We start from the raw sequence: 144,179 nt of genomic DNA on the forward strand, positions 1-144,179 counted from the left end.
AAGGTCAATACAGGTGACCTCATTTCATTTCAACTTATTTTCGTGCCTATATCCAGTTAAGGTTCAAGCATGCTGTCCTAGGCACACACCTCAGCTATCTGGGCTGTCTGTCCACGACAGTGGGTTAGTTGTTAGTGGTTATTGGTTAATGAGAGAAAAGAGGGTGTAGTGGTCTTACACCTACCCAATGAGTCGTTAAAACTCGCTCTGGGTGGGAGCCGGTACCGGGCTGCGAACCCTGTACCTATCAGCCTTATGTCCGATGGCTTAGCCACGACATCACCGAGGCCGTGACCTTTGAGATGGGTCCCGATCTTAAAATGACCAATATCGTATGCAGAATCATTGTCCCAGATTTCATGCTTGTACACTGTACTATAAAATGTACAATACCCTCTATATTGGAGGCTTCTCTGCTGGACTATACTGTTCGTTTGACGTTTTGCTAATGGCTTATGCTTAACAAGCAATTCATTTCTAACCAGTTATTATATATATATACTATAAACTTGTTTATTTATATCTTTAAACGAAACAGTTAACGAAACCTTCAAGTGAGACAAAGGTAGGTACATACCATTTTACAAAGTTAATTAGTATTTGTAAATTCATCGGGGCGGGAGTTAGCTCAGTTGGTTGAGTGCTCGCTTGAGGTGCTTGCGTCGCAGGATCGAATCACTTCGGTGGATTAATTCAACTGATTGAGTATTTTCTTGTTCCAGCCAGTGCACCACAACTGTATGTACTTTCCTGTCTGTGGGAACCCACATACTATAAACTTGCTTATTTATATCCTTAAACGAAACAGTTAACGAAACCTTCAAGTGAGACAAAGGTAGGTACATACCATTTTACAAAGTTAATTAGTATTTGTAAACTCATCGGGGCGGGAGTTAGCTCAGTTGGTTGAGTGCTCGCTTGAGGTGCTTGCGTCGCAGGATCGAATCACTTCGGTGGATTAATTCAACTGATTGAGTATTTTCTTGTTCCAGGCAGTGCACCACAACTGTATGTGCTTTCCTGTCTGTGGGAACCCATGTAATTAAGAAAATGACAACGGCAAAAAACAAAACATACCATTGCAGGGTTTATAAAAGATCCCTTGCTGCACAGGAAAAAGTGTAACGGGTTTCCTCTGATGACTTCGTGTCCGAATTACCAAATGTCTGACATACAATATCCGGAGATTAATTAATCAATGTGCTTCAGTGGTGTCGTTTAGCAAAATAAACTTTTGTAGGCTTGTTATATATATATATATATATATATATATATTATTCACGACAAATGTTATTAGTCCCATATATAAAAAAAATTAAAGGTCGTTTTATTTAAAGGCATACTGTCAAGGATTTAAGGACCTTATTTCTCTAAAAATGGATAATAAATAAAAATTACATTAATTATTGGAAACCAAATCTAGCTATCGCATCAACTTAACGGAACCATGATGGAGTGAAATCCATGTCAACCCTCTCGGCATTTTTAGTTTTTGAATTATGGACCATTGCCATAATTCAATTATTTTTACAAAATATCATTGATAAATGGAGAATGGTGGTTATGGAGATGGTTGAATAATGTACATTTAGGGACAAATCGAATTATTTTTGTTCAGGTAATACTATGTTAGACCATTAAATAGGTCAGTGGTCTATGACAATATGCCTTTAATGACATCACTATTAAGGTCACATTGATTTATTAATCATCAAAGTCAAACATTTGATAACTGTGACATATAGTTTTCGATGGAAACCATTATACTAAAGAACGGAAACTTTGCATCGTTGATATTGTTTTTAAAGGCGCAGATCGATCCCAAAACGACCGCGCATCGGTCTTTGCGCGAAATTCAATTAATGCCTGGAAGTTTCCCTTGTTGGTATTGGAACCTGCAGTCGAGTCATTACGATGACCACGTGGTGCTGAACACTGGGGACCAAGATAAATTAAAGTTTGTTTTGTTTAAAGGTTGTTTTGTTTAACGACACCACTAGAGCACATTGATTAATTAATCATTGGCTATTGGATGTCAAACATTTGGTAATTTCGACACGTAGTCATCAGAGAAAACCCGCTACTTTTTTTTTTCTAATGCAGCAAGGGATCTTTTATATGCACTTTCCCACAGACAAGATAGCACATACCACGGCCTTTGGTGTACCAGTCGTGGTGCACTGGCTGGAGCGAGAAATAGCCTAATGGGCCCACCGACGGGGATCGATACCAAACCGAACGCGCATCAAGCGAGCGCTTTACCTCTGGGCTAGGTCCCGCTCTCCCTCCCGTCCAACAAGATAAATTATGCAGCAGTCAATTATACTGGCCAATGCAGCCTTGTTCATGTCGTACTGGTTGTGAAAATGTCCATACAGCTGAAAGCCTATTCTCTAGCTGTAACTGATGATTCGTAAGTAGTAAATAACCCTTCCTGTCCAAGAACTTTACTATGGAAATCAGTGAAAAGAGTTTCAACCAGAGACCCAAACCGACACCCTCATTCACCAGGATGGCGCGCAAAGAGAACACATGACAAACAATAACAACCATTCTTATTCTTGGAATAGACAAGCCCATGAGCAAAACGTCAAATTCGGACAAAAATTATACAGATATTCGGGGAAAATGTGCTAACCTGATACCTTTTTACCATGTATTTCCATCATTCTGAAGGGTGTATACTACCAAATCAAATCCCATAGACGACAATAGTAACATATGTGGCTAAAACTCCTACCTGCAACGTATCAACCGACATAAACGCCACGGATATAAATACTACCACCCCTTACACTTAAAGTGAATCAGAAAAAAATGGGGGTCAAGCTGCTCGTTTCTGAGGTAACGGGTAGCGTCTATGACTACCCTAGTTTCGCACAAAATTCGAGTACTTTTTTTTACAGGTACCCCATACATGTTTCAAGCACAAGGCTACTTGACACATTGGTACTAGATGAAATAAAATTGCAATTTTTTTTTACCCAGATGAAACTATTATTTTTTACAACCAACACACTCTCATTTATAACCAATCACAGGACTTGTGGTGTTCACTTCTCTATCAAAAGTTGGGTGCACCTCGAACTTTGACCCAGCCAGAAGTTATTTGGTTTAGTACTACCTGAATTAGTTTTAATCCATGTAAAAATGCGTAGAAATTCGTTTGTAACCCTATAATAGCTGTTTGGTAGTAATGCTAATATGAATAAATGTTGTTATGCAGATTCAGACATTTTTGTTTAATTCGGACAAAAGCCGGGCTGTCGCCCCTTCCCGCCCCAATACAAAAACGAGAGCCCGTACGCTTATGGACAGGGCACCCGAAGGTAGTACTAAACCAAATAACTTCCGGCTGGGTCAAATTTGGAGGTGAGAAGTGAACACCACAAGTCCTGTGATTGGTTATAAATGTGAGTGTGTTGGTTTTAAAAAATAATAGTTTCATCTGGGTAAAAAACATATGCAATTTTATTTCATCTAGTACCAATGTGTCAAGTAGCCTTGTGCTTGAAACATGTATGGGGTACCTGTAAAAAAAAGTACTCGAATTTTGTGCGGAACTAGGGTAGTCATAGACGCTACCCGTTATCTCAGAAACGAGCAGCTTGACCCCCAATTTGTTCTGATTCACTTTAAGTATGAGGGGTGGTAGCATTTATATCCGTGGCGTTTATGTCGATTGATACGTTGCAGGTAGGAGTTTTAGCCACATATGTTACTATTATCGTCTATGGGATTTGATTTGGTAGTATACACCCTGAACTGATCCAACTATGGACAGTTGAATTTCAAGTTCCTTTGCTTATATGGGAAATTTAAACTTGCTATATCTGGACGAATGTAACACTTCAGTAACTGTATTTTGTCACTAACATCTGTAATGTCCGATCTCTTGAATAAACCAACATCGCTGAAGTCTGGTGGTTCATCATCACCCGCTAGCACCTGATACAGTTTGTGATGAACAACTTACGGACAATGTCCCGTGTCGCTAGTACTCGGAGGATGTTCCAGGACCCAAATTCACTAAACATCGTAAGTTACGTTTTGCACGTAAACGTAAATTTCCGATGTTTAGTGAAATAGGCTGCAGGACTCTTAGCTATATCCTCACTTTCTTTGAGAAAAACTCAGGGGCAGGACGTAGCCCAGTGGTAAAGCGCTCGCATGATGCGCGGTCGGTTTGGGATCGATCCCCATCAGTGGGCCCATTGGGCTATTTCTCGCTCCAGCCAGTGTACCACGACTGGTATATCAAAGGCCGTCGTATGTACTATTCTGTCTGTGGGATAGTGCATATAAAAGATTCCTTGCTGCTAATCGAAAAGAGTAGTCCACGATGTGGCAACAGTGGGTTTTCTCTCTCGTATCTAGTCCTTAACCATATGTCTTTACGCCATATAAACGTATTTAAAATATGTTTACTGCGTCGTTAAATAAAATATTTCCTTCCTTGCTGTAGTACAGTTTCTCCATTGGGTCGCTTTTCAAACCTACGATAGTCCAATTATCCTAAATATATTCACTCATTCATTAAAATAAGTTTAAATTTTGTTTTTGTCCTGAGCGGCGGGGTGGGAGGGATGGGTTCGGATCCCCTTGACCACCCCCTCCCTGGATCCGCGCCTGCACATGTAAACTAAAACGACCAAGGGCACACCGGACATACAGAGAGAAATATTCTAAGCACGATACTGTCACAGAACCGAATTTACAAAACCTGTTTATGTCATACACGCATGTAACTACATATATTTACAATGAGTCCAGTGCAAAAAGTTGGTATCATATATCATTTTAAAGCATATTACAGTAGCATTCTAATAAGCTTTGGGGCCATAAACCCCTTCCCCCAAAATAAATAAATAAAATAAAATAAAATAAAATAAAATAAAATAAATAATAATAATAAAATAAAATAAATAAAAATTAAAAATATTTCCCGGTCAAATCTCAAACAAAATATGCAAATTGAAGTCTACGGAATACAAGCTTTTGTCTAGTAATCAATTAATACACCAAAGTTAAACGAACATACTAGCATTGATCTAAACATCAAAGGTGTCCGACTCAAGATTACTTCACACCATTGTGTATAGTACTTCAGAGCTCCCGCCAAGGCCAAACACCATTGTGTATAGTACTTCAGAGCTCCCGCCAAGGCCAAACACCATTGTGCATAGTACTTCAGAGCTCCCGCCAAGGCCAAACACCATTGTGCATAGTACTTCAGAGCTCCCGCCAAGGCCAAACACCATTGTGCATAGTACTTCAGAGCTCCCGCCAAGGCCAAACACCATTGTGCATAGTACTTCAGAGCTCCCGCCAAGGCCAAACACCATTGTGTATAGTACTTCAGAGCTCCCGCCAAGGCCAAACACCATTGTGTATAGTACTTCAGAGCTCTCGCCAAGGCCAAACACCATTGTGTATAGTACTTCAGAGCTCCCGCCAAGGCCAAACACCATTGTGTATAGTACTTCAGAGCTCCCGCCAAGGCCAAACATTCGGCGGTAAAGACGAGGGAAACATGTTTTATTTAACGACGCACTCAACACATTTTATTTACGGTTATATGGCGTCAGACATATGGTTACGGACCACACAGATATTGCGAGAGGAAACTCGCTGTCGCCACTTCATGGGCTACTCTTTTCGATTACCAGCAAGGGATATTTTATATGCACCATCCCACAGACAGGATAGTACATACCACGGCCTTTGTTACGCCAGGCCGGCCTCGGTGGCGTCGTGGTTAGGTCATCGGTCTACAGGCTGGTAGGTACTGGGTTCGGATCCCAGTTGAGGCATGGGATTTTTAATCCAGATACAGACTCCAAACCCTGAGTGAGTGCTCCGCAAGGCTCAATGGGTAGGTGTAAACCACTTGCACCGACCAGTGATCCATAACTGGTTCAACAAAGGCCATGGTTTGTGCTAATCTTCCTGTCGGAAGCGCAAATAAAAGATCCCTTGCTGCCTGTCGTAAAAGAGTAGCCTCTAAAAAAAAACAGTGTCAGAATGACCATATGTTTGACGTCCAATAGCCGATGAATAGCCGAAAATCAATGTGCTCTAGTTGCGTCGTTAAATAAAACAAACTTTACCTTTTACTTTGTTACGACAGTTGTGGAGCACTGACTGTAACGAGAAAAAGCCCAATGGGTCCACTGACGAGGATCGATCCTAGACCGACCGTGCATCAAGCGAACACTTTACCACTTGGCTACGTCCCGACCCAGACTCGTTGATATATGCATATACTTGCTACAACTGTCATTTCAGATGTCAAGAGAAAACTCCACGGCGACAACTGACGACCTCCACGACGACGTCACCATCAGAACGACGGAGATGCACACAAGCGGTGAGCCAGTGCGCATCATCGAGTCGGGTTTCCCCCATCCAGTAGGTTCCACCGTGCTGGAACAACTGGATTACACTCGCCAACATCTGGACGACTACCGCAGGTTGCTCATGCTTGAACCCAGAGGCCACTTCGACATGTTCGGCGCGCTGCTCGTAAAACCAAAGATTGCCGAGGCCGACATCGGCGTCATCTTCCTGCACAACAACGGTTACAGCAACATGTGCGGACACGCCGTCATTGCCCTGGCTAGGTATGCCGTGGACAAGGGACTGGTGACGTCCAGGACGTGCCCCGAGACGAAGCTTGCTATAGAGTGTCCCTGTGGTCTGGTGCGGGCCTTCGTTCAGTTTGACGGCGAGAAGACTGGGTCCGTCAGGTTTCGAAGTGTCCCAGCATTCGTCCTCGAAGCAGGTGACAATAAAAGTTAAAGTTTGCTAGGCTCAGAGTGAACGACTATCAAAATTGCGCCAAATTTCCCTCATCAAAATGCGCACCCACTTCCTTTTTGGCTTAATCCTACAGAACATTCCAAATTACATAGCACCATAACACCCTCCGCCTGTTAACGGCTACGGTTGGACTGCTGGTGCTTCCTTGCACCTGCCAGCGCAGGTGGTCCCTCCTCTCACCCCCACCCTTTCCTGTCCTGGACGGAGGAGACGGTCGAGGCCAGTACCTGTGCCCAGAACAGGCGTGCGCTACAACAGCTTGCTCTGAATGTGCACGTTAAACAATTTGGTCTTAGTCTACGACTGTCCAGCAGAGCCGGTTTAAGGATCCGCGGGGCCTGTATCACAAATAACGGCGGGTTCCCCCTTCCCTATATTTTGCAACCCCCTCGGAGAGAGGGAGGGAATGACCTGGGGAAAATAAATGTACACATCACCGCTGGACCACCTGAAGCACGGGATTCGTAGCACGTGCTACATAATAATGCTACTAGGATAAATCGGCTCAGCTGTCGAGTTGCTAGTCTGAGCGCTTTTACAATCGATTATTATTGTGTAACACATTATGCTAGGTTCAGACTACCAACCACCAGAACAAAGTTGGCCAACTTTCTGCTCTCACGACGTCTACAACAGTCTGTGGACCGGCCTCGGTGGCGAAGTGATTAAGTTATCGGACTATAGGCTGGTAGGTACAGGGTTCACAGCCCGGCACCGGCTCCAACCCAGAGCGAGTTCTTAAGGGCTCAGTGGGGGTAGGTGTAAGGCCACTACAACCTCTTCTCTCTCTCACTAACCACTAACCAACTAACAACTAACCCATTGTCATGGACTGACAGCCCACTGGAGCATATTGATTTATTAATCATCGGCTATTGGATGTCAAACATTTGGTAATTTTGACTCGTAGTCATCAGAGGTAACCCGCTACATGTGTTCATTAGTAGCAAGGGATCTTTTATATGCACTTTCTCACAGACAGGAAAGCACATACCACGGCTTTTGACCAGTTGTGGTGAATGTGTCCACCAAAGTGGTTCGATCCTGCGACGCAAGCACCTCAACTGACAGAGCTAAATCCCGCATCCCTTGATATTGTGTTAGCGTTTTTATGTTTGTTTTTTTTTGGAGTTTTTTCTTCATATTTTTGTTGTTTTTTTTGTCGATAAATCCAGTTATATTGTGAAAGAAAAAGGAAAGTCAAACTGTTTTGAACTGGGGTTTTTTTGTTTTGTATTTTTCATTTTCATTCAAGACGTCGTGGTTGACGTAGAAGGTTTCGGCAAGGTCAAGGTGGACATTAGCTATGGAGGCGTCTTCTACGCTCTGGTATCGGCGAAGACCCTGGCTTTAAACCTGAACACAGCTTGCGCAAGAGACGTGGCCTACGCTGCTGATGCCGTCAGTGGTAAATTTCCGCTAGTCTGTCTTTAAACACCATTGCAGACCGTTGCAACAATGTGCAATTTTTGTCGTACACGATAGCAACGTGTGCGCTAGACTGAGATGAAATTTTTGTTGTTTGCCACAGGAATTACTCGGATCAAATACCTTTTGATATATTGTTATTTTTTGTTTTATTATTATTATTATTAGTAGTAGTAGTAGTAGTAGTAGTAGTAGTAGTAGTAGTAGTAGTAGTAGTAGTAGTAGTAGTAATAATAGCAGTAGCAGTAGCAGTAGCAGTAGTAGTAGTAGTAGTAGTAGCAGTAGTAATAGTAGCAGTAGCAGTAGTAGTAGTAGTAATAGTAGCAGTAGCAGTAATAGTAGCAGTAGCAGTAGCAGTAGCAGTAGTAGTAGTAGTAGTAGTAGTAATAGTAGCAGTAGCAGCAGTAGTAGTAGTATCAGTAGTAGTAGTAATAGCAGTAGTAGTAGTAGTAGTAGTAGTAGTAGTAGTAGTAGTAATAGTAGTAGCAGTAGTAGTAGTAGTAGTAGTATTTTATTTTATTTTTGGCGGGGAGGGGGTATAATCGCGCTGTTGTAAACGTATGCGCGCCTTCAGTGTAACAAAGGTTTGAGTCAATAATTTAAACACAAAACGTTCCCATTCTATATATGTGCAATGATTAAAACAAGATATCAGCCAATTCAAATAAATTTAGTAGCATTCGACAAAAACGCATGGTGAAAAAAAGTTGTTGTTCCTAATGATAAAATGTTGTTTTTCGTCGTTTTTTGTTTTCTTTTTGTTGTTGTTTTGTTTTGTGGTATGGTTTTTTGTTTGTTTGTTTGTTATGGGATGGTCTTTTTGCCGTTCTTCATTTTGTTGAATTTTGTATCAAACAGAATCGAGTGTTTTACTGACAGCGGCATTGGCAGTTTTAATGTATCGAAGTTTTTCAACAATTTTATATTATACCAGAATACATACGTACTGACATCAAAAAGCTGTCTCTATCGTAACGACTATATGACAATCCAGTGAATGTAAAATTAATATGGGGCGGGATGCATCATAGATAGTTGTAAAGCGCTTGTTTGATGTGCGCTCAGCCTAAAATCCATTCCCATCCGTTGGCACATGGGCCATTTCTCGTTCTAGCCAGTGCTCCACAACTAGTATAACAAAAGCCGTGGGTATGTACTGTTCTGTCTGTGGAATGACGCATATAGCCCTGTGCTAATTTTAACGCTTGTCCGATGCGCGGTCTTTCTAGGATAGATCCCCGTCGGTTAGTCCATTGGGCTACTTCCCGTCCCAGTCAGTGCACTACGACTGGTATATCAAAGGCCTTGGTATGTGCTATCCTGGTTGTGGGATGGCGCATATAAAAGATCCCTTGCTAAGACCTTTCTAAGACCACATATATGTCAATGGCTGACATCCAATAACCGATGATTAATAAATCAATATGCTCTAGCGGTGTCGCTGAACACAACAAACTTTTAACACATCTTAAGTACGATTATACGGCATCAAACATGGGCCATAGAGATTATTAGAAAGGAAACCGCCACGGAATTGGCCACTCTTCGATTAGTCGCAAGCAATTTTTATATCGGAAATATGTAATCGTAGCCAGCAGAATGTAACATCTCCCGCTTCTCGAAATGTGTTAAGTTCGTCGTTAAATAAAACATTTTTCTTAATTTTTTTGTCTTTGATATTTTCTTTGTTGCCGTGTTCAGCTGCTGTGAAGAGCCAGGTTGAAATCTCCCACCCGGAGAGCAGTGGGCTCAACTACTTGATGGGGACGATCGTGACGGACGGACAGGATCGGTTCTCCGAGGACGCCACGACCAACATTTGTATCTTTGCTGACAGGCAGGTTGGTGGACTCTTCTGTGTAATACTAGACGTAACGCTTGCATAACCTGCGCTATGCACGGGGATGTTTACATGGGGGTGTGGTGGCCTTACACTGGATACCCCTTCCTCCCCCCACCCCCCCCCCCACCCCACACACAAATACGATAGCCATGTAGATAACCAGCGATAGTTACCAAAGGCAATGTATACAGCTGCCGTGAGAGATGGCTACGTCCATTGCGGTTGTATTGATGGAATTCGTCTTTATACACACTGTATTTAAACGATGTGTACGGTAGCCGACTGAACCTGAGCACACAAAGATCCTTGTACAAAGAAGGCGGCCGGCAGTGCAGATCGAAAGAGGAATCTGTTCAATTTTAAAAAAAAATTAATAACACCACTAGAGCACATTGATATATCAATCATCGGCCATTGGATATCAAACATTTAGTAATTTAGAGAAAACTCGCTGTAATTTTCCATTAGCAGGATGGAACATACCATGGCCTTTATTATACTAGTCATGGGGTACTGGTTGGGACGGCAAACAAAACAATAAGGGAATGGGTCCGCCGTGGGGGATTGATCCGACGAACCTAGTTCGAATATGTCTGTCTCTGTAAAGCTTTTATTTCACGTTTTATATTTAATTTTTAATGATTTGTCTATTTTATATTTATATCATATGTTCAATGGATTTTACAAAAATATTCGATCTATGATGACCTACCGTTAAACAAAATAAACTTTAACAAAAACAAGACACGGGCTTCCTACGCCAGTGCAAGATTTGTAAATTCTGCCCATTGTGTTAATTTCAGGTGGACAGGGCACCGTGTGGATCTGGCGTCACAGCACGTGTCGCCCTCCAGCACCACAAGGCGCTCATCCATCTGGGCCAGGTCCGCAGATTCCAGAGTGGAACCACTGGCGGCATATTTACCGGAAAGGTCGTTGAGGAGACCACGTGCGGTGGCTACAAGTCCGTGATCGTGGAGGTGTCTGGGAAAGCTTTCTATATGGGCTCCAACGTGTTCACCTGGGAAGCAGACGATCAACTCGGCCGTGGCTTTCTCGTCCGATAACGCGGCGCAAGATATCAGCAAATTAAATAAAGTGTAATCATAATGCAGTAATAAACAGAACGTTTAACCTTCGATGAATAAATGTGTTAGCATTTCGTATTAATTAGAGTGGAGGCAAAGTGCAAAAAAAATTAAAATAATAATAATAATAAAAGAAAAAGAAAAAAAAAGAGAGACCCTGCCAAGGGTATTTGAAGCCCATATAAAACTGGTGATCAGTTATACAAAATGATGGTTGTACAAACCTTGAGGTGTACAACATGGTACGTCAATCACTTGTCTGCCCACATTCATGGACATTTCTAAAATTACTTCCTTTCTATCATAAATTACTTATTTTGGCACAGACATTGCCTCCACATCCCGGTAGTATGTTTTCTTTGCCTGCCCTTTTGCTTTAAATATATTTATTACCAAATTTTAATGGTCATGGATCGGTCAACAGGCGATGCCTATATTAAGACATCTCCATTACATCATAAAGAATATACAGATGCAACAATCAAGTGATATGATAAAATTAAAGCACCTTATTATTTAATATGTCAAAAAAGATAGAGAGAGAGAGAGAGAGAGAGAGAGAGAGAGAGAGAGAGAGAGAGAGAGAGAGAGAGAGAGAGAGAGAGAGAGAGGGGGGGGGGGACAGAGTGAGGGGGAGAGAGCGAGAGAAAGAGCATTTTATATAATTATAGCATGGTTATCATACACATACATATTGCGTGAGTTGCTTACGTCGAAGGATCAAACCACCTCGGTGTATCCATTCAACTAATTGGTTGTTTGTCGTTCCAACCAGTGCACCACAACTGGACAAAGGCCGTAGTATACATGTGCTTTCGTGTCTGTGGGAAATGTGCATATAAAATATCCCTTGCTGCTAGTGGGAAAAATGTAGCAGCTATAGGTTTCCTCTAAATCTGATGACCACGAGACGAGTCAAAATTACCAAATGTTTGACATCCAATAGCCGATGATTGATTAATCGATGTGCTCTAGTTGTGTCGTTAAATTTTTTTTTTTACATTATACATCAAACCGTTTATTTTCAATAATAAACTTCTGAGTAGGCTTAACCATAACTTCATTCTGATGTGTTGAGTAATTTGGATCTCCAGAAAGAATAGTAGTGAAATCAAGATTTATATATTGAAACATGATCTTGTTCCGAAGTTCAGTGTATAGGGGGCAATACCGAATGAAATGTTCAGAATCTTCAATATAATGCCCACAGCCACAGGTTGGTTCATCTGATATAAAACGTGAAAAGTTATGACAATTTAAATTACTAATACCAAGAGGAAGTTGACAATGTAATATTTGCTCTCTTCTAGTACCCAGGTAGAGAAGACACGGTGCTACATTCAGTCAAAATGAGGAATAGTAAAGTAAAGTTTGTTTTATTTAACGACGCCACTAGAGCACATTGATTGTTTTTACCTTATCATCGGCTGTTTGACGTCAAACATATGGTCATTCTGACAGGGGTTTTTTCCAAAGGAAACCCGCTGTCATCACATAGGCTACTCTTTTACGACAGGCAGCAAGGGATCTTTTATTTGCGCTTCCCACAGGCAGGATAGCACAAACCATGGCCTTTGTTGAACCAGTAACGGATCACTGGTCGGTGCAAGTGGTTTACACCTACCCATTGAGCCTTGCGGAGCACTCACACAGGGTTTGGAGTCGGTATCTGGATTAAAAATCCCATGCCTCGACTGGGATCCGAACACAGTACCTACCAGCCTGTAGACCGATGGCCTAACCACGACGTATGTGTTACCGAAGATTCTATTTAGCACAGAAGACTTCAGCTGGGGTTTAAGGTCTTTATTCAGGGATCACCTGGAGGGATGTGAAGATCCCGAAATAAAATCAGCTGTGGTTATAGTTAAGTAGAGCGACTTTGAAAACTAACAATAACTTTTTTTTATCCAATGCGGGGTGATACGTAGCCCAGTGGTAAAGCGCTCGCTTGATGCGCAGTCGGTTTGGGATCGATCACCGTCAGTGGGCCCATTGGGCTATTTTTCGCTCCAGCCAGTGCACCACGACTGGTACATCAAAAGCCGTGGTATGTGCTATCCTGTCTATGGGATGGTGCATATAAAAGATTCCTTGCTGCTAATCGAAAAGAGTAGCCCATGAAGTGGCGTTTTACGAAGCGATCTTAGCGCTAAGATTACCTAAAGGGTATACGGTAGCTATGCACTTGAGGTGAACTTAGCGCTAAGATCGCTTCGTAAAACGAGGTCCTGGACCCGATTTTACGAAGCGATCTCAGTACCAAGATCACCTTAAGTGCACAAAGTGAAAGTATGCACTGCCAAAATCGCTTTGTAAAACGGAGCCCTGGTAATTATAATTTATTAAAGAATATGTGTGACCACTGCATGCCAACGTCATCCCAAAAGGATGGAGTCTTACACTTTGATTACCAAGTTGGACTGCTGGTACCTGACGCAACCCGCTGGTGAAAAAGTTTACTTACTGCATGATTTGAACAGACAAGACGAGACTTTATTTACACTCGGGCCATTACACAACGGCATAGGAGGAATATATACATAAACATTTTGTTATATACACGTGACAAGATGGTTGACAGCCAGGTCAGGTCAGGTCAGAGAGTTTAACGTGCACATTCAGAGCAAGCTGTTATAGCGCACGCCTGTCCTGGGCGCAGGTGTCGGCCTCAGCCGGTTACTCCGTCCAGGACAGGAAGTGGGGGGGGGGGGGGGGGGGGGGGGGGGGGGGGCGCCTGCACTGTCAGGTGCAAGGGAGCACCTGCAGTCCGACCGTGATCAGTAACAGGCGGAGGGGTGGTTTGGTGCTATGGAATTTTAAGTCCCGAAGGATGAGTCCAAAGAGAAATGGTGTGCAAATATATTAATTACATACATACACAAACACATACACAAACAAAAACAATGACACATATCAATATAGTATGTAATAATACAGATATTTAATACAGATATACGGGTATCCAAGTACTTATAAACGAATAGATTGTTAAACGTATATATGGTGCAGTATATAATGGTAATATTTTATTAAATATTTTTGGTTTTGATGGTGTTTGTAGTCAAGGGCGTTTGAATTCATTAATTATTATATTTATGAAACATGCTAATTTCTTTAGGGTACTAATTCGTTTATACTCAATTAGTTCTCTAAATTCATAAGTACTTGGTCGCGTATAATAATATGGGTGTAGCAACTGGACTCTTGAATTAAGAAAAAAAGGGAAATGAAAAGATAATGGAACTCGTCGTCAATGTCCATTACATTACATAATGTACAAATTCTATCTTCTATGAGTATATATGTTATTCCAGCGTCCACTTTTAACGAGTAGGTAATGGTTAGACGTTCTAAATTTTAAGAGTGTTGTCCATAGCTTTTCTGGTAGTTTATTAATATATCTTTCGAAAAATAGTTGTTCTTTGTATAATCGGTAAGTGTTGCCTCAGGATGACTGTGATATGTTATTTTTCCATGTTTGTAAATACTGATCGCATTGTCTTTGTTTAATTTGTTATGAGAGACAATTTACTGATATGAAAGATTGTGTTATCCAGATACCACCCATTCCCCAGTTATTCAGTGTGTTTTAACAGTGTTAATCCAGTAGGGCATGTGTGTGTATGTGTGTGTGTGTGTGTTTTGGGGGGGGGGGGGTTAATCCCCCCCCCCCCCGGGCTGGAGCAAATCCTCGAATTCGGACAAAAACGATAGAGATATTCAAGCAAAATGTGCTCACCTGATACCTTTCTACCATGTATTTCCATCATTCTACCCTCAAAATTAGTTGTAATTTATCTGCATATAAAGATACGTAGTGACTCGTTTGCACCCATAGCTGCTTAGCAGTAATGCTATTATGAATAAATGTTGTTATTCAAATTCGGGGATTTTCGTTTAATTTCGGGCAAAATCCAGCCTGTCCACCCCACCTCCCCCTAGAAAAATGGGAGCCCACACGCCTATGTTGTTTAAAGCTGCAGTCCCCGGTTTCAGTTATCTTATAAAATCAAGTCATATTTTTGAATCCATGCAAGAGAGGCACAGACACAGACACGGAGACAGACACACACAGAGAGAGAGAGAGAGAGAGAGAGAGAGAGAGAGAGAGAGAGAGAGAGAGAGAGAGAGAGAGAGAGAGAGAGAGAGAGAGAGAGAGAGAGAGAGAGAGAGAGAGAGAGAGAGGGGTGGGGGGGGGGGGGAGAGTGAGGGGGAGAGAGCGAGAGAAAGAGCATTTTATATAATTATAGCATGGTTATCATACACATACATATTGCGTGAGTTGCTTACGTCGAAGGATCAAACCACCTCGGTGTATCCATTCAACTAATTGGTTGTTTGTCGTTCCAACCAGTGCACCACAACTGGACAAAGGCCGTAGTATACATGTGCTTTCGTGTCTGTGGGAAATGTGCATATAAAATATCCCTTGCTGCTAGTGGGAAAAATGTAGCAGCTATAGGTTTCCTCTAAATCTGATGACCACGAGACGAGTCAAAATTACCAAATGTTTGACATCCAATAGCCGATGATTGATTAATCGATGTGCTCTAGTTGTGTCGTTAAACAAAACAAACTTTTCCTTTATTTTATTTTAATTTTTATCATTCTGGGGTGTTGTTAAACATTCTATTCTATCTATTCTATTATTGATTTTATTATTCGTAAAATTATCCGAGCAGTTCCGAATGACTTCGGTTAATCATTCGGAATACCTCGGTCAATTTCGGTATGCTAGAAGAAGAAGAAGGAAGTAGTCGTATTTGGGAGGCGGTAGTTGAAAACTAGAAAGTTAGTTTTAATCTGATCGTCTTGAGATTCGTTACAACTATGCCATGATTACAACAGACGGTTGGATATGACAGCGATGTTTGGATGTAAGTTTTCGTTTGGTAGATATCAGTGTACTTGTAAGTAAATGTTGGTATTAGTTTCAATGGTTAATAGCATAAAAATTAATTTGGGATAAGGAAATAATATTTATAAACAACAGCTACGCCTACTACTGATATAACAATAAGGGGTCTTTTTAGATGAATATATCCATAGATGGCCACAGGACAGTACATATCACAGTATTTGGCTTTGTTACAGTTTTCCAGCAACGGCAGCACTGATCACCAATCTACTGGCATAACTCCATAAGATGAAGTCCTCCCCCCTCCACCCTCCACCCACACACACATACCGCCACAGTGGCTGGAACAAATATTCATATTCAGGCAATTTGAAATTGCTTGGAAACGTTTCACCATGTATTTCCATAAGTCTACAAGTTCACAATATACATGTAATTGGTTGTATATGTAATTCATGTAAAAATTATAACAGAATTACCAGCAAAACATTTAGCAGATCTGGGCCTGTGCTTATAAACATTTTGAGTCCAGACACAATCTCAAATGACTCACACGCATACAATTCGTATGGCGTCATGACATCAATATCTCAGACTATTAGAGTCCCGAGTCTAAAGGTTTTATTAGCACAGTCCAGGGATTCTAGAATTTTTATAAAATCCCATAGCCATAGGATAAGTGATTAAATTTTTTTACTAGCCCTACTTTACTTTAAGTTAATACAATTTTACTAAATAATAGTAATAATCAGATATGTCACCTAAAGAGGGAGATAGAGCTTAAAAACACTAACACTAGGGGGGTTGGGGTGGGGGGGAGGCTATTCATATTTACAAAATAGACTTACTTGCAACATTTGACTTTTTTCACTATCCGTCGGGCATGGCAATAGTAGTAATTTACTAGCCCAACATTGAATATCACTAGCCATGGGAGTGGGGCTACCATAATCTAGAAGCCCTGCAATCACTGTTTTCACTAGGTTACCATATATTGTTATGTGTTGGTTGACTTTATGGAAAGAGATACTCCTTATTTTTCCTGTCGGATATAAAAAAGTTGAAACGAAATACAAGCCGACTCATCTTTTAATTGAACCGGGCTGTTTCGGTTTTGCTGAACCGGTCAAAGTTTTAATATTATTTTAATAAAGATTTCAGGATATGTGAAAAACAAAGATGTTTGTAAAATGATCCCCTAATGTGGGATCTGTTCATTTTATTTCCTAGCATCTTCAATGAATGAATCAATCACTTTGATAAAAAGTAGTTTTGTTTTTGTAAAGGTGGTGTATATATTAGTTGGCACCCAAGATAAATAATTTTAATGATAACACTACCACTTTCGTTGTTTTTATAAGCAGTGATATCCCCCCAAAAATGGATTGTTTATAATATTTTATAAAGAAATGACAAAAAGTAAAAATCATCAGTTACAACCAATTAAATTTGCAATTGAAGACAAAATATCAGACGATAATTAGTGGAAACAAAAGACAGCATGTGACAAATTTGGCACCAAATAAGTTCTTTTTCAGTCGGAGATTGCCCATTCCATAAAAAATTAAATATTTTTATTGACCAAATAAAATATAACTTTTATTGTGTGTATCAAACATACAAATAGATACAGGTACCGTATGGGATAAATTGGAGGCTGTTAAAAATACTGTAAAATTATGTTCGGTAACTAAAGCTACTGAAGTTTTTTGTCAGTTGCTTTTTTGTACACACAATGCGGCTTGTTTCCTTTGATAGGTGCTGTAAACTATAGTAGGGTGCGGGAAAATAAAAGAGGGGGGCAGAATATGAAAGGAGGGCGGTAAAATGCCCTGCTTAAATGGAGCAGCGAGAACACTGAAGCACTAGGCCAGATAGTTGTACAAACATCTCTCTCTACAAAAAATGACATGCATGTTTTTGGTGGTTTTAGCAGATGAATGTTTATTTTACCTGCTAGATCTAAAAAAAATGGACTGCTTTTCACAGGCCACTATTTTGAGCCCTGCATTTAGTATAAAATAATGGAGTTCTGGAACGATATTGATTATTTTATTATACGGTCAATTAATTACAGTTACAGTATAAGCGAAATGTCAAATACTCAAAAACTAGGCGTGATCACTTGTATCCCAAAGCCAAATAAACCAAAACAATTTCTCAAGAATTGGAGGCCAATTACTCTGTTGAATTTGTACATACAAGATTGCATCAGGATGCATAGCAAATCGAATAAAAAATGTATTAGACAAACTTATTGCAAGTGATCAAACTGGTTTCATAAAAGATAGATATATTGGGGAAAATATAAGATTAATATACGATATATTGCAGTACACAGAAGTAGAGCTGGGCGGTATTGAAATTTGAGGTTCGGTATCGATATCGGTATTTTAGGGGTGATTTACCTCGGTATCGGTACGGTATTCGGTATTGACATGATACCGATATCGAGCGCTATTTTTGGTATACTCGGCTTTAAATGCATGCCTGTGTTATGGCTCACCCGCTAATTTCATCTAAATACAATTAAATTCCATACACAAGGCTCTCGTCTGATTTATACCACCCCATTTTTCAATACCGAAATTTCGGTATTTTGAAATTTGCTCGGTACGGTAAATCGGTATTGACATAATACCGATACCGAACGGTATATACGGTATACCGCCCAGCTCTACACAGAAGAACAAAATACACCTGGTATGTTATTATTAATAGATTTCAAAAAGGCATTTGACTCTCTTTCTTGGAAATTTATCGAAAAAGCGTTCGAATTGTTTAATTTTAAAATATCTATTAAAAACTGGATAAAAACCCTCTATAACAATTCAACTTCTAGAGTACTTCAAAATGGATTTTTATCAGAAAGCTTCAACTTAGAACGTGGATGTAGACAAGGTGACCCCTCTCACCATATATTTTTATTATATGTGCAGAAATCCTCGCAATATTAATCAGAAATTCTAAAAATATAAATGGTTTAAAAATTAGTGGAGAGGAATTCCTCTTATCTCAATATGCAGACGACACAACCTTTATTCTAGATGGATCTCACAAATCCCTTGAGAATACCTTAAAAATCCTAGATGTGTATGCTAATGCTTCTGGTTTGAAGATAAACTATTCGAAATCGAAAGTCATTTGGATAGGCAGTAAAAAGTTCTCAAAAGAGGTTTATCATCAAGTAAGATGGAAATTAGAATCGGGTGCAGAACATTTTGAATTGTTAGGAATAACATTTTCAGTTGACCTGAAACAAATTACTACAATTAATTTTGAAATAAAAATTAATAAAATAAAAAATTTAATAAAACTTTGGACAACAAGAAAACTGACTGTGTTCGGTAGAATAGTTGTTTTAAAATCCTTAATTATTCCCAAATTAACACACTTACTAATTTCACTGCCTAACCCACCAGACAAAATGATAAAACAAATAGATAAAATGTTTTTTAACTTTATCTGGCAAAATAAACCAGACAGAATAAAACACGAAGTTTTAACTCAAAGTTACTCAAATGGTGGCCTTAAAATGCTAAATATCTTGAATTTTATGATAGCTTTAAAATCCACCTGGATTAGCAGACTATTTTCAACTAACGCAAAATGGAAAACATTTTTTGAAGTTACTACAAAATTATCTGTGCAAAAACTTATTACGTGTGGGGATTATTTTATCAAAATACAAAAAAAAAAAATAAGTAACTCTTTCTGGGAAAATGTTTTACATAATTGGTGGCTAATTCAACAAAAACGAATTCCCGAATGTAAAAATGAAATAATTAGAATTAATATTTGGTTTAATAGTAAAATAACTATTGACCACAAACCTACATGTATATATTATGAAAACTATATTAAAAATGGAGTTATATTTATTCAAGATTTAATGGATGAACATGGTAGATTTTTAACCTATGAAACATTTAGATTTAAATTTCACATAAATTCAAACTTCTTAGAACATGCATCTTTAATCAAAGCAGTTAAAACCTTTATGCATTGCACATTGTCAAGTATCAACAACCAACAGGTTAACACCTTAAATCCTATGTTTCCTTTTAAATTGGAGTTATTTTTTAAAACTACAAAAGGGTGCAAAGAAATGTATAATATTTTAAACAAATCGACAATAGTGCCAACTTCCCAAAGAAAATATTACAATTTAGGTTTCATACTATCATTACAGGAGTGGGAAAAAGTGTATAATTTACCATTTATATGTTTAAAAGATACAACTTTACAGTGGTTTCAATATAGAATTCTACATCGAATAATCACGACAAACACGTTCTTATATAAAATAAAATACATAGAATCAAATGTTTGCGATTTTTGTCATAGACAACCAGAAACATTGGAGCATTTGTTCTATGACTGCTCTAAAGTCTTACTTTTATGGAAGGAAATTGAACAATGGATTCAGGACAAAGGTGAACATACACAACTCGATAAACAGACAGTCTTGTTTGGAATCATAAAGAGGGAAAAAAGCAAGATGGTATTTATTAATTGGCTCATTATCAATGTTAAATACTATATATATAGATCTAAAATGCAGAAACATGGACCTAACATATATGCTTTTTTAAATATTTTAAAAGATAAAATAGAAATTGAAAAATATATACTTCTAAAAAATTGTCAATTTCAAGAATTTGAGGAATATTGGGCACCTTGGTCCAGATACCTAGAAACAAGACATGGCAATACAATGTTCTAGAGGTATTTCAATACAAATATGTTTTCTCTTTCGAAATTAAAGTATTTAATTCACTCTTTCTTTCCTTCTTCCTTCCTTACCTTCTCTTTTCTCTCTCTACCATTCCCTTTAAATCTTTCCTCTACCTCTATCTTCACTGTTAACCCCACATATTAGTGAACTCCATGTTTTCATGTATTCATGCTTATTAATATTATTATATTGATTCGAATTACACTATATTATATATATAAATAATGTTCATATGTACTTATAACATGGATGTAAGGTAGTGAAATCAGGGCCCCCAACCCTGACACTATCATACTTGTCTCTGGGGACAATAAATTTAAAAAAAAAAAAAAAAAAAAAAAAAAAAATGGAGTTTTTTTTTAGTGCATTACGGCCAGCAGGATGGGGAAACAAGACAAACTTCAATAAGTGTCTTCATATAACACAACAGCAGCCATTCGAAAAAAAAAAAGTGAATAGTTTAATGTTTTTGTAATGAAACAACTTTTAAAGAGTCGTGTTTGTGTATGATGACTTATAAGGCACAGATTGGCCGTGAGACTGTTTAAATTTCAGAGCATGAGAGTATACAACTGTCGCAATTTTCTTTATGGCTGCTGGTAAATTCGAGCCCTGATCCTGGAGGCTGTGAATTTGAGTCAGTTTGAGAGGCAGATACAATTGTAACTTGAATAAGACTATGATGGCTGTAATTAATAACTGCATGCACTTCCTAGTGTCAAGAGGGCAGGATTTAGCTCAGTCGGTTGAGTGCTCACTTGAGGTGCTTGCATCGCAGGATCGAACCACCTCGGAAGATCCATTCAACTGATTGGATTTTTTCTCATTCCAACCAGTGCAACCCAACTGGTCAAAGGCTGTGGTATGTGCTTTCCTGTCTGTGGGAAAGTGCATATAAAAGATTCCTTGCTGTGTTTGGAAAAATGTAGCGGGTTTCTTCTTATGACTATACAAGTCAGAATTACCAAATGTTTGACATCCAGTATCCGAGCCCACGAAGTGGTGACAGCGCATTTCCTCCCTCAATATCCATGTGGTCCTTGACCATATGTCTGATGCCATATAAATGTCTGATGCCATATAACCATAAATAAAATGTGTTGAGTGTGTCGTCAAATAAAACATTTCCTTCCTTCCTTCCAATAGCCGATGATTAAGTAATCAATGTGCTCTAGTGGTGTCATTCAACAAAACAAACTTCTTCTTGAGTCATTTTGAGAGGCAGACACAACAATTGTAACTTGAATAAGACTAATGATGGCTGTAATGAATAACTGCATGCACTTCCTAGTCTAAAAGAGGAAGTAAACAAAATATTAAATGGCCTGTTGTGGAACCTAACAAGTTTTAAAGTTTGTTTTGTTTTACAGGCCTTTGAATTTCACGGAAAAAAGTTGTTTCCGGTACCGTATCGGTAAAATCACAAAACCGAAATTTTGTTTCCCAGGATTATTATTTCAAGTACAACTATTCAACGGAACCTAAAAACAGTTTCTGATCAGTTCCCATGATCACAAGGCACAGAACCGAAGAGGAGTTTCCCATTAAATTTGAAATCCTATGGCCTGTTTAAACACACCACTAGAGCACAGTGATTTATTAATCATCGGCTGTTGGATGTCAATCATTGAGTAATTTTGAGAGGAAGCCCACAACCCCTGTAATTGGCAATCAGCAAAAAGAAAGAAATGTTTTATTTAACGACACACTCAACACATTTTATTTATGGTTATATGGCGTCAGATATATGATTAAGGACCACACAGATTTTGAGAGGAAACCCGCTGTCGCCACTATGTACATGGGCTACTCTTTCCGATTAGAAGCAAGGGATCTTTTATTTGCACTTCCCACAGGCAGGATAGCACAAACCATGGCCTTTGTTGAACCAGTTATGGATCGCTGGTCGGTGCAAGTGGTTTACACCTACCCATTGAGCCATGCGGAGCACTCACTCAGGGTTTGGAGTCGGTATTAAGATTAAAAATACCATGGCTCGACTGGGATCCGAACCCAGTACCTACCAGCCTGTAAACCGATGGCCTAACCACGACGCCACCGAGGCTGGTTGGCAATCAGCAATGCCGTGTAGTTTTTAATTCTCCACGGCACTTTTTTACCTTTGCCTATTTTTTTTTAATGGCAAGTTTTTTTGCCGTGGACATTTTCTTAATTGTAGGGGTTGAACCTGCTACATTTTTCCAAATAATAGTAGCAAGGGTTCTTTTATATGCACCATCCCACAGACAGGATAGCACATACCATGTACCATGGCCTTTGATATACCAGTCATGGTGCACTGACTGGAACGAGAGGAACATACCAATGCAAGGACAACCTTTTAAAATATTTTAATTGGAAGTTGATTTAGATGGTCTGTTAAGTGAATTAATTATACAGAGAATAATACATGATACCTATACTATTTGTCTTAAAAGTTCTTTTGAAGTTCACTCCATGACACCTATAGCATTTGTCTTAAAAGTTCTTTTAAAATGCATTTAACAAGTGAAAGAGAGTTGGATATCAGGGCCGTACCCTGACCAAAATCCATGGGGGGGCACTAAATTTTATAAATAATTTTTAACATACTATAAAGATTAAACATTTCTATGCTATTACTGGAGATATATAAAAAAAAAAAAAAGGACAAGATTCTCAGGGGGGGAGGGGCAGCTGCCCCCCCGGAGGGTATGGCCCTGGATATATATTGTATTTTTAAACATTAAGTTATAAAATAAAGGTATCTAATGGCTAAGAATGTGGTATTCTATTTCTATTTCATACATATCTTCAAAAGCCAGATTTAAAACCAATTTAAATATCTTTTCCAAGGAAAACATATTTATTACCCATATGGGCAGAGAGAAGTGGGGAAAGAAAAATCTTTCCCTAGGAAGCCCCCCACCCCCATTTCTTCCCCTAGATACGTTTTGATGTCATAAACAGTGCTTCACTACAGGCTGTTAATTGTGTGTAAGAATAGTTTCCATGGTGACAGTCCTGTCAGCAGCTAACTTACATAATCAGCGATAGTACATCACAGCTATGACACAAAGCTGTCTCCTGTTCTCAGCTTGCAAACTTGTTTTTCAACAACAATATTGTTTGAAAATCTTCCATAAAATGATAAATTTGATAATGGGTAATTAATAGAATACCCAACGAGCTACGAGGCAGTACTGTTGGCGTGGGAAGGACAACATCAATTCACTTGTTCAAGGTAAACGATATATATTCCCGAGTAGCGAGTTGAGTATTCTCTAATTACAGTGCTTGAGCTTAAATGTGTCACGGAGTAAACAGTTTCATGTTAACTTACACATCACAAAGCTATCAATTTCTGTCTTTGCCTGATTCATTGGATGGTATGGCTGTGGCGACTGGGCCCTCACCTAGGAGCAGCCAGATGTAGATCTCTTTAAAGTAATGATACACCAGGGCTTCTAGAATTGTTTTTAAACACACTAGCCATGGCATCAGTGATTTTAGTAATTTACTAGCCACGATTAAAAATTCACTAGCCCTACTTTACTTTAAGTTAATACAATTTTACTAAATAATAGTAATAATCAGATATGTCACCTAAATATTGGAGATAAAGCTTAAAAACACTAACATTGGGGGGGGGGGGGGAGGGTGGGGGCAGGATTTTCATATTTATAAAATAAACTTACCTGCAACATTTGATCCCCCCCCAAAAATCACTAGCTGTCGGGCATGGCAATAGTAGTTATTTACTAGCCCAACATTGAATATCACTAGCCAGTGGAGTGGGGCTACCATAATCTAGAAGTCCTGTGATAAACATATATGTTTGTTATTGGTGTACTGTGTTATCATTCTCACCATCAAGAATGTAACAGGTGAGTTGCCTAATACTAACGTGCTTGTACTACATACATACATGTATGTGTACATTGTGTACAGAATGTCTGTTTTACGACACCTCAGCACATTTTAAACTATGAATATTTAGTGTCCAATATACATGTTATTTCAACACTTTGGGGGAGAGGAAAAGGAGATGGAGAGAGTTAAAGTTTGTTTTGTTTAACAACATCACTAGAGCACATTGATTTATTAATCACTGGCTATTGGTTGTCAAACATTTGGTAATTTCGACATATAGTCTTAGAAAAACTGTCATATACTGTAGTTCTTAGATAACGTTCTTTTCCATTAAGAAATGAACAAAATGATGTTACTACAACTAGACCAACGAAGTACCTTTTCAACTATATAATAACAGGGCTCGAACATAAGAATTTGTCTCCCATGGCAATTTTAAAAAGAATTGCCATGGGTGAAACAGTCCACCAATGACAATTTTGAGCCTGCCTATAGCAATGTTTTTTAAAAGTGACATTTGCAGCAAATAAACCTGACTGAAAGGCTATCTTGTTATATGTAGACATCTTTTAAATGTGCAAATGTTAAATATTGGCAGATAATGTACTGTACACCAGGTGTATACATTTTGCCATTGTTGAGGAGCTATACCGACGACACAAAAGTGTCATCGGTGATGCTCTCTACCTACGGTAATTTATCTCTCAACGACGGCAATTGCCGTCAGTGCCGCCATTAAGTTCGGGCCCTGTAATAATTTACAAGAAATTTAATGTATAAATGTACGTGACTATATACATGTATAACCACTAACATTTTATTTCCATTAATTTTGAAGGTTTTAATTTCAGCATAAGTTTTCCATCATGCCACCAATTGAGGTATTATCTGACTTGGTACCGAGAAATGGAGGCGACCAGGTTCTCGTCGACTTTCTTCTTCCTCAAGGAATAATTATTCCACTGACGATCAGCTTCTTTCGGCCCCTTGATGTTGTCAAACAGGTAACCGATGAAATAATATTCCTCCATGTGTAGACCTAATAGATACATGTAATTAGTCTACATAGAGATTATTATACAATCTTGTCAGGGCTCGAAACTTGCCAAAAAATAATAATGGATGTTGGCAAATTATGGTAAGCGAACCACAAACCACAAGCAAAATTTTAATGTGGAATAAATAGATGCAATACAAATATTAATAGTAGCTCATATCGTGGGTATATAACACGGATGTAAATGTGGTATTTCATGGAAATAAACTTTTGAAAACAAATATATATGCCTACATGCATAAAAAGTTAAACCAAATAATTACATTTACTAGTAGAAAAAAATTGTTTAAGACAGAAATCTTGAGAATGTGTCACAACGCATTAACTTATGACTGTTCAATGCATGCACATTGAACACACTCAGTTTAATCGGAATTATTTGCAGTCAGCTGACAAAATCATTATTTTTGAGTTAATTATGGAAATATTATGCGCGTGATCGATTAATTTGTAGTTATTTATTACAAATAGTAGCTAATATTTTATAGCTCTAAAGAAAATCTTAGGCCTATTTGGGTGACTAACACCATTATTTTTTAATATTCAAGTCGCCCAAGTGGAACAATGGTAGCATTTGGTGACCTGGCCACAGGCTGTTTCAAGCCCTGCTTGTGTGTCGTATTGATTTTATGAAACAAGTGGCAGGATTCTTGTATTGCCCGAGTGAGAGCGAATGTAATACATGAATATTGACATGAGTTTCATAAAATCAGTACAATCCACACACGAGTGTAATAATTTCTTTATTATCCATATTATCAATAATGCTATTTTTATGAATAACAAGCTAGGACCACACATCAAAATGTTTGAAATGTGACAAGAAGGAGACGACGAAATGACATAATATTTTAGAAATTAGTCATTTTTGTAAGCGATTACACAGAGCTAAGACTGGGGAAACCGCATTAAGTTATGATGTCGCTTCCCAAAATTACGTCATTCATTGTGCACGTGAAATTATTATGACACACGTGTGTCATACTGGATATATTTCCCTGAATATCTTGAACTATGTGGATAATGAAAATGGATATGTACCTAATTGTTTTGGGGTGGAATGTAGCACAGTGGCAAAGTGCTCGCCCAGTGCGTGGTTGGTCTAGGATCGATCCCCATTACTGGGCCCATTTGGCTATTTTTTTTTCCAGCCAGTGCACCACGATTGGTATATCAAAGCCTGTGGTATGTGTTATCTTGTCTGTGGGATGGTGTATATAAAAGATCCCTTTCTGCTAATAGAAAAATGTAGTGGGTTTCCTCTAACTATATTTCAAAATTACCAAATGTTTGACATCGAATATCCGATGATAAATAAATCAGTATATTCTAGTGGTGTCTTTAAATAAAACTAACTCTTTAGACTATATTTCAGAATTACTGAATATATAACATCGAATAGCGGGTGATAAATAACTCAATGTGCTCTAGTAGTGTCGTTAAACAAAACAAACTCTAACTTTACCTAATGAGATAGAATGTTAGCCTTCTTTTTATCCTTGTTTTTCATTTTTCAGAAACTGTGGACTGAAGCAGAAAAGTACCCACTCTTCCATCTGCTGAAGAAATCTGAATCCTACAGCTTTGTGTGTATTAACAAACAAGGAGAGAAGGTAACCGGGCAATTCCTCGGTCACTGACACAGGGTTTAAACTTAAGAATTTGTCACCCATGTCCCACTGATGCCTATTTTGAACCTTCTTACAGCAGTTTTTTAGTGTGATTTATGCAGCAAATAAAAATGACTGAAAGGTTATTTTGTTGTATGAAGGAAGGAAATGGTTTATTTAACAACGCTCTCAACACATTTTATTTGTGGTTATACGGCATCGGACATATGGTTAAGAACCACACAGATATTGAGGGAGGAAACCTGCTGTCGCCACTTCATGGGCAACTCTTTTCGATTAGTAGCAAGGGATCTTTCATATGCACCATCCCACAGACAGGATAGTACATACCATAGCCTTTGTTACACCAGTTGTGGAGTGTTGGCTGGAACGAGAAATAGCCCAATGGGTGTATTGCAGTCCGAAGTCTATTTGAAATGTACAAAATTGTGTACCATATACATTTTGCCTTTTTTGAGGATCTTTACTTACGGCAGTAATTTATATCCAGTGGCACAAAAGTACCATCAGTGACATCCTTGATCTACAGCAATTTATAACTGAATGCAGGCAATGGCCGTCGGTGCCATCGTTAAGTTCGAGCCCTGCTGATATTACAATTTCTGGCAATGTTTTTACAAATATTTTGTTCACTATTACTATTAACACATACAAGTACCCGTGTAGGCTACATATTTTTGGTGTTAGCGTAATGTACATCAAAGGCAAGTTTCTGTAATGTCAGTCACATTCAAATAAATAGCCAATAAAATTTATTCAGGTAGTTTAATTAATGTTTTTTGTCAGCATCAATATATTTGTAGCTTCTAACCATCTGACACCATGAAATGCATTGATACAAAAGTGACTAAAATATAGGTGTTTAAAAATTTCGAAATAATTAGTTTTATTCGTTTTTTTTTTAGTTTTTGATACATGATATTAATCAATTTAACACCATATTTCTATACTCCAAGCACTTATTGAGATAGATATAAAATTGTAGAATAAATTTTGTTGCTATGATCAGCCATTTTGGAAAACATTTGAATATTGAAAACGATTGCATTAACGAAGAAAATGCTCACTGTTGACGCTTTCATAATGTGCAGCAGAAATGAATTTAAAATGCTTACTAGTAATGTTTGAAAGAAGACTTGTATATTATTTTTAGTGTAACCGTAATCACTGATAGTTCAGCATCATGTATTTGCATTGTAAATAACTTTTCTTTTACATTAGTGATTCAAATGGAGTTGGATGTTAAGTTTGCTCAAGGGCCATATTTATTAAAATATTTTTTTTTTTCTCCAGGAAGAGATTCTAAATGAAGACCAGTGTCTCAATGACATCCGTATGTTCTGTACATTCCTTAAACTTGTGGAGAAGCAAGGGGATCAAAAACGCAAAACTCTGAACAAGAACATCAGCCATCTGATTGGCAGAGGTCAGAATTGTGTGTTATTAGAGTTGCATGTGTCTTATAGTATAAGTTATCAACCAACTGAATATAAGAGTTATCAGCCAACTGATAGGTAGGGTTGAGAGTTGTGTCTTATAATTTAAGAGTTATCAGCCAACTGATGGGCAGAGGTGAGAGTTGTGTCTTATAATATAAGAGTTATTAGCCAACTGATAGGCAGAGATGAGAGTTATGTTCTTTAATATAAGAGTAAGAGTTGTGTTCTGTAATATAATTGTTATCAGCCAGGCAGACGTGAGAGTTGTGTCTTGTAATATAAGAGTTATCAGCCAACGGATAGACAGAGGTGAGAGTTATATGTTGTAATATAATGTTTATCACACACCTGCCTATTAACTTGGAAAGTTGTGGTGCCGTTTATCGATAGGTGTGTGTAATGCAAAGACACAACAGTCGTGTCTAATATCCAGCTTTGGCCCTATTAGACTGTCGCGTTGGCTGGTGTGTGCAGGTGCACATTTTCAGACCACTGCCAACTCGACAGTTAAGTCGGCATTAATTGGTTCACTATGAATGAATGAATGTTTAACGACACCCCAGCACAAAAATACATATCGGCTGGTGGGTGTCAAGCATAAAAGTGAAATGTTTCAGTATGATATAGCAACATTAGGCAATGCATTTCTCAGAGTCCTGTGTTTGTTCTTCTAGAGCCACATACCGTGGAGAACTGGCATGCGGCAGAAGCGGCAGATTTTACACAGAAGATGCAACAGATGTGTGACGGCTTCGTACTCAGCTTGAAACGAAAAGTAAGTGTTTATCTTACGTAACATGCATAACGGCTGGGTACAGTGGTTTCACATGCCCCATTGCTCTGTTTGCGTGTTGGTAACGCAACTTTTAGGTTTGTACAAACCATGAATCGGGGAACACTTTATCATTCATGCGTGTCTCTCTGTCTCTCTCTTGTGGGGCGGGACAGAGAACAGTGGTAAAGCGCTCACCTGTTGTGCTGTTGGTCTATGATTGATTCCTGTCAGTGGTCCTATTTCTCATTCTAGCCCATACACCACAACTGGTATATCAAAGGCTGCGGTATGTTTTATCCTGCTACTAATAAAAAACTGTAGTGGGTTTCCTCTCTAAGACTATGTATGTGTCGGTGTCTCTCTGTCTCTGTCTCTGTCTGTCCGTTTGTCTGTCTCTCTTTCTCTTCTCTCTCTCTCTCTCTCTCTCTCTCTCTCTGTGTGTGTGTGTCTCTCTCTCTCTCTCTCTCTCTCTCTCTCTCTCTCTCTGTGTGTGTGTGTGTCTCTGTCTCTCGTCTCTCTCTCTCTCTCTCTGTCTCTGTCTCTCTCTCTCCTCTCTCTCTCTCTCTCTCTCTCTCTCTCTCTCTCTCTCTCTCTCTCTCCCTGCTGGTCTCATTAAGCATACATTCCTTTCCTTTCAATACAGCTAACAGTTTATTTATTTATTTATTTAGAGTTGGAAGGAAATTCTTCAGACGAAACATCCGCCTCGCTTACGCCGGTCATCGGAACTTCCAGAGAAACTGAACGCTCGCCTTGAGAATGGTTCTGTTGTCATTGATGTTCTTGTTCAAGAAACAGGGGTAAAAATAATAGCTGCTAATTACGCATTATCTTGCACCAGTTTCTATAGTCGTTTTCCATAATCTTTTTGCATAATGCCATCATTTTCTGCATCTTATCAAAGTAAATTATTACATTTTTAGTGATGTTATCCTATAAGAATCGGGTAAATCATATAAGAAAAAAGGGGCAAGATACAGCCCAGTGGTAAAGCACTTGCCTGCCAGTGCACCACAACTGGTGTAGCAAAGGCAGTGGTATGTACTATCCTGTCTGTGAAATGGTGCATATAAAAAATCACTTGCTGCTAATCAAAAAGAGTAGCTTGTGGAGTGGCAGAAGTGGGTTTGTCTCAAGTAATTATCTTAGAAGTTGTGCGGTCCTTAACTATATGTCCAATGTCTCTGTCTGTGTGTCTGTCTGTCTCTGTCTCTATCTCTCTCTCTCTCTCTCTTAACTATATGTCCAATGTCTCTCTCTGTCTTTGTCTCTCTCTCTCTCTCTTAACTATATGTCCAATGTCTCTGTCTGTCTCTCTCTGTCTGTCTCTCTGTCTCTGTCTGTCTCTCTCTTAACTATGTCCAATGTCTGTCTCTCTGTCTCTGTCTCTCTTAACTATATGTCCAATGTCTCTGTCTCTCTCTCTCTTAACTATATGTTCACTGTCTCTCTGTCTGTCTCTCTCTTAACTATATGTCCAATGTCTCTCTCTGTCTGTCTGTCTCTCTGTCTCTGTCTCTCTGTCTCTGTCTCTCTCTCTTAACTATATATCCAATGTCTGTCTCTGTCTCTGTCTCTGTCTCTGTCTCTCTCTCTTAACTATATGTCCAATGTCTCTGTCTGTCTGTCTGTCTGTCTCTCTCTGTCTGTCTCTTTGTCTCTCTCTTAACTATATGTCCAATGTCTCTCTGTCTGTCTGTCTCTCTGTCTCAGTCTCTCTCTTAACTATATGTCCAATGTCTCTCTCTGTCTGTCTCTCTCTGTCTGTTTCTGTCTCTGTCTCTCTCTTAACTATATATCCAATGTCTCTCTTTGTCTGTCTCTCTGTCTGTCTCTCTCTCTCTTAACTATATGTCCAATGTCTCTCTGTCTGTCTCTTTGTCTCTGTCTCTGTCTCTCTCTCTCTTAACTATATGTCCAATGTCTGTCTCTGTCTCTCTCTCTCTCTTAACTACATGTATATGTCCAATGCTACATGTATATAACCATAATTAAAATGTTGAGTGTGCATTATTAATTTAACCATTTCTTTGTTTCATATATCAAAGAAAGGTTGTAATTAGTGTTTTCTGTAGAAATTTTGCAAACTAAAACACTTATGGGGCATTTTCACCATTTTCATTAAAGACAAAAAAATTATAGAAATAAAAATAAAATTTACCGTAATATAATTAATGTGCATGCTTTAATAAATCAATAGCAAAATATATAACAGGAATATTTAATTAATTAATTAATAATAATAAAAAATAATTGTGTTTTATAAAGGCAATTTTAGAATTGATTATTGAAGGGTGTATAATACCAAATCAAATTCCATAGACGACAATAGTAACATGTGGCTAAAACTCCTACCTGCAGCGTATCAATTGACATAAATGCCATGGATATAAATACTACCACCCCACACCCTTAAAGTGAATCAGAAAAAATTAGGGGTCAAGCTGCTCATTTCTGAGATAACGAGTAGCGTCTGTGACTACCCTAGTTCCGCACAAAATTCGAGTTCGTTTTTTTTTTACAGGTACTCCATACACGTTTTAAGCACAAGGCTACTTGACACAGTGATACTAGATGAAATAAAATTGCATATGTTTTTTTACCCAGATGAAACTAATTGTTTTTTACAACCAACACACTCGCATTTATCACCAATCACAGGACTTGTGGTGTTCACTTCTCTATCAAAAGTTGTGTGCATCTCAAACTTTGACCCAGCTGGAAGTTATTTGGTTTAGTACTACCTGAAAAAGACTTGTTTAATGGTGCTGATTACGGCAAGATTGTGCTAGACTATTGAGGCATGGTGTCAAACTTAAACAAGCTAGGGAAAACACTATGTAATTATAGAACTATATGAATAACCTAATGTACATTCCTTTCCTTTCTGTCACTCCAGGCAGAGTACAAGTTCCGCGTTCCGGCCATGAGTTGTCCCGACAATAGTCAATCATTATGTGTTGTTAGTGAAACATTCCTTTCCTTTATGTCAATCCAGGCTGGGTAAAAGTTCCACATTCTGGCCATGTGTTGTCCCAACAATAGTCGATCATTACTTGTTGTTAATAAAGCATTCCTTTCTTTTCTGTCACTCCAGGCAGAGTACAAATTCTGTGTTCCGGCCATGAGCTGTCCCGACAATCGTTGATCATTACGTGTTGTTAATAAAACATTCCTTTCCTTTATGTCAATCCAGGCAGAGTACAAATTCCACATTCCGGCCATGAGTTGTCCCAACAATCGTCGATCATTACTTGTTGTTAATAAAGCATTCCTTTCTTTTCTGTCACTCCAGGCAGAGTACAAATTCCGTGTTCCAGCCATGAGCTGTCCCGACATCGTTGTCCAACAGATTCTCAACACGTGGACATCATCCTCAGGACAACAGGTCGACATCAACGAACCAAAATATCTACTCAAAGTGTCGGGCATGGAGGAATACCTGTTTGGCAATAACCCACTTCAGCAATTTAAGGTATGTACAAGACTCTAAGACTATATGTTAAAATTACTAAATGTTTGACATCCAATAGCCAATGATTAATAAATTGATGTGCTTAGTGGTGTCTTTTAACCTTTGGACTACTGGATTAATTTTAAATAAAAACCACGCTGAGTGGGTACAAGTTTATAATTTTTGCTCACATATATTCACTTAAATGTTTTATAAATACATGAAATAAAGTTCATATATGAATCGGTAAGTATTATTTTCGTGGTTTGTTTGTAATTTTTATTATTTTTAGATCAACTAATGGTGATTAAAATTAGGCAAAAAATCGAAAAAGTTGCGTTTACTTACGGGCATTTGTGGCCAGCTGTCCAGTATTTATGTCCATTATTCCCGATAATAGTGGTTTTCTGACCAGAATTGTTTTTTAAACCCGAACTACGATTGATATTGCAATATTTGGTAATTTTCGTTGTTGGTAAAACGATCAAATTTATTATCAAATTAGCTGTTACAATCAGCTATCGATCCCTGAAAATTACCGCGACGTGCCTCCATTGTTGTCAAGCGAAAAAATACTTGCCGAAAACCAATATAAATTTTATTATATTTCCGTTTCCGGTGAGTGTCTTGTGCAAAATGGCGGGGAAATATGAATTGGGGAATGCACTGTATACAGTGTACAGTATGTCGACTGACGTGAGGTCGGGCGAGATATCTCGCCTGCAGTAGTACGAAGGTTAAACAGAACAAACTTTTAACTCTCGCCCTCTTGAGGCGGGACATACGTAGCCCAGTGGTAAAGTGATGCACAGTCAGTCTAGGATCGATTCCTGTCGGTGGGCCCATTAATAATTGGGCTATTTCTTATTCCAGCTATTGCACCACGACTGGTATATCAATGGCTGTGGTATGTGCTATCCTGTCTTTAGGGTGGAGCATATAAAAGATCCCTTGCTACTTATGGAAAAATGTGGCAGGTTTCCTCTACAAGACTATATGTCAGAATTACCAAATGTTTGACATCCAATAGCCGATGATTAATAAATCGGTGTGCTCTAGTGGTGGTGTTAAACAAAACCAACCTTAACTTTTAACTCTCTCCATCTTTCTCTCCACCTCTCCCTCCCCCCCAAAATGTTGAAATAACCATATGTCAGACACTAAATAGCAGGACTAGCTCTGGGTCGGCAGAAACTTTTGCCAAATTATATATTAAACTTCCAAATTTTATTGATATTCAATTATTTTTAACAAAATATCAATTATAATATGAAATGATTTCATCAAATTAAAATAAAATTCGCCAGTTGTTTTTAAAATTCTCAATTGGTGAATTTTTAGTGCCAAAGCTAGCACTGAATTAGCATCATTATACAGTGAAACCTCTGTAAACCGGAATTCCCTCAAAACCGGACGTTTTACAGAGTCTCTTTTTAAAAACCAGGATAGAACTTAACCTCTCTAAACCGGAATTCCCTCAAAACCGGACGTTTTACAGAGTCTCTTTTTAAAAACCAGGATAGAACTTAACCTCTCTAAACCGGATCCCTTTTAAAACCGGACATTTGTCTTGATCCCAAGGGTGTCCGTGTCCAGTTTAGAGGGGTTACACTGTAGTTTAAAATGTGCTGGTGTGTTGTAAAGCAGACATTGTTTCCTTTCCGTCATTGATGTGTCGCGTACTGTATTTGGTGGTTCTGTCTTTCAGTATGTGTACAACTGTCTTGTCAAGAAGGTGCATCCTCGGTTCTGCCTCGTTCCTGCTAAAGGTCAGTGTCAGATTTGTGCTCAGGTTAAAACATTATTTTTTTACACACCCTTTACACATGCTGCTAACACATACTTGTGCTTTCACTCGTTAAGATACATTTAAAAACAACTTGTTGTAAGATAAATGGTATCTAACAGACACGAGGGTAACAAAGGCCGTGGTATGTACTGTCCTGTCTGTCGGATGATGCATATAAAAGATACAGGGTCTGTGCTTATAAAACTTTGCGCACTATAAATGAGTGCAATAAATAATATGGCAAAACAGCTGGTATGTGGTTCTGTATCTATCGCATATAACCTTTCTATATTATGGAAGTGTGGAAAGTTATAGTTGGTTGAAATTTATGGAAATGTCAGAACACTGAGCTAGGAACATGACGTGATTCAGGTGAACATATGAGATTTTGTATCACACATATGTTCAATAATTTTTTTTATTGCATGGTCAGAATTGTCTTTATTACTATAGTATGGCTTAAGGTGCTTACATTGCAGGATTCAACCACCTCGGTGGTGGATCCATTTAACTGATTGGGTTTTTTCTTGTTCCAACCAGTGCACTACAACTGGTCAAAGGCCGTGGTATGTGCTTTCCTGTCTGTGGGAAAGTGCATATAAAAGATCCCTTGCTGCATTAGAAAAAATGTAGTAGGTGTCCTCTGATGACTATGAGTCAGAATTACCAAATGTTTGACATCCAATAGCCGATGATTAATTAATTATGGTGCTCTAGTGGGATTGTTAAACAAAACAAAGTAAACTATTACAAAACTTTATTACTATAGTAAGATTAAATGGGTATGTAATATATGTTTTTTATATAACAGGTGTAATATATTTTTTAGACACTGCTCCTGCTGTGCCACCACGAAAGATGAGCACCATCTTAACGGGTGAAAAATCGACAAGAGACCGAGACAAATGCGTGTGGGATTTCGCCGACCCGTTCCACATCACGGTTAAAGCACTTCATAAGACCGGACTTCTTGATGGAAATAAGGTATATATGGATAATTTGCCGTCTTCATGGTAATAAAGTATTTGAGAAAGAAAAAAATTCTTGATGAAAGGAGAAAAACCCCACATCGGCTATTGGGTGTTGATGGGAAGAAGATTTTCTTTTCATACATAACCTGGGCCCATATTTTCTAATGTATCTTAGTGCTACGAAATCATAAAACAGTCATAAGCTATGATGACACTATGGCGTGTGCTATAGTGACACAGGACTCGAACTTCACGGCAGCACCGTCATTGAGATATAAATTGCCGTAGGTAAAGAGCATCACCAATGGCACTTTTGTGCCGTCGGTAAAGCTCGACAATGGCGAAATGTATACACCTGGTGTACATTATTTGCCAGTATTTAACATTTGCACATTTGAAAGATGTCTACATAAAATAAGATAGCCTCTCAGTCATGTTTATTTGCTGCAATGTCACATTTAAAAACATTGCCATAGACCGGCTCAAAATTGCTGTCTGTGGAATGTTTCACCGATGGCAATTCTTTTGAAAATTGCTGTTGGAGAAAACTTCTTAAGTTTGAGTCCTGGTGACATCATAGCCTTCGGTGGTTTTATGATTTCGTAGTGCTAAGATAGCTTTGAAATTCCCTAGCCTGATCTCCACCTATATGGGTGTATACTACCAAATCAAATCCCATAAACGACAATAGTAACATGTGGCTAAAACTCCTACCTGCAGTGTATCAATCGATATAAACGTCATGGATATAAATACTACCACCCCTCACCCTTAAAGTGAATAAAAACAAATCGGGGGTCAAGCTGCTCATTTTTGAGATAACGGGTAGTGTCTATGACTACCCTAGTTCCGCACAAAATTTTAGTACCTTTTATTACAGGTACCCCATACAAGCACAAGGCTACTTGACACAGTGGTACTAGATGAAATAAAATTGCATGCATTTTTTTTGCCCAGATGAAACTATTCTTGTTTTTTTACAACTAACACACTCACATTTATTACCAATCACAGGACTTGTGGTGTTCACTTCTCTATCAGAAGTTATTTGGTTTAGTACTACCATATGCATTTTTTCCCTAGTCATGATGAACTTTGTTCACTATTCACAAGAATTTATATAATTATTGGCAAATAATTTTTATTGCAGGCGAAGCTGTTGTTAGTTGATTTAAATGGCAGTAAAGATTTGTGCATGATTCATTTGAATTTATATTAAAGGCAGATGTTTTTGTTGCAGGCCAAACTGTTGGTTTGTTTCATGGCATTGATGATTTGTGTACCATTCAGAAGAATTTATTTTACAGACAAAATTATGATTATTGTTGCAGGCCAAGCTGTTGGTTGGTTTATTTCATGGCATTGAGGGTTTGTGCATGATTCAGAAGAATTTTATTTTACAGGCAAATATTTTTGTTGCAGGCCAAGCTGTTTTTGGCAGTGAATGTTTGTGCATGATTCAGAAGAATTTATTTTACAGGCAAATGTTTTTGTTGCAGGTCAAGTTGTTGGTTGGTTTGTTTCACGGCAGTAAAGGTTTGTGCATGATTCAGAAGAATTTATTTTACAGGCAAATTATTTTGTTGCAGGACAAGCTGTTACAGCAGTGAATGTTTATGCAAGATTCAGAAAAATTTATTTTACAGACAAATTATTTTGTTGCAGGCCAAGCTGTTGGTTGGTTTGTTTCATGGCAGTAAAGGTTTGTGCACCGTTCAGAAGAATTTATTTTACAGACAAATTATTTTGTTGCAGGCCAAGCTGTTGGTTGGTTTGTTTCATGGCAGTAAAGGTTTGTGCACCATTCAGAAGAATTTATATTAAAGGCAAATATTTTTGGTGCAGGTTTAGCATTTCACGGCAGTAAAGGTTTGTGCATGATTCAGAAGAATTTATTTTACAGGCAAATGTTTTTGTTGCAGGTCAAGTTGTTGGTTGGTTTGTTTCACGGCAGTAAAGGTTTGTGCACCATTCAGAAGAATTTATTTTACAGACAAATTATTTTGTTGCAGGCCAAGCTGTTGGTTGGTTTGTTTCACGGCAGTAAAGGTTTGTGCACCATTCAGAAGAATTTATTTTACAGACAAATTATTTTTGTTGCAGGCCAAGCTGTTGGTTGGTTTGTTTCACGGCAGTAAAGGTTTGTGCACCATTCAGAAGAAATTATTTTACAGACAAATTATTTTGTTGCAGGCCAAGCTGTTGGTTGGTTTGTTTCACGGCAGTAAAGGTTTGTGCACCATTCAGAAGAATTTATTTTACAGACAAATTATTTTGTTGCAGGCCAAGCTGTTGGTTGGTTTGTTTCACGGCAGTAAAGGTTTGTGCACCATTCAGAAGAATTTATTTTACAGACAAATTATTTTGTTGCAGGCCAAGCTGTTGGTTGGTTTGTTTCATGGCAGTAAAGGTTTGTGCACCATTCAGAAGAATTTATATTAAAGGCAAATATTTTTGGTGCAGGTTTAGCATTTCACGGCAGTAAAGGTTTGTGCATGATTCAGAAGAATTTATTTTACAGGCAAATTATTTTGTTGCAGGCCAAGCTGTTACGGCAGTGAAGGTTTGTGCATGATTCAGAATTTATTTTACAGACAAATATTTTTGTTGCAGGTCAAGCTGTTGGTTGGTTTGTTTCACGGCAGCGAAGGTTTGTGCACGATTCAGAAGGTCACGGACCTTGTGGTTCAGGACGGCTCGTGTAGCGTGAATGCTGATCTGATGTTTGACTTGCCGCTCAAAGATGTACCCCAGATGGCCCGACTCTGCTTCACTCTCAACGCTATCAAGAAGTCAAGCAAGGTAATTCCGTAATGCTGAATGTTTAAGTAATATATTTTTAAAACTGGGTTCATGTATTTATTTATTCTTCTATAGGGGCAGAATGTAGCTATCAAGAAGTCAAACAAGGTATTTGGTTAATGCTGAATGTTTAAATAATATACTTTTAAAACTGGGTTCATGTATTTATTTATTCTTCTATAGGGGCAGAATGTAGCTATCAAGAAGTCAAACAAGGTATTTGGTTAATGCTGAATGTTTAAATAATATACTTTTAAAACTGGGTTCATGTATTTATTTATTCTTCTATAGGGGCAGAATGTAGCTATCAAGAAGTCAAACAAGGTATTTGGTTAATGCTGAATGTTTAAATAATATACTTTTAAAACTGGGTTCATGTATTTATTTATTCTTCTATAGGGGCAGAATGTAGCTATCAAGAAGTCAAACAAGGTATTTGGTTAATGCTGAATGTTTAACTAATATACTTTTAAAACTGGGTTCGTGTATTTATTTATTCTATATGGGCGGGACGTAGCTCAGTTGTAAAGCGCTTGCTTGATGCACAGTCGGTTTGGGATCGATTCTCACTTTTGTATACATGGACGTGAATACATATCCGTATTCATCACCTCATCTTCGTGATATGTATCTTATTCGTTGCACCCCTACAATTGGGCCCGATAGGGGACATGTATTGCTTTAGCAGCATTCTCAGAATGCACGTTATTAATACAGTTTGATATTTAAAAATTTACTAAATCTTGTTCAGGATTTGACGCCGATCGCATGGGTGAATGTCGCAGTATTCGACTTCCGATCTCACTTGATGCGCGGAGAGAGGGAAATACCCATGTGGCCAATCACAGATGATCTGCAGATGGAAGAAGGCTGCTACCCAATTGGTGAGTCTATTTGCAGTTGAGGGGTTGAGGGTTAGGATGTAGCTAATGTTAAAGTGTTTGCATCAAGTGCAGTAGGTGGTGAAATCATAAAATCGGCCTCCCTTGATGGGAGGTGGATTGGATGCCTCTCCCAACCATTGCCCATGACTCATCAAAAGTATCTCCAACCCATTTTTGCTAAATACACATAAAAACATTTGAAAACTGAATTTAAAAACCCCCATGAAACCCAAAATGCGCCCCCCCCACCCCCGAAAAAAAGAAGACGATGACCTACCCTTCCTTAGTGCATACATGTACATGTATAGAACATCCCATCTTCATAAATCAAGGCTAATATTCGTTCCTCGTATTCAGCCTTGATACATGTCAAGAAATTGTGCCACAAAATGCTTAAATTTCATTGGATGTGATGAGATCTGATTGCAACGAATCGCAACGCTCCTTATAGATTCCCTTGTTATTGTAAACAAAGATGGCAGCGTCAGCGTCCGGCGATTAATTTTTGATATTGCTTTCAAGATTGTCACATGTTACCGATGCTGTGATTGGTCAGCGATGTCATCGTGTAAGGGACATAATCGGTATTACAAATTTTCTTCCAATAAATGGCGCTAGTAGTGGATATCAGTAATCTTGACTACATGTATCAAGGCTGAATACGAGGAACGAATATTAGCCTTGATTTATGAAGATGAGAACATCCTTGCTATATTAAAACTTCTTCCATTGTACCTTTATTGGTCCACTACGGGAGGGGTCTGCAGGTTTCATCTATCTATCTGTCTGTCCGTCCATCCGTCCATCTGTCCCACATATAGTTTTCCACATTTTTTTTTTTCATTGCCATGAGCCGAAATGTATGTAGCATTTTCTCTCATCCTCAGGTTTATGGGACAGAGCTATCCCATGAAAGAAAGCTATGTAAGAAATGTCTGTCTCTCATCCTCAGGTTTATGGGACAGAGCTATCCCATGAAAGAAAGCCATGTAACACATTCCTATCCCACATGGGATATCATGCGCTTGCGTTTAACATGACATCGTAGGTAATATATGACATCATATTGATGTGAGATGGTGATGCAAGGTCATTAGACACAGTTTTAAATTAATATTTTGTTATTAAAAGCTATCTTGTTAATTTGTAGTGTTAAATTTTATTTAGCACATGAAACAGACATGGCAAATACGATAGTGGAGTTTATTTATGATAAAATGGTCAATTGAAAATGACTTTTTCAGCCAACTTTGTCTGTTTGTGTAAAATTATGGTTTATTTACCTTATGAATTAGAGGAAAAGACATGTGGGATAGAAAAAGTACATCCTCGGTGGTGAATATTTAATAAGACATTTCGACCACCTTGGGTCTATCCCACATGCCCACATATGGAGTCAATTTTTCACAGAGTTATGACCCTTGAATTCAGGAGATGCAAAAATGTTGGGCCCTAGCTGTATTACTTTAGCAGTACTCTCAGAATGCTTGTTTTCAGATTGGAGATTGTATAATGATGATGTCTTTTTTTCAGGATGTACAGACATCCAATAGCCGATGATTAATAAATCAATGTGCTCTAGTGGTGTCGTTAAACAAAACAGTTGAGGATGTACATGTAGCTCAGTCGGCAGAGCTCTCAACTGAGGTGCTTAGGTTGTAAGATCGAACCCCCTCGATGGACTTATCCCTCCCCATGTATATGATGATGATCATAGAGCTTGGTGCATGTACAGACATTTCCTTTCGGTTTCCACGCTAATGCTTATGCATAGCTTCTGTACTTTGACTTCAGTGGACTTGGTTTGAGTTTCGAATTTGCCTTCTCCTAGGAGAGTTTCCGTACCAGGATTCTGAGCCTCTCCAACCCAGTTTTGATTTGGGAGTTTGCTTCTCCTAGACAGTTGTCTTTCTTGACTCACGTCCTCTGCCTGTCCGATCCATGTACATGTATATCAAAGACCATGATATGTGTTGTCCTTGTTTGTTAAGTGCATGTAAAAGATCCCTTACTGCTAATGGAGAAATGTAGCAGGTTTCCTCTCAGATTATGTGTCAGAATTACTAAAAAATGTTAGACAAAGCAGGGCTAGCTCTGGGTGAGCAAACCAATTCGCCAAATTATCTATTAAACTTCAAAAATTGCAGAAATCGACAGATTTTTTTTTTTTTAAATGTCAATTATTACATGAAATTATTTTGCTAAACTAAAATAAAATTCGCCAACTGCTTTCAAAATTTGCAATTGGCGAATTTGGTGAGTGCCAGAGCTAGCCCTGCAAAGATTAGTCAGTCAGTGTGCTGTAGTGGTGTCATTAAACAAAACAACTTTCAATTTGTCTTCAGGATCAGTGTCTCCTAACCCCTGGGGAAGCGATGGTGTCAAGTTGATAATCAACTTCCCGGACTTTAATATAAAGCAGCACATCACATACCCAGCATTTGACAAGGTGAGTGTGTGACCTTTCTGGGTCTCAGAAAAACTAAAACAGAAAGTCCCAAAGGTGTCTGGGTATGGGTAACTTTTGGTGTGCTTCCATCAGAAAACTGTTCAAGCATGCCTGTCGTGGGCACAATATCTTTCTACGCATGGGAGTTCTACCCACAGCAGAGAAGGGATCAAATCAGCATTTATTTTTACCAGACGGGTTGGGACATTGTAAAGTTCAGCATTTATTTTTGCCAGAGGGGTGGGACGTTGTAAAGTTTAGCATTTATTTTTACCAGACGGGGTGGGGCGTGGTAAAGTTCAGCATTTATTTTTACCAGATGGGGTAGGACGTGGTAAAGTTAATTTATTTTTACCAGATGGGGTAGGACGTGGTAATGTTAATTTATTTTTACCAGATGGGGTAGGACGTGGTAAAGTTAATTTATTTTTACCAGATGGGGTGGGACGTGGTAAAGATCAGCATTTATTTTTACCGGACGGGGTGGGACGTGATTTTTACCGGACGGGGTGGGACATGGTAAAGTTAAGCATTTATTGTTACCAGACGGGGTGGGACGTGGTAAAGATCAGTATTTATTGTTACCAGACGGGGTGGGACGTGGTAAAGATCAGTATTTATTGTTACCAGACGGAGTGGGACGTGGTAAAGCGCTTGCCTGATGGACAGTTGGTCTTAGATCAATCCATGTCAGTGGGTAATTTCTTGTTCTAGCCAGTGCATCACAACTGGTATTATGAAAGATTGTGGTATGTGCTATCCTGTTTTGGTGATTTGCATATAAAAGATCCCTTGCTACTAAATGGAAAAATGTAGTGGGTTTTCTCTCTAAGACTATAGGTAAACATTACCAAATGTTTGACATCCAATAGCCGATGATTAATAAATTAGTGTGCTCTAGTTGTGTCGTTAAACAGATTGTAGCCCAGTAAAGTTAAAGAATGTTTTGTTTAACGACTCCACAAGAGCTCAATGCTTTATTAATCAGCTATTGGATTTCATACATTTTGTAATTATGACATATAGTCTGTGAGAGGAAACCCGCCACATTTTTCCATTCGTAGCAAGGGATCTTTTATATGCACCATCCCACAGACAGGATAGCACATACCATGACCTTTGATATACCAGTCATGGTGCACTGGCTGGAATGAGAAATATCACAATGGGCCCACCAAGGGTTGTCTATCCCAAACTGACCGCACATCAGGCGAGGGATATAAATGCAAATGGGCATGTATGAACACATAATATGCATGTACATCCACATTTATGAAAACACTTATGTATGTATGTACACATTAGCATGAAAAGAGATATATATGCATGTATGCACACATAAACATGAAAAGAGATATATATATATATATGCACACATTAGCATGAAAAGAGATATATATATGCATGTATGCACACATTAGCATGAAAAGAGATATATATATGCATGTATGCACACATTAGCATGAAAAGAGATATATATGCATGTATGCACACATTAGCATGAAAAGAGATATATATGCATGTATGCACACATAAGCATGAAAAGAGATATATGCTTGTATGCACAAGTATGCATTTAAAGTCATAAGCATGCTTCTACAAGCTATTGCATAAAGGCACTTGGGTCAGGTTTTAGAGTTAGTTTTAGTCTTAGAATAATAATTGTGGAGTCCTGTATATTCTTGGATATGATGAGGTGGGACATATTCGCAAATGACCTTGATATACTTTGACATATGCGTGCACACGCACACGCACACACACACACACACACACACACCTACCTAGAAATGTAGTTTTACTGCAGTATATTGATTTACTTATCTAGGAAACCAGTTCCTATGTAATGCCAGATGGTGCCATTGTAAGTATTAAATATGAGACACAAATCCTTAAAATGGCCAGTTTTATCAGGTCCATAAATGTTATCACATACATTTCACAGACAGTAACTGGATTCGATAAATGGTCCATTTACAGAGATTTGTGTGACGTCTAGCTTGAAAGATACCCTTTACTAAATTGATGTTTAATTGCCTAGTAAATATATTAATGCAGTGTATAATTGTTGTAAAAAAGATTTTAATGGGTTAAATTAGTAAACCATGTTCACTGAATTGTGAAAATAATTGTGTATATAAATTTTCCGTCAAATGATTTTTTTTCCTCAACTTGATGAATGTAATCTATGATCTGTGTAGTACCTTTGAATGCCAGGGTTTCTGGCAGAGGGTAAAACGGGTATTTTGTCAGATTTTATTTTATTTTGACAAAATTAATTACTCTTATCATGACTGATTTTGTTAACCCTGAGCCTAAAATTTACCCATTTTCTTTCTGGTGGAGGCCCCCTGATACCCACTGTTAACTGTGGTTGCATTCAATTCCATAGCGCCATACTAAAAAAATTCTGCTTTCTAGTGGTGGCGATAATATCAACTTTTGCATTTACATGTAGCTCTTTAGAATGTAAAGTTTTCGCACTTAACTTCATCACCCAATAGAGTGTTTAAATGTTCTGCAGTCTCCCCCCCCGCCTCTCCATCCCTTGTCTTTTTCTTCCTCTTTGTTCAAATCTATGTAGTGTAGGTCTGTTGTATCCAGGCCTTTGGATTTCACGGTAACGAACGTTTTCGGTAAAATCACGGAACCAAAATTTCGTTTCCCGTGATTATTATATATCGAGTATGACTATTAAAAAAATAAATAATAATAAACTATTTCCGATGTGTTCCCAATGATCACAAGGCACGGAACCAAAAAGGTGTTTCACATAAAGTTTGAAATCCTATCGCCTGTGTATCTTAATATGTATCCGCTTGTAAAATGTAGGGAGAGGTCTTTAATATACCCGGTAGGCTAAGCCAGTTGACCGATTCCATTATGTTTTGCCAAATAAATATTGTTGAAACCAAATTATTTTTTAATTCACTGAATCCGTTTATGGTAGGCAAGACATTTAATTCATAGAATCCTTGTTCTTTTTTAGTATTTCTATATTGTCAGAGGCCTGTCCGACACCCCCCCCCCCACCCCACCCCAGCTTATACTCTGACATTGACTAATATCTGACATTATGTAATATTTCTTAACATACATGTAGTACAGCCATAGTTAGTAATTATTTTATTTTTATTTTTTACTTTTATTTCTAATTACTACTTCCTAACATAATGTTGCATCAGTACAGCACAATTTAAAGTTTGTTTTGACTAACACAACCACTAGAGCACATTGATATATTAATCATCGGCTATTGGATGTCAAACATTTGGTAATTCTGACTCGTAGTCAATAGAGGAAACCCGCTATATTTTCTTTCTGCAGCAAGGGATCTGTTATATGCATTTACCCACAGACAGGAAAGCACATACCACGGCCTTTAACCAGTTGTGGTACACTGGTTGGAACGAGAAAAAAACCAATCAGTTGAACGGATCCACTGAGGTGGTTCGATCCTGCGATGCAAGCACCTCAAGTGAGTGCTCAACCGACTGAGCTAAATTACAGCACAATGTATCATAATGCAGTGCCAGATCAACACATTGTGTCGTAATGCAGCACAAGTATAGCACATTGTATCATAATGTACAGCATATTGTGTCATAATGCACCAGTACAGCACATTGTGTCATAATGCAGCACCAGTACAGCACATTGTGTCATAATGTGCAGCACATTGTGTCATAATGCAGCACCAGTACAGCACATTGTATCATAATGTACAGCACATTGTGTCATAATGCAGCACCAGTACAGCACATTGTGTCATAATGTACAGCACATTGTGTCATAATGCAGCACCAGTACAGCACATTGTATCATAATGTGCAGGACATTGTGTCATAATGTACAGCACATTGTGTCATAATGCAGCACCAGTACAGCACATTGTGTCATAATGCAGCACCAGTACAGCACATTGTGTCATAATGCAGCACCAGTACAGCACATTGTGTCATAATGCAGCACCAGTACAGCACATTGTGTCATAATGCAGCACCAGTACAGCACATTGTGTCATAATGTACAGCACATTGTGTCAGAATGCAGCACCAGTACAGCACATTGTGTCATAATGTACAGCACATTGTGTCAGAATGCAGCACCAGTACAGCACATTGTGTCATAATGCAGCACCAGTACAGCACATTGTGTCATAATGTACAGCACATTGTGTCATACTGTACAGCACATTGTGTCATAATGCAGCACCAGTACAGCACATTGTGTCATAATGTACAGCACATTGTGTCATAATGTACAGCACATTGTGTCATACTGTACAGCACATTGTGTCATAATGCAGCACCAGTACAGCACATTGTGTCATAATTTAGCACCATTACAGCACATTGTGTCATAATGCAGCACCAGTACAGCACATTGTGTCATAATGTACAGCACATTGTATCATAATGTATAGCACATTGTGTCATAATGTACAGCACATTGTGTCATATTGCAGCACCAGTACAGCACATTGTGTCATAATGTACAGCACATTGTGTCATAATGTACAGCACATTGTGTCATAATGCAGCACCAGTACAGCACATTGTGTCATAATGTACAGCACATTGTGTCATAATGTACAGCATATTGTGTCATAATGCAGCACCAGTACAGCACATTGTGTCATAATGTTCAACAAAACAAACTTTTAACTTTTTTTAACAATGTTTCATAAAGGCTGTGATCTCCTTTCTCCCATCTTATAACATTTTGTAATGCTTAATTCAAACAACTGCTATTTAATACATTTCTTACATACCCGTTGGTGAGAACACCATGCATTATTTATGATAACACATACCCTGTTTATGCATGTACATGTGCTAACAATTTCAAAACATACGACTGGCTGCTCCTAGGTGATGACCAGGTCACCAATGCCACATATCCAATGAAAAGACAACACGATGGAAATGGATTACAGTGTGACATATTGTTAACCTGACAATCGTGTGTCTGTGACACGTAAGTCAGATACAAGTGCAAAGGGTTGTAAATATCTTTTAGTCGAAAAAGATGTTAAAATTTGCTTCAAACCTGGTTTTTGAGGATATGTAAGAAATAGAATAATACATTCGTGTCCATTAGATACCATTTATCAAGCTTTCGCTCGGTAAGATACATTTTAAAACAGCTTGTTGTGAGATACAATTTATCTAACGGACACTCATGTATTATTCTCTAATACTCTATGTAGTATTTTAATAAACATGTTGTCACCATCAAGTGTGCCTTGAAGGTTATATAAAGCTACATTTCCACATGTATGTTTTTCCTGTCCATTTTCTATGAATACATAAATCCATTAATTGTCGAAATAATATGTCTGTCATATCTGTTTCTATGGTTACCATGAACCATGCAGATCACAGATGCGGAGCGGAGCAGAGCAGATAATTTTAACATGCTTATATACCACGAAGGTTTTGAGCATATCTGTCCCGGGTCCCGTCTCTGGATAGCCAGGGGCCTGATCTGGGACAGAAATTATTACAGTGTCAGTTTAGATTATTACGGCCTAAATATTAATAGTGGACTTTATATAATTTATGTGCACATTTCAAATATAATAAAAAATTATTCAGAAGCATTTGTCGCATTTTTGAACAGGCTATCTAAACTAAATATATTTGTTAATTTCACAGATCCATAGAATTCCTCCAGAAATGACTTCATATGGAAGAAAGCGAGCAATTTTAAACTGACTAAATAATATAATAAACACAAAGACTGATTCACTCAATATGTCTAAAAAAACATGTGTTTGGAAATGTAGCACATTGTCAGATGGCTTGATACAACAAAGAAGCCTTCTGCCATGTTTGTAATACATTGTTATAGAGATGGTTCTGCCATGTTTGTAATACATTGTTATAGAGATCAGCTCTGCCATGTTTGTAATATACATTGTTATAGAGATAGGTTCTGCCATGTTTGTAATACATTGTTATAGAGATCAGTTCTGCCATGTTTGTAAAACATTATTATAGATATCAGTTCTTCTTCTTCTGTGTTCAAGCTATAGTTGATCATGCTTTAGATTTGGAGTTCGGTGGTGGTGATAAAAAACGCTGTCTCTGTCAAGTCTTCTTTGGAACCCCAAAGCTTGACAGCCATTATTGTTCCGTTCGGCCAGTGCTTTATCTTGGCTTCATCGTAGAGGGGGCAGAATGAGCTCTAGGATAGAGATCAGTACAAACAGCGTCCTTCCTTTGTTTTTGTAACTTGTGGCAATTGAACACCATTTTATGTGACCTAGAATAACCTCTGAATGTGAACAATATCAAAGAGTGTCAGTGTCAGTTATATCACAGGAACCGGCCTCGGTGGCATCGTGGTTAGGCCATCGGTCTACAGGCTGGTAGGTACTGGGTTCGGATCCCAGTCAAGGCATGGGATTTTTAATCCAGATACCGACTCCAAACCCTGAGTGAGTGCTCCGTAAGGCTCAATGGGTAGGTGCACTTGCACCGACCAGTGATCCATAACTGGTTCAACAAAGGCCATGGTTTGTGCTATCCTGCCCGTGGGAAGCGCAAATAAAAGATCCCTTGCTGCCTGTCATAAAAGAGTAGTCTATGTGGCGACAGCGGGTTTCCTCTAAAAAACAGTGTCAGAATGACCATATGTTTGACGTCCAATAGCCGATGATAAGATAAAAAATCAATGTGCTCTAGTGGCGTCGTTAAATAAAACAAACTTTACTTTTACTTTATATCACAGGAAGGAGAAGAAAATAATAATGTGTATGATTTATTCTAAGTGGCTAAACTTTAACTTTAACATTTTTAACATTCTTTTAACACGAGGTATACATACATCTCATGTTTATCTGAGGTCAGGACATAGGTTTTAACATGCACATTCAGAACAAGCTGTTGTAGTACATGCCTGTCATGGGCGCAGGTGTCGTTGTTCGCCAGCTCCTCCGTCCAGGATAGGCGATTAAATACTTTCTTACAAATGCTTATATTTGTAGTTTTTCTGTGATTTTATAGGTGCTTGAATTCGCTGCTCAAAACATGGAACCAAGTGGTGCCCCAGGATCTGCGGTAAGTATAATACATGTATTTGCCATTTCTTCGTCGGTTTTAAGCCTTGGCCCTTAATTTTTAAAAAGGGGGGGGGGCATGACGTAGCCCAGTGGTAAAACTCTTGCCTAATGCACGGTTGGTCTAGGAATGATCACTGTTTGTGGGCCCATTGGGCTGTTGCTCGTTTCCAGAAAGTTATTATGTAAACAGAATATGAAACCAAGCAAGTCTTATAACAGCTACATGTACAGAGGATGGGACGTAGCCCAGTGGTAAAGTGCTCGTTTGATGCACGGTCAGTCTAGAATCAAATCCTGTTGGTGGGCCCAATTCTAGCCAGTGGACCACGACTGGTATATCAAAGGCTGTGGTATGTGTTATACTGTATGTAGGATGGTGCATATAAAAGATCCCTTGCTACTAATGAAAAAATGTAGCAGGTTTTCTCTCTAGGACAATACATCAAAATTACCAAATGTTTGACATTCAGTAGCCGATGATGAATAAATCAGTGTGCTCTAGTGGTGTCGTTAAACAAAACAAACTAACTTTCAAATTCCAGTAGCGATCCAGTCCGATTTGTTTATACAAATTTTTGAAATAGATTAATTTTTTTTAAGAATAACAGCTACATTTCAAATTTCAGTATGCTAGTGATCCAATCAGTTTTGTTCTTACAAATGTGTTGAATTGGAATGATTATTTGTACAGAAGATGAAACCAAGCAAATCTTTTAACAGCTACATGTATGACAGACTTTCTCAAATTTCAGATTTGTTTTTACAAATGTGTTCAATTAGAATGATTATTTTTTACAGAGTATGAAAGTGAGCAAGTCACATATAGAGCAAGCTACAGTTCAAATTTCAGTAGCGATCCAGTTCAATTGTCTTATAAATGTTTTGAATATTAAAATGACTATTTTTTACAGAATATGAAACCGAGCAAGTCACATATAGAGCAAGCTACAGTTCAAATTTCAGTAGCGATCCAGTTCAATTGTCTTATAAATGTTTTGAATATTAAAATGACTATTTTTGACAGAATATGAAAGCGAGCAAGTCACATATATAGAACAGCTGCATTTCAAATTTCAGTAGCGATCCAGTCCGATTTGTTCTCATAAATGTTTTTAATTATAATGATTATTTGTACAGAAGATGAAACCAAGCAAATCTTTTAACAGCTACATGTAAGACAGACTTTCTCAAATTTCAGATTAAAAAAAAAAATGTTTTGAATATTAGAATGACTATTTTTTACAGAATATGAAAGCGAGCAAGTCCCATATAGAGCAGCTGCGACAGATGGTGATCAAGGACCCACTGACCCCTCTGTTCGAGCAGGAGAAGGAATTCATCTGGATGCTGAGATACGAATGTATGGAGAAGTTCCCCAACTCGTTGCCCAAAGTCCTGCAATCGGTCAAGTGGAATAACCACAGCGATGTGGCCAATGTTAGTACAACCTCTCAAGTTATTGTCAGTCCTGGGCCCCGTTCCACGAAGCGATCTCAGCCCTAAGATCAACTTAAGTGCATAGGGTAGCTATGCGCTTACGGTAATCTTAGGGCTAAGATCGCTTCATGGAACGGGGCCCAGGACCCATATTCACAAAACATTGTAAGCCTAGTTTTACACGTAAATGTAAATCTACGACTGAAGAGCTATTCACGAAACAACGAAAATGTAAGTTACATGTAAAGTTGGAAGTAAATATAAGAATGCCTCCAGTTACAACTAACGCTGCACGTAAGTCGTGTTCATATAATAAATCAAGCACGATCGCCGTTATTTACTATTATTTACGAAAACTGGCAGGAGTTCCAATAATTGAAGCAGTTTGCGATGGCGAAAGCCCATGGATTTAACATATTTTTGTTGGTGATCGAACGGATGTTTTCGACTCGGCCAATTTCTCCTGAGTTATCTTTTCCTTTTTAAGTAATATCCTCAAGTTCGTACCAAAACGCAGATCCTCACCAATACCAAAATGTCATGGTTCGCCATTCGCGATGTTATTGTTAGCAGAAGACAAACGAAATTGCGTTTTGCGCATTTGTTATTTACCCGGTAGCCATCGTTTCTAATGTTTGTTTTTTAAATTTCTCCGGTGAGAGTGTTAAATCGTGGATTTACGTCCAACTAAGTTACATTTACATTTACGACCGTCTTTGAGAATACGGTGCTTCTTGCACGTAAACGTAAATCTACGGCAGACGTAAGTGCTAGTTGTAGACGTACATTTACACCATTTTGTGAATATGGGTCCATGACTGTAGCTAGGATTTTTGGTGTGGGTGGGTAGATGAATTGTTGGAACGAATGAGCATTGAATGCGCAAGACAGTAGAGTAGTACAACCTTTCAAGTTATTGGTAGTCAGGGCTGTAGCTAGGATTTTTGGTGTGGGTGGGTAGATGAATTGTTGGAACGAATGAGCATTGAATGCGCAAGACAGTAGAGTATGACAACCTTTCAAGTTATTGGTAGTCAGGGCTGTAGCTAGGATTTGTTTTTTGTGGGGGGTGGGTGGGTAGATGAATTCTTGGAATGAACAAGCATTGAATGCTCAAGACAATAGGGTATTAAAACCTTTCAAATTATTGTTAGTCAAGGCTGTAGCTAGGATTTGGGGTTGTTGTTTTTTTGGGCGAGAGGTGGGGTGGTAGATGAAAATCTTGGAACAAATGAGCATGGAAGGTGCAAGACAATAGGGTGTCCGGGGGCATGCCCCCCCAACCCCCTACCCCAATCTAGAGGCTCTGAAATACCATTTTGTAGCCATTTCAGGGAGGTTACTTACTTAAAACGTCAATATCAATAACCAGTAAATTGTTATGTTATTACCAGATTATTATTTTTTTGGGGGGGGGGGGGGGGGGGTGGTTGGGGCAAGTGCCACCTTGTCCCCTGCTAGCTACGGCCCTGTTAGTTCCAGTCCAACCGAAGGGGACTATAGATTTCATCTCTGTCTGTCCATCCATCTGTCCCACATATTAGTTTTCTGGATGATTTTCTTACAATACCTCAATACATTGAGCTGAAGTTTTGTGTATAGCTTTATCATGTACTGAACCGGCCTCGGTAGCGTCGTGGTTAGGCCATCGGTTTACAGGCTGGTAGGTACTGGGTTCGGATCCCAGTCGAGGCATGGGATTTTTAATCCAGATACCGACTCCAAACCCTGAGTGAGTGCTCCGCAAGGCTCAATGGGTAGGTGTAAACCACTTGCACCGACAAGTGATCCGTAACTGGTTCAACAAAGGCCATGGTTTGTGCTGTCCTGCCTGTGGAAATCTGTGTGGTCTTTAACCATATGTCTGACGCCATATAACCGTAAATAAAATGTGTTGAGTGCGTCGTTAAATAAAACATTTCTTCCTTTATCATGTACTGTTACAAATTAAGTTTGACTTTTATGGCAATTTATCCATTCTTTAACAGAGTTACGGCCCTTGAACTTTGGAGATATAAAAATATGTTTGGCCCGGTAAGGGGCATGTATTGCTTTAGCAGTACTCTCAGAAGTATTTGTTTCTGTGGTTACAGGTTGTGGCATTACTGCAGAGTTGGTCTAGATTACCGGTCGACTACGCCATTGAGTTGATTGACTACAACTACCCCGATATGAACGTCCGCAAGTTCGCAGTTGACTGCTTGGACCAGGCCCTCAGGTGAGGTGTTAGTTGAAACACTTTTTTATTATTGCCTCCAGGAACACAGTAATAAGTAGCTGGTACTTCTTATTTAGTTCTAGCTGAAGAGCTTACAGTGTTTACTTTTCTTTGTTTTCTTTTTGGTTTTGCTCTTTCATTTTTTATTCAGTCTTTTTCTTTCTTACATGTCTTAGGTCACTTATGCGTTCATTTGTTCTTTTCATGCCAGGGTGTCAACTAACATTGGTTCGTTCGTTCGTTCGTTCGTTCGTTCGTTCGTTCGTTCGTTCGTTCGTTCGTTCGTTCGTTCGTTCGTTCGTTCATTCATTAATTCGTTCAGTCTTTCATTTGTTTCTTCTTTTTCCTTTTTTCTATCAATTCTTCCTTTTGTTTTCTTTTTTCCCCCAAAGTTTACTGTTACATTAAATGCTAATAAAGAAAACCTCACATTTTCCATAATCATGTTTTGTTTTATTATTTTCATCTGACATTGATGATGAGTAGTTGTTATAATATTTGTTAAAACTGGTTCAGGTGTTGAAGTATGAGACATACAAAGTTTTAAAGAAAGTAGATTCCATAATAATGCTTGATTACTGTTATCTTGCAGTGACGACGAGGAACTGTCGCAGTATTTGTTACAGCTGGTTGAGGCGTTGAAGTATGAGACATACAAAGTTTTAAAGAAAGTAGATTCCATAATAATCCTTGATTACTTTTATCTTGCAGTGATGACGAGGAACTGTCGCAGTATTTGTTACAGCTGGTTGAGGCGTTGAAGTATGAGACATACAAAGTTTTAAAGAAAGTAGATTCCATAATAATCCTTGATTACTGTTATCTTGCAGTGACGACGAGGAACTGTCGCAGTATTTGTTACAGCTGGTTCAGGCGTTGAAGTACGAGACATACAAAGTTTTAAAGAAAGTAGATTCCATAATAATGCTTGATTACTGTTATCTTGCAGTGACGACGAGGAACTGTCGCAGTATTTGTTACAGCTGGTTCAGGCGTTGAAGTACGAGACGTACAAAGTTTTAAAGAAAGTAGATTCCATAATAATCCTTGATTACTTTTATCTTGCAGTGATGACGAGGAACTGTCGCAGTATTTGTTACAGCTGGTTCAGGCGTTGAAGTACGAGACGTACAAAGTTTTAAAGAAAGTAGATTCCATAATAATGCTTGATTACTGTTATCTTGCAGTGATGACGAGGAACTGTCGCAGTATTTGTTACAGCTGGTTCAGGCGTTGAAGTATGAGACATACAAAGTTTTAAAGAAAGTAGATTCCATAATAATGCTTGATTACTGTTATCTTGCAGTGATGACGAGGAACTGTCGCAGTATTTGTTACAGCTGGTTCAGGCGTTGAAGTACGAGACGTACAAAGTTTTAAAGAAAGTAGATTCCATAATAATGCTTGATTACTGTTATCTTGCAGTGACGACGAGGAACTGTCGCAGTATTTGTTACAGCTGGTTCAGGCGTTGAAGTATGAGACATACAAAGTTTTAAAGAAAGTAGATTCCATAATAATGCTTGATTACTGTTATCTTGCAGTGATGACGAGGAACTGTCGCAGTATTTGTTACAGCTGGTTCAGGCGTTGAAGTATGAGACATACAAAGTTTTAAAGAAAGTAGATTCCATAATAATCCTTGATTACTGTTATCTTGCAGTGATGACGAGGAACTGTCGCAGTATTTGTTACAGCTGGTTCAGGCGTTGAAGTACGAGACGTACAAAGTTTTAAAGAAAGTAGATTCCATAATAATGCTTGATTACTGTTATCTTGCAGTGATGACGAGGAACTGTCGCAGTATTTGTTACAGCTGGTTCAGGCGTTGAAGTATGAGACATACAAAGTTTTAAAGAAAGTAGATTCCATAATAATGCTTGATTACTGTTATCTTGCAGTGATGACGAGGAACTGTCGCAGTATTTGTTACAGCTGGTTCAGGCGTTGAAGTACGAGACGTACAAAGTTTTAAAGAAAGTAGATTCCATAATAATGCTTGATTACTGTTATCTTGCAGTGACGACGAGGAACTGTCGCAGTATTTGTTACAGCTGGTTCAGGCGTTGAAGTATGAGACATACAAAGTTTTAAAGAAAGTAGATTCCATAATAATGCTTGATTACTGTTATCTTGCAGTGATGACGAGGAACTGTCGCAGTATTTGTTACAGCTGGTTCAGGCGTTGAAGTATGAGACATACAAAGTTTTAAAGAAAGTAGATTCCATAATAATGCTTGATTACTGTTATCTTGCAGTGATGACGAGGAACTGTCGCAGTATTTGTTACAGCTGGTTCAGGCGTTGAAGTATGAGACATACAAAGTTTTAAAGAAAGTAGATTCCATAATAATGCTTGATTACTGTTATCTTGCAGTGACGACGAGGAACTGTCGCAGTATTTGTTACAGCTGGTTCAGGCGTTGAAGTACGAGACGTACAAAGTTTTAAAGAAAGTAGATTCCATAATAATGCTTGATTACTGTTATCTTGCAGTGATGACGAGGAACTGTCGCAGTATTTGTTACAGCTGGTTCAGGCGTTGAAGTATGAGACATACAAAGTTTTAAAGAAAGTAGATTCCATAATAATGCTTGATTACTGTTATCTTGCAGTGATGACGAGGAACTGTCGCAGTATTTGTTACAGCTGGTTCAGGCGTTGAAGTATGAGACATACAAAGTTTTAAAGAAAGTAGATTCCATAATAATGCTTGATTACTGTTATCTTGCAGTGATGACGAGGAACTGTCGCAGTATTTGTTACAGCTGGTTCAGGCGTTGAAGTACGAGACGTACAAAGTTTTAAAGAAAGTAGATTCCATAATAATGCTTGATTACTTCTATCTTGCAGTGACGACGAGGAACTGTCGCAGTATTTGTTACAGCTGGTTCAGGCGTTGAAGTACGAGACGTACATGTGCTGCCCCCTGGTGAAGTTTCTGCTGAGACGCGCACTTAACAATGAACACATCGGGCACCACCTCTTCTGGCTGTTGAGGTATTTCTCTATCTCATTGCACATATTCAGGGCTCGAAATTTCTTGTAAAAGATCCAAGGGCTAGTCCCGACTATTCTTCTTCTTCTTTGCGTTCGCTGACTACACTTCTAAATTTGATCGTACGATGAAGAGCATCGTCCTCTCTAGGTCCTCCTTGTTGCCGTAGAGCTTGGTAGCAAGAGATTCTTGGTAAGGCCAGATCTCCTCCCTTGTCTTCTGCTGCTGCGGACATCTCTGGGGGATGTGCTCTGTTGTCTGGTCTTCTTGACCGCATGTGCATATAGGCGAGGAGGCAAGGTGGAACTTCCTGTGCATGTGTGAGTTCAGCCTGTTATGTCCAGTGCGGAGACGAAAGAGTGTGACCTGCTGCTGTCTAGTTAGGAGATGGTAGCTGTCTTTGTCTTTGTTTTTTGGTGATCTCATGATTGCTTTTTTGATGGGTTTTTTCCCTTGGAATTCAATGTTGTTGCACTGCTGTCCTTTGCTTGCTTCTTTTTTTGCCAACGTGTCCGCTTTCTCATTTCCTAGGATACCACAATGGGCTGGTATCCATTGAAGGACCACCTATCTGTTTTTGGTGACTTGTTGGAGCTTTGTGGACAGGTTTGGAAGTTTGTCAGTTTCGATGGCTTCCAAGACAGATAGTGCGTCAGTGAGGAATACAACTTGCTGGCAGTCATCTGTGCAGTGCTGAATGATGGAGGCAGCTTGGATGAGCACTTCAGTCTCTGTTCGATAATTGGTGCAGTGCAATCCAGTGGCTACACTTGTGTCGAGGTTATCGCCGCATGGAAATTCTATGTGGATTCCAGCAGATCCATTGGACATTGCATTGGTTGCTGATCCATCTGTGTACACATGTATCCATGCTTCTGATGGGTATTTCTCATCTGTTGTTGCAAGGGTAAGAGATCTCTTTACAAGGTTGTCCTGCTCATCACCTGAGGTGAGACTTGGGATAGTTTTTTTAACTTGGATGTCTGGTGTCACTATGGCCCATGGTTTAGCTGTGTCCTTCGAGTTAAAGGAGAGTGTTCCACTGGGTAAGGTGGTTCTGTGTTGTCTGAGAAGCCTTCGTGTTAAAGGAGAGTGTTCCACTGGGTAAGGTGGTTCTGTGTTGTCTGAGAAGCCTTCGGGTTAAAGGAGAGTGTTCCACTGGGTAAGGCGGTTCTGTGTTGTCTGAGAAGCCTTCGAGTTAAAGGAGAGTGTTCCACTGGGTAAGGCGGTTCTGTGTTGTCTGAGAAGCCTTCGAGTTAAAGGAGAGTGTTCCACTGGGTAAGGCGGTTCTGTGTTGTTTGAGAAGCCTTCGAGTTAAAGGAGAGTGTTCCACTGGGTAAGGCGGTTCTGTGTTGTTTGAGAAGCCTTAGGGTTAAAGGAGAGTGTTCCACTGGGTAAGGTGGTTCTGTGTTGTTTGAGAAGCCTTCGAGTTAAAGGAGAGTGTTCCACTGGGTAAGGTGGTTCTGTGTTGTTTGAGAAGCCTTCGAGTTAAAGGAGAGTGTTCCACTGGGTAAGGTGGTTCTGTGTTGTTTGAGAAGCCTTCGAGTTAAAGGAGAGTGTTCCACTGGGTAAGGTGGTTCTGTGTTGTTTGAGAAGCCTTAGGGTTAAAGGAGAGTGTTCCACTGGGTAAGGTGGTTCTGTGTTGTTTGAGAAGCCTTCGAGTTAAAGGAGAGTGTTCCACTGGGTAAGGCGGTTCTGTGTTGTTTGAGAAGCCTTCGAGTTAAAGGAGAGTGTTCCACTGGGTAAGGTGGTTCTGTGTTGTTTGAGAAGCCTTAGGGTTAAAGGAGAGTGTTCCACTGGGTAAGGTGGTTCTGTGTTGTTTGAGAAGCCTTCGAGTTAAAGGAGAGTGTTCCACTGGGTAAGGCGGTTCTGTGTTGTTTGAGAAGCCTTCGAGTTAAAGGAGAGTGTTCCACTGGGTAAGGCGGTTCTGTGTTGTTTGAGAAGCCTTAGGGTTAAAGGAGAGTGTTCCACTGGGTAAGGTGGTTCTGTGTTGTTTGAGAAGCCTTCGAGTTAAAGGAGAGTGTTCCACTGGGTAAGGTGGTTCTGTGTTGTTTGAGAAGCCTTCGAGTTAAAGGAGAGTGTTCCACTGGGTAAGGTGGTTCTGTGTTGTTTGAGAAGCCTTCGAGTTAAAGGAGAGTGTTCCACTGGGTAAGGTGGTTCTGTGTTGTTTGAGAAGCCTTAGGGTTAAAGGAGAGTGTTCCACTGGGTAAGGTGTTCTGTGTTGTTTGAGAAGCCTTCGAGTGGGAGAGTGTTCCACTGGGTAAGGTGGTTCTGTGTTGTTTGAGAAGCCTTAGGGTTAAAGGAGAGTGTTCCACTGGGTAAGGTGGTTCTGTGTTGTTTGAGAAGCCTTCGAGTTAAAGGAGAGTGTTCCACTGGGTAAGGTGGTTCTGTGTTGTCTGAGAAGCCTTCGGGTTAAAGGAGAGTGTTCCACTGGGTAAGGTGGTTCTGTGTTGTCTGAGAAGCCTTCGAGTTAAAGGAGAGTGTTCCACAGGGTAAGGTGGTTCTGTGTTGTCTGAGAAGCCTTCTGTATTCATGCACAAAACTGCTGTGCTTGAGCCGGTTTGTTGTATTTTTGTTTAGCCTTTGTCTCATTGCATGGTCTGTCACACTAGTGAACTTTTCAGCTTGGATCATGATCTTCACTTCTCGCCTTTTGTTGAGAGGCTGTATGTGAGTAAACTGTTCCATGTCTTTGATTGGTGTCGACCACTCCTGCTTGGTGTCGCTTGAAACCCTAGTGGTACTTCATTACTCCTGTTATGATATGGAGAGCTTGGTTCTGGACTTTGTCAAGTGCCTGTTGGTTTGTTTTAGCTGTTGTTGACCATGCTGCGGAACCGTATTTGAGGTGAGGTCTTATCGAAATTTCATGTAAAAGATCATCCAAGGGCTAGTCCTGACTATTGTTTCTGATTAATAAAGCAAGGATAGACACGGCACTAACTAACGACCGCCGATCGTAGGGGTGTATTGTAGGTGGTTACAATTGCATCTTAACAATGCCAGAAGTAGCTACTGAACATTCCCTGAAGTGGTCAGACTAAGCCCACAGCTAAAAGCTGATGGAGAAAGGCAGGTGTGTGGCACATATATAACCACAAGAGATAAACACCTGTCACGGTTGGAGAGACAAGGACTGGGATGTGGAGGCGGACAGCGAAAGAAGTTGAAAGATAGGAGTTGCCAGATCGGGCAGAAATGAGATGGAATTCAAAGGAGAGAAAGGAAAGGGAGCAGTGGGATTAAAAAAAAATAAAAAAATAATAATAATAAAAAAAATAAAGTAGAAATAAGAAATATTTCCATGGGCCTAAAAAAGGACAAAGGAATATGGAAGAATTTGTTTTGCCAAGCCTAATGTCTGGTTTAAATGTTACTATTTTGATAATTTTTTTATATTGGATATTTTACAGAAAATTGGAGAGAAAATTACAATCTTAGTTTCCAGTCTAAACTGTTTCTCAACTTTTCTTCCACAATGCCTCTAGATATTGAATTGAAATTTTGTATATAGCTTTTTAATGTAGAGTTATAGATAAAGTTTGACTATTAATGTATTTTTTTTTTACAAAGTTACTAGTCGCCATGAAAAATCACTAGGCAACCCCATTCCCATTACTGGTTAGAACCATGTGACTTAACACCAGATACATAACATTTGTGGCCTATTCTGACCCACATTAATTTTTGTATGACTGCATATTAATGACATTGGACATATTTTACTGGCCTGAGGGACTAGCATTATTTAAACTGTTTTCATCCTCAACAATTTCTTGGGGTGGGACGTAGTCCAGTGGTAAAGCACTTGCTCTTTGGTGGGCCTATTTGGCTATTTCTTGTTACAACCTCTGCACCATTACTTGTATAACAAAGGCTATGGTATGTGCTATCCTGTCAGGGATAGTGCATATAAAAGATCTCTTGCAGGTTTCCTCTCTAAGACTTAATAACTATTAAAATTATACACATTAATTACTTTACTGTTTTTTTGCGTAGAATCTCAAAGTTTATATATCTAATGTGTTTCTAGGAGCTAAAAACTTAAGTACACAAACATTTTCAGTTTTGGAATCACATCAACATCCCTATTTTTTTATTTTTATGAACAGGTCTGAAATGCACAATCCGACAGTGACTGTCCAATTCCGACTGATCCTGAAGGTGTATCTGCACGCCAACACAGGGCATCTGAGTGAGCTTGTCAGACAACAGGAGGCCCTGACGAAACTCGCGTTCGTCAACACGCTCATCAAGAGTGAACGCTACAACATGACTGATATGGTATGAACATTCTGTTTAATTAAATTAACATAATTAATAGTCCAAGAGTGAACGCTACAACATGACTGACATGGTATGAACATTCTATTTAATTAAATTAACATAATTAATAGCCCAAGAGTGAACGCTACAACATGACTGACATGGTATGAACATTCTGTTTAATTAATTAACATAATTAATAGTCCAAGAGTGAACGCTACAACATGACTGACATGGTATGAACATTCTGTTTAATTAAATTAACTAGTACTCCAAGAGTGAACGCTACAACATGACTGATATGGTATGAACATTCTGTTGAATTAAATTAACTAGTACTCCAAGAGTGAACGCTACAACATGACTGACATGGTATGAACATTCTGTTAATTAAATTAACTAGTACTCCAAGAGTGAACACTACAACATAACTCATATGGTATGAACATTCTGTATAATGAAATTAACTAGTACTCCAAGAGTGAATGCTACAACATGACTGATATGGTATGAACATTCTGTTTAAATAAATTAACATAATTAATAGTCCAAGAGTGAACGCTACAACATAACTCATATGGTATGAACATTCTGTTTAATTAAATTAACTAGTACTCCAAGATAGGGAAGTTATTTGGTTTAGTACACCGGCCTCGGTGGCGTCGTGGCAGGCCATCGGTCTACAGGCTGGTAGGTACTGGGTTCGGATCCCAGTCGAGGCATGGGATTTTTAATCGAGATACCGACTCCAAACCCTGAGTGAGTGCTCCGCAAGGCTCAATGGGTAGGTGTAAACCACTTGCACCGACCAGTGATCCATAACTGGTTCAACAAAGGCCATGGTTTGTGCTATCCTGCCTGTGGGAAGCGCAAATAAAAGATCCCTTGCTGCCTGTTGTAAAAAGAGTAGCCTATGTGGCGACAGCGGGTTTCCTCTAAAAACAGTGTCAGAATGACCATATGTTTGACGTCCAATAGCCGATGATAAGATAAAAAATCAATGTGCTCTAGCGGCGTCGTTAAATAAAACAAACTTTTTTTGGTTTAGTACTACCAATATCTGGTCTCTATGTACATTAACTATTATTTTTATTAAATGTTTTCTTTGTAATTGTTTTACAGAAAGTGCGAGAGAAAGCCCAGCTTGATATGCACTGTGTTTAAATAGAAATCGTACTTGACGATCCTAATGTCTGGTCTCTATATGACTATTATTATTTTTATTAAATGTTTTCTTTGTAATTGTTTTACAGAAAGTGCGAGAGAAAGCCCGGGTTGATATGCACTGTTTTTAAATAGAAATCGTACTTGACGATCCTAATGTCTGGTCTCTATATGACTATTATTATTTTTATTAAATGTTTTCTTTGTAATTGTTTTACAGAAAGTGCGAGAGAAAGCCCGGGTTGATATGCACAACGTCCTCAAACAGAAATCCTACGTGTTGATCTTGTCCAATCTAGTGAATCCGCTAACCCCTAGACTTCGACTCAAGAATCTCATGTAAGTTTGTTCACCTTCAGTATGAGTTATGTGTGATATATGCTATCCTGTCTGTTGGATCTTGTCCAATCTAGTGAATCCGCTAACCCCTAGACTTCGACTCAAGAATCTCATGTAAGTTCACCTTCAGTATGAGTTATGTGTGATATATGCTATCCTGTCTGTTGGATCTTGATCTTGTCCAATCTAGTGAATCACCTTCAGTATGAGTTATGTGTGATATATGCTATCCTGTCTGTTGGATCTTGTCCAATCTAGTGAATCCACTAACCCCTAGACTTCGACTCAAGAATCTCATGTAAGTTCACCTTCAGTATGAGTTATGTGTGATATATGCTATCCTGTCTGTTGGATCTTGTCCAATCTAGTGAATCTGCTAACCCCTAGACTTCGACTCAAGAATCTCATGTAAGTTTGTTCACCTTCAGTATGAGTTATGTGTGATATATGCTATCCTGTCTGTTGGATCTTGTCCAATCTAGTGAATCTGCTAACCCCTAGACTTCGACTCAAGAATCTCATGTAAGTTCACCTTCAGTATGAGTTATATGTGATATATGCTATCCTGTATGTTGGATCTTGTCCAGTCTAGTGAATCTGCTAACCCCTAGACTTCAACTCAAAATCTCATGTAAGTTCACCTTCAGTATGAGTTATTAAATAGAGATTATTAAACAAGCTTGTGTGTCATACTGATTTTATGAAACGAGTGTCAGGATTTTTGTATTGCCCGAGCGAGAGCAAGGGTAATACATGAACCCTGACACGAGTTTAGTAAAATCAGTACGACTCACACGCGAGTGTAAAAATTTCTTTATTATCCATATTATTATTGTTGTTTTCTTTATCTATAACAAAACCCAACTCAAAATGTTTCAACCACAACTAGAAGGAGATGACGAAAATGATGTCATATTTCAACTGTCCAATCTGAGCTAGGACTGGAGAAGCAACGTCATGTTATGATGTCGCTTCCCAAAATTACGTCATTAAACTTGTTATTACACGTGTGCTTCGTATGATTATTATTAACTCGGTTATGTTGAACCACGTGGATAATAACGACTGATATTATACCTATATCTTATGTTTTCATGAGGCAGTATAACAAAGCTTTTGTTTTTCATAGTAAAAAGGGGAGTAACTAAAGTAAATTGCTCGCCTTAATCACGGTCAGTCTGGGATCGATCCCTGTCGGTGGACCCATTGGACTATTTCATCTTCCAGCCAATGCTTGATAATTGGTATATCAAGAGCTGTGGTATATGCTATTCTGTCTGTTGGATCTTGTCCAATGTAGTGAATTCGCTAACCCCTAGACTTCGACTAAAGAATCTCATGTATCTTCACTTTATAATCACTGACGCTATTTATTAAGCTATATAAATTATCAACGACTAATATTAGTTATTTTAGTTGGTTATTTCTGAACAAAATGTCAATTATTACATTAATTTATTTCGCCTAAGTAAAATTAATTTCACCAACTGCTATTAAAATACTAAGTTGGTGAGTTTGACGACTGTCAGAGTTAGCCCTATGTTACTTGCAATTACTTTTTAAAATTACAATTTTTTGTCAAATACAAGGTCTTTTTTGGATATCCTAGTTTCTTTTGAAAGCATTATCTGGAAGTGGCATAATGGCAAATTCCCGCCAAAATTATTTATTAACTTTTGCTTTGAAATATTAGCAATATACCATCAACTATATTGTATATGCCCATAAAAGGTTACTATAAAATAATTTAATTTACTAGACTTAAGTAGAAAAAATTGTATTGGAGAATGAATGAATGTTTAACGACACCCCAGCACAAAAATACACATTGGCTATTGGGTGTATATTTAGAGAAAAAAATTTAAAAGGAATTTTTTTTTTAAAGGAACATCTTCCCATGTTCAACACAAGAGGGTATTCATTAGGCCATAATAAAACAAATAGGCTAGGTTTTCATCCAATAATTTTTTTAATTTTTTTTTAAATTGACTATTTTAAGTTAAGAGTAATCTTTTCTTCATTTAAATTCAGTTGTTAATTCATGTCAGTTTGTTTTTGTTATCTGAAACATGTTACATTTACTGTTATGTTCTCTCCTGTTTTACACTTGCAAAATAGACTGTTTTTGTTATCTGAAACATGTTACATTTACTGTTATGTTCTCTCCTGTTTTACACTTGCAGAATAGAGAAGTGTCATTTCATGAACTCCAAGAAACGACCTCTCTGGCTGGTGTGGGAGAACGAAGACACGAACGGGCTTCCCATATCCTGCATATACAAGAATGGCGATGGTAAGATATTTAATGGCAAAATAGTGTATTGGGTAAATGTTATTTAATGGTAAAATAGTGTATTGGGTAAATGTTATTTAATGGTAAAATAGTGTATTGGGTAAATGTTATTTAATGGTAAAATAGTGTATTGGGTAAATGTTATTTAATGGTAAAATAGTGTATTGGGTAAATGTTATTTAATGGTAAAATAGTGTATTGGGTAAATGTTATTTAATGGTAAAATAGTGTATTGGGTAAATGTTATTTAATGGTAAAATAGTGTATTGGGTAAATGTTATTTCATCATAATTTGCAAAAAAACAAATTTGAACATAAAAGCCTTTATTTTGTACCATTTCTGGTCAACACATGTTAAGAGATTTTTTTTTTTTGCAATTTCATTTCAACTTATTTTCATGCTTATATCCAATTACGGTTCAAGCACGCTGTCCTGGGCACACACTTCAGCTATCTGGGCTGTCTGTCCAGGAATGAGGGTTAGTGGTTAGTGGTTATTAGTGAGAGAGAAGAGGATGTAGTGGCCTTACACCTACCCATTGGGTTGTTAAAACTCACTCTGGGTGGGAGCCAGTACCTGGCTGCGAACCCTGTACCTACCAGTCTGTAGTCTGCTGGCTTAACCACTGTGCCACCGAGGCCTTAGCAATTTGGTATTACTGCAAGCTACATTCAATGACTGGACAATTAATCATTTTATTTAATGCACAAATTGAATCCAGTGTCTGGTTTTATTCAAAGGCTGTGGTATGTGCTATCCTGTCTGTAGGATGGTGCATATAAAAGATCCCTTGCTGCTAATCGAAAAGAGTAGCCCATGAAGTGACGACACCGGGTTTCCTATCCCAATATCTGTGTGGTCCTTACCCATATGTCTGACGTCATATAATCGTACATAGCATGTGTTGAGTGTGTCATTAAATAAAAAATTTCCTTCCTTGTTCTGTTTATACCCAGAGTATTTAAACATACTTTTGTGGGAGTTTTGGCGTTCTTTTTTGCATGCACACTCAAAGGTTGTCCTTAACCTTTAACAGTTATCAGCTATTGCTATTGCCAAGCCAGAATTAGCCTAAATCTAATAAAATTACATAGTCGTGATCAAACATCCTGTATTATCAAGTGAACTTGGTTTGCTTCTAAACTAACTTTTGAAGTTCAGTCAAGTTGCCAAGAATGAGTTTGTTTTGTTTAACGACACCACTAGAGCACATTGATTATTAATCATCGGCTATTGGATGTCAAACATATGGTAATTTTGACATATAGTCCATTCATAAGTAGCAAGGGATTTTTTATATGCACCACCCCACAGACAAGATAGCACATACCACAGCCTTTGATGTACCAGTTGTGGTGCACTGGCTGGAACAAGAAATAGCCCAATGGGCCACCGACGGGGATCGATCCCAAACTGACCGCGCATCAAGTGAGCGCTTTACCACTTCCAGCTGTTGTTCACAGAATTGCTAAATGCGAATTAAAGTTGAATGTAGTGATTTTAAAAAACCCATTAATTTGCTAAAAAGCTAATTTAAAAGTCAAATTTAATTCTTTGAAAAACCTTAATTTTGTTATATTTTATTTGGATACCGTATTTGACCGGGAATAAGCCCAGGGGGCCAAGACAACTCATTTGTAGCTTTGTTGGGGGTGGGCTTATTTCCAGACATGGGGCCAGTTTTGTTAAAAATTTCCAATGTTCACTAATGAGTAAAAGAACCTGGAAATTATCAATAAATAAAACAACAAAAGCGGTAATAAATTTAATTTCAACATCCAAAGAATATTGTTTTTTAATTTATTTTACAACGTATGAACACACATAATCCAGCACACAAAGTGAAAGTACATAATCAGATGTCAAGTTCATCCTGGTCTCACCCAACAAACTCGATGTCCTCAGTGTCGTCATCCTCATCGTCGAAATGAACTCCAGATTCGATCTCTTCATGTGGTGGCACTTCCTCGATTTCCAACATCGTCGACCAAGCGAGAACTTAGCAGATAGTTTCTGCTCAGGTAGCAAAATCCCACAGTCATGGTTCCCTCCTCAACAGCTTCCCACGTCCAGTCTATGATGTTCTATCTTGTCAGTTGTACATAATTTCCTCTGCAGTTCGGCTTTGCCAACTTGAACCACTCGCACCACTGTTGCTTTATTCTCTCTTTGAACACCTTGTTCACGTGAGTATCCATTGGCTGGACAAGTCCCGTGCAGCCTGAAAAATAAATATTGAATACTGTAAACCATTTGTTTATTGCTTCACGCAATTAATGTATCATCCAAATAATGAGACTGACCAAATAATTACTAGTTAATTTGATTACATTTCATAACATATTTAATAGTAGATGACTAGGTAAAAACCGCTGTGAATAAATAAATAAATAAACAAATTTGAATATCAAATTAAAAAATATCAAATTAAAAAAACATTTTTTACATACCTCCTGGTACTGTTACTATGTCGGTCTCGTACTCGTCAAAACGATCTGTCGATGACTGGCACGTGTGTGGCTTGTATGCGTCCAATATGAGAAGTTGCTTATTCCCGGTCAAATATGGTAAGTTAAATTTGAATTGGGCAACAGATTTTGCAACTAAATTCACCAAATTGTTAATAGTTTTTTCAGTTGAAGTTAAGTCTCCATACCTATGTTATGAAAAGCCTTGTGTGTGATATCTGTTTCAGTCTTATGAAAAGCCTTGTGTGTGATATCTGTTTCAGTCTTATGAAAAACCTTGTGTGTGATATTTGTTTCAGACTTATGAAAAGCCTTGTGTGTGATATTTGTTTCAGACTTATGAAAAGCCTTGTGTGTGATATTTGTTTCAGTCTTATGAAAAGCCTTGTGTGTGATATTTGTTTCAGACTTACACCAGGACATGCTCACATTGCAGATGTTACAAATAATGGAACATCTCTGGCAGTCAGAGGGACTTGATCTCAGGTACTGGAACATTACTCAATCATGTATTCCAAAATTGTTGTTATAAACTCCATCTCAGGTACTGGAACTTTACTCAATCATGTATTCCAAAATTGTTGTTATAAACTCCATCTCAGGTACTGGAACTTTACTCAATCATGTATTCTAAAACAGTGTTATGGACTCCATCTCAGGTACTGGACATTACCTCAATCATGTATTCTAAAACAGTGTTATAAACTCCATCTCAGGTACTGGAACTTTACCTCAATCATGTATTCTAAAACAGTGTTATGGACTCAGTCTCAAGTACTGGACATTACCTCAATCATGTATTCTAAAACAGTTGTTATAGACTCAGTCTCAGGTACTGGACATTACCTCAATCATGTATTCTAAAACAGTTGTTATAGACTCAGTCTCAGGTACTGGACATTACCTCAATCATGTATTCTAAAACAGTTGTTATAGACTCAGTCTCAGGTACTGGACATTACCTCAATCATGTATTCTAAAACAGTTGTTATAGACTCAGTCTCAGGTACTGGACATTACCTCAATCATGTATTCTAAAACAGTTGTTATAGACTCAGTCTCAGGTACTGGACATTACCTCAATCATGTATTCTAAAACAGTTGTTATAGACTCAGTCTCAGGTACTGGACATTACCTCAATCATGTATTCTAAAACAGTGTTATAGTATCAGGTACTCATTACCTCAATCATGTATTCTAAAACAGTTGTTATAGACTCGGTCTCAGGTACTGGACTCACCTCAATCATGTATTCTAAAACAGTTGTTATAGACTCAGTCTCAGGTACTGGACATTACCTCAATCATGTATTCTAAAACAGTTGTTATAGACTCAGTCTCAGGTACTGGACATTACCTCAATCATGTATTCTAAAACAGTTGTTATAGACTCAGTCTCAGGTACTGGACATTACCTCAATCATGTATTCTAAAACAGTTGTTATAGACTCAGTCTCAGGTACTGGACATTACCTCAATCATGTATTCTAAAACAGTTGTTATAGACTCAGTCTCAGGTACTGGACATTACCTCAATCATGTATTCTAAAACAGTTGTTATGGACTCAGTCTCAGGTACTGGACATTACCTCAATCATGAGGTACTGGACATTACCTCAATCATGTATTCTAAAACAGTTGTTATAGACTCAGTCTCAGGTACTGGACATTACCTCAATCATGTATTCTAAAACAGTTGTTATAGTTATTCTAAAACAGTCTCAGTCTCAGGTACTGGACATTACCTCAATCATGTATTCTAAAACAGTTGTTATAGACTCAGTCTCAGGTACTGGACATTACCTCAATCATGTATTCTAAAACAGTTGTTATAGACTCATCTCAGGTACTGGACATTACCTCAATCATGTATTCTAAAACAGTTGTTATAGACTCAGTCTCAGGTACTGGACATTACCTCAATCATGTATTCTAAAACAGTTGTTATAGACTCAGTCTCAGGTACTGGACATTACCTCAATCATGTATTCTAAAACAGTTGTTATAGACTCGGTCTCAGGTACTGGACATTACCTCAATCATGTATTCTAAAACAGTTGTTATAGACTCAGTCTCAGGTACTGGACATTACCTCAATCATGTATTCTAAAACAGTTGTTATAGACTCAGTCTCAGGTACTGGACATTACCTCAATCATGTATTCTAAAACAGTTGTTATAGACTCAGTCTCAGGTACTGGACATTACCTCAATCATGTATTCTAAAACAGTTGTTATGGACTCAGTCTCAGGTACTGGACATTACCTCAATCATGTATTCTAAAACAGTGTTATAGACTCAGTCTCAGGTACTGGACATTACCTCAATCATGTATTCTAAAACAGTTGTTATAGACTCGGTCTCAGGTACTGGACATTACCTCAATCATGTATTCTAAAACAGTTGTTATGGACTTCATGTATTCTAAAACAGTTGTTATGGACTTCATGTATTCTAAAACAGTTGTTATGGACTTCATGTATTCTAAAACAGTTGTTATGGACTTCATGTATTCTAAAACAGTTGTTATAGACTCGGTTTCAGGTACTGGACATTACCTCAATCATGTATTCTAAAACAGTTGTTATAGACTCAGTCTCAGGTACTGGACATTACCTCAATCATGTATTCTAAAACAGTTGTTATGGACTTCATGTATTCTAAAACAGTTGTTATAGACTCAGTCTCAGGTACTGGACATTACCTCAATCATGTATTCTAAAACAGTTGTTATAGACTCGGTCTCAGGTACTGGACTTTACCTCAATCATGTATTCTAAAACAGTGTTATAGACTCAGTCTCAGGTACTGGACATTACCTCAATCATGTATTCTAAAACAGTTGTTATAGACTCAGTCTCAGGTACTGGACATTACCTCAATCATGTATTCTAAAACAGTTGTTATGGACTTCATGTATTCTAAAACAGTTGTTATAGACTCAGTCTCAGGTACTGGACATTACCTCAATCATGTATTCTAAAACAGTTGTTATAGACTCGGTCTCAGGTACTGGACTTTACCTCAATCATGTATTCTAAAACAGTGTTATAGACTCAGTCTCAGGTACTGGACATTACCTCAATCATGTATTCTAAAACAGTTGTTATAGACTCAGTCTCAGGTACTGGACATTACCTCAATCATGTATTCTAAAACAGTTGTTATAGACTCGGTCTCAGGTACTGGACATTACCTCAATCATGTATTCTAAAACAGTTGTTATGGACTCGGTCTCAGGTACTGGACATTACCTCAATCATGTATTCTAAAACAGTTGTTATGGACTTCATGTATTCTAAAACAGTTGTTATAGACTCAGTCTCAGGTACTGGACATTACCTCAATCATGTATTCTAAAACAGTTGTTATAGACTCAGTCTCAGGTACTGGACATTACCTCAATCATGTATTCTAAAACAGTTGTTATAGACTCAGTCTCAGGTACTGGACATTACCTCAATCATGTATTCTAAAACAGTTGTTATAGACTCAGTCTCAGGTACTGGACATTACCTCAATCATGTATTCTAAAACAGTTGTTATAGACTCAGTCTCAGGTACTGGACATTACCTCAATCATGTATTCTAAAACAGTTGTTATAGACTCAGTCTCAGGTACTGGACATTACCTCAATCATGTATTCTAAAACAGTTGTTATAGACTCAGTCTCAGGTACTGGACATTACCTCAATCATGTATTCTAAAACAGTGTTATAGACTCAGTCTCAGGTACTGGACATTACCTCAATCATGTATTCTAAAACAGTTGTTATAGACTCAGTCTCAGGTACTGGACATTACCTCAATCATGTATTCTAAAACAGTTGTTATAGACTCGGTCTCAGGTACTGGACATTACCTCAATCATGTATTCTAAAACAGTGTTATAGACTCAGTCTCAGGTACTGGACATTACCTCAATCATGTATTCTAAAACAGTTGTTATGGACTCGGTCTCAGGTACTGGACATTACCTCAATCATGTATTCTAAAACAGTTGTTATAGACTCAGTCTCAGGTACTGGACATTACCTCAATCATGTATTCTAAAACAGTTGTTATGGACTCAGTCTCAGGTACTGGACATTACCTCAATCATGTATTCTAAAACAGTTGTTATAGACTCAGTCTCAGGTACTGGACATTACCTCAATCATGTATTCTAAAACAGTTGTTAGGATTAGGTAAATAAAGTTTACATAACCAAACAGTCAGAGGGGACTAAAGGTCTCATCTTCATCCTTCTGTCCATCATGTCTGTCCATCATGTCTGTCCGTCTGTCCCACATATAGTTTTCACCACTTTTTTCCTTCAATGCCTCAAGATATTCAACTGATGTTTTATTTATAGCTTTATCATGTACTGTTACAAATCAAGTTTAACTTTTATTGTGATTTGTTCATTTTTGACACAAGTTTTTATTTTTTCTTATTTATTTAATCTGTTAGTTTTTTAAATTTTATTACAATTTTTTAATTTAAATATATAAAAGTGATTGTGAAGACTTTCCTGAATTTCCATTTTTTTAAAGTTGTGTTATCTTTTCCAGGTTAAATCCGTATGGTTGCGTAGCGACTGGCCAGGATCAGGGAATTATTGAAGTTGTCGACAAATCGATGACGATCGCAGATATCCAGAAGAAGTACAGCTCAGGAGCGCTGTCTGCATTCAAACGAGAAGTACTCTTCAAATGGCTCTGTGAGTTCAACAATACTGACGAACAGTAAGTTGAATTGTATTACCAAACAGTAAGTTGAATTGTATTAGTGAACAGTAAGTTGAATTGTATTAGTGAACAGTAAGTTGAATTGTATTACCAAACAGTAAGTTGAATTGTATTACCAAACAGTAAGTTGAATTGTATTAGTGAACAGTAAGTTGAATTGTATTACTAAACAGTAAGTTGAATAATTATTGTATTACTCAACAGTAAGTTGAATTGTATTACCAAACAGTAAGTTGAATTGTATTACCAAACAGTAAGTTGAATTGTATTACTGAACAGTACATTGTATGTTGAATTGTATTACTGAACAGTAAGTTGAATTATATTACTGAACAGTAAGTTGAATTGTATTACTGAACAGTAAATATTTATATTACTGAACAGTAAGTTGAATTGTATTAAATTACTGAACAGTAAATTGAATTATATTAGTAAGTTGAATTGTATGACTGAACAGTAAGTTGAATTGTATTACTGAACAGTAAGTTGAATTGTATTACTGAACAGTAAGTTGAATTGTATTACTGAGCAATAAGTTGAATTGTATTACTAAACAGTAAGTTGAATTGTATCACTGAAAAGTAGTCGAATTGCATTGCTGATCAGTAATTTGAATTATATTACTGAACAGTAAGTTGAATTGTATTACTGAACAGTATTTGAATTGTATTACAGAGTTCAGTTATACTAATGAAATGTAAATTGGATTGTATTGCTGAACAGTAAGTTGAATTGTTCATGACACTGTATAAGTGTACAGTCAGTTCAGTTGTATTTCTGGACAATGAATGGTGAGGTGAATCAGGGAATGTTAAATAGAATCAGTGAAATATAAATTAAATCCTTGAAGGAAGGAAAGAAATGTTTTAACGACACACTCAGCACATTTTATTTATGGTTATATGGCGTCAAAATAAATCATCGAATGCTGCATTGAATCAGTCACGTTACTGTTATTGTCAGACTGGACGAGGCGGTGGAGGAATTCATCATGTCCTGTGCTGGCTGTTGTGTTGCGACGTACGTGCTCGGCATTGGGGACCGTCACAACGACAACATCATGCTTAAGCAGTCGGGCCAGGTACGTACGATTGGTGTTTTCATTAACCTCAGCTGTCTGGGCTATATCTGTCCAGGACAGTGGGTTAGTTGTGTTGGTGGTTAGTGAGAAACAAGAGGGTGTAGGGGTCTTACATCTACCCATTGAGTCATTAAAACTTGCTCTGGGTGGGAGCCGGTACCGGGCTGTGAATCCTGTACCTACCAGCCTATGTCCGATGGCTTAACCTTCTGACTACTGCAGACGAGATATCTCGCCCCGACATCACGCCAGTCGACATACTGTACACTGTATACAGTGCATTCCTAAATTAATATTTCCCACCCTTCTGACTACTGCAGACGAGATATCTCGCCCGACGTCACGCCAGTCGACATACTGTACACTGTATACAGTGCATTCCTAAATTCATATTTCCCACCCTTCTGACTACTGCAGGCGAGATATCTCGCCCGACGTCACGCCAGTCGACATACTGTACACTGTATACAGTGCATTCCCCAATTCATATTTCACACCCTTCTGACTACTGCAGGCGAGATATCTCGCCCGATGTCACGCCAGTCGACATACTGTACACTGTATACAGTGCATTCCCCAATTCATATTTCCCACCGTTTTGAACACGACACTCACTGGAAATTTGACAGCATGCTAGCTTTTGTTTGTTGTTTTTTAATGGAAAATACCTTGGAATTTTGAGTTCAGAATGTGGTTTTCGGCAAGTATTTTCGCTTGACAACAATGGCGGCACATCGCGATCATTTTCAGGGATCGATAGCTGATTGTGACAGCTAATTTAATAATAAATGTGATAATTTTTTCAACGATGAAAATCACTGAATATTGGGATATGAATAATAGTTTGTTTTAAAAAAACCCATTCTGGTCAGAAAACCACTGTTATCAGGAAAAATGGACATAAATACTGGACAGCTGGCCACAAATGCCCATAAGTAAACATAACTTTGTAGGCTGATATTTTAACATTTGATGCTCTGTAATCAAACTGAAAAATACCAAAGTACCTTATTGTAAATCATTTTAATTAAAATATGTTTTGAATGTCACTAAAACCATAGTACAAGCCTTAGATTTAAATAACTAACCAGTTATGCAAATATAATATCATGCAAATATAATGTCATGCAAACGAACATTTGGTTTTGAAATATTGTCACTGCCCATTGCAATTTCTGAAATGGTTGTTGGGTAAGGAAAGGACCCGTCTATTATATAAAGTTTTTTAAGCTTGCATCAACAAAAGAAAGAAATGTTTTATTTAACGACACACTCATCACATTTTATTTACGGTTATATGGCGTCAGACATATGGTTAAGGACCACACAGATATTGAGAGAGGAAAACCGCTGTCGCCACTTCATAGGCTACTCTTTTTGATTAGCAGCAAGGGATCTTTTATATGCACCATCCCACAGACAGGCTAGTACATATCACAGCCTTTGATATACCAGTCTTGGTGCACTGGCTGGAACGAGAAATAGCCCAATGGGCCCACCAATGGGGATGAATCCCACACTGACTGTGCATCGAGCGAGCGCTGTACCACTGGGCTACATCCCGCCCCTACATCAACAAAGTCAAAATATGCGATATCGGTATTGCGTTTCCGATGGCAGTAGTAACAGAGAGGTAATGGCCAACGTTTTATTCACATTTAAAGGAACAGTCTCAAAGTTGCATTATGACCAAAACAGTTCATTGATTTTTCTTGTCAAATGTAGAAATATGCAGCCCTTCAGTTACATTGATTATCTTTAGTTAAATTGTTGAGATTATAATTAGTATTTAAAGGCATATGGTGACCATATGCCTTTAAATGCTAATTACAACACATCTTAATCTTCTACAAGTTAGTCTGGTATTCCCGATTCCAAACATTTCAAACATTTCAAATCATGTCTGCAAATGAGACATTGGTTATTCTTGTGATCATTTGAAGAGATCTGAATGGCCAAACATTAAGACGACTTAAAGGGACAGACCCAAGTTTTTAAACACTACAGCATATTTTTTCACTATTAGAGCCGTTTATGATCACTGAAATCAAACTTTATATATATTTCATTCTTTAGATTATCCAGATACAGGTTTGTAAATGAACGAAACTTAGTGTCCATTTTCTACAGGTTAAAACTAGGGTCTGCGCCTTTAATAAAATGTATTTCTTTATAAAATACGTTCTCACCCATTGAACCATCCTCAGTATCTTTCAAGTTTTATGTATACTGCTTGAAATGTTTAAAACTTTGAAAGTCAAGATACCTATTTATTTTTCACATTTATTTATTCATGGATTCTAAATGATTTCTTTTTTAAAACACGTTACAGCTCTTCCATATCGACTTTGGTCACTTTCTTGGGAATTTCAAGAGCAAGTTTGGAATTAAGCGAGAGAGAGTGCCGTTTGTTTTGACAACTCACTTTATCTTCGTAATCACCAAAGGAGATACCTGCAAAGAAAACTTTTACAGGTGAGCAATATTAAATGATTCATTCACTTTATACAAATGAGATCATGTCATAATTTACATGGTTTCATGTGGATTTATGTGGATTTATATGGTTTCATGTGTACATGTATTTATATGGTTTCATGTGGATGATTATTGTTGTGAGGATGTACTTGAGGTACATGTAGCTGAGACCGACAACACAGTAAATCATACCATTGCATTTTATTACTTATTTTTGGTGTTTATGATAATCTTACATTAATCATATACTTCATGTAGACTAACCGAGAAATCTGAGAGCGAATGTACCTCTTTATCCAACAATACACACACCCGCTGGTCTTTCCTATATAATATATATATATATATATATATATAACATACATCTTTGTCTCGTTTCTTATTTACAGATTCCAAAATATTATGTGATATATTATATATCTGTGTCTTGTTTCCTTTTTTCACATCATTGATGCATTTACCTCAGTGTGACACTCAGTAGCCAGTGCATTTTTCATGCGGGGGTGTCATTAAACATTCGTTCAGCCATTCTGTTTCCTTTTTATAGATTCTGACAGAACACACACCTGCTTTTATTATCTTTCCTTCTTTTATATAAGTACATGTATGTCCTGTTTTCTGTTTATGGATTTCAGAAAATCTGTGAGTGAGTGTGTTTGATTTTTCAACAACATATACATGTACACCTGTTGTTCTAACCTATATATAGGTTTAGGGTTATAACATATATCTGTTTCTGTTTACTATTTACAGATTCCAGGAAATCTGTGAACAAGCCTACCTGATTATCCAACAGCACACACACCTGCTAATCTTTTGTGTATATAACATACATGTGTCCTGTTTTCTACTTACAGATTCCAGGAAATCTGTGAACAAGCCTACTTGATCCTCCGACATCACACACACCTGTTCTTTCCTATATATGACATACATGTATATCGGTGTCCTGTTTTCTACTTACAGGTTCCAGGGAATGTGCGAGCAGGCCTACCTGATCCTCCGAAAGCACACACACCTGCTGTTCTCGCTCTTCATGATGATGCTGTCGTCGGGAATCCCGCAGCTCATGTCGACGAAGGACATCGACTATCTCCGCGACACGCTGGTCCCGCACCTGTCTGAGGAAGAGGCCCTCAAACACTTCCGGGAAAAGTTCCGGGAGGCTCTCCAGAACAGTTGGAAGACAACGGTCAACTTCGCCATTCACATGCTGGCCACCAAATAACGATGGGGAGTCTTACTTCTTGAGATTAGATTGAATACTTTGGGAGATCTGCCATATGATAATGAATAATGATGCGGAGTCTTAGTTCTCACGATTACAGATTGATTACCTCGGCAGACCTGGCCTGTTGTTTATAAAAGTTTCAGAGTCAAGACTCAAGACAAATAGAACCTGAGACTTTTAGGGTCATGACAATGCCATACAAATTGTATGCATTTGTGACGTCATTAAAGATCGAGTCTGGACTCTTAAACGTTTTTTATAAGCACGGGCCGTTGTACGATAACAAATAACGATGTGAAACTTACGTCTGGAGAATACATCAGTTATCGTTTGTCGTTTACCTGGTGCTGAATAAATTATCAAGACTGTGTTTAGCTTAAGCAGCGTTCTCATTATGTGATTAGTCGCAAGGACTTGTCGCATGCAATTTGTCGGCCCTACAAAAATCGGAACGTATAAGACTAAATTCATTCTGATTTAGGTGTTACCTTAACACAGTGAAAATACCCCTTTAAAAAGTTAGTGGGGGGTGGCGGGGGGGGGGGGGGGGGGGGGAGTGTAGTAAACAAAAATATTGGGATTTTCGACTTGAGAGGGACTTTTTCATAGTATTCCTGTGAGACAGCTGTATGTGTTGTTTTACATAATATATTTTTATTTCCGCATTAAATTCAAGGCATGATTTACATCATCATATAACGGATTATGCAAAATCAATTCTTGGAGGTCTGCTGTTAATTACAGCCTTGTTTTAGATAAATCGTTTTAGAGTACTCGTTGAATAATTTCATTAAACTCCCGGTGGAAAACAAAAAATATGGATAGATAACCTTTGCAGACATGCCAAATAATGATGAATGATGTGAATTTCTAGTTCTGGAGGTACACACTTTTGTGTCTAGATCGAGAAATTGAAGGTTTTATAAGCAAAATTAAATTATTAAATAAATAATAATTAAAAACAAAGATAAAATATTATTGTTAAAGAACAAATTTGGGGTAAGCAGGTCTGCCTGTACCATTTACTTGATGGTCATGAAAATATTAAGACTATGGTATATCTAAAATTGCTAAGCAGAAGGGGGCAGTTAAATATATATTTTTTAAATCCTGGATCTTGATCTAGATAAAAAAGGATTTTAAAAATATTTTTATGGATGAGGAAAGTACCATCAGTAGTTGGGCCTTGATGATTTCAAAATATGTTTCGGGACAATACATGTATATTGAAGAACTTTTGTTATGAACCCTGGGATGAACAAATAGGAACTTAGAAACAACTACAATAAAAATTGTATGCAATACAGATTCTTTAAAAAAAAAAAGTGCTTCATTTGTAAGCTGTTTTTTTAATTTTATGGTTATCAAACTTTGTAGAGTGTAGAATGCCTGGGAATTGAGGATTTTTATGGTCAGTATTTAACAGTGAAAGAAACTGGGATGAAATGTTTCAGCTTTTTATTTCTCTGATTTCAGCTATTTTAAGTTTGTGAAAACCATTTTCACAAGTAGATTAAATTTGATGTGAATTAAGGCTTAAAGTTATCTTTATTTAAATATAGTGAAGAGGCTTCAGCTTTTGACAGATGATTTCTGCTTTTATTAGTCCCCTACCTGTCCAACTGAACTACAGATTTCGTCTTTTCCTTCTGCAGGTCTCTGAAAATTGAGAGAATTATCGTTTCGTTCGCGCGTTGCTTGCGCAAATCTAATTTTACGTAACCTATTTTTTGTACACGCAAAATTTCGAGCACCATTTACATGGTGGGGGGGGGGGGGGGGGGGCTCGGGACGTAGCTCAGTGATACTGAAAGTTCTCATATTGTACCAGTATTTAACAAAGGCCTGAATAATGTCTTATTTTGAGGGAATTTCAGTTTACTGAGGGTTCTGTTTTGAAAGGTTTCACTGTTGTACAACCTGGCCTTTATTGATCAGTCACATTTATTGTTGTTCCTGTAATTTATGATAAAATAAGTATTTAGATTGATTTCTAGTCCGAAGTAATGTGATACTTAGTCTTTCTCGTGTATTATGAGTTATACATGTAGGTACATTTTTTATATTTTCTAAAAATTATTTCTGATACACATTTTCATAGTATATTTTTAATGTGATGTCCCCAATATATGTCTGTGACATTATAGCATTATATACGCCTATGTTATCTGTCATTTCAGTCTACTTCAATAGGTTGTTTTTTTTCCAAGTTTTTTTTTAAACATTTTTATTCAGCAGTTGTATTAGTCTTCATTTTCAGAGTTAAAGGGGCAGACTCTAGTTTTTAAACACTACAGCATATTTCTCACTATTAGAGCCGTTTATGATGACTGAAATCAAACATCATTTATATTTTATTCTTTAGATCATCCATTTCCTTCCAACCAAAGTGTTTCTGGTCATCCTGGTGTTTCTAATACCACAAAAATGCATTTTTCATATTTTTAAAAATGCACGTGCGTCTGACAAGTAATGGTCATGGAGTCGCGTTTTATTCTATTTTTAAGTGTATTACAACATCACAGACTCTTGTTTTACTTTGTTGTATCCAAATGTGTTACAGGTTTGTAAATTAACCAAACTTGGTGTCCATTGTTACGGGTTGAAACTAGGGTCTAGGTGAAAAATATGCCTTAGTGTTTGAAAACTAGGATCTGTCCCTTTAAAAATACTGAGGAATTCCATAGATTGAATGTAGCACATAAAGCTAAGTGTAGGTAATTGTGAATGATTTAGGTAGCATAGTTTTAGTATCAAACATTGAATTGCATTGTTCATCATGGAATATCCATTTTCTGCTTAACTTACATCAATACACGGTACATGTATGTACTATTTATGGAAATGTACTTGTAAAAGATTTCTTGCTGCTTTTCAAAAAGAGTAGCCTGTGTGGCAGAAGCAGGTTTTTTGTTTCTCTCTCTCTCTCTCTCTCTCTCTCTCTCTCTCTCCATACATCTCCCAATCTCGCCCTCCCCCTTCCTCCCTCCCCCTTTCTTCGTCCCTCCCCTTCCTTCCTCCCTCCGCCTTTCTTCTTCCCTCCCACTTTCTCAACTATGTATCAGAATAACTGTTAGACACAAAATAGCCATAATTTAAAATGTGCTGAGGTGTCGTTAAAGAAAAATTCCTTTCCTTTTCAAAAAAAGTGTCAAAAAACACACCATATGTTGGACACTAAAAAGAGATAGTTTAAAATGTTAAACATTCCTTTCACATTACTGAATATTGCTTTGAATGCCTTTGCAGGTACATGTGTAGGTCTGCAATTTCATATTCAGGTGACCTTTCATCAGAAAATGTCAATCTGAATACATTATGGCTCATACAATGTATTGCTACTGGTACAGTTGTCCGCCATCAGTGTTTTGATTGGTGGAATGAAAAAGTCATTCAGACACTGGCTGTAGTTAAGTCTGCTAATTTTCTCGTAACTCGTGTACTTGAGACGAGGCTTTTTTTTTAAATGTTATTTACTACCTTCTCAGCAATCATAATAATTAGTTTATGTCAAAATCAGTGAATATACAAAGTTGTATTTTATGCATAATCAGTATTTCACTATCCTAGCATACTTCAATATATATATATATATTTTTTTTTTTTACATTTTTTTATTTGTAAATTGTAGATATGCAAATACCTGTGATAGTTGTATTGAGAGTATTGTTTATTAACAACATGTTTTAGCAAGATGTATTGGAAACTCCCAACAGGATGTATTGGAGGCTTTTTAATTGATCCCAAACGATTAAAAGTGCAGAATGGAGACAATTCAAGGTAACATTAAATATTTTCATCTCGGTGGTTGCCTTAAAGGCACATGGTCAATAAGTCCATATGGTTGGTTTAAGGAATATGGTCAGTAAGTCCAGATGGTTGCGTTAAAGGCACATGACCAATAAATCCATGTGGTTGCTTTAAAGGCACGTGGTCAATAAGTTCAGATGGTTGCGTTAAAGGCACATGGTCAGTAAGTCCATGTGGTTGCTTTAAAGGCACATGGTCAGTAAGTCCATATGGTTGCTTTAAAGGCACGTGGTCAATATGTCCAGTATTTCTTGTTATAACTGTTTTTCGACATGGCTGTGATGGTGTAGAATCATATCACAGCGATGTGATTTTACATGGTTTTTTAATCTGATTACAGATAGGTTTGACAACATTGCCAGCTGGATACTGGGTACCAGGGTGTACTAGAGTTCAGGGTTTTGTAATCTGATTACAGATAGTTTTGACAACAATGCCAGCTGGATACTGGGTACCAGGGTGTACTAAAGTTCAGGGGTTTTAAATCTGATTACAGATAGGTTTAATAACGATGCCAGCTGGATACTGGGTACCAGGGTGTACTAGAGTGAGGGTTTTTCCTCACCTCTGATGTACCCGGTATGGAAAAATACTCCCATTAATACTCGTTTTCTTCCAGTGATCTTTCTACGCAAGTTTTTTTCACTTTTTGTCTTTCCTTTATGAAGTGAAAAGGCGAGATAGGTACAACTTTTACATTAAAGTTTAATGTTAAAGCTTCCATGTTTAGAGATCTGGTTTCTCACAAACTGTAAGTTCTAGGTTGATGAAACTTGGTTTATGGCTGCACCTATGGATGTTCATCACATTGTACTGAAACGTTTTATTGGCTGCAAGACGTGCTTGTTTTGTAAAAGATTTCTGAAGCTGGACTTCAGGGTTATAGATATTTTTGTTAAATTTGTTTCCACTGTAACCAACCTAAACTTAAATTTATGTAAAAATATATAAAATATTCAGTAAACAAATTGATATCATCAGGACAATAAAAATGTTTTTAAAAATTAAATGAAAAACTCACACGTAGTATATATTTCAAGTAATATACAACATCGCTGGGGTTATTTCCCCAGTTTTAGATCTTTAGTATCAAAGGTATAATTTTCATTGATAATGTACTTGTAGCTTGTGACACTATGCTTTTAAGCAGTTGGTTAGCATGGGCGCAAAATTCTGTACTTGTGGAACAGACACTGAGAGTGTCAACGGTCCACTGGTTAGGGGGCGCAATACTTGCCTTGCCCCAGGTGCTCGCAACCTATGCTACGCTACTGCTTTTAAGGATTAATAGCTGTTACATTTTTCTTGTGATAGATTGATGCATGATTATTGATTTAAAATTGTATTTCTGTTGATCATATTATTAGGGTAGCTTGAATTTCCTTTAGTCCAGTCTATTTATATTTTGGGTTAGGACTAGAATGCACTTGGTGTTAAAAATGGTCAATTTTTAAATTTGAGATGACTAATGGATCATATTAAATATTGTGTCTAAAATACACATACATGAAATTTTTATAGTTTCCTACGTCTGATGACACAGACCTTTAGTTTGATTATCTCGGAGTTCACTTAGAAACATGTTTAAAGGGACAGGCCCTAGTTTCAACGTGAAAATTAACAATAAGTTTAGTTAATCTACAAACCTCTAACACATTTGGATAACGTTACAATTGAGTAAAACATGAATCTGTGATTTTAAAATGGTGAAATACCCTATAAAAATAGACTAACACTCGACTCCATAACTGTTACTTCTCAGACGCACGTGCGTTTAAAAAAAATGAGAAATGCATTTTGTGATATTAAAACACCAGGATGACCCAAAACACTTCGAATGTGCGGAAATTGATAATCTAAACAATAAAATTTAAGTAAAGTATGATTTCAGTTATCAAAAACGGCTACAATAGTCAAAAATATGCCTTAGTGTTTAAAAACTAGGGTATGTTCCTTTAATGTTATTTATTAGTGAACTAGTAGACTACAAGAAGAAACCCGACTTGGCAGTTTTGGATACGGGTGTAGGGTTTCTTCTTTTGTACTATAGTAGTGTCTGAAATAGAATAAAAATAATTTTCGGAAATTCTTCTTACAGCATTTGTACTAGTCACATACATGTTTAGTATTACGAATATAAACTCGAAATGAATCAAAACTAACAGTAGGTAATGTCAGATTTAGGAAAATGTTTGTATTTGAGACACCGTAGTTGCTGATCACATGTTTGTCAAATATGTAATCTTTTACTTTCTTGAACTCACTCAAAAAAAAGAAGTTCACATACCCTTTCATGGTTCGGGCATGTCCCCCCTGGTGCCTGCCTCTGGCATGACTAGTGGCTTGGTCCAGGGTGGACATTACTCTAATTCTGACCCAACATAAACAGGGTAGGACCACAGGTATCCCCAAACAATAACGTTGGATATGTTATGCTTACGATATACTCTTTATATATGTAACTATAGTATATATATTAGGAATTTCTGTTTGGGGGTTACCTGTGGGTAGGACTAAACGACACTCAAGCCATTATTAGAGCTGTACCAGACTTTAATCACATTGGGGGTGGGGTGGAGGGTGGGGAGCTATGATGTACCATAATGATTATATATTTTATGGCTTGTAGCACTGCTGTTATTTTTTCTCTATACATACATGGTTTAAATAAAACTTTATTTTGGGTTCGCTGCAGGGGTGGGGGAAAAGCCCTTTTCCCCCCAGTCTGAGACTGATTCTCGATCTCCGAGACAGATATTATTTATTAAAAACGTATGTTTGCCTGTCACACTTCTGTCATTCTCGTCGGTCCGAAGCATGCGGTGGATATATTATAAACAAAATTGTAAGCCCACTTCCCGCAGTGTGATCTAATTCTGGTACAGCCATTACTTCCATGACATTCCAGAATAAATTCTTATTGCTTATTAGTATATATTATTAAGTATATTTGTGCCATTCCATGTTATCCATATTTTTATTATCTCGGTGACCAGAAAACAGAATGTAGAGGTTTGTTAGAGGTTCGTTCTGTCAGAGATGTGTAGATCGCTGGATCAACCCTGCTGTGTATATGTATATCCATTTATTTCCCATTCTAAACCATGCTCCTCTACCACTTTGTTGTAATATAGCAAATCAAATTCCATAGGCAACAATGTTAACAATTGTGGCTAAAAATACTGTATGCATTATATCAACCAAATTATGAACATTAAATATCAGTACCACAACCCCTCCATCAAAGTATTAACTGAAGAAAGTAGATAATTTTCAGGATAATCAAATGTTTTTACAACACTCTTTAGTTTCGCACAAAATTGTAGTACTGGTACAATGTACTTGGTTTAACAGGTACCCCATACATATTTCAAGATCAAGGCTTCTTACAAGTTTTCACAACTGGTATATCAAAGGTCATGGTATGTGCTATCCTGTCTATGGGATAGTGCATATAAAAGATCCCTTGCTGCAAATAGAAAAAAGAGTAGCCTATGAAGTGGCGACAGCGGATTTCCTCTCTCAATATCTGTGTGGTCCTTAACCATATAACCGTCAATAAAATGTGTTGAGTGCGTCGTTAAATAAAACATTTCCTTCCTTCCTGTGGACGAGGATTTTGGTTGCAGCAGACCCTTGGATTTCATGGAAATGATCGTTTCCGGTACCATGTCAGTAATATCACGTAACCCAAATTTTGTTTTCCATGATTATTATATAGAGTACGACTGTTCAATGAAAATAATATATAATAATTTTTTAAAAACAGTTTCCAATGGGTTAATCCCATGATCCCAAGGCACGGAACCGAAAAAGTGTTTCCTGTGAAATTTGAAATCCTATGGCCCGTTGCCGTCGGTATTTGTTGCTACTATGTATGTCTTCCATTATTTTGTTCCATCAGTGTATGTTCTGAATTCATTTATAAGACAGTCATATCAGAAAGTTGTTATCTTTTACCGGTAATAAGATTATTTTCTAAACACATTTTTAATCTCTCAGCTATTTTTTTTTTGTATTTAAAATTGTATATAGAAAAAACAAGAAGGAAAACAAAGTTTTTAAACAAATGTATACATGATGTAGCTATAAATAGGATATATTTTAAAGTGTGGTGTTAAACACTCCTTTTTTCATTAAGCATCAGTCTTGCAGAATATATTTGCCCGAAGTATTACATTTTCAACTGTTTGACTAAAAAAATATATATGTGTGTCTAATAAAAGATTATATTAAGAATATTTTGAAAGCTCATGCACTGCTATTTATATATTATTTTCTCTCTAGGAGAAATATTATTAAAAATTGTTGCTTGTTTATCAAATGTGTGTTAATCCATTGTTTTTAATATTTTTTTTAAACTGAATTGTAAATAAATAAAATATATTTTATATTCATTGTCTGTTATTTGTTCATTATGGGAAAGCCTTTGTCAGTGAAAATAGATAAAGTGTGTTAGGAACTGTTTTGCATCCGCTGAGGCTTCCAGCCAGTGCTGCACAATTGGTGTAACAAAGGCTGTGGTATGTTCTATCCTGTCTGTGGGATGGTGCATATAAAAGATCCCTTGCTGCTAATCGAAACAAGTAGCCCATGAAGTGGCGACAGTGGGTTTCCTCTCTCTATATTTGGGACGGGACATAGCCCAGTGGTAAAACGTTTGCTCAATGCACGGTCTGTCTGGGATCGATCCCCATCGGTGGGCCCATTGGGCCATTTCTCATTCCAACCAGTGCACCATGACTGGTCAGAGGCTGTGGTATATGTGCTTTCCTGTCTGTCAGATGTTGCATATAAAAGAACCTTTGCTGCTAATAAAAAAAGAAGTGAAGCGGTGACAGCGGATTTCCTCTCTCAATATCTGTGTGGTCTCTGATGCCATATAACCGTAAATAAAATGTGTTAAGTGTGTTGTTAAATAAAACATTCCTTTCTTCCTTCCGCTGAGGCTATGCACATTTCACGATTCAAAAAATTTCATAACAGTCAGTCAGGGCAAGGTAAATATTTGTTTGAAATGTTTTGTCTCGATATGAAACAACAGTTTTTAATGTACACTACTGATAGAAAAAAGAAAAAAACACCGCACTTCTGGTATATTATTTTGGTTGAAATGTTTTGTCTCGATATGAAACAACAGTTTTTAATGTACACTACTGATAGAAAAAAGAAAAAAACACCGCACTTCTGGTATATTATTTTGGTTGAAATGTTTTGTCTCGATATGAAACAAGTTTTTAATGTACACTACTGATAGAAAAAAGAAAAAAACACCGCACTTCTGGTATATTATTTTGGTTGAAATGTTTTGTCTCGATATGAAACAAGTTTTTAATGTACACTACTGATAGAAAAAAGAAAAAAACACCGCACTTCTGGTATATTATTTTGGTTGAAATGTTTTTGCATCGTTTTAAGAATAGTATGAACAGCTAAACTGTTTCAAGGACTTCAATCCGTTTCAAATTGATATAAATTTATAACTACCTGTGTGAAAAAGACTAGGTGGATCTATTTTATGTTTGAGGGTGGGATTTAGTTCGGTCGGTAGAGTGCTCGTTTGAGGTGCTTGCTTCGCAGGATTGAACCACCTCGATAGATCCATTCAGCTGATTGGGTTTTTGTCTCGTTCCAACCAGTGCACCACAATTGGTCAAAGGCTGTGGTATGTGCTTTCCTGTCTTGCTGCATTAAGAAAAATGTAGCGGATTTCCTATGATGACGAGTCAGAAATACCAAATGTTTGACATCCAATAGCCCATGATTAATTAATCATTGTGCTCTAATGGTATCGTTTAGAGCACATTAATTTATTAATCATCGGCTATTGGATGTCAAACATTAGGTAATTTTGACTTAGTCTTAAACCTGCTACACCCCTGCGTGTGCTGTAACCTCACCGTGGTGCAGGGGTGTAACATTCTCTTTGAGAATACAGCACAAAATTGAAGTTTTGAGTAAAATTCAGTATCCATAAAATTCTGTGATATTTGTGTTTTTGCACAGTTCTTTACACTGTTTTTGTTTAAGTCTTGAATTTTTATATTGATGTTGATCATCACTTTATTTATTTGCATTACCATAGTTTGACACCCAATGGCCGATGTATTTTTCGTGCTGGGGTGTCGTTAAACATTCATTCATTCATTCATTCATTTAAACCCGCTACATTTTTTCATTAGTAGCAATGGATCTTTTATATGCGCTGTCCCACAGACAGGATAGCACGTATCACGGCCTTTGATATACCAGTCGTGGTGCACTGGCTAGGATGAGAAAGTCCAATGGGCCCGCCACTAGTGTTTTACCAGTGGGCTATGTCCTGCCCCGAACTTCAAATTTCAAATTAATATAAATCTATAACTATGTCAACAAACAATAACCGTACATAATGAAATGTACATATCGTTTGCATCACAGCGAGTATTAATATAAATCTATAACTATGTCAACAAACAATAACTGTACATAATGAAATGTACATATCGTTTGCATCACAGCGAGTATTAATATAAATCTATAACTATGTCAACAAACAATAACCGTACATAATGAAATGTACATATCGTTTGCATCACAGCGAGTATTAATATAAATCTATAACTATGTCAACAAACAATAACCGTACATAATGAAATGTACATATCGTTTGCATCACAGCGAGTATTAATATAAATCTATAACTATGTCAACAAACAATAACCGTACATAATGAAATGTACATATCGTTTGCATCACAGCGAGTATTAATATAAATCTATAACTATGTCAACAAACAATAACCGTACATAATGAAATGTACGTATCGTTTGCATCACAGCGAGTATTAATATAAATCTATAACTATGTCAACAAACAATAACCGTACATAATGAAATGTACGTATCGTTTGCATCACAGCGAGTATTAATATAAATCTATAACTATGTCAACAAACAATAACCGTACATAATGAAATGTACATATCGTTTGCATCACAGCGAGTATTAATATAAATCTATAACTATGTCAACAAACAATAACCGTACATAATGAAATGTACATATCGTTTGCATCACAGCGAGTATTAATATAAATCTATAACTATGTCAACAAACAATAACCGTACATAATGAAATGTACGTATCGTTTGCATCACAGCGAGTATTAATATAAATCTATAACTATGTCAACAAACAATAACCGTACATAATGAAATGTACGTATCGTTTGCATCACAGCGAGTATTAATATAAATCTATAACTATGTCAACAAACAATAACCGTACATAATGAAATGTACATATCGTTTGCATCACAGCGAGTATTAATATAAATCTATAACTATGTCAACAAACAATAACCGTACATAATGAAATGTACATATCGTTTGCATCACAGCGAGTATTAATATAAATCTATAACTATGTCAACAAACAATAACCGTACATAATGAAATGTACATATCGTTTGCATCACAGCGAGTATTAATATAAATCTATAACTATGTCAACAAACAATAACCGTACATAATGAAATGTACATATCGTTTGCATCACAGCGAGTATTAATATAAATCTATAACTATGTCAACAAACAATAACCGTACATAATGAAATGTACATATCGTTTGCATCACAGCGAGTATTAATATAAATCTATAACTATGTCAACAAACAATAACCGTACATAATGAAATGTACGTATCGTTTGCATCACAGCGAGTATTAATATAAATCTATAACTATGTCAACAAACAATAACCGTACATAATGAAATGTACATATCGTTTGCATCACAGCGAGTATTAATATAAATCTATAACTATGTCAACAAACAATAACCGTACATAATGAAATGTACATATCGTTTGCATCACAGCGAGTATTAATATAAATCTATAACTATGTCAACAAACAATAACCGTACATAATGAAATGTACGTATCGTTTGCATCACAGCGAGTATTAATAAAAAGAAGCAAAGTGCAAAACAAAAACATTTTATTAATGTAATGCGACACAAACTGACAATCGTCACTGGGTACTGCAACTGAAGGTAACAGTTATTTTAATACATACACCTAAACATTCTCATGTCAGTTTACTGTCGTCACATACATCAATATAAGTTTTCTGTACATTACAAAACAAATCATTTATAAATTGAAATGTTTACATAATTATATGTATATGCAAGAGCAGATCCAGGATATAGTAAAAATGGGTATCTCAAAATACTAAAAAGGGCAATGTGAGTTTGTCGAAGGCAAATATGCCAATCTTCCAAAGGGAGTGATCTGTGGTGAGGTTCAGGGGCATACTCTCCAGAAAATTGAGAAATAAAGGTACTGTTTAGTTGGGGGGGTTTAAAAATTGATTAAAAACATTTTACTGCATAAACAACAAAAGGATTGGGTACAAGTTTGCCATCTTAGTAGGCCCTCTCCTATATACGTACAATATAATGGCGGCAATTATGATATAATATAATAGTAATTTAGTTTAGTTAGGGCAATTTAGTGTTGTATATTGTAGGTGATGAATTTTTTTTTTTTTTTTTAAAGTCATTAAAATGGGTGTAGGGACCCCTGTGAACCCCTCTGGATCTGCCAATGTATATGTGTACATGTCTATGTGTGTGTGTGAGACTGTGTGTGTGTGTCTGTCTGTCTGTCTGTCTGTACAGTGTAACCTATCTTAACCAGACCCTGAACAAACTGGAATACTGTCAAAACTGGCCAAGTTTCATGGTATCGAATTTTCTAATTTTTTTAATGTGACCCTCTAAACAGCGGATTGTTTCTAAATCTGATAAATATTAGGTCCTCGACATGATCCAGTTTAAACAGGTTTGACTGTATATCATTGTATGCACGCATATATGTATGTATGTATACATGTGTTTATGGGTCTATGTGTCTGTATGTGAAATAGGCAGTAAATAATATATTCTGTATTTTATAGTTAATAATAAAAATATACAACCACAACTGTATACATACATTTTTGTAGATAATAAACCTTATAATATTATACATGTACACCGATAATACACAATATATACACATATAACAACCTGATCAGTGTAGAATATATTTTGATATATCGCATGATATGGTAAATAAACATTTCTTATATATCACAAAATAGTGTACAATTGTTCATGTATATGAAAAGTTGGTTGTAAAACTGGTATAAGGATATGGAAATGTTTAAAGATAGGCTGGATCTCCGCATAGTATTGAACAACCCAGTATTTAAAGATATAATGTCACCTCCTACATTTGTATAATAATTCCATTATTGCGTTATTACATGTAATACACAGTTAACCAAACCCACAGAAACGCAGAGGAACAGAGAGCCTGAGCCCCCCACCCCACCCCTCCCCACCCCACTCCACCCCTCCCCACTCCACCCCACCCCACCCCTCCCCACTCCACCCCACTCCACCCCACCCCACCCCACCCCACCCCACTCCACCCCTACTTGAGGTTAAAAACATATTGTTTTGTCCTGCTTCATATAAATAAAGATAAAAATCTAGCTTGTGCACCCCCCCCCTCGCTTCCACTAAAGGCTGTGCACTACACCCGCACCCTCCACTCCAGACATTGTTCCTACAAGCCTGTTGAAAGTTTAAAAAATATACTTTTGACATTTTATCATACAGCATCATTTACTAAATGACTGTCATATACAAAAACAGTTTTAAAGATATAATTTACCTTCCCATTTCATAATTATCATGATTTATTAATGCAATACAGTTTTAATAATGAAATAATTTCCACTCACTATACTACATCACGTACGGTATTAATGCAATACATAGAATTTCCACTCACTATACTACATCATGTACGGTACTAATGCAATACATAGAATTTCCACTCACTATACTACATCACGTACAGTACTAATGCAATACATAGAATTTCCACTCACTATACTACATCATGTACGGTACTAATGCAATACATAGAATTTCCACTCACTATACTACATCACGTACAGTACTAATGCAATACATAGAATTTCCACTCACTATACTACATCATGTACGGTACTAATGCAATACATAGAATTTCAAAGATGCAATCTCACCATACCATTCTATTAAATTAAAATACAAAACGTTTAAAGATGTAATGTATTTCCCCATCTTATAGCATTATTAAATTTAAAAAAATAAATGTTTAAAAGATTTAACGCACACCATCCTATAACATTATCAAATTAAAATACAAAAAGTTTAAAGATGTACCCTGCATTTCCCCATCCTATAGCATTATTAAATTAAAATACAAAACATTTAAAGGTGCAATACATTTCCCCATCTTATAGCATTATTAAATTAAAATAAAAAATGTTTAAAAGATGTAACGCACACCATCCTATAACATTATCAAATTAAAATAGAAAAAGTTTAAAGATGTAATGCATTTCCCCATCTTATAGCATTATTAAATTAAAATAAAAAATGTTTAAAAGATGTAATGCACATCATTCTATAGCATCATTAAATTAATATACAGTTTTGAAGATGCAATTTCCCCCCACCTCATACAATACTAATTACTAAAATTTACTCACAATTTGAAGATGCAATTTTACCTCTCAATCGTAAAACATAAAAAAGTACAATGATAATAAAAACAGTTTTAAAGATACAATCTCTCCTTTACATCCTATAGCCGTGTTTTCCTAATGCAGATCACAAACAATTAATAAATGCTATTTTATGGCCTTATCTTATAGCATTGTTTACCAACGCAAAACATAAAAACAGTTTTATAAACAGACAATCTCACCTGGACACTGTATATTGCTTCATTTACTAAATTCACAACACACTTTAAAAGACACTATCTCACATCCGTATCCTATAAAATCATTTACCAATTTAAATGTAATAAATGACATTTGAAATAACATACATGTAACTTCACTAACATCTGATTTATGCTTGTCTGTGTAATATAGTTTACAACAACCTGTGAAATGTATATATCAAAAACATCACACATATGTTGACTCTTCTACACTAAATTTTCATACATGTAATATAGTTTACAACAACCTGTGAAATGTATATGAAAAGCCCCACCACACACATGCTCTCTTCTACACTAAATTTTCATACATGTAATATAGTTTACAACAACCTGTGAAATGTATATGAAAAAAACACAACACACATATGTTGACTCTTCTACGCTCAATTTTCACACATGATTGTCATAACAGGTAAAAATAAATTATTATTAATTTTTTTTTTTAATAATAATATATATATATATATATTTTTTTTTAATATATTAAATGTATTACAGGGATCTATGTGAATGTTTGTCCACTTGTCAAGGACAAACGGCTTGGGGTGAAGGACAATTAGTTGGGTTTTTCAAAATGGCTGACCTGATAAAGCAACTGAAAATTACAACATATTGACAAAACAATAATTTATTCATCAATTTAATTACATTTAATTTAATTAATTTCATCAAAACCAGGACCGTAGTTAACGGGGTAGCAAGTAGGGGGCAGTTGCTCCTCCAATTTTTACTGATTATTGATATTGACATTTTAAGTACATTGTATGTAACCTTCCTGAAATGGCTGCAAAATGGTATTTCAGAGCCTTTAGATTTCAAAATTTCCTGGGGGGCATGCCACCAGACCCCCTAATGTCTTGCACCTTCCATGCTTGTTTGTTCAAAGAATTCATCTGTCCCCCACCCCCAATAAAAAAATCCAAGCTACAGCCCTGAAAACACGAACTATGCTCATTGATGTTAAACCTATATTTTGTTATTCTCAAAATGATATAACTGAATATACATGTATCGCGTCTTGAAAATAAACTCATTCTTATGTATATTAATTTATATTTAATTGGTAGACCGAAAAACATCATGTGACACACAGACATTGTTTTGTTGTATTTTTGTTCCCCATTTAACCACGGTCTCATCTGGTATTCTATAATTAAGGTAAGGTCAATACATGTATAATTATGATGAACAAAATTACAAGCAAGTGTTAATTCCGATACGACATACATGTCAGTATTAAAGCGGCTTTCTCATTATGCGAGTTGTTGCACTGACCTATCGCATGCAATTTGTAAGCAGTACAAAATTCAAAACGTATAACAAAGGCGTAGCGCCCATTACGCACGTGCGTAATGCAAAAAAATCCAGGAAAAGGTCGAGGCTGTCTGTAATTATTCTATAAAATATCCTCTTCTCTTTTCTGGCTATACCCCTATATAAGTCATTTTTCTGGCTATACCCCTATATAAGTCTAAAGTCGTTCCGATTTAGGTGTTCTCATAGTATGATTTGATCGCAATGCGACAAGTCAGTGCAACTGATCGCATAATGAGAATGCCCCTTTACAAGTACAACATGATATACTACAATCAAACCATACTTAAATACTACAGTGACACTGGTTTGAAGTGTTTGTGAAAGACGACAACACCATTAATGTAACTGTCATACTTAGGTTCTATAGAAGAACTGCCTTTAGGTTCTTCCACCGACCTCGGTGTCATCGTGGTTAAGTCATCGGACATAAGGCTGGTAGGTATATGGTTCGCAGCCTGGTACTGGCTCCCACCCAGAGCGAGTTTTTTAATCACTCAAGGTAGGTGTAAGACAACTACACCCGCTTCTCTCTCACTAACCACTAACCCACTGTCCTGGACAGACAACCCAGATAGTTGAGGTGTGTGCCCAGGACAGCGTGCTTGAACCTTAATTGGATATAAACACGAAAATAAGTTGAAATGAATGAACAGGTTCTTCCATTTGGGGATAAAGACATCAGGCCCGTTATAGATTTAAGGCTTTGGGTAAGAATTGAAAAGACAAAACAGTTATAAAAACAAATTTGCATTAGCTTCTTCGTACATTAAAACATTTTTCGAAATCATGTAGCTCCCTAAAGTATGGAACCCATAACAGCTGCTCTATTTACTTTCCCCTAAGGTCCTCAATGCTTGAAGATTTAAAAACATTTAAAAAAAAACAAATTCTGAACTGAGATCAGATTTTTAACACAACCCTGTAAAACTTTCTGTCAATGAAGATGACGATGATACTGTTATGATATATGATACATGTGTATATAGTATTAAAAAAAGAAGAAATAAGTTTGTTTTGTTTAACGACACCATTCTGATATACTGGCATATCAAAGACTGTGGTGTATGTTGTCCTGTTTGTGGGAAAGTGTATAATAAAGATTCCTTGCTGCTAAAAGAAGAATGCAACGAGTTTTTCCGAAGCTACATCAGAATTACGAAATGTTGGACATCCAATAGCCGATGATTAATAAGAAACCCACGATAGATTGGTAGTGTCGTTAAGATAAATATCACTGTACTTTTATTTACTACCCCCTCACCTTCAAAAAATCATACATAAAAGAAATGTTGATTTTGTATGAGATAATGATGTGAACATTTCTGTTTTAAAAGCATACACCAGTGAACGGTTTGTACATTGATGAAAATATTGATGACTCTACCTGCAGCTAATGAGTCAAACATTGATAACTACAAACATTACAGCACCATGTCATGTATACCAATAACTGAGCACCAACTAATTCCTTTTAATGTTAAGGCCTCATCGAGAAATATTCAGTTAAACATGGACACGAAAATTATTATAGGGGATTGCTGGAATTCCCAGAAATGGTGAAGATGCCCCAATTATTAATATATATATTTTTTTTTTTGGATCACAGCAGGACTCGGAGTTAAGAATTTGTCTCCCACGGCAATTTATTACCATAGTTTGACACCCAATAGCCGATGTATTTTTCGTGCTGGGGTGTCGTTAAAACATTCATTCATTCATTCCCACGGCAATTTTTAACAGATTTGCCATCGGTGAAACAACTTACCGATGGCAATTTTGAGTCTGCCTATGGCAGTTTTTAAAAAGTGCCATTTGCAGCAAATAAACATGACTAAAAGGTTATTTTGCTGTGTGTAGACATATTTCAAACATACAAATGTTAAATACTGGCAGATAATGTACACCAGGTGTATACATTTTGCTATTGTTGAAGAGCTTTTGTGCCGCTGGTGATGCTCTTTACCTACATGTACTGCAATTTATATCTCAACGACGGCAATTGCCATCGGTACCGTTGTTAAGATCAGACTTCGTCACAGATCTTCAGCAATTCATTTTAATGTTGATCATTGCAATGTTTTAATTTATTTCACTAGTGGTTGGTACCGACTGATTTTCACCTATCCCCATTGCCATCAGGTGCAAATTCAACGGGAAGGTGCTGGGGGAATGCACACCTGCTCCCACAAACATCACTTCACTGTTGACCCCATATATTACATAATTATTTTATGTGTCCATGTTTAATTATACTGTTGTAATGTAGCATATGTATTCAGATTTTGTTTGTATTAGCACGACTGTAAGGTACCATATGTGTTTCTGGGGTTAATAAACGTTTTCTTTTTTTTAAAGTAGAAAAAAAAGGGTACCATTATGGAAATTGTGTATATAATGCACGTCAGTGTACTCTGGAATGGGGGTGCAACATCCAAAACCAGGTGACTGGATAGTCCCCCCCACCCCCGGTAGATATGTCATTCTGTCCCTCTCTTAACCAGTGCTCCATGGATGGTTTATTCAGTGTTTGACAAATCAACTAGCCCTCAGTCCCAGCTGGTGAATTTTAGGTCTGGACTAGATGGTAGTTGTCAAATGTATTACTATAAGACATAGGGCCACTAGCCAAAGCTTCTGTTACAAGATAGTGATTTTCTCAAACATTTGTAGAAAACACTGCGGTTTATTAAAGGTTGTGGTGTGTACTTTCCGTCTATGGGAAAGTACATATAAAAGATCTCTTACGGCTTTATCCGAAGGAATAGTCTAAGGTATGTACAGTCCTGTCTATGGGAAAGTACATATAAAAGATCTCTCACTGCTTTATCGGTATGTTGTAACAGCATTTGGTTGATGTTCCTTAAGGTTGTAGTGCACCAACTGATGACATCCTCATGTGACATGTGATATCGAGGCATCACCATGTGACATCGAGGCATCACCATGTGACATATCGAGGCATCACCATGTGACATATCAAGGCATCACCATGTGATATCGAGGCATCACCATGTGATATCGAGGCATCACCATGTGATATATTGAGGCATCACCATGTGACATATCGAGGCATCACCATGTGACATATCGAGGCATCACCATGTGACATATCGAGGCATCACCATGTGACATATCGAGGCATCACCATGTGACATATCGAGGCATCACCATGTGACATATCGAGGCATCACCATGTGACATATCGAGGCATCACCATGTGATATCGAGGCATCACCATGTGACATCGAGGCATCACCATGTGACATATCGAGGCATCACCATGTGACATATCGAGGCATCACCATGTGATATCGAGGCATCACCATGTGATATCGAGGCATCACCATGTGACATCGAGGCATCACCATGTGACATATCGAGGCATCACCATGTGACATATCGAGGCATCACCATGTGATATCGAGGCATCACCATGTGATATCGAGGTGTTAAGTCCCACTTGACGTTCTAGTGGGACATATAACTTTGATTTGTACCCAGATATTTGAACCACCTGAGTAATAAATAACCATATGTTACACACCCAATAGACATAGCTAAAACATGTGCTGAGGTGTCTGTAAACAAATATTCCTTTCTTTTCCTTTTCCTAAGATAATCACAGGTTTGCATCTCTCATAATGGGCTTATTAAAAAAAACCTATTACAAAAATGGTGTTACCCGATATTAAATAAGCTTCCATTTCATATCACATTTGTGGCCCAAGTCAAATAATTTTCAATTGTCACTCGAAATGGCATCTTCATAAATCAAGGCTAATATTCGTTCCTCGTATTCAGCCTTGATACATGTAGTCAAGATTACTGATATCCACTACTAGCGCCCTCTATTGGAAGAAAATTTGTAACACCGATTATGTCCCTTACACGATGACATCGCTGACCAATCACAGCATCGGTAACATGTGACAATCTTGAAAGCAATATCAGTGTTCGCCCGCCAACATGGAGTTTACATAACAAGGGAATCTATAAGGAGCGTTGCGATTCGTTGCAATCAGATCTTATCGCATCCAATGAAATTTAAGTATTTTGTGGCACGATTTCTTGACGACATGTATCAAGGCTGAATACGAGGAACGAATATTAGCCTTGATTTATGAAGATGTCGAAATGGTAGCACGAATAATATCCTATTTATTACCCATAATCGATTTTAATTGAGTCACTGAACTCATTTGACCTCCGTTCTGCTGAGGTCATAGTGCACCAATACTATAACGTCATCGTGTGATGTCAAGACATAGCCCAGTGGTACAGCACTTGCTTGATGCGTGGTCGGTTTGGGATCGATCCCCGTCGGTGAGCCCATTGGGCTATTTCTTGCTCCAGCCAGTGCACCATGAATGGTACATCAAAGGCCGTGGTATGTACTACCTTGTCTGTGGGATGGTGCATATAAATGATCCCTTGTTGCTAATTGAAAAGAGTAGCTCAAAAAGTGGCGACAGCGGGTATCCTCCCTCAATATCGTTGTGGTTCTTAACCATATGTCCGACGCCATATAACCATAAATAAAATGTGTTGAGTGCGTCGTTAAATAAAACATTTCCTTCGAGGTGTTACATCCCACTTTACGTTCTAGCAGGACGTATCACTTTGACATTTCCCAAGATATTTTTAACCACACGAGTAATAATTAATTCCGTATCACTGCCACCCCATCTGTGTAAACCACCAGTACTGATCACAGTTTCGTGTCACTCATGATGGCAGACCGCGGTCTGTTTAGAACCACGGTGCTGGGTTTCGCGGCAGCGTCGTTCCCGTTCTTGGAGCGCGCCACGGCGATGTGTAGACACTGGACCCACTGCTCAACGTTCTGGTTACTCTTGGCCTTAAACACGTACGTCTGGTCGGCTGTGAAGATCTCAAACGCTTTTGGAATGTCTCGGATTCCCTTCTTGACAGCTTTTATACTCTGAATCTGACTCACTGGTAACATCTCTTTGAACTGAATGAAAAAAACATGGACGATATTTTTGTTATCAGTCTGCAGCAACCTGTTAACTTTCCAATATACAATTGATTAGAATAAAATGAACTTAAGAAGGATATGAATTATAGACCTGTTCACTTGGATAAACTTTACAAATCGCAAATTTTTCCTTTAATACCTATTCAATAACTGTTTTCTTTATGACTCTATGAAAATAAGAAGAAAGAAAATCCCTAGCAGATTCTTTATCAGTTTCTTCATTTAAACTATAGGAACAATTGAAATCAATACTTCTCACAATGACAGAGTTGGGATTTTAATAATCAATCATGACATTGGTAGAGCTCAATCATTCAATTTACATTTAAAATGGATCATTAGAGGAATTTATCCAGGCGTTTTGTAGGTCTGAACTTAAAATTCCCAATTTCTACGCTAAAAATTCCCAATATATATAGATAGATACCATTTATCTCACGAGTTGTTATAAACTGTATTTAATGAGTGAAAGCAAGTTTGATACATATTTAAACAACGAGTTGTGAGATAAATGGTATCTAACGGACACGAATGTATTATTCTATTTCTTATATATCCTCAAAAACCATGATATAAGCAAATTTTAATATATTTTTTCGACTAAAAGTTATTTACAGCCATTGCACTTGTAGCTGACTTTCAGACATATGATTGTCAGATTAACTATATGTCACAGTCTAATCAATTTCCATCGTGCTGGTTTTTTATTGGACGTATGGCATTAGTGACCTGGTCATCACCTAGGAGCAGCCAGTCGTATGTCTTGAAATTGTTAACACACGTACATGTGTTAACAAGTATGTGTTTTCATAAATAAGACATGGTGTAAAAAATGTATTTAATTATTTCTGTTGTAATAAATTAATTCAACAGTGGTGTACTGCATCATTCAGTGTCCTTAAAAAATATTCCAAGTATGATTTACTAGGGCTCATTTTGCCAATCACATAAGACATGGGACCATGGTGAAAAATCCTGGATAAATCTGTATGTTAGAACATCACTATACGACTGACCAGGTTACTCTTGCTGTACGTGATGGAACCGCCCGACAGAGTGAAGTATCGCGTCTTCCAGCGTTTGAGAAACTTCCACTTGCCTTTCTTCTCCTTCAGTTGACCCTGGAAATAAAACAAATTCACTCATGTCTAACTAGATAATATAATCACAGGTCTCGAAAAATTGCGGGACCAATCAGTTTGTTCGATTCTTGCTCAAGCAAGTTTTAAATCTGCGTAACATGTTTTTGGTTAATGCATTATATTTAGGTCAGCATTTACACAGTCATGGATGAATGAATGTACAAATATATATCAGCAATTGGGTGTCAAAGGTAAGTATGTGTTAAATATTAGCCAGGTATATACAGTTTGCCATCGTTGAGAAGCTTTACCGATGGCAGACATTTTTAACCAGTGGCAGAAAAGTGCCATTAGTGCTGCTCTCGACCTATAGCAATTTATATCTCAACAACAGTAATTGGTGTTAGTGTCGTCGTTAAGTTCGAGCCCGGTATTGGTGCACACCTTACCTAGGTTACCAATTTATCTAGATTTGTGTCTTTTAATTCTTTCACTATCTTTTAATAAAACCCGAAGATTTCTAGTCAAATGAATACATTTTTATGATACAGCAATCACACTTTGAATGCTACAAAATGGATGAATGAATGTACAAATATATATATCAGCAATTGGGTGTCAAAGGTAAGTATATCTTCTTCTTCTTCTTCTTCTGCATTCAATCTTTTTACGGCCATCATATCAGTAATCCGGATGTGGTGATGATGTTTGCCATCTTCCGGAAGTCGTCAACAGGTCCCCAGAGTTTGGTGCTGAGGGACGTGTCTTCCGTCCAAACTTTCTGTCAAATTTCTTGTAGGTGCGGGCAGGTTTGTAGAATGTGTTCTGGTGTTTGCTCTTCAGCACCACATTCACATTGACAACCTCTGCAAGTCCTATCCTTTTTAGGTGCTTCTTTAGGCCACAATGTCCAGTGCAAAGACGGAAGATTAAAGTTTGTTCTTTTCTGTCTAGTTGGTTAATGCAACGGCAAGTATATGAATACACATGTAGGATCATTTTTAAAATACAAATTACATAAATATGATGGCTTATCTTTTTATGTTCATCCACATTCTGATTGTAAATAAATAATCACTGCACTAATTTGGTTCATACATCCTTGCAACACTAACGCCTGGGTTATCATAATATACAACCACCTGGCATCTTCGTCCTCTGCCACTAATAAATCTGGTCTGACCCACGGCACTAACGACCACCTGTAGTAGGGGAGCGTAGTAGGTGGTTACAAGTGCCTCTTAACAATGCCAGAAGTAACTACTGAACATTCTCAGAAGTGGTCAGACAAAGCCCACAGCTTAAAGCTGATGGGATATGGTAGGTGTGTGGCATGGATAAGCACAAGAGACAAGCGTCTGTCATGTTGGAGAGACAAGGACTGGGATGTGGAGGGGGACAGCTGAAGAAGTTGAAATATAAGAGGAGCTGCCAGATCAGGAAGAAATTAGATGGATGTCAAAGGAGAGAAAATAAAGGAGTCAGTGGGATTAAACAACAATAATAATAATAAAAAATACGTACTGCAATGTTTGGCAGTCCATCCTGTAGAAGAGGTGAGAGTTTCTCCGGGTGATTACACACAAAACACACCCAGCTTTTCTGTGTAGCACTGAATTCAAAGATATCAAAGTATCTCACGGAATGAAGTTCTTGGAGCATTGTATCTTGGTCCTGAAAAACAAAACGCCACAAAACATGAATATGTTTGTGCACAAGGTTTTTTGTTTTGTTTTCTAATAACATTTCAGGTGTTCTTGAAGCACTGCATTCTGGTCTTAACACTCCTTTCAAAAAAACCCTTAACCCTCCCCCACTCTCACCCCCCCACAACAAAACCCATACAATGTACCAGTATACAGTATTGACAAATTCAGAAAGTAGTCCAGGAAAGAGATCTCCTCTTACAGAGCTAAAACAATTTGCTCATATACTTTCGAAATTTAATACTTCATACCTTTCTAATTTTGTTCAAAATGTAAAGCTTCCATCCTTGAAATTAACAACAGCAATCAACAGTGCCGTAGCAAAAAGCTGTTAGAAAATTGATCTACAACAGTATTTTTATCATTATTGAGTATTTACTATTAAAGGAGCAGACCCTACATGTAGTTTCAACTTGTAAAAATGGACACTAAGTTTAGTTAATCTAGAAACCTGTAACACACTTGGATAAAGTTAAAACAGAGTGGAACAAGAGTCTGTGATGTTAAAACCGGAAAATATCCTTAAAAATAGACCAGAACTTGAATCAATAAACGCTACTTCTAAGACACATGTGCGTTTTTAAAAATATGAAAAATGCATTTTGTGACATTAGAAACAACAGGATGACCAGAAACACTTCGATTCTACGGAAATGAATAATCTAAACAATAAAATATAAGTAATGTCTGATTTCAGTGATCATAAACAGCTCTAATAGTGAAATATATACTGTAGTGTTTAAAAACTAGAGTCTGTTCCTTTAACGGCACTAAATTGTGATGATCTGAATTTTAAGGGTTGAATATACAGGGAGGCCAAACAAACAAACAACCATAGCCAACCAGGGTTTCTATCAGAGGGTATAATGGGTATGGCACCATACCCAAAATGTTTTGCAGATTTGTTTTTTTAGTTAACCGTTTGACAAAATTAATTACTCTTATCATTACTGTATGATTTTCTTAACCGTAACCTTAAACTTAGCCCATTTTCATTCATGGGGTGGCCTCCCATACCCACTGTTGACTGTGGTTGCATTCAATTCCATAGCGCCATACCCAAAAAATAATTTGTGGCAGAAACAGTGCCAACTCTATTAGCAATGTCTGGAAGTTACTAACAGTTATTGGAAAATATAATAATATATATGGTGAAACTCATCTCAATCAGACACCCATGTGGTCATATAAAAAACATCTGGTTTTTAGGGCTTTAGAGTTTAGACGGGTTCTGTTCTGTTTAAAAAGGGACTATTGTGGGAATTCTGGGCCCATATTTTTAAAGCAATCTTAGCCTACGAAATCGTAAAACCATTGTAAGCTATGATGTCACTACAGTACATGCCATAGTAACGTCACAACCTATGATGGTTTTACGATTTCGTAGCCATTTGGGTGTTGAATGTTTGGACCGTAAGGTGGAAAAGGGGAAAATGCACAAGGTCAGAGGTCAGGAAAGAATATAAAGAAAATCTGGTTTTGTGGGAATTGTGGGCCCACATTTTTTCAAAGCAATTTTAACCATACGAAATCATAAAACCATCATAAGCTATGATGTCACTATGGCGCATGCTGTAGTGACATCACAACCTACGATGGTTTTACGATTTCGTAACGTTAAGATGGCTTTGAAAATATGGGCCCTGGCTTACTGAGGGTTCAGTTTTAAAGGGTTTTACTGTATATATACTTTCACATAATTACGTACAAGTTTTGATATTAAACAAACAAATCACCACCAACCTTTGCTGTTGGGAAGAGTGACGTGACAAGGGTAAGAAAGCTGCTATTTCCACGGTCATAATGCAACGCATCCCAGCATGCCTTTAGACAACTGACATTGGAATCCTGCTGACTCAGGGCACAGGTGGACTGAGCCTACAATAATGTATGTTATTATCCACATGGTTTAACATAACCGAGTTAATAATAATCATACGAAGCACACGTGTAATAACAAGTGTTATTATATCCATATGGTTCAACATAACCGAGTTAATAATAATCATACGAAGCACATGTGTAATAACAAGTGTTATTATATCCATATGGTTTAACATAACCGAGTTAATAATAATCATACGAAGCACACGTGTAATAACAAGTGTTATTATATCCATATGGTTCAACATAACCGAGTTAATAATAATCATATGAAGCACACGTGTAATAACAAGTGTTATTATATCCATATGGTTCAACATAACCAAGTTAATAATAATCATACAAAGCACACATGTAATAAAAAGTGTTATTATATCCATATGGTTCAACATAACCAAGTTAATAATAATCATACAAAGCACACATGTAATAACAAGTGTTATTATATCCACATGGTTTAACATAACCGAGTTAATAATAATAATACAATGCACACGTGTAATAACAAGTGTTATTATATCCATATGGTTCAACATAACCGAGTTAATAATAATCATACAAAGCACACGTGTAATAACAAGTGTTATTATATCCATATGGTTTAACATAACCGAGTTAATAATAATAATACAACGCACACGTGTAATAACAAGTGTTATTATATCCATATGGTTTAACATAACCGAGTTAATAATAATAATACAATGCACACGTGTAATAACAAGTGTTATTATATCCATATGGTTCAACATAACCGAGTTAATAATAATCATACAAAGCACACGTGTAATAACAAGTGTTATTATATCCATATGGTTTAACATAACCGAGTTAATAATAATAATACAATGCACACGTGTAATAACAAGTGTTATTATATCCATATGGTTCAACATAACCGAGTTAATAATAATCATACAAAGCACACGTGTAATAACAAGTGTTATTATATCCATATGGTTCAACATAACCGAGTTAATAATAATCATACGAAGCACACGTGTAATAACAAGTGTTATTATATCCATATGGTTTAACATAACCGAGTTAATAATAATAATACAATACACACGTGTAATAACAAGTGTTATTATATCCATATGGTTCAACATAACCGAGTTAATAATAATCATACAAAGCACACGTGTAATAACAAGTGTTATTATATCCATATGGTTTAACATAACCGAGTTAATAATAATCATACGAAGCACACGTGTAATAACAAGTGTTATTATATCCATATGGTTTAACATAACCGGGTTAATAATAATCATACGAAGCACACGTGTAATAACAAGTGTTATTATATCCATATGGTTTAACATAACCGGGTTAATAATAATCATACGAAGCACACGTGTAATAACAAGTGTTATTATATCCATATGGTTCAACATAACCGAGTTAATAATAATCATACAAAGCACACGTGTAATAACAAGTGTTATTATATCCATATGGTTTAACATAACCGAGTTAATAATAATCATACGAAGCACACGTGTAATAACAAGTGTTATTATATCCATATGGTTTAACATAACCGGGTTAATAATAATCATACGAAGCACACGTGTAATAACAAGTGTTATTATATCCATATGGTTTAACATAACCGAGTTAATAATAATCATACGAAGCACACATGTAATAACAAGTGTTATTATATCCATATGGTTTAACATAACTGAGTTAATAATAATCATATGAAGCACACGAGTAATAACAAGTGTGATGTCGTAATTTTGGGAAGTGATGTCATAACATGATATTGTTTTGTCCAGTCCTAACTCAGATTTTGCATGTGGAATATGATGTCATTTCGTCGTCTCCTTCTAGTTGTGGTTGAAACATTTTGAGATGGTCCCTGTTATTCATAAAAAATAACAATAATAATATGGATAATAAAACATTATTACACTCGTGTGTGTGTCATGCCGATTTTACGAAACTCGTGTCAGGATTCATGTATTACCCATGCTCCCTCAGGCAGTACAAAAATCCTGACACTCGTTTTGTAAAATCAGTATGACACACAAGCTCGTATAATAATCTCCATATAATATCAAGTGTTAAATTTGATTTTCTTTTGGTTTCAAGTCAAAGTTTTAAAATTATTATTCCAGGGCTAGTTTTGGTACTAGCTAAATTTACCAACAGAGATTTTGAAAACAAATAGTAAAATTTATTTTAATTTGGTGAAATACTTTCATGTAATAGGAGTAACTGATATTTTATTAGAAAATAATTGTTTCCCCAATTTTTGAAGTTTAATCAAATAATTTGGCAAAGATTTCTCATTGCCCAGAGCTAGCCTTGTTTTCATATAAATTGCTTTATCAGAAATCAAGAAATAAATATTTTTTAACAATTTATATCTCTCTATATTATTTAAGCAATATAAATATTTTACATTTTAATGTCATAGTTTCTACATGAAAAACAGATTCTTGTAAAAATTTATCGATTATTGTTTCCTATTTTCCAGACTGGTTAACCTCACTTCTTATCTATTGAAATTCACAACAATGTTAATTTTGGACCACTCTACAAGACCTGGAGAGGTGGGTGGGGTGGGGTGGGAATGCCAGACCTGTCAACCCTCCTGGATTCGGCAGGAGTCTCCTGGTATTTGATCAAATCTCCTGACAACCTGTGCAGGAGACAATTTCTCCTGTTAAATGACATTTTTGTAAGAATAAAAAAAAAATCAATCCCCTTTTGCCAAAATAACATAAGGGAAGTAACTATGACGGATCTGAAGTGCCCAGAGTTGACAGCAATACACACGATGCATGTTAAAATCACATGTCACAGCAAGACAAAGAAAATATCAATTAGCTATATAAACATACTTGTGCAGGGCCGTACCCTCCGGGGCAGCTGCCCCCCACTGAGAATCTTGTCCTTTTTTTTTTTTATATCTCCAGTAATAGCATAGAAATGTTTAATCTTTATAGTATGTTAAAAATTATTTATAAAATTTAGTGCCCCCCCATGGATTTTGGTCAGGGTACGGCCCTGTTGTGTCAGTTAATTTTGTGTGTTTGTGCAGTAAAATGTTGGTAATAAGGGTACACTTGAATATAATTTTTTTTGACAATTAATAAATGTTGTGTTTGATATAAAGTTATCCACGGAAATGGGTATAATTCTGGTATATTTCACACAATGTCCGTAATGAGGTTTTACTTATGATTAATGGAAATGCAATGTTTATTGCATCATTATAATGATTTTAAATAAGTACCACGCTACTGTTCCTCATTATAGTAAAAACTGAATATTAATTTATAAGATTTATATAAATTTGTCTTAGGTACACAAACCACGAATGATGATGTAACATAACCTGTAAGTGTAATGCCGTAAATGTACTAATTAAATTTTTTAATTTCTTGTTAATGTTCTTAACATTTTTGATTAAAAGAGATTTTTTGTAAAAATATTTATTAATCATAATAATATTTAAACTTTAAAAAGAAATATATACACACTTTTTTTCTTTTTTTTAAATTTTTATTTTTATTTTTTTAAAAGCCAAGATCTAAGGTTAACAAGTATATATGACATTATGTAGTATTCATATAACTTATTGTAATAATGTTTACAACAACCATGCGATTTTAGGTTAAATTGTGTGAAGTTAAAAAATCTCCTGTTTTTTGACAAAATCTCCTGCTTTTTCAACACACACCTCCTGCTTTCTCTTGACTAAAGGTTGACAGGTCTGGGGAATGCACTGACGTCAGAGGTCAGGCTAAAGAACAAAACAACTGTATACCTGCACGGAGAGAAACATGAGATAGATCCAGGTTTTGGGCAGTTTGGTGTTAACGGTGAAGTAGCTGCTGCTGTAGAGACAAGCGTCGGTCTGACAACTGCACTGGAAGAACAGTCGCATGAAGTTCTTGTGTCGGCCGTCTAAAACAACAAAAACAACTGTCAGCTCAAAATTAAAGGTACATAGCCCTGTAAAAACGTTTGTACAGTATTTGTTATTGAAAAGGGGGGAATATATTATAGCTGTCGGTAGTGTGCCGGCCTGAGATGCTTTGGTCAGGGGATCGAAACCACATAGTGGACCCCGTTCTCTGTTTGTCATTACGAGTAAAAACATAACAAAGAAAGAAGCGGTAAACTGTAATACCTCAAAATTGTTATTTAATTGTCAGGGTTTCTGCCAAAGTGTAAAACGTGTATGGCATCATACCCACATTTTTGGCAGATTTAATTTTTTAAAGTTAACCTTTGGACAAGATTAATTACTCTTATCATTACTGTATGCTTTAACCTTAACCCTAAACATAACCCATTTTCTTTCTTCGGGAGCCCCCCATACCCCCCCCCCCCCCCATTGACTGTGGTTGCATTCAATTCCACAGTGTCATACCCAAACATTTCTTTCTGGCAGAAATACTGATTGTCAATATTTTACCAAAATCTTACAATATTTCAGCTATTGCTATGAACATGTTGACAGCCCTTGGCAGAGTCTACATTTTTAATATATTATTAGTGCAATGTGCTAAACAAAAAACAATACAGTTACAAATAGTTGATTTTTTCTTTTAGGTTCGTCAGTGTATGAACCAAAAAAGAAATGTAACAGACAATCCTTATAATTAAATTTGAAACATACTTTAAAGTCACTTATTTAAAAAAAAGGCAAACAAGATCATGTTTTGGGGGTTTTTCTTTAAATTATTTTTTGGTTCTAGAACAATAACGCTCAATAATACAAAGCAGCAATATAAAGGGACAATGTAAATTTTTATGTTCATCAGTGAACTCACATTGGTATGGCTTGACCAATGGGATGGCTTTAAATTGTAATCAATATAATGGACATTTAATTATTGTTTAAAGGGACATTCCTGCATTTGCTGCCATTTTTAAGATGTTATCAACTAATAAAATGTTTCTACGATTAAACTTACATATTAAATATATTTTCTTGTGTAGAATTTAAGTGGCGGTATATTAAACGTGTTTCTGATTGTTCTAATATTTGTACTACGTTAATTTTCATTTTATTTCCTAAAAAATATTTTTTCGTACGTACGAAATTATTTGAAGAAAACCCCCAATTTGGGCTTCTTACAAATATTAAGATGACCAAAAATGCATTGAATATACAGACACTGATATTCTAAACAAGAAAATATGTTTACACATGTAATATGTAAGTTTAATCGTAGAAATATTTTATTAGTCGAAAACATCTTACAATGCAACAAACTTTAATCTACTCACTGACAACACAGCATTTTGCAGGTAATGGCAGTCGGATGTTCAGACTAGCAATGTAGTCTTTTACACTGGATAGATGTCTCTCATAGAAGTGCTGCACACCATCTCTGATTGGTTCATGCTAAAAAATAAAACGTTATCATTGGTCAGTAATCTCATAGACGTGTGGCACACTGTCTTTGATTGATGCATGTTCAAAAACAAATATCATTGGTCAGTAATTTGACATTTTTGATTGGCTAATGATACTAACAAACAATTATCATTGGTCAGTAATAGTAGTATGCCATTTTTGACTGGTTCATGCTAAAAAAGACAAACAATCATTGGTCAGTAATTTGCCATTTTTGATTGGCTGATGATACTACTAACAAACAATCATCATTGATAAGCAATGTAAAAAATTTGCAATATACCATTTCTGATTGGTTGTTGCTACTAACAATTAATATTAATTAATCACTTTGTAAACTGTAATATCTCAAAATTGTTTTTTAATTGTCAGGGTTTCTGCCAGAGGGTAAAACAAGGTATGGCATCATACCCACATTTTTGGCAGATTTTATTATTTTAAATTAACCTTTTGACAAAATTAATTATTCTTATCATTGCTATATGCTTTTCTTAACTGTAACCCTAAACTTAACCCAGTTTCTTTCTGGGGGAGGCCCCCAAACCCCTTGTTGACTGTGGTTGCATTCAATTCCATAGCGTCACTCTCAAAAATTCTTTCTGGCAGAAACACTGATTGTGAATATTTTACCAAAATCTTACAATATTTCAGCTATTGCTACGAACATGCTGACAGTCCTTGGTAGAGTTTAGAGTTTTAATGTATGCCACGTCTTTGTATAACAGGGAAAGTATCAAGCATTAGGCAACATAGTCAACCAATTATTGTTTTAGTTTGAATGTCTTAAACAGTGTGGATTTTAAAAGTCTTACAAATTGTGGATTCTGAAGTATTATCAAGTGTGGATTTTAAAGTCTTACAAACTGTGGATTCTGAAGTATTATCAAGTGTGGATTTTAAAGTCTTACAAACTGTGGATTCTAAAGTATTATCAAGTGTGGATTTTAAAGTCTTACAAACTGTGGATTCTAAAGTGTTATCAAGTGTGGATATTAAAGTCTTACAAACTGTGGATTCTAAAGTGTTATCAAGTGTGGATTTTAAAGTCTTACAAACTGTGGATTCTAAAGTGTTATCAAGTGTGGATATTAAAGTCTTACAAACTGTGGATTGTACAGTGTTAGCAAGTGTGGATTTTAAAGTGTTATCAAGTGTGGATTTACAGTCTTACAAACTGTGGATTCTAAAGTATTATCAAGTGTGGATTTTAAAGTCTTACAAATTGTGGATTCTGAAGTACTATCAAGTGTGGATTTTAAAGTCTTACAAACTGTGGATTCTAAAGTGTTATCAAGTGTGGATTTTAAAGTCTTACAAACTGTGGATTCTAAAGTGTTATCAAGTGTGGATTTTAAAGTCTTACAAACTGTGGATTCTAAAGTGTTATCAAGTGTGGATATTAAAGTCTTACAAACTGTGGATTGTACAGTGTTAGCAAGTGTGGATTTTAAAGTGTTATCAAGTGTGGATTTACAGTCTTACAAACTGTGGATTCTAAAGTAATATCAAGTGTGGATTTTAAAGTCTTACAAACTGTGGATTTTAAAGTCTTACAAACTGTGGATTCTGAAGTACTATCAAGTGTGGATTTTAAAGTCTTACAAACTGTGGATTCTAAAGTGTTATCAAGTGTGGATTTTAAAGTCTTACAAACTGTGGATTCTAAAGTGTTATCAAGTGTGGATATTAAAGTCTTACAAACTGTGGATTGTACAGTGTTAGCAAGTGTGGATTTTAAAGTGTTATCAAGTGTGGATTTACAGTCTTACAAACTGTGGATTCTAAAGTAATATCAAGTGTGGATTTTAAAGTCTTACAAACTGTGGATTTTAAAGTCTTACAAACTGTGGATTCTAAAGTATTATCAAGTGTGGATTTTAAAGTGTTATCAAGTGTGGATTTACAGTCTTACAAACTGTGGATTCTAAAGTATTATCAAGTGTGGATTTTAAAGTCTTACAAATTGTGGATTCTGAAGTACTATCAAGTGTGGATTTTAAAGTCTTACAAACTGTGGATTCTAAAGTGTTATCAAGTGTGGATTTTAAAGTCTTACAAACTGTGGATTCTAAAGTGTTATCAAGTGTGGATATTAAAGTCTTACAAACTGTGGATTGTACAGTGTTAGCAAGTGTGGATTTTAAAGTGTTATCAAGTGTGGATTTACAGTCTTACAAACTGTGGATTCTAAAGTGTTATCAAGTGTGGATTTTAAAGTCTTACAAACTGTGGATTCTAAAGTGTTATCAAGTGTGGATTTTAAAGTCTTACAAACTGTGGATTCTAAAGTGTTATCAAGTGTGGATTTTAAAGTCTTACAAACTGTGGATTCTAAAGTGTTATCAAGTGTGGATTTTAAAGTCTTACAAACTGTGGATTCTAAAGTGTTATCAAGTGTGGATATTAAAGTCTTACAAACTGGATTGTACAGTGTTAGCAAGTGTGGATTTTAAAGTGTTATCAAGTGTGGATTTACAGTCTTACAAACTGTGGATTCTAAAGTATTATCAAGTGTGGATTTTAAAGTCTTACAAACTGTGGATTCTAAAGTATTATCAAGTGTGGATTTTAAAGTCTTACAAACTCTGGATTCAACAATATTACCAAATACATATGTACTTGTGTATTTGACTGTCTTAGATTCTAAAGGCTTTACCAGATGTGGATTCTAAAGGCTTACCAAGCATGAATTCTAAAGTTTTACTCAGTATGGAGTACAATATTACATCAAATGTAGATCTGACAGTTTTACCAAGAGTAGATTTCAGTATCTTACCAAGAGTAGATTTCAGTATCTTACCAAGAGTGGATTTTAGTATCTTACCAGAGTGGATTCCAGTATCTTACCAAGAGTGGATTTTCAGTATCTTACCAAGAGTGGATTTCAGTATCTTACCAAGAATGGATTTCAGTATCTTACCAAGAGTGGATTTCAGTATCTTACCAAGTGTGTACTGCCGAGGTGAGCAAACCCGCTGTTTACCGACAGTTTCTCCGACACCAACGTAGAGGCGGGACTGCTGGCTCGGTCTGACGGTAGACCCGCTGTCAGACTACTAGCTCTGTAACACAGAAACACACAAACGGTCAACAATAGATACCACCAACCCACCATAAAAAACAAAACCAACAACAGTACATAAAACCTAACCCAATTGGAAGTACATGTATGGACATCTACTGATGGTGGGATATCATTTAGGAAAGTTGAAAAACGGCTCAAACAGAAAGAAAGAAAAGAAAGAAATGTTTTATTTAACGATGCACTCAACACATTTTATTTACGGTTACATGTATATGGCATCAGACAATATAGTTAAAGACCACACAGATATTGAGAGAGGAAACCCGCTGTTGCCACTTCATGGGCTACTCTTTTCGATTAGCAGCAAGGGATGTTTTATACGCACCATCCCACAGATAGGGTAGTACATACCACAGCCTCTGATATACCAGTCGGGGTGCACTGGCTGGACCCACCGACGGCGATCGATCCCAGACCGATCGAGCATCGAGCGAGCGCTTTACCACTGGGCTATGTCCCTCCCCTCTAACTCAATTGGAAGTACATGTATGGACATCTACTAATGGTGGCATATCATTTAGGAAAGTTGAAAAAAGGCTCAAACAGAATTTGAAAGGCAAAATTCAAGCATTTAAATGCTTATGTATTCACTATATTTGAATCAATTAAAATGATATTTATTTTTTATAATGTTAAAAACATCTTGGTCCATTGGCACATTACAACAGTACCGGAATGTCAACCAAACGCGATCAAGGATATAAATTAAAATGTTTATGGATAATAAATAGGATATTTAAACTCACTACCATTTTGCATTCTGAGAATACTGTTAAAGCAATAAATGTCCCCTACTAGGTCCAACAAATTTTCTTATCTCCTAAATTCAAGGGCCATAACTACATGTATGTGAAAAAATGGGTAAATCCTCATGAAAGTTATAATTGATTTGTAACAGAAAATGATAAAGCTATACACCAAATTTGAGCTCAATATTTTGAGGCACTGCAAAAATAAAATCTAGGAAAGCACATTATTTCTTATCATCTAAAGTTTAAGGGCTCTAACTCTGTCAAACGCCATGAAAGTCAAATTTAATCTCTAACAGTACATGATAAAGCTAAACATATTTTTTTAAGCCATGGCTTCTAGAATTTTGATAAAAGCCACAAGGCATGAGATCAGTAACTTTAAAACTTTACTAGCCACGATTAAAAATTCACTAGCCCTACTTCACTAAGTTAATAAAATTTACTAAATAATGGTAATAATCAGTCACCTAAATAGAGAGATATTCATATTTACACAATAGACTTAGCTGCAACATTTGACCAAAAGATTTCACTAGCCGTCGGGCATTGCTATAATAGCTATTTACTAGCCCATCATGAATATCATTAGTCATGGGAGTGGGGCTACCATAATCCCTGTTTCAGTTCAATATCTCAAGGCACTGTGGAAACAACATCCGTAAAACTATATGTGGGACAGGAGATGAAACCTACAGTTCCATTCGGTTTGACTGGTAGGGGAGTAATAATGGCTGTGGCACTCATCGTGACGATTTCGACAGACTCTGCTGACTCAACATGCCAGCAGACGGTGGGAGATGAAACCTATAGTTCCACCCGGTTGGACCGGTAGTGATATAATAATGGTTATGGCACTCACCTTGACGATTTCGACAGACTCTGCTGACTGGAAGTGCCAGCAGATGGCAACATGGTTGTCTTCACGGACACAGTCCCACTGGGATGGGTGGCGTTCGGTGGGTTGCCGACGGTGATCACGGTGATCGTTCCCTCTGTCTGGCTCGACACAGATTTCATCTCTCGGTCCCCGGCACTGAAAAACAAAGAAGAAATAGAATATCTGAGGGACTGTTCCCTCTGACTTACATGGTTTCAGAGTCAAACTGAATTGAAAATACTCAACAGATGTAAAACAATGACTTGACCAAAGTCAAGACTTTTATAACTTGAGGCCCTGGGCCCCGTTCCACGAAGCGATCTTAGCCCTAAGATTACCTTAAGTGCATAGCTACCCTATGCACTTAAGTTGATCTTAGGGCTGAGATCGCTCCGTGGAACGGGGCCCTGATCTAGATTAGACATTAATGATGGTGCTTTCCACAACATCTATTTTGATTTTAGATCAATTGACAGCATGAAATGAAGATCAGCTGTTATGGGATATGACATATAATGGTATCCTGTATATGTAAGCAGTATTTAAACTGTTGTTCACCAAATATGAATAAAAGATGAATTTGGCAAATATATTTAAAGGGACATTCCTGAGTATGCTGCATTGTAAGATGTTTCAAACTAATACAATATTTCTACGATTAAACTTACATATTAAATATTAAACTTTTGACCCGGTTTGTTATTATGTGACTTAAGTACTTCTTGCACTCTGGTCTTCATATTTTCTTGTTTAGAATATCAATGTCTGTATATTCAATGTGTTTCTGGTTGTCTTAATATTTTTAAGAAGCCAACACTGGATTTTGTCTTCAAATGATTTCATACGTACGAACAATTTTTTTTTTAGGAAATAAAATGAAATTTAACCTATAGTACAAATATTAGAACGATCAGAAACATGTTTAATATAGAGACACTAATATTTTATGCATAAAAATATATCTGATATGTAATTACAGTCGTTAAAAAGTCACATATATTCTTAAAAATTGCAGCAAAATCAGGAATGTCCCTTTAATGATATACAGTTATGTATTTGCCCAAAATTTATAGGTAAAGCAAGAATAAGCATGTTTTGTGAGCCTTCATAAAGTTGTATTCAGCTACAGGCTTTAAAACAGGCTTTGAAACAAAATTCAGCAACCAGGTCACAATCTTTTCTATTCACCCTATATCACCTAATTAATGTCTTCGTTTTTTTCCACTTCCTTTTCCCTATAACAAATCTTGTGATTGTCTACACTTCATTTTCAAGACACAACATATCTTGTTTCTGTTAGAACAGAACAGAGATGAAATCTGACACAGGACATGAAATCCAGAAAACTTTTAAAAGATCTTTAAAATTATGAGCTTGTTGGCAATGTTGCAAGCTTTTTTCCATCACATAATAAGGATTGAAACAGTTTTCTGGGAAAGAAAGAAAGAAATGTTTTATGTAACGACGCACTCAACACATTTTATTTGTGGTTATATGGCGTCAGACGTATGGTTAAGGACCACACAGATTTTGAGAGGAAACCCGCTGTCGCCACTACACTGACTACTCTTTCCGATTAGCAGCAAGGGATCTTTTATTTGCACTTCCCACAGGCAGGATAGCACAAACCATGGCCTTTGTTGAACCAGTTATGGACCACTGGTTGATGCAAGTGGTTTACACCTACCCATTGAGCCTTGTGGAACACTCACTCAGGGTTTGGAGTCGGTATCTGGATTAAAAATCCCATGCCTCGACTGGGATCCGAACCCAGTACCTACCAGCCTGTAGACCGATGGCCTAACCACGACGCCGGTCAGTTTTCTGGGAGTGCTAAAATCAACATTTGCCAAAACAAATCCGAAAGATGTAAGACAAGCAGTATTTAACTGGGTGGTAAAGGATGTCAGAGGTCATAGGATTAGGATGGTCATCCTTAGCATACTTCTTTCAAGCAGCGCTCCACAACTGGTGCTTCAAAGGTCATAGGTCATAGGGATTTATGTGCACATTCAGAACAAGCTGTTGTAGCGCATTAAGCTTCAAAGGGTGTATGCGGTCCCTTTTGTGAGAGAGTGCACCAAGCAGATCTATTGCAACAGTTACTGCTTTAAAACAAATATAATATACATGTAACCTATGTGGCACAAATATGTTTCTTCTCACCACTTTAAATAATTATTTTTGCATCTAAATGTATGTACAAAGTAACCAAGAGGGGTAACAAACATTCTTTACCTTAAAAAAGGTTTGTTTTTAAAAGATACAAAAAAGATTTTTTAAAAATAATTATGTAAATAAATAAATAATTATTATTATTTTAAAATTAATTAATTAAAAAATAATTTAAAAATTTACCCTCAGAAAAAAAAAAACCGGAACACAATTTGTTTCCCTTTCCTCCATTCTAGAAACGTTTAAAACCAAAACAATGAAACTATCATGTTAAGGGAGATAATTAGCACATAGTCCTAACAACACACTGACCTATTCAAGGAAGTAACTCCAAAGTACTGTATGGGAGGAATGACTGGAAGGTCATTGTTTTGTTTGAAAAAAATAGTGTTTTTAAATGTGTTATCAGTACAATTGTGGGAAAACACCACTAATTTACAGGTACATGTAACAGGCACATTTATCGGAAATTGTGTTGAGTGGGTCTATAATGGCAAGCAATTTATTTATTTTTTGGGGGGGGGGGGGGGGAGGGAGGAAGGGTTGGATCATGATCCCCCAGAAAAAAATATTTAAAAAAATTCATTTGTAGGAGGTATGTGTGTGATGGTTTGATCCCCCACTCCACCCCCCTCACCCACCCCACCCCCAAATATATGGGCCTTGGTATAATGATGTTTATCCAACTTGTCAGATTTAATATTGATGTGAAACAATCTCAGCATTAGTGAAGTATATTAGTAAGTAAATAACATGTTTATCACAATGAATAATAGACAACAAAAGATAGCAACTACGATATTATTTTTTTATTTATTCTAGCAAACAATAAAACCTCTAAATCCACAGAGTGAAAACAAAACAACAGCATTCAATGTAATTCAAAAGTGAGCACTATAATTACACGACTAGCTCTGGATCATCAGAACATTTTGCCGAGTTTCTAACCAAAAAAGCAAAATCTATAGCTCGGGGTGGGAATTGGTGAACTGTCAAAAAAAAGAAGAGGAAATCTAGAGGGGTCTGGGGGCAGATATCCCACGCTGCATCGCGACCCCGGCTAAAGTTTACTTGCAACCTTTGCAAATGAAACCAAGTAAGAAACGCGGCAGCATTTAGATTAATAATTGCGTCACAACATAATCTGATGTGTAACGTCATCATTTAGGACAGTTTTACGATATCATAGTGCTAAGATAGCTTTGAAAATCTGGGCCCAGAAGTTTACATGACCGATTCCCCCCCCCCCCCCCCCCCCCCCCCCCCCAGCGGAAAGGATGTTTAAGATGCGAGGAAACACAATGTTCCTTGAGAGGAAAACCACAAATCTGAGGAGAATTCCCACTCCTGATAGCTACAATGTATTTTTCAACAAAATATCAGTTATTACACCATTTTTTTTTCACACTACAGTAAAATACAATTTTCTAACTGTTTTTAAAATTCACAATTGGTGAATTTGGCGAGTGGCAGAGCTAGCCCTGTTAAAACACATATAAAAAGTCACATGTAAATTAAGTCACATGTAAAGTCACATGTAAATTAAGTCACATGTAAAGTCACATGTAAATTAAGTCACATGTAAAGTCACATGTAAATTAAGTCACATGTAAAGTCACATGTAAATTAAGTCACATGTAAAGTCACATGTAAATTAAGTCACATGTAAAGGTACATGCCCAAGTACAATAAACACTTTTTTGAGTTGTTAAAATACAACGTATATGCACTATCCCGAGTTTGCTGTCACTGTAACATGTGTATGACATACAGATCTTTAAAATTACATATTAAAGATATTTTCTTGTTTAGAATATCACTGTCTGTATAAACAAGATGTTTGTTGTCATTCTAATCTTTGTACATGTAGTAGCCCAAACCAGATGTTACCTTCCAAAAATTGTATATATTACAGTAAAACCTCTCTAAACTGGACCCTCTGTAAACCAGATATTTTCTTGTTTAGAATATCACTGTCTGTATAAACAAGATGTCTGTTGTCATTCTAATCTTTGTACATGTAGTAGCCCAAACCAGATGTTACCTTCCAAAAATTGTATATATTACAGTAAAACCTCTCTAAACTGGACCCTCTGTAAACCAGATATTTTCTTGTTTAGAATATCACTGTCTGTATAAACAAGATGTCTGTTGTCATTCTAATCTTTGTACATGTAGTAGCCCAAACCAGATGTTACCTTCCAAAAATTGTATATATTACAGTAAAACCTCTCTAAACTGGACCCTCTGTAAACCAGATATTTTCTTGTTTAGAATATCACTGTCTGTATAAACAAGATGTCTGTTGTCATTCTAATCTTTGTACATGTAGTAGCCCAAACCAGATGTTACCTTCCAAAAATTGTATATATTACAGTAAAACCTCTCTAAACTGGACCCTCTGTAAACCAGATATTTTCTTGTTTAGAATATCACTGTCTGTATAAACAAGATGTCTGTTGTCATTCTAATCTTTGTACATGTAGTAGCCCAAACCATATGTTACCTTCCAAAAATTGTATATATTACAGTAAAACCTCTCTAAACTGGACCCTCTGTAAACCAGATATTTTCTTGTTTAGAATATCACTGTCTGTATAAACAAGATGTCTGTTGTCATTCTAATCTTTGTACATGTAGTAGCCCAAACCAGATGTTACCTTCCAAAAATTGTATATATTACAGTAAAACCTCTCTAAACTGGACCCTCTGTAAACCAGATATTTTCTTGTTTAGAATATCACTGTCTGTATAAACAAGATGTCTGTTGTCATTCTAATCTTTGTACATGTAGTAGCCCAAACCAGATGTTACCTTCCAAAAATTGTATATATTACAGTAAAACCTCTCTAAACTGGACCCTCTGTAAACCAGATATTTTCTTGTTTAGAATATCACTGTCTGTATAAACAAGATGTCTGTTGTCATTCTAATCTTTGTACATGTAGTAGCCCAGATGTTACCTTCCAAAAATTGTATATATTACAGTAAAACCTCTCTAAACTGGACCCTCTGTAAACCAGATATTTTCTTGTTTAGAATATCACTGTCTGTATAAACAAGATGTCTGTTGTCATTCTAATCTTTGTACATGTAGTAGCCCAGATGTTACCTTCCAAAAATTGTATATATTACAGTAAAACCTCTCTAAACTGGACCCTCTGTAAACCAGATATTTTCTTGTTTAGAATATCACTGTCTGTATAAACAAGATGTCTGTTGTCATTCTAATCTTTGTACATGTAGTAGCCCAAACCAGATGTTACCTTCCAAAAATTGTATATATTACAGTAAAACCTCTCTAAACTGGACCCTCTGTAAACCAGATATTTTCTTGTTTAGAATATCACTGTCTGTATAAAAGATGTCTGTTGTCATTCTAATCTTTGTACATGTAGTAGCCCAGATGTTACCTTCCAAAAATTGTATATATTACAGTAAAACCTCTCTAAACTGGACCCTCTGTAAACCAGATATTTTCTTGTTTAGAATATCACTGTCTGTATAAACAAGATGTCTGTTGTCATTCTAATCTTTGTACCTGTAGTAGCCCAAACCAGATGTTACCTTCCAAAAATTGTATATATTACAGTAAAACCTCTCTAAACTGGACCCTCTGTAAACCAGATATTTTCTTGTTTAGAATATCACTGTCTGTATAAACAAGATGTCTGTTGTCATTCTAATCTTTGTACATGTAGTAGCCCAAACCAGATGTTACCTTCCAAAAATTGTATATATTACAGTAAAACCTCTCTAAACTGGACCCTCTGTAAACCAGATATTTTCTTGTTTAGAATATCACTGTCTGTATAAACAAGATGTCTGTTGTCATTCTAATCTTTGTACCTGTAGTAGCCCAAACCAGATGTTACCTTCCAAAAATTGTATATATTACAGTAAAACCTCTCTAAACTGGACCCTCTGTAAACCAGATATTTTCTTGTTTAGAATATCACTGTCTGTATAAACAAGATGTCTGTTGTCATTCTAATCTTTGTACATGTAGTAGCCCAGATGTTACCTTCCAAAAATTGTATATATTACAGTAAAACCTCTCTAAACTGGACCCTCTGTAAACCAGATATTTTCTTGTTTAGAATATCACTGTCTGTATAAACAAGATGTCTGTTGTCATTCTAATCTTTGTACATGTAGTAGCCCAGATGTTACCTTCCAAAAATTGTATATATTACAGTAAAACCTCTCTAAACTGGACCCTCTGTAAACCAGATATTTTCTTGTTTAGAATATCACTGTCTGTATAAACAAGATGTCTGTTGTCATTCTAATCTTTGTACATGTAGTAGCCCAAACCAGATGTTACCTTCCAAAAATTGTATATATTACAGTAAAACCTCTCTAAACTGGACCCTCTGTAAACCAGATATTTTCTTGTTTAGAATATCACTGTCTGTATAAACAAGATGTCTGTTGTCATTCTAATCTTTGTACATGTAGTAGCCCAAACCATATGTTACCTTCCAAAAATTGTATATATTACAGTAAAACCTCTCTAAACTGGACCCTCTGTAAACCAGATATTTTCTTGTTTAGAATATCACTGTCTGTATAAACAAGATGTCTGTTGTCATTCTAATCTTTGTACATGTAGTAGCCCAAACCAGATGTTACCTTCCAAAAATTGTATATATTACAGTAAAACCTCTCTAAACTGGACCCTCTGTAAACCAGATATTTTCTTGTTTAGAATATCACTGTCTGTATAAACAAGATGTCTGTTGTCATTCTAATCTTTGTACATGTAGTAGCCCAAACCAGATGTTACCTTCCAAAAATTGTATATATTACAGTAAAACCTCTCTAAACTGGACCCTCTGTAAACCAGATATTTTCTTGTTTAGAATATCAGTCTGTATAAACAAGATGTCTGTTGTCATTCTAATCTTTGTACATGTAGTAGCCCAAACCATATGTTACCTTCCAAAAATTGTATATATTACAGTAAAACCTCTCTAAACTGGACCCTCTGTAAACCAGATATTTTCTTGTTTAGAATATCACTGTCTGTATAAACAAGATGTCTGTTGTCATTCTAATCTTTGTACATGTAGTAGCCCAAACCAGATGTTACCTTCCAAAAATTGTATATATTACAGTAAAACCTCTCTAAACTGGACCCTCTGTAAACCAGATATTTTCTTGTTTAGAATATCACTGTCTGTATAAACAAGATGCTTGTTGTCATTCTAATCTTTGTACATGTAGTAGCCCAAACCAGATGTTACCTTCCAAAAATTGTATATATTACAGTAAAACCTCTCTAAACTGGACCCTCTGTAAACCAGATATTTTCTTGTTTAGAATATCACTGTCTGTATAAACAAGATGTTTGTTGTCATTCTAATCTTTGTACATGTAGTAGCCCAAACCAGATGTTACCTTCCAAAATTGTATATATTACAGTAAAACCTCTCTAAACTGGACCCTCTGTAAACCAGATATTTTCTTGTTTAGAATATCACTGTCTGTATAAACAAGATGTTTGTTGTCATTCTAATCTTTGTACCTGTAGTAGCCCAAACCAGATGTTACCTTCCAAAAATTGTATATATTACAGTAAAACCTCTCTAAACTGGACCCTCTGTAAACCAGATATTTTCTTGTTTAGAATATCACTGTCTGTATAAACAAGATGTTTGTTGTCATTCTAATCTTTGTACATGTAGTAGCCCAAACCAGATGTTACCTTCCAAAAATTGTATATATTACAGTAAAACCTCTCTAAACTGGACCCTCTGTAAACCAGATATTTTTATTGGTCACAAGGTTGTCCGGTTTAGAGGGGTTTCACTATATACATTTGTTTATTTTTTTCAACTTAGAAAGTAAAAAGAAAAACGACTGCCACAAATATTAGCCAGGGTTCGAATTTCACCACGGCACCGATGGCAATTGCCACAGTTACCCTCCTTACTTAACGTTACGCCCCAAAACATTTACGGCACTGACGGCAATAAAAATGCCATGGTGCCCAATTACCTGGTTTGCCACTGTTCATTTCATGTTGTAGGCTATAGGCCCTATGTATCCTTCCTTGTCCCATAGAGGGGCGGGATGTAGTCCAGTGGTAAAGTGTTCGTTTGATGCGCAGTCGGTCTAGGATCGATCCCCGTCAGAGGGCCCATTGGGCTATTTCTCGCTCCAGCCATTGCATCACGACTGGTAAATCAAAGGCCGTCGTAAGAGTTATCCTGTCTGTGGGATGGTGCATATAAAAGATCCCTTGCTGCTAATTGAAAAGAGTAGCCCATGATGAGGCAACAGCGGATTTCCTCTCTCAATATAGGTGTGGTCCTTAACCATATGTCTGATGCCATACAACCGTAAATAAAATGTGTTGAGCGTGTCGTTAAGTAAAACATTTCTTTCCTTCCTTCCTTGTCCCATAGCATTGTTTTACTGATATCAAATAAAAAGTGTACAGGTAGAAACAGCCATATTTCTTGGAAGTTTTCTTTTAAAATGTATTTGCGTTACAACTTCCATCACCAACAACAAAGGAGGCTACATTGCAAGATACTGCATCATGGATGTGGCAGTATGTGTGAACATGTGGAATAAGGCCAGGGCTGAGTTCAACCAGAATGAGCAAAAACAACCCCAACATCTGCTAGATGTTATGTGCTTCATGGTAAACCAAATGACCACGTTGGGAACCAATCAAATAGTTCGTGAACGTTAGTGAAACGTTCGCTGGGTGAACATGGGGCAAGTCAGTATATGCTTTATGTTTATTATGTACTGCCTTTATAGTCTTCTTGTATTAACTTGATTGAAATAATCCAACATATTACCCAAACCCTTAATGAAATTAATCCCAACTCAGATGAAAGTGCAATTACCCCAAATGAAAATTTAACGTCAGATTATACCAAAATTACAATTAAATTATACTTCTGATATACTGCAACTACCGAATCTCACATGCATGCACATGCCAAAATTCAGTTATGCAGCAGCCAAATGTGCGAAGCCGTCAAACATTTTTAGGCTGCGTTCAGCCAGACTGAGCAGAAAAACATCTACTAGACTGGTGTATGCACTTTACATTAAACCAAATGGCCATGTCAACAACTAATCAAATAGTTCACTTAGGGCTTGTTTGAGTGCTTGACTAAATTTACATAGTTATTAGCTGTGGAATTGCAGAGCGTGTGTTGGCCGTGACTGCGGGCTAGGACCAGAAGACATTCAAGCTACTGTCCAGTGAGTACAAATGCGCAATAACAACACACACATCAACATACACGACCATATATAGAATTAGATGCCCAATTCATGTTAATAAACCTATGATTATTCCTATTTACATGAACTTTCAATCATATTATCATCAGGCCTACATGCGTGTGTGTATGTGTGTGTTGGGGGGAGGGGGGAGTCCGGGAAGTTGAACCCCCCCTTCCCTGCTCAAAGCAATTTGTTTTTTTCAATACATTTCCCTGGGGAGCACAGGCACGGATGCAGAATTTCTGAAAAGGGGGGGGGGGGGTGTCCAAATCTGAAAGAGGGGGGGGTCCAAATGTGATATTTTAAAATTCTTTAAGCATTTAGAACAGTTAATATAATCACGTTTCCCCTTAAAGGTTATAGGTGGTTTTCAAAAAGGGGGGGGGGTCTGGATGCCCTGGACCCCCCCATAACCCCCCCCCCCCCCCCCCCCCCGATCCACCACTAGAGCATGACTCGACCACATGCACATACCCACCCTCCGACAATCGGATTACATTTTATTTTTTAACAATTGAAAATATTGCACAAATTGCAAACAAACTGCATAGGCAAGAGTCCAATAAGGCTATATGGTGAAGTAATTTTTGTGTGAAAAACTTGATAGAAAATAAGTTACCTTCATGCCCCTCTGACTTGCATTGGTACCCTAATTTTTATTATTAAACCAAAGGCAACACTTGCTGTGCCCCCCCATTTTTTTTATTTGACCCCTGATTAGCACAAACACACTGGATACACATACATGTACTTGTGTACACTGGTATTCTAAACAAGAAAATGTATTTAATATTCAATAATAGTTGCCAAAATGACTCTGTTAATCAGAAACATATTACAATGGCTATAAACTGGGGACAGTGCCTTTAATAAATAAAAACAATGACTAAATGAACACCTTCGCTGACATGCGTATATAAATACATGTAAATTCCAGACTATGGCACGATGGAACTCATGTATAACACATGTACATTCAGTGTTCGAGATTAAAAATTGGGGGCAGTATCCCAGTTGGATACTAACATTTCAAAATTTTGTATCCAACCTGAGAATTTAGTATTCCACTTAAATGAAATTCATAAATAACATCATAACAAGCTTGGACGACACTATTCTCGTTCCCAGTCTATTACAACGCCGCAGTCGCAGAATTCTTGAAATTTGCAATGAAACGGAATCTATTTTTGAATAATACTAACAAAAATTAATATTTAGCAGTAATTTATAAGTGATTCTAACATTATTAATGATAAACCTACCTGTATCAATTTTCTGATGATGTGGAATCAATATCTCAAATAAAATTTGAAGGGAGGAAACATCCAAAAAAAAAACAGCGACTTAGCGGTTCCCAGTCTATTGCTACACCGCTATTGCTCCAGTGTAGTGTTAGACTGGGTATGAGTTGGTGGAGATATTGTTATGGCATAGCATTAGACTGGGTACGAGCTCGAAAATACTGTTACTTAACTTCACCAGGAAATGACGACTTTCATTGTTTAGCGAAAAATAAAAATGCAGGAAATAAACCCCCCCCCCAAAAAACAAAATTATATGGTATCCCGGTGGGATACTGGGTTTTTGAAGTCTGGTATCCAAAATTAAATTCTGGTATCCCCAGGATATCGTGGATTCGGGATACCGTTAATCTCGAACACTGTACATATTTATAAAATAATCGTTAGTTAATAAATACTGTATATAATACATGCGGAAAAATACTGAATAAAAATTGACAAAAGGAGTCAAAACAAACAACAGAATAACATCTATAATAATAAGTAAGTCAATGTGTTCTAAGTACAAAATGTTTTTAATAAAATGTCAAAAATGACACAGAATATACAGTAATAATATTTAATTTGATATCTCAACTGAATAAGTTAGATGCTGACTTGTGGTTTAGAAAATAGTTGTACCCAAAATAACATTTTACAATAAACAATCAACTGTTGCTTTGTTTGGTAGTATATATAGTATTTAAAAGGTAAACAACACCATCGTAACAATCATTATATGGAAGTCAAAATCAGATGTCAATGTCATAAGTGCTCCTTTTCAGAGTGTATATACAATGTTTAATATAAACAAAACAAAAAACATACTTCAAAAAATTCCGTTACCCTTTCTAACATGTAAAAATAAATAAGGAAAAACCCTTCATTCTAAAAAAACATCACAGCTACCTATGTGTCAACTTAAGACTTGGGTTCAGTATTACAAGTGGCAGATTCATCTTATAACATGTTTACCTAAGCAAAACACAAACATAAGTACAATTTTAATAAAGCTGCTATCTCGCCTCCCCATTCTAACAGTGTTTACTAATGCAAAACATAAACAACAATAATTTTAACAAGCATTCTGCGAGTACTGCTAAAGCAATACATGTCCCCTACGGGGCCCAACACATTTTTGTATCTCTTAAGTTCAAGGGCCATAACTCTGTCAAACATGGGTGAATTACCATGAAAGTCAAACTTAATCTGTAAAGGTACCTGATAAAGCTGTACACCAAATTTCATTGTGGAGAAAAATGTCTGGATAACTACATGTGGGACAGACAGACATACTGTCGGACAGAAGGAATGAGATGAAATCTATATAGTAACATCCAGTTGGACTGGTAGGGGACTAATAAATTAAATCCACATTTGTTTTTGCTTTCAATACAAGCCCCATTGTCATCGCTTTATAACATACAGCTGAAGTTTTAATAATACTCCCCATTTTACGACCCTTTTATATCCCATATATTACTTACTAATGCAAAATACAAACATAGCTAGTATTTTAATAAATCTGGCTAATAAACTAACTTGATGACAGATGCAAGTGTCACTGTCATTGCTTTAGAACACTAAATAAGTGATAAACCGAGAAGTAGGACACTTTCACAGGTTTGTATTGTCCAAGTTACATAAGAGCCATGTTACGTCACGTGCCATGCTTTATCCTGCTGTTGAGGGGCGGGATATAGCCCAGTGGTAAAGCGTTCGCTTAATGCATGGTCGGTCTAGGATCGATCCCCTTCGGTGGACCCATTGGGTTATGTCTCTTTCCAGCCAGTGCTCCATAACTGGTGTAACAAAGGCTGTGGTATGTACTAACCTGTCTGTGGGATGATGCATATAAAAGATCCCTTGCTGTTAATCGGAAAGAGTAACCCATGAAGTGGCAACAGCGGGTTTTCTCTCTCAATATTTGTGTGGTCCTTAACCATATATCTGATGCCGTATAACCGTAAATAAAATATGTTGAGTGCATCGTTAAATAAAACATTTCCTTCCTTATCGTGCTGTTGACAACATATCACTTATTTGGTCATCATATGCTCAGGGCTCGATATATACCAATAGCACCGACAGCAATCACCATAGTTACGACATAAACTGCTAAAGATTACAGGTTTTACCGATGGCAGTTTCTTTTCCATATATATATATATATATATATATATATATATATATATATATATATATATACAGGGCTCGCGCTGTCGGTAGCCAAATTAGCCATTGGCTAATTTTTACAAAAAATGGCTAATAAAATTTGCAAGTGGCTAAAATTTTGGCTAAGCCATTTTTTGTCTTCTGATGTGAACAAACGGTTACATAATCTATCCGACACCTCAAACATAATAATAATACCAAATATTCAATTAGCGTAATGGCGATCTCGCGACCGGTAACAAAAAAATGGTGTCATGTAAAATCAGCGTAGGCCTTATAATGTTTGCTTATTTTAATAATCACGGTTATTAATTTTAACGGCATGCATTCAACATGTATGACAGCAATGTCTGGAAGATCTGTAACTTGTTATTTTTACTTTGTAAAATCTTTGAACCAAAGTAATAAAAACAGCCCGACAAAGCGTGTCAATTGTAATACACATGCCAGTTCAGGGCTGAAAGACGTGTAGGCTATATCAAGTGCAGAGTTCAGCCAGACCGAGCGAAAACAAAACGTTCGCTAGGCTGGTTTGTGCGCTTCATGTTAAACCAAAATGGACATGACGAATACCAATCAAATAGTTCGCGAACGTTAGGAAGAACGTTCCTTGGCTGAACTGAGGACAGCTCTGGGTGCGAATATACGTCACGCTTCAGAGTCAGCCGACACCCGCGTGTCAAGAGATATTGTTGCGGACATTAAACAATACGATTACGCAAAAGAAAATCTTGATGTAAATTTGTAGAAAAAAACATAGTTGTTCGCATCAATGAATACCTAACTGCAGTTTTTGTTTATTCCTTTGTCATTGTTAATTTCGTACCCATGGTCGAGAGCACGCATGCAGATCGCTATCGCGGGAAATGAACATTCAGTATTTTAAATACTATTTATACAAATTGCAGTTAAATGTACACTGAATAAAAGTAGTTTACAATAATCATATTTGTTAGATAATTTTAGCTATAAATTTGTAAGACTGTGAGGTGACATTTAATAAGTTAGCTGGATTTTAAAAAGACCGTACATTTTAATTTTATTAAACGTTTTTTTTTTTTTCGTTTTAAAAAAAAAAAAAAAATGGAGTATACTGTGAAGTCGGTATTCTTAGCCGAGGTATTTTGCAAGCAGAAATCACAAGCATTTAACACGACGCTGAAATCAACAGCAACAACATGGCACAAATTATGAAATTGTTTGGGGTGGGGAATTGATGGGTCACTTAAAAAAAATAAAAAAAAAAAAAAATAATAATTCAAATTAACATAAAGATTGCTATTTAAAAAAATAATGAGCTCTATATAAAAAAAGCTCTCATATTTTTATTTGGGAAAAAAGGAAGAAAGAAAAAACAACCACCCACCCCCATATTTCTGTATGTTTGTTAATTTAATGTCATAAGCCTTAGAAGCACCCCACTCCCGCTGAAAAAAATCGAAGTAATATATTAACTGCCCCTACCCCCATTTAGGTTTTGTTATTCCTATTTATTCCAGTTTGTACACAATTAGCTGAAAAAGATACATTTTCTTATTCATATATAAATACTCTATACAGTACTGCGTAAAACAAATTTGGCTAAAGCATTTTCAATATGGCTAATAAAAATTCCATTTGGCTAATATTGTGGCTACAGATATTTTTGATCCAGGGTGAGCCCTGATATATATATATATATATATATATATATATATATATATATATATATATATATATATAAATTACTGCCATTAGAGATAATTTTTTGTTTTTAATTTTGTATTTATTTGTTACAAAAGTTACTGGTTTAAAACTGCCGTACCTAGTAGGCTGAAAATTGCCACAGGTGAGCATTTTAGCTATGGCAAAAATCATACAAAATTGCAATTGGTAACAAATTCTTATGTTCAAGTCCTACGTATTCTGTTAACACAGAGTGAAAATGAGAGATCTATAGCAATTAATGTAGCTTGAATACAATCTAATTAAAATTAGCTCCACTATTACATGTGGATCTAAAGACAGCCAGTTGGAGCTCATGTCCACCAATCAAAACCTTACTTGCAGAATCCTGCCAGTGATTTAAAAATAATTTGAAAACATTCCGAATTATCCTGAGGGTATACGACATGTTTCGTGTGAATTATGAATGCCTTAAAACATGTTTTATTTTATAAAATAAATAATTTGTAATGTAAAATTGAAGACTGATAACCCACCCCATACGTATTGGTATGATTCGCTGTACTGCGGCCACTAACATAGACTCGCCCGATATTTTTAGAATTTGTATGCTCCCAAATAACGTTATAAAAGGCGAAGTGTGATTGGTCAATATTTAAATTATTATTTACAGACGAAATGTTACCTGGACATTGGGGACTACGCAGTGTTGTTAGCTTTAAATCACTGGCAGGATTCTGCAAGTAAGGTTTTGATTGGTGGACATGAGCTCCAACTGGCTGTCTTTAGATCCACATGTAATAGTGGAGCTAATTTTAATTAGATTGGCTTGAATACAATGAGCTGTTTTCGTTGGTAGGAAGGAAGGGTATTTGTAAGTTTGGTTTTAAATATACAGACATCCAAATGAAACTATACCAATACTCAGGCATCGAAATAAGTTGAGGACAGTCGTTCAGGTTACCGGGAGGTTACCACATGTAAGAATAAATATTTCAACGTAACGGTAGTTTCATTTCCAAACGTAAACCAGGCAATGCATTCCGGACTTCTGCATTTCATTTTCTCATCAGGAATTGCATCGATGTTCGTGCACAAGTCACTCCGCGTTTAAGCAGCGTCCACTAGATGAATTTACATCCGCATTTCATTTTTTTTGTATGAAATTGCACCGATGTTCGTGCGCCCTTGTGCAATTGCAAGCAATTTCGGCAATCCGCGTTTAAGCAGTGCCCACTAGATAAATTTACTTCCAGATTTCATTTCTCGTACCGATGTTCGTGCACACCATTACAATTTTAGAACGACCACGTAGTAGTAACAGGAATTCAATTCTAACTTTCAAATTGTTGTGGTAACCTATAGGTTACCAGACTATATTTTGAGGTAACCTGTAAATGGGTTACCAGACACAATGCTTATTTCGATGCCTGAATACTCCGAAAGACTACTGAAGAAAAACTACAATATGCTGGATGTTTAAAACATATATTCATGAGAGTGGTGTTTTGGTATGTTGGGAACAAAATTTCATTCCATAAAAGCAGAAACATATTTAACCAGCATTTTATTTAAATTATTCAAATTATAAAGGAAATTAAATAAATATTTCTTGTTGTAGTTTCTTTTTAACGTCAGGATATATGGGTATATGTGACCATGTCTGCGAAAAAAGGCAACAGATGTAAAATGATTTCATTCAAAGAAAACGTTGATTAAATATCATGTGCAATTGCACACTCAAATCGTGTTAAAAGTGGACTTCTTATTTGGTGTCATGGGCGTCTGATTTAGAGGAGTTTCACTATATTTTAAAGGGACATTCCTGAGTTTGCTGCAATTTTTAAGATGTTATCGACTAACAGAGACTTTTTAACGATTGCAATTACATGTCAAATATATCTTTCTGCATAAAATATTAGTGGCTGTATATTAAACATGTTCCTAATCATTCTAATATTTGTACTAGGTTAAATTTCATTTTATTTCCTAAAAAATGATTTTTTCGTACATACGAAATCCAGTTTGGGCTTCTTACAAATATTAAGACGACCAGAAACACATTGAACATACAGACACCGATATTCTAAACAAGAAAATATATTTAATATGTAAGTTTAATTGTAGAAACATTTTATTAGTCGGAAACATCTTACAATGCAGCAAACTCAGGAATGTCCCTTTAACTGCTCAATATAATATATTGTAAACCTCTTTACATATGGACTCTTTTGAACACATGGGTGAGACATAGCCCAGTGGTAAAGCACTCGCTTAATGCGAGGTCGGTTTGGGATCGATCCCCGTTGGTGAGCCCATTGGTCTATTTCTAATTCCAGCCAGTGTACCACGACATGCGATCCTGTCTGTGGAATGGTGCATATAAAAGTTCCCTTGCTACTAATGGAAAAATTTAGCGGGTTTCCTCTCGAACACTAAATATAACCAAATGTTTGACATCCAATAGCCGATGATTAATAAATCAATGTGCTCTAGTGGTGTCGTTAAACAAAACAAAACAATTTTTTTAAAATGGTGGCAACTCTAATCATAATTTACATATACATGTGAGATTCCAGTCATCACATATACCTTTGAGTTAAAATAGTTGGACACTGTACTCTTATGAGTACTGGCTATCAAAAACAATTATGGCTTCAGATCACACTAATTTGAGCATAACAGGCTTTTTGTCTGTTCTGGGTACACCAAGGTCTGTTTAGTGCAACAACGTTACTAACAGCTGGTACACAGTTGTACATATTCATAAATGCATTTCAAGTAATTTTAATCTAATCACAGCTTAACATTCCATTAATTTTGAGGTGAAATGCTTTGAGGTTTGCTTATTTATACTTCATTTGGGCTTGTTTAATTTGGGCATGCTTATTCTGGGCCCACCCTTTCAATGGTCTCAGCTTTGGTGCAATCTAAAGCCCTGTTGTCGTCTATGGGATTTCATTTGGTGGTATACACCCTGTACACTTTTTTTTCGCAGACAAGGTCATACATGTATAAGTTTAGCTGTTGTTAGACATGCAAGATGTTAAAAGTGACGTACTATTTGTGGAGGTCTTCTTTGATCTGTTGGATGATGAGGCGCACGGCACTCGACCCGCTACTCGACAGTTTGATGATCTCCTCGAATCTCTCCAGCAGCAAAACGTTGTTCGTCAAACCAAGGGCACGAATCTCACTGAGAATCAACGGCAGAGTTGTCTGCTCTTTGCAGCTCAGCTGAGACACCAGATAGTCCATGGAATTCTTAGCTTCAGTCTGAAACAATTAAAGTTAGTTTTGTTTAACGACATCACTAGAACACATTGATTAGTTAATCATCGGCTATTGGATGTCAAACATTTGGTAATTCTGACTCGTAGTCATCAGAGGAAACCCGCTACATTTTTCCTAATGCAGTAAGGGATCTTTTATATGCACTTTCCCACAGACAGGAAAGCACATACCACAGCCTTTGACCAGTTGTGGTGCATTGGTTTGAACGAGAAAAAGCCCAATCAGTTGAATGGATCCACCGAGGTGATTCGATCCTGTGACGCAAGCACCTGAAGCGAGCACTCAACCCACTGAGTTAAATCCTGACCCTTAAAGAAATAAAAAATTAGATAATACACAATAAAGGGACTAAAATGTCATGACTACGACTATAGCTCAAAAACTATAATATTAAAGAACGATAAAACTAAATAGTAAAAAAAAAGCTCTAAAATATGAAAATATTTCACACTGTCCAAACACTAGGATATGTGGCTTTAAAAAAACCCCAGACCTCACCGTTTAAGGGGAACTGTCACTCTTGCTCCCCATCTCCAATGTTAGAGATTAAAAATTTGGGGGTATCCCAGTTGGATACTAACATTTCAAAATCTGGTATCCCACCTGAGAATTTAGTATCCCACTTTTAGATATGGTTACCTGACATTCAAATACAGCAAGCAAGCCAATTTTAATTTTATAAAAAATAAAAAAAGGCTGTATTGGTTGAAAACATTTTATAATGGCTACTTGCCTTTTTAATGTTTTTATTGACTTTGGAATTACTAGGCCTAATTAAGGAACCCTTAGACTGGAAGGAAACATCCCAACAAAAACAATAGCCACTTAGCGGTTCACAGTCTTTTGCTATGCCGCTATTGCTCCAGTGTAGCATTAGACTGGGTACAAGTTGGGAGAGATATTATTATGGTGTAGAATTGGTCTGGGTACAAGCTCGAAAATACCATTGTTTCAATGAAAAATAAACACTCAGGATTAAAAAACACAACATTATATGGTATCCTGGCAGGATACTGGGTTCTTACTGGTATCCAAAATTAAATTCTGGTATTCCTGGGATATCAGGATACCAATAATCTCGAACTCTGCATCACTACCCCGAGACTAGTTCAAAAAGAGTAATTTTTACCTCCCCGTAGCATGTTAATTTATATTGTATCATTATAGTAATATCTTAAATGGCTTCCCACAGTCTAAGTTAGGGAATCAAAAAGTTTGTTTTGTTTAACACCACCACTAAAGCACATTAATTTATTAATCACTGGCTATTGGATGTCAAACATTTGGTAATTTTAACATATAGTCTTAGAGAGGAAACCCATCACATTTTTCCAACAGCAGCAAGGGATTTTTAATATGCACCATCCCACAGACAGGATAGCACATACTACAACACAGCCTTTGATATACCAGTCATGGTGCACTGGCTGGAACGAGAAATAGCCCAATGGGCCCACTGACGGGGATGAATCCAAGACTTGACTTCACATCAGGCGAGCGCTTTACCACTGAGCTATGTCCTGCCCCAGATAGGCAAGTTAAACAAAGTTTGGGCTATTACAAATGATAGGACAATGGAAAACACATGTGTGGGCACTGACAAGAAAGAAAGAAAGAAATGTTTTATTTAACGACACACTCAACACATTTTATTTACGGTTATATGGCGTCAGACATATGGTTAAGGACCACACAGATTTTGAGAGGAAACCCGCTGTCGCCATTACATGGGCTACTCTTTCCGATTAGCAGCAAGGGATCTTTTATTTGCACTTCCCACAGGCAGGATAGCACAAACCATGGCCTTTGTTGAACCAGTTATGGATCACTGGTTGGTGCAAGTGGTTTTACACCTACCCATTGAGCCTTGTGGAGCTCTCACTCAGGGTTTGGAGTCGGTGTCTGGATTAAAAATCCCATGCCTCAACTGGGATCCGAACCCAGTACCTACCAGCCTGTAGACTGATGGCCTAACCATGACGCGACCGAGGCCGGTAGGCACTGACAATGCACACATATTCAATATGTAATTTAAGTCAGTAAATTATAGGTAGTACTAAACTAAATAACATCCGGCTGGGTCAAACTTTTGATAGAGCAGTTAATACCATAAGTCCTATCATTGGTGATAAAAGTATGAATTTTTGTTGCAAACAAAATTAGTTTCATATTTGCAAAAAACATGTATGCAATTTTATTTCATTTAATACCATTATGTCTGGTACCACTGTGTATGGGGTACCTGTAAAAAAAGTACTCAAATTTTGTGCGGAACTAGGGTAGTCATAGATGCTACCTGTTATCCCTAAAATGAGCAGCTTAATGCCCAATTTTTTTATTTACTTTAAGGGTGAGGGGTGATAGTATTTATATCTGTATATTTATGTTGTCTGAAACACTGCATGTAGGAGTTTTAGCCACATATATGTTACTATTGTTGTCTATATGATTTTTTATTTTTTTTTCTCACAGAAACCCTGTTACAGTAAGACCTGTCCCCAACCAGGGTGAATATAAAGGACAGGCGGTCAGCATGACCGTGATATATTACATATAACAGGTTTTCAATAAATTTTAAAGTAACTTGAGGAATAGCTCTAGAAGCAATATGCTGTCTATAGGATTTGATTTGGTGGTATATACCAGGGTAGGAAACTCACATAAAAAACCAACAGGTAGCAAGGATGTTAAAATAATTCGCACCTTGTTGACTGTTCCGACAGCACCAACTATCTGAGCCACCAATGGCATCAACATGGGCTGTGTTTCCACGGTTTTCTTGATTGGGTCCAGGTGGTCAACAAACGCTGCTGGATTGGCCGTCGCCATGTTGACAAAGATCGACAGAACAAGAGGTCCAAACATGGAGCTTTGTAAATACTGAGATAACACTGGAATGTGAGGTTCAAGAATCTAAAATATAAAAAAAGGGAAAGAAAAGAAATCAACTTATTTCAGTAAAAACAGCATTCACGTCCATAAAGAGTCATGTGCAACACAGTTACAGGTAACACCTAATAGGATATAACCACTGAAAAGAACTAAAATCTACCTCGCCCCCATTTTTTTTTGTCCTGGACAGATCAACTATATGGCAAGTGACATACATGTATATCCAGGACTGATATACAAGCAGGGCTTAAAGATTATGGTAGCCCCACTCTCATGGCTAGTGATTTTCAATGTTGGGCTAGTAAATAACTACTATTGAAATGCCCGACGGCTAGTGAAAAAAATTGGTCAAATGTTCTGGTTGTCTATTTTGTAAATAACATCCTGTCCCACCCCAACCCCTCCAATGTTAGTACTTTTAAGCTCTATCTCCCTCTTTAGGTGACATATCTGATTATTACTAGTATTTAGTAAAATTGTATTAAGAAAAGTAGGGCTAGTGAATTTTTAATCATGGCTAGTACATTTTTTAAATCACTGATTCCATGGCTAGTGGATTTGATAAAAATTCTAGAAGCCCTGACAAGCACGAAAATAAATAAGAATAAATGAATGAAATGTTTTATTTAACAATATACTCAACACATTTTAAGTACGGTTATATGGCATCAGACACAAGATTTAGGACCACAAAAAAAGAAGAAGTTTGTTTTGTTTAACAACACCACTAGAGCACAGTGATTAATTAATCATCAGCTATTGGATGTCAAACATTTGGTAATTCTGACGTGTCGTCATCAGAGGAAACCCGCAACATTGTTTTATTAGCAACAAGGGATCTTTTATATTCACTTTCCCACAGACAGGAAATCACATACCATGACCTTTGACCAGTTGTAGTGCACTGTTTGGAACGAGAAAAAGCCCAATAGGTTGAATGGATCCACAGAGGTGGTTCGATCCTGCGATTGCAAGCACCTAAGGAAATAATGATGGAGGAAACCCTCTGCCACCACGCAATGGGCTACTGTTTCCCATTAGAAGCATGGGATCTTTTATATTCAGCACACTTACAGACAGGATAGTACACATCACAGCCTTCGTTACACCAGGTGTGTAGCACCGGCTGGAACAAGAAATAGTTTTACCATTGGGCTAAATTCCACCCCCTGAATAAATGAATGAGACTAACTTTTGGCTTTCTCTTGGTGACACACATGAATGATTGAATGAATGAATGAATGAAAGAATGACTAAATGACACTACTTACTGTTGGCTTTTTCTTGGTGACACACATGAATGAATGAATGAATGAATGAAAGAATGACTAAATGACACTACTTACTGTTGGCTTTCTCTTGGTGACACACATGAATGAATGAATGAATGAATGAATGACTAAATGACACTACTTACTGTTGGCTTTCTCTTGGTGACACACATGAATGAATGAATGAATGAAAGAATGACTAAATGACACTACTTACTGTTGGCTTTCTCTTGGTGACACACATGAATGAATGAATGAATGAATGAAAGAATGACTAAATGACACTACTTACTGTTGGCTTTCTCTTGGTGACACACATGAATGAATGAATGAATGAATGAATGAAAGAATGACTAAATGACACTACTTACTGTTGGCTTTCTCTTGGTGACACACATGAATGAATGAATGAATGAAAGAATGACTAAATGACACTACTTACTGTTGGCTTTCTCTTGGTGACACACATGAATGAATGAATGAATGAAAGAATGACTAAATGACACTACTTACTGTTGGCTTTCTCTTGGTGACACACATGAATGAATGAATGAATGAATGGATGACTAAATGACACTACTTACTTTTGGCTTTCTCTTGGTGACACACATGAATGAATGAATGAATGAATGAATGAATGAATGAATGACTAAATGACACTACTTACTGTTGGTTTTCTCCTGGCAATACACATGAATGAATGAATGAATGAATGACTAAATGACACTACTTACTGTTGGTTTTTTCTTGGCGACACACATGAATGAATGACACTACTTACTGTTGGTTTTCTCTTGACGACACACATGAATGAATGAATGAATGAATGAAAGACACTACTTACTGTTGGTTTGCTCTTGGCGACACACATGAATGAATGAATGAATGAAAGAATGAAAGAATGACTAAATGACACTACTTACTGTTGGCTTTTTCTTGGTGACACACATGAATGAATGAATGAATGAATGAAAGAATGACTAAATGACACTACTTACTGTTGGCGACACACATGAATGAATAAATGATTGAATAATTGAATGAATGAATGAATGAAAGACACTACTTACTGTTGGTTTTCTCTTGGCGACACACATGAATGAATGAATGAATGAATGACTGAGAGAGACTAGTTGGTTTTCTCTTGGTGACACACATGAATGAATGAATGAACGAATGACTGAGAGAGACTACTTACTGTTGGTTTTCTCTTGGTGACACACATGAATGAATGAATGAATGAATGAGAGATTACTTACTGTTGGTTTTCTCTTGGCGACACACATGAATGAATGAATGAATGAATGAACGAATGCCTGAGAGAGACTAATTACTGTTGGTTTTCTCTTGGTGACACACATGAATGAATGAATGAATGAATGAATGAGACAGACTACTTACTGTCGGTTTTCTCTTGGCGACACACGTGAATGAATGAATGAATGACTGAGAGAGACTACTTACTGTTGGTTTTCTCTTGGCGACACACCCCAAGAGCTGTATGAAGCAGATCCTCTCGGTGACGTCACACTTGGTGAGCAGACTGACGAAGTTGTCAACCTCGCTGTCGACAGGGTCCGTGTTCTGTACATAGATCTGTGGCATCACCTGGCTCAGCAGGTAGTTGCCTGGCAATGAGAAAAGAAAGGAAAGGAATGATTCATTAATGTTTATAAAAAAGACAATTTGTCACATCTAGCGTATATCTTTTAGTTATAATTCAGAATATTACCAACTTGAAGCACAGAGTCTTTTGTATGCACTTTCTAGGGCTAGCTTTGGCAGTCACCAAATCTGCCAATTGTGAACTTAAAAAAAAAGAAGAAAAAAATTTGACGAAATAATGTTGTTTAAAAATTGACATTTTATCAGAAAATAACTGGGTTTCTGACATTTTTGAAGTTTAACAGATCATTTGTTGAAATGTTGAAGTCACCCAGAGCTAGCCCTGCCTTCCAACAAACACAACAGCACATACCACAACCATTTATACACCAGTCAAGGAACAATGGTTGGAACAGGAAATGGCCAACTATGTCCACTAACAAGGCTAGCTCTGAGATTGTAGACAATTTCACCAAATTAAAATAAAATTCGCCAGCGGTGTTTAAAATTCTCAACTGGCGAATCTGGCGACTGCAAGAACTAGCCCTGACCAAGAGGGACTGTTGCAATAAATCAGCCCACTATAACTAAGTCATATCACGCCCCAGGTAAAACGGAGAAGACACTCACCTTTGAGTATACTTGTAACAAGTAGTGGGATATGTATGACGAGAAAGTCTGCGTTGTCGATGGCGGCAAGTGAGAGGTAGCTGGAGACGTTGCGGCTGAGGTCCGCGTTATCACTGTTGAGAAACTTCACTGCAGCGGGAATGGCCAACTTCATTACCTCCCCCTTGTTGTAGTACTATGAAATGAAATAATTAAACGTTAAGAAACTTCACCGCAGCAAAAATGGCTAACTGCATTGCCTCCCCATTGTTGTAGTACTATGAAATGAAAGACTTAAACATTAAGAAACTTCACGGCAGCGGGAATGGCTAACTTCATGATCTCCCCCTTGTTATAATACTTTAATTAAATTAATTAAAAGTTAAATTTCACCGCAGCAGAAATGGCTAACTGCATTACCTCCCCCTTGTTATACTGTTACTGCAGCAGGAATAACTAAATGCATTATAATACTGTAAAATGCAATTAAAATGTGGTTCACTCTAGCAGAAATAGCCAACTTCATTACCTCCCCCTTATTGTAACTTTATTACAATAGTGGCAGTAATGCTGCGTTCATTTGCTGATCAGGCAATTGATAGGCAATCTGCAGTAACTCCAGTGTCACAAACATACACACACACACCTCCAACTCATAATTGCACAAATGATTTGTCTTTGTTCCCCCATTTTTCCCCATGCATTTTGAAGATCGAGACGGAAAATCCAACCCCAGTTCATAAGTTGTGTTCACAGGTTATTTTGCCCAACGAACGCTCTACACAACTTGTGAATTGGGAAATATGATACCCACGGTTTCTAATAAATGCAGGGCTATACCCAGGAGAGTGGGCTTGAACTAATTGAATATAAACACAAAAATTAATGAGGTCAGGGGGGAGTGGGGGAGAAACAATAGCTACTTCATTACTTTCCCTTCTGTAACACTATAAAAAGACAATCCTATTGTATCGGAGGCGATACTGACATAAAAAAGAAACGCACTATGAAAAGACGAAGGTGATAATGACAGAACTAAAAGCACCACGAAAAGACAACCCATGAAAGTTTGTTTTGTTTAACAACACCATTAGAGCACACTGATTTATCAATCATCGGCTATTGGATGTCAAACATTTGGTAATTTTGATATATAGTCTTAGAAAGGAAACCCGCTAAATTATTTCATTAGTAGCAAGGGATCTTTTATATGCACCATCCCATAGACAGGATAGCACATACCACGGCCTTTGATATACCAGTCGTGTTGCACAGGCTAGAACAAGAAATAGCCCAATGGGTCCACCGACGGGGATTGACCCTAAACCGACCGCGCATCAAGCGAGCGCTTTACAACTGGGCTACGTCCTGCCCTGACAACTCATGATATCGGAGGAGATACTGACAGAACTAGACGCACCATGAAAAGACAACTCATGATGTCGGAGGAGATGCTGACAGAACTAGACGCACCATGAAAAGACAACTCATGATGTCGGAGGAGATACTGACAGAACTAGACGCACCATGAAAAGACAACTCATGATATCGGAGGAGATACTGACAGAACTAGACGCACCATGAAAAGACAACTCATGATATCGGAGGAGATACTGACAGAACTTGACGCACCATGAAAAGACAACTCATGATATCGGAGGAGATACTGACAGAACTTGACGCACCATGAAAAGACAACTCATGATATCGGAGGAGATACTGACAGAACTAGATGCACCATGAAAAGACAACTCATGATATCGGAGGAGATACTGATAGAACTAGACGCACCATGAAAAGACAACTCATGATATGATACTGACAGAACTAGATGCACCATGAAAAGACAACTCATGATATGATACTGACAGAACTAGATGCACCATGAAAAGACAACTCATGATATCGGAGGAGATACTGACAGAACTAGACGCACCATGAAAAGACAACTCATGATATCAGAGGAGATACTGACAGAACTAGACGCACCATGAAAAGACAACTCATGATATGATACTGACAGAACTAGATGCACCATGAAAAGACAACTCATGATATGATACTGACAGAACTAGATGCACCATGAAAAGACAACTCATGATATCGGAGGAGATACTGACAGAACTAGACGCACCATGAAAAGACAACTCATGATATCAGAGGAGATACTGACAGAACTAGACGCACCATGAAAAGACAACTCATGATATCGGAGGAGATACTGACAGAACTAGACGCACCATGAAAAGACAACTCATGATGTCGGAGGCGATCTTGACATGGGGTGGATCCTCATCTTTCTTCGACTGGGTAAGATTGTGTCTCTGACAAACCTCCAGTAATCCAACAAGCGCCGATGCATGTTTCTCAACACTGTTCGTCTCCCTGGCAACACAAACAAACAAAAATCTTAATTAACAGGATTACATGTACATACAGTTTTGGCACTAAATTCACCAATTGCAAACTGGCAAATTTAACCTTTAAAGGGACATTCCTGAGTTTGCTGCATTGTAAGATGCTTCCGACTAATAAAACATTTTTACGATTAAACTTACATATTAAATATACTTTCTTGTTTAGAATATCAGTGTCTGTATATTCAATGTGTTTCTGGTCGTCTTAATATTTGTAAGAAGCCCTAACTGGATTTTGACTTCAAATAATTTCGTACGTACACAAAAATATACTGTAGGAAATAAAATAAAATTTAACCTAGTACAAATATTAGAACGATCAGAAACACGTTTAATATACAGCCACTAATATTTTATGCAGAAAAATATATTTGATAAGTAATTACAATCGTTAAAAAGTCTCTATTAGTCGATAACATCTTAAAAATGGCAGCAAACTCAGGAATGTCCCTTTAACGTAACGAAAGACATGTAATAATTGATATTTTGTCAAAAATATAACCGACTATTTACAATTTATTTTATAATTTGGATAAAACTACAATTTTTCTGAAAGGTTTTACTGATGGAAAGAAACAGATACATCAAGAAAGAAAGTAATTATTCATTTTTTTTTTTTTTATCATACGTGTAGCTGTGTTTTAAAATAGCTATGTTTTAAAGTAGCTGTGTTTTAAAATAGCTATGTTTTAAAATAGCTGTGTTTTAAAGTAGCTATGTTTTAAAATAGCTGTGTTTTAAAGTAGCTGTGTTTTAAAATAGCTGTGTTTTAAAATAGCTATGTTTTAAAATAGCTATGTTTTAAAATAAACTAAAAAAAAGGAATTAAGCCATGGATGTAATCCTGTGTTACTTTATTGGAATGGTTAATCAATTATACAAATCTTCCAGGGGGATGATGCATATAAAAGATCCCTTGCTCCCAATCCAAGAGAGTAATCCATGGACGGGCAGTGGGCTTCCTCTGTGACAATCTGCATGCTACAGAACCGTATGGCCAACATCACATAACCGTAATTACAATATGTTGAGTGTGTCATAAAAAAGAAGAAGTCCTTTCTATTTTCCTTCTTCCTAATCAAATTACCTGATAGCGGTGGTTAACCTAGTGATACAAATCTCCACCAACCTCTAGTGCAATCATTAATGTTTAATCAAATTACCTGATACCGGTGGTTAACCTAGTGATATAAATCTCCACCAACCTCTACTGCCGTCATTAATGTTTAATCAAATTACCTGATACCGGTGGTTAACCTAGTGATATAAATCTCCACCAACCTCTACTGCCGTCATTAATGTTTAAACAAATTACCTGATAGCGGTGGTTAACCTAGTGATACAAATCTCCACCAACCTCTAGTGCAATCATTAATGTTTAATCAAATTACCTGATACCGGTGGTTAACCTAGTGATATAAATCTCCACCAACCTCTACTGCCGTCATTAATGTTTAATCAAATTACCTGATACCGGTGGTTAACCTAGTGATACAAATCTCCTCCAACCTCTACTGCCGTCATTAATGTTTAATCAAATTACCTGATACCGGTGGTTAACCTAGTGATACAAATCTCCACCAACCTCTACTGCCGTCATTAATGTTTAATCAAATTACCTGATAGCGGTGGTTAACCTAGTGATACAAATCTCCACCAACCTCTACTGCCGTCATTAATGTTTAAACAAATTACCTGATAGCGGTGGTTAACCTAGTGATACAAATCTCCACCAACCTCTAGTGCCGTCATTAACGTTTAATCAAATTACCTGATAGCGGTGGTTAACCTAGTGATACAAATCTCCACCAATCTCTACTGCCGTCATTAATGTTTAATCAAATTACCTGATAGCGGTGGTTAACCTAGTGATACAAATCTCCACCACACTTTGGTCATTGTCGTTTATCTCGTAGTCTGCAGTGTCGACAATCTGGCAGATTTTCTCGACCACGTCTGATAGATCCTTCTCTATAGCGACGTCTTCGAGAGAGAACAAGTCCCCTGCCTTCGACAGATCTTTACGAGTGAGCACTTCAGCAAACAGTTCATGCATTTTGCCATCTGCAACACAAAAACAACTTATCAGGGCTTCGAGTTTATGGTAGCCCCACTCCCATGGCTAGTGATATTCATGTTAGGTTAGTAAATAACTACTATTGCCATGCCCAACGGCTAGTGAATTTTTTTTGTCAAATGTTGCAGCTAAGTCTGTTTTGTAAATATGAATATCTTGTCCCCACCCCAAACCATCAATGTTAGTGATTTTAAGCTCCATCTATCTCTTTATGTGACATCTGATTATTATTATTATTTAGTAAAACTGTAATAACTTAAAAGTAAAGTAGGGCTAGTGAATTTTTTATTGTGGCTAGTGGATTTTATAAAAATTCGAGAAGCCCTGCTTATTTTTCAGAAATTAATTTGTTTGTGGAGTGCAGGGCACAATATTTCATACTTATCAGTAGTGATGTTCCAGTGATCAATCAAAATATAATATATATATATATATATATATATATAATCGAAAATTGATCGGTTTAGCTCTATCGATGTGATGATCTTTTATAAAAATCCATAACTGATTGTGTGGGAAAATATTAACTCTTCCTCAAGTTTTGATGCTGGAATTGATGTAACAATTTTGGGGTTGCAACTTCTGCAATTAAGAAAATGTACATAGGAAAAAAAACATGCCGTTGAAATTTTAAAAAACATATAGTCCAAGGCAGTAACATGCAGTGGCGTTTTTACTTCTCCATGGCAGGGGTTAGGTTGTAGTTAGTTTTCATGTATACAAAAATAAAAAAGATAATAAATAGTTAATGTGGCACTAATGACCAGGCCTGGTGCTTAAATTTTTTTAGGGTCAAGACACTAATGTCGTGACAACGCCATACAAATTGTAAGTGTGTGACATCATTAGAGATTAACCGGCCTTGGTGGCATTGTGGTTAGGTCATCGGTCTACAGGCTGGTAGGTACTGGGTTCAGATCCCAGTCGAGGGATGGAGTCTGGACTCTAAAAGTTTTATAAGCACGGGCCCACTTCCCAGAGATTAACGGCTCAACCACATCTCACTAACCACTTCCGCACTGTCCTGGACAAACAGCCCAGATAGCTGAGATGTGTGCCCAGGACAGCGTGCTTGAGCCGTACTTGGAAATAATCAACTCAGTTTTACTCACACAATCGTGACAATGTCAATGGCAGAAGAAAACTGCAAAAAGGAAAGTGCATTTAAAACGCTACAGTTAGTTCAATAGTTCATCAAGACAAGATAAACATCTCCGGCACGATATGTATTATTGTAATGTTATAAATGTCAAAATGTTAAAAAAAACGGACCGTAGATGTTTACGTTGGTGAACTATAGACATAGTATCACAGCAGTGGTCTGTGGAGTTTTTTTTTTAGATCACTATTAAAGTAACATCCCACTGAAAACCAATGAAATAAGAAGGATATTAAACCATGCTAATTTTAAGTTAAATGTCAAACAAAGTAATACAAACCACACAACCCGATTTCATCTAAGGAATACACCTTTACTTAGCAATCAATTTCTAAAAACCACAATAAAAATAAACAAGAAAACAGGAAACTCAAGAGGAAATGCATTCCAAGGGGAGATAACTAGGTCGTCTTTTCACATTCGGAATACTTCGTCCATGTCCGTATTTTGAGGTCATTCGGAACTCCCTTTCGGGAAGTTCTCGTTGACGATTCCACGAATTTGACAACAGAAATCTTTTGGAATCTTTTAAATTCTATCCAGAATTAATTTTAAAGTTTTTAAAACACTTTGATTTGAATACAAAGTTTTAAAATATACTTACCTTGATATTTATATTGTATTATATTTCCCCCCACAGCTCTTTACAATCGTTTAAACCAGGGCTTCTTGATTATGGTAGTCCCACTTCCATGGCTAGTGATATTCAATGTTGGGCTAGTAAATAACTACTTTTGCCATGCCCGACGGCTAGTGAAAAAAAGTTGTCAAATGCTGCATTTGGTAAATATGAATATGCTGCCCCCAATCCCACCTCCAATCTTAGTGTTTTCAATCGATATCTCCCTCTCTAGGTAACATATCTGATTATTACTAAATTAGTCAAATTGTATTAAGTAAATTAGGGCTAGTCAAATTCTAATCGTGGTTAGATAATTTTTTTAATCACTGATTCAATGGATAGTGGATTTTGTAAAAATTCTAGAAGCCCTTGGTTTTACATAATTATATAATTCCATTATACATGTACTTACCTTTTTTGACATCCAATAGCCGATGTATATTTTTGTGCTGGGGTGTCGTTAAACATTCATTCATTCATTCGATTCCACGATATAAAAAACATCAAGAACATAAGCTTACGAGTCGGGGACAAAACTAGTGCACGACGCACATTAGGTCTAAGTCAATACTTAGAAGGAACCACACTTTCTATGTCCGTTCGGACTAGAGCAAAACCTCAAATTCGGGAAAAAAATTGCTAACCTGAGACCTTTTTACAATGTATTTCCATCATTCTACCCTCAACTTTAGTTGTAATTCATGTAAACATGAGTAGTGATTCGTTTGCAACACTATTTAGCTGTTTGGTAGTAATACTAATATGAATAAATGTTGTTATCCAGATTCGGGTATTTTCGTTTAATACCAAAACCCCCCCAGCCTTCCCCTCTACAAGAATGGGAGCCCGTACGCCTATGATCAAGAAAAAGAAGAGAAAGAGAAATTAAGAAAATAAACTTTCCTAAGATAAAAACAATAAATAAAACAAGATATCTAGGTATTTTTGTTTTTGTTTTGTTTTTGTTTTGTTTTTTAAAGTGAATCTTTTTTACCTTTTCCCAATGTGTTATATTTTGTTGGGTACCCAGACATGTTGGCATTAACGGCAGTGAAAAGGCATATTTTTTCGCCAAGTCTGTTTTGAATTTGCCACGTGACAGTGATTTTAAAGGCATATTGTCACAGACCACTGACCTATTTAATGGTATAACAAAGTATTGCCTGAACAAAAATAATTTGATTTGTCCCTAAATGTACTTTATTCAACCATCTTCATAACCACCATATTCCATCTATTAATTATATTTTGTAAAAAATAATTGAATTGTGGCAATGGTCCATATTTAAAAAACTAAACTTGCTGAGAGAGTTGATATGGATTTCACTCCATCATGGTTCAGTTAAGGTGATGCAATAGCTAGATTTAGTTTCCAACAATTAATGTAATGTTTAGTTATTATCAATTTTTAGAGAAATAAGGTCCTTAAATCCGTGACAGTATGCCTTTAAGTATTACATTAACCAATATGTCTTTTCAACTTGGCAAGATGAATGGGAGCGAACGAGTTTCATTTTGCCAAGTCAGTCCTGGAAGAGTGGCAGTCCTCATACAAGCGGTATAGGAAGAATGGAGTAGTCTTGTGTCGTGCCCGCATCGGCCACACGTATTTGACGCATACATTTGTTTTAAAGGATAGTAGCGCCCGTAAATCTCAATTTGAGACTATAAAATCAGCATTAACATCCCGAAATTGTTAAATATAACATAGTCATCCCATAATTTTAATAATGTGAAAATATTTTATTTGCCGAAAACGGTTTAAAATGGCTACAAACTCAGGATAGTCCCTTTAAAGGAACAAACCTAGTTTTTAAAACCTAAGGCATATTTTTCTTTGACGTTGAACTACCCTTAAAAATAGACTAAAAAACGGCTCTAATAGTGAAAAATATGCATTAGTGTTTAAAAACTAGGATCTGTCCCTTTAAAGCAATATCAAAACTGTATATTGACCCCATTTGAAAATGTATTATTTGAATACATGGATGGCTTTTTTGTCATTCTTTTCTACTTTTGTTGTTTGTTATTATGAAAAACAATTTTTTTTTTTATTATCCCTAGATCAATCTGACAATAATTAATTCAAATAACTGTTTTTTTTCTTCAAAGAGACAAACATCGTATGATATTACCTACCACAATATTTAGTGTGTCAGTCGTGGGACACTGGTTGGAAAGGGAAAAACTCCAAAAGGTTAATCGAAGGATTTTAAAAGCAAAATATTACCGGTCTCGGTGATAGACAAGCCATCTTACTTAAAAGCCATTTATATTATGTGCTTGATTTTTAAATTACTTTGGTA

General features: G+C 36.9%; 3 protein-coding genes and 1 long non-coding RNA gene across 7 annotated transcripts; 2 read left to right on the top strand and 2 right to left on the bottom strand.

Moving 5' to 3' along the window:
• The first annotated feature begins 422 nt into the window (after positions 1–422).
• Positions 423–11,231, top strand: LOC121390587 (trans-L-3-hydroxyproline dehydratase-like). 3 transcript variants are annotated; one of them, XM_041522439.1, is made up of 5 exons: positions 423–565; positions 6,289–6,784; positions 8,078–8,230; positions 9,952–10,091; positions 10,897–11,231. In XM_041522439.1, the coding sequence occupies exons 2-5, from the start codon at positions 6,289–6,291 to the stop codon at positions 11,158–11,160; spliced, it is 1,053 nt and encodes a 350-aa protein (XP_041378373.1). In that variant the 5' UTR covers positions 423–565; the 3' UTR covers positions 11,161–11,231. The 3 variants fall into 3 exon arrangements, with proteins under 3 accessions (XP_041378373.1, XP_041378375.1, XP_041378374.1); XM_041522440.1 differs by lacking the exon at positions 423–565 and adding an exon at positions 787–835; XM_041522441.1 differs by lacking the exon at positions 8,078–8,230.
• A 4,702-nt stretch (positions 11,232–15,933) lies between these two features.
• Positions 15,934–76,210, top strand: LOC121390371 (phosphatidylinositol 4,5-bisphosphate 3-kinase catalytic subunit beta isoform-like). Of its 2 annotated transcripts, XM_041522168.1 has the most exons (25): positions 15,934–16,061; positions 25,484–25,636; positions 27,207–27,302; positions 28,614–28,746; positions 29,434–29,534; positions 30,206–30,334; positions 32,830–33,009; positions 34,697–34,757; positions 35,607–35,761; positions 38,362–38,550; positions 39,302–39,434; positions 41,780–41,883; positions 43,712–43,747; positions 48,897–48,950; positions 50,198–50,389; positions 52,483–52,607; positions 55,461–55,607; positions 59,718–59,889; positions 61,256–61,374; positions 63,558–63,667; positions 66,544–66,622; positions 70,692–70,865; positions 71,832–71,949; positions 74,282–74,424; positions 75,394–76,210. In XM_041522168.1, the coding sequence occupies exons 2-25, from the start codon at positions 25,499–25,501 to the stop codon at positions 75,653–75,655; spliced, it is 3,150 nt and encodes a 1,049-aa protein (XP_041378102.1). In that variant the 5' UTR covers positions 15,934–16,061; positions 25,484–25,498; the 3' UTR covers positions 75,656–76,210. The 2 variants fall into 2 exon arrangements, with proteins under 2 accessions (XP_041378102.1, XP_041378103.1); XM_041522169.1 differs by lacking the exon at positions 43,712–43,747.
• Positions 76,211–96,130: 19,920 nt separating this feature from the next.
• LOC121389961 (ventricular zone-expressed PH domain-containing protein homolog 1-like) lies at positions 96,131–141,635 on the bottom strand. The gene is made up of 15 exons (XM_041521639.1): positions 141,532–141,635; positions 139,863–140,079; positions 137,839–137,983; positions 135,620–135,794; positions 134,849–135,012; positions 131,925–132,134; positions 128,989–129,203; positions 111,361–111,534; positions 109,609–109,726; positions 106,535–106,652; positions 105,063–105,202; positions 101,135–101,269; positions 99,210–99,359; positions 97,620–97,724; positions 96,131–96,579 (listed from the first exon to the last, which is right to left on the bottom strand). Exons 2-15 carry the CDS (start codon positions 140,069–140,071, stop codon positions 96,313–96,315), a joined length of 2,325 nt encoding a protein of 774 aa, XP_041377573.1. The 5' UTR covers positions 140,072–140,079; positions 141,532–141,635; the 3' UTR covers positions 96,131–96,312.
• Positions 114,348–118,903, bottom strand: LOC121389962. The gene is made up of 2 exons (XR_005960130.1): positions 117,578–118,903; positions 114,348–117,428 (listed from the first exon to the last, which is right to left on the bottom strand). It is a non-coding gene; the product is annotated as an uncharacterized LOC121389962 (long non-coding RNA).
• Positions 141,636–144,179: the final 2,544 nt, after the last annotated feature.

This window comes from Gigantopelta aegis, chromosome 15, assembly GCF_016097555.1.
Source record: "Gigantopelta aegis isolate Gae_Host chromosome 15, Gae_host_genome, whole genome shotgun sequence".
NCBI lineage: Eukaryota > Metazoa > Mollusca > Gastropoda > Neomphalida > Peltospiridae > Gigantopelta > Gigantopelta aegis.

Bases quoted from the DNA above. Each gene is read 5' to 3' on its own strand.
- LOC121390587 (XM_041522439.1), top strand. From the start codon at position 6,289: ATGTCAAGAGAAAACTCCACGGCGACAACTGACGACCTCCACGACGAC. The intron at 6,785-8,077 runs GTGACAATAAAA...TTTTCATTCAAG, and splicing joins AGCATTCGTCCTCGAAGCAG to ACGTCGTGGTTGACGTAGAA. The intron at 8,231-9,951 runs GTAAATTTCCGC...TGCCGTGTTCAG, and splicing joins CGCTGCTGATGCCGTCAGTG to CTGCTGTGAAGAGCCAGGTT.
- LOC121390371 (XM_041522168.1), top strand. From the start codon at position 25,499: ATGCCACCAATTGAGGTATTATCTGACTTGGTACCGAGAAATGGAGGC. The intron at 25,637-27,206 runs GTAACCGATGAA...TTCATTTTTCAG, and splicing joins CCCTTGATGTTGTCAAACAG to AAACTGTGGACTGAAGCAGA. The intron at 38,551-39,301 runs GTAATTCCGTAA...AATCTTGTTCAG, and splicing joins CTATCAAGAAGTCAAGCAAG to GATTTGACGCCGATCGCATG.
- LOC121389961 (XM_041521639.1), bottom strand. From the start codon at position 140,071: ATGCATGAACTGTTTGCTGAAGTGCTCACTCGTAAAGATCTGTCGAAG. The intron at 137,984-139,862 runs GTAATTTGATTA...TTGTGTTGCCAG, and splicing joins AGGTTAACCACCGCTATCAG to GGAGACGAACAGTGTTGAGA. The intron at 135,795-137,838 runs GTGCGTCTAGTT...TTCATTTCATAG, and splicing joins TCATGAGTTGTCTTTTCATG to TACTACAACAAGGGGGAGGT.